General features: G+C 40.8%; 13 protein-coding genes and 1 long non-coding RNA gene across 19 annotated transcripts in view; 6 read left to right on the top strand and 8 right to left on the bottom strand.

The window, feature by feature from the left end:
- Nucleotides 1-459, bottom strand: part of LOC144635940 (uncharacterized) — a 7,197-nt gene extending 6,738 nt beyond the window's left edge. Inside the window, exon 1 of the mRNA XM_078495066.1 lies at nucleotides 348-459. The gene's annotated coding sequence lies outside the window, so the exon portion shown is untranslated. The remainder of the gene's footprint in view (nucleotides 1-347) is intronic.
- A 1,257-nt stretch (nucleotides 460-1,716) lies between these two features.
- LOC144636876 (uncharacterized) lies at nucleotides 1,717-5,951 on the bottom strand. Its single transcript, XM_078496080.1, has 4 exons — nucleotides 5,875-5,951; nucleotides 3,910-4,288; nucleotides 2,829-2,979; nucleotides 1,717-2,192 (listed from the first exon to the last, which is right to left on the bottom strand). Exons 2-4 carry the CDS (start codon nucleotides 4,270-4,272, stop codon nucleotides 1,717-1,719), a joined length of 990 nt encoding a protein of 329 aa, XP_078352206.1. The 5' UTR covers nucleotides 4,273-4,288; nucleotides 5,875-5,951.
- Nucleotides 5,952-23,589: 17,638 nt separating this feature from the next.
- Nucleotides 23,590-28,110, bottom strand: LOC144635941 (uncharacterized). Of its 2 annotated transcripts, none has more exons than XM_078495067.1 (4): nucleotides 27,998-28,110; nucleotides 26,195-26,581; nucleotides 25,351-25,501; nucleotides 23,590-24,474 (listed from the first exon to the last, which is right to left on the bottom strand). In XM_078495067.1, the coding sequence occupies exons 2-4, from the start codon at nucleotides 26,555-26,557 to the stop codon at nucleotides 23,999-24,001; spliced, it is 990 nt and encodes a 329-aa protein (XP_078351193.1). In that variant the 5' UTR covers nucleotides 26,558-26,581; nucleotides 27,998-28,110; the 3' UTR covers nucleotides 23,590-23,998. The 2 variants fall into 2 exon arrangements, with proteins under 2 accessions (XP_078351193.1, XP_078351194.1); XM_078495068.1 differs by lacking the exon at nucleotides 27,998-28,110 and adding an exon at nucleotides 27,418-27,467.
- Nucleotides 28,111-29,226: 1,116 nt separating this feature from the next.
- Nucleotides 29,227-33,017, bottom strand: LOC144635934 (uncharacterized). Its single transcript, XM_078495057.1, has 4 exons — nucleotides 32,839-33,017; nucleotides 31,316-31,697; nucleotides 30,873-31,023; nucleotides 29,227-29,990 (listed from the first exon to the last, which is right to left on the bottom strand). The coding sequence occupies exons 1-4, from the start codon at nucleotides 32,877-32,879 to the stop codon at nucleotides 29,515-29,517; spliced, it is 1,050 nt and encodes a 349-aa protein (XP_078351183.1). The 5' UTR covers nucleotides 32,880-33,017; the 3' UTR covers nucleotides 29,227-29,514.
- Nucleotides 33,018-34,366: 1,349 nt separating this feature from the next.
- On the top strand, nucleotides 34,367-35,165 carry LOC144635988 (uncharacterized). Its single transcript, XR_013567448.1, has 2 exons — nucleotides 34,367-34,627; nucleotides 35,032-35,165. It is a non-coding gene; the product is annotated as an uncharacterized LOC144635988 (long non-coding RNA).
- A 2,026-nt stretch (nucleotides 35,166-37,191) lies between these two features.
- LOC144635946 (uncharacterized) lies at nucleotides 37,192-41,052 on the bottom strand. The gene is made up of 3 exons (XM_078495071.1): nucleotides 40,684-41,052; nucleotides 39,067-39,181; nucleotides 37,192-37,832 (listed from the first exon to the last, which is right to left on the bottom strand). The coding sequence occupies exons 1-3, from the start codon at nucleotides 41,029-41,031 to the stop codon at nucleotides 37,363-37,365; spliced, it is 933 nt and encodes a 310-aa protein (XP_078351197.1). The 5' UTR covers nucleotides 41,032-41,052; the 3' UTR covers nucleotides 37,192-37,362.
- A 1,868-nt stretch (nucleotides 41,053-42,920) lies between these two features.
- LOC144636875 (uncharacterized) lies at nucleotides 42,921-47,274 on the bottom strand. Its single transcript, XM_078496078.1, has 3 exons — nucleotides 46,927-47,274; nucleotides 45,015-45,129; nucleotides 42,921-44,026 (listed from the first exon to the last, which is right to left on the bottom strand). Exons 1-3 carry the CDS (start codon nucleotides 47,272-47,274, stop codon nucleotides 43,554-43,556), a joined length of 936 nt encoding a protein of 311 aa, XP_078352204.1. The 3' UTR covers nucleotides 42,921-43,553.
- Nucleotides 47,275-50,828: 3,554 nt separating this feature from the next.
- Nucleotides 50,829-53,645, top strand: LOC144635978 (small cysteine-rich protein 8-like). 2 transcript variants are annotated; one of them, XM_078495114.1, is made up of 4 exons: nucleotides 50,829-51,006; nucleotides 52,478-52,611; nucleotides 52,740-52,818; nucleotides 53,553-53,645. In XM_078495114.1, exons 2-4 carry the CDS (start codon nucleotides 52,485-52,487, stop codon nucleotides 53,566-53,568), a joined length of 222 nt encoding a protein of 73 aa, XP_078351240.1. In that variant the 5' UTR covers nucleotides 50,829-51,006; nucleotides 52,478-52,484; the 3' UTR covers nucleotides 53,569-53,645. The 2 variants fall into 2 exon arrangements, with proteins under 2 accessions (XP_078351240.1, XP_078351241.1); XM_078495115.1 differs by lacking the exon at nucleotides 50,829-51,006 and having other exon boundaries at nucleotides 52,149-52,611.
- Nucleotides 53,646-55,703: 2,058 nt separating this feature from the next.
- Nucleotides 55,704-103,980, top strand: LOC144635962 (outer membrane lipoprotein Blc-like). 3 transcript variants are annotated; one of them, XM_078495091.1, is made up of 4 exons: nucleotides 55,704-55,901; nucleotides 57,230-57,293; nucleotides 58,049-58,210; nucleotides 59,340-59,886. In XM_078495091.1, the coding sequence occupies exons 1-4, from the start codon at nucleotides 55,794-55,796 to the stop codon at nucleotides 59,621-59,623; spliced, it is 618 nt and encodes a 205-aa protein (XP_078351217.1). In that variant the 5' UTR covers nucleotides 55,704-55,793; the 3' UTR covers nucleotides 59,624-59,886. The 3 variants fall into 3 exon arrangements, with proteins under 3 accessions (XP_078351217.1, XP_078351219.1, XP_078351218.1); XM_078495093.1 differs by lacking the exons at nucleotides 57,230-57,293; nucleotides 58,049-58,210; nucleotides 59,340-59,886 and adding exons at nucleotides 101,456-101,519; nucleotides 102,218-102,379; nucleotides 103,578-103,980 and having other exon boundaries at nucleotides 55,713-55,901; XM_078495092.1 differs by lacking the exons at nucleotides 55,704-55,901; nucleotides 57,230-57,293; nucleotides 58,049-58,210; nucleotides 59,340-59,886 and adding exons at nucleotides 100,323-100,502; nucleotides 101,456-101,519; nucleotides 102,218-102,379; nucleotides 103,578-103,980.
- On the bottom strand, nucleotides 63,236-68,827 carry LOC144635975 (small cysteine-rich protein 8-like). Its single transcript, XM_078495111.1, has 4 exons — nucleotides 68,700-68,827; nucleotides 64,580-64,695; nucleotides 64,361-64,445; nucleotides 63,236-63,304 (listed from the first exon to the last, which is right to left on the bottom strand). Exons 2-4 carry the CDS (start codon nucleotides 64,686-64,688, stop codon nucleotides 63,268-63,270), a joined length of 231 nt encoding a protein of 76 aa, XP_078351237.1. The 5' UTR covers nucleotides 64,689-64,695; nucleotides 68,700-68,827; the 3' UTR covers nucleotides 63,236-63,267.
- On the bottom strand, nucleotides 70,659-76,900 carry LOC144635382 (uncharacterized). Its single transcript, XM_078494490.1, has 3 exons — nucleotides 76,176-76,900; nucleotides 76,044-76,103; nucleotides 70,659-75,230 (listed from the first exon to the last, which is right to left on the bottom strand). The coding sequence occupies exons 1-3, from the start codon at nucleotides 76,326-76,328 to the stop codon at nucleotides 71,364-71,366; spliced, it is 4,080 nt and encodes a 1,359-aa protein (XP_078350616.1). The 5' UTR covers nucleotides 76,329-76,900; the 3' UTR covers nucleotides 70,659-71,363.
- On the top strand, nucleotides 84,294-85,751 carry LOC144635710 (uncharacterized protein F54H12.2-like). The gene has a single exon (XM_078494790.1). It carries the CDS (start codon nucleotides 84,377-84,379, stop codon nucleotides 85,103-85,105), a length of 729 nt encoding a protein of 242 aa, XP_078350916.1. The 5' UTR covers nucleotides 84,294-84,376; the 3' UTR covers nucleotides 85,106-85,751.
- On the top strand, nucleotides 85,810-86,635 carry LOC144636123 (uncharacterized). The gene has a single exon (XM_078495255.1). The coding sequence runs from the start codon at nucleotides 85,810-85,812 to the stop codon at nucleotides 86,473-86,475; it is 666 nt and encodes a 221-aa protein (XP_078351381.1). The 3' UTR covers nucleotides 86,476-86,635.
- On the top strand, nucleotides 94,241-97,040 carry LOC144635977 (small cysteine-rich protein 8-like). Of its 2 annotated transcripts, none has more exons than XM_078495113.1 (4): nucleotides 94,241-94,406; nucleotides 95,861-95,994; nucleotides 96,123-96,201; nucleotides 96,938-97,040. In XM_078495113.1, exons 2-4 carry the CDS (start codon nucleotides 95,868-95,870, stop codon nucleotides 96,951-96,953), a joined length of 222 nt encoding a protein of 73 aa, XP_078351239.1. In that variant the 5' UTR covers nucleotides 94,241-94,406; nucleotides 95,861-95,867; the 3' UTR covers nucleotides 96,954-97,040. The 2 variants fall into 2 exon arrangements, with proteins under 2 accessions (XP_078351239.1, XP_078351238.1); XM_078495112.1 differs by having other exon boundaries at nucleotides 94,255-94,402.
- Nucleotides 103,981-104,616: the final 636 nt, after the last annotated feature.

Here is a 104,616-nt window from a genome sequence, read left to right as displayed (position 1 = left end):
CGGCAAAAAGTCTGATTTTTGGTTGAAAACAATCTACTATTTACGGTAAATTAACTTAACTAATAATAAAATTTCTGTAGTGATATCACGAATCTGCACGGAGCCTGTGTATTGCAAAAAAGTATATTGAAATAACTTCTGTCCTGCAGTCCTACGGTGTCATTCAGCGATGCGCATCAGAAAAAAAAAATAAGATATTACAATATTGGAATAGTTTCTTTGGAAACAAACCAAACCTCATAATGAGCTATGAGTAAAGCGGTCGATCATCAAAAGCAAATACTTTCGTCGAATAAACACTTACAACGAACTTCTTCAATTTAAACTGTAGAAAAGACTGTCGTTACCTAGTCCCTGCTCCAGTGATCTTGATAAACGGCTCTAAATAAATCGCAGTAAATTCGCTGACAACCTCCCTAACTTCTAACGTCAAATTTTACGGTTTACATCATCTTTTCAGTTATGACAGCAACCCAAAGGCCCGACTACGAACATTCAAATTGTTATTTAAATTTCTTAATTATATAAGTTCCTAAGCGCAGCTTGACTTCGGCATTATCAAACATCACCTGTAATTAAATGAAGGCAAGCAAACATTATTCCTGCCGTTGAAATTAGTATTCGATGTCGAATTTTTTAAGCCATCTTCTCTCATAGATGCCGCACTGCAATTTCTAACTGCTTCATCCTTTTTACGATTGAGACTGGTACCTAATCGGGAACTTAGAACAATTAATAATTAATCTTAAGATACAGGCTTGTAATTTGGCTAACGGTCACCTCCTGAAGACATATGGTGAAGCATACGAAACTTGAATGATTGAATGACTCATTAGAGTGTCAAAACCATATAGCTAGGGAAGATTCCCTTTGTAATTTGGGGACACATACAAAAAGTGACAATAACATTAATATCAAAAACACCTGACTGTTCATTCGCGTAGGTAGGTAGTTAGGTAGGTAGGTAGGTAGGTAGGTAGGTAGGTAGGTAGTAGTAGGTAGGTAGGTAGGTAGGTAGGTAGGTAGGTAGGTAGGTAGGTAGGTAGGTAGGTAGGTAGGTAGGTAGGTAGGTAGGTACGACTTTATTTAATGAAAGTGACCCGTGACAGTAACTTAAACTACTGATAAACTTGGGGCCCTCAGCTTAAAAAAAATAAGGATGCTAAAATATATTACTTAGAATATTATTTACAATAAAATGTAACCACGGTTGCGAGGGTCTAAGATCCGAGTCTTTTTAAGGCTACTGCAGTCTCTAAGCATTGAGAGCTATGGCTTCCACATTAGGTTATCTCATATATTAAATTTACATTACAATAACTTTTTACATGTACGAGGGCCGTCTGTGTACCAGATATTTGGCTGGAACTTTATACACCGCCAAAGAAGCCATGTTTACACAAAAGGAATCTGTACTTTACACGACAATCTTACAAGTCTTAATCATTAATGGATAAATTAGAATTTTCCCGTGACCAAGTGAAGTCCACATTACGTGGCCCACGATATGATATACTGAAAAGCACTGTAAACGATTGTAACGTAGTCAAGATACACACAGTTACATCATCTCTGCTCGAGAACTTTTGGCATAGACATCAAAAGCTAACTTGCTTGAGAGTTTTTTTTTTTTTTTTTTTTTACAAAATAAAAAAAACTACAGTCCTTCAGTAGGGGCTGTTTAGCCACAGCTACTTCAGGGCTGTCTCCTACACTCTACACATACAATCCATACATGTCAGTGCACGTTTGCCCGCCATTATCTCCCTCGTAGCATTTATATAGATCTTCTGTGTGCCATATTTGGAATTCCTGACCTACACTCACGGCTAAAGGAGAAGAAAAGTTATAAAACCCCAACTCCGGAGAGTCTGCGGAATATCCGGGGACACCGTACATGCTGCTCAAACCACATGAAGCATCTGAACCTGCACGAAATAAAGCGTTATCGGTTGGCAAAATTCGCTGCTGCTGATCATCCGTGATAAATACAGCCAGATTGTTAGAATCAAAGTATTTACACGCCCAGTTCGATGCCCAGTCCGGCTTTCGAGTGTCACAAGTCACGTACCCAGAGAGGTGGACCAGCTTGAAAGTGATCACGTGACCAGCTTGTGCAATCGTAAAAATTCCGTATGAATTGTCACGGGCGCCAAAACAAACGGGCAATGTGTTTATCTTTATCCAGTTAACTGAAAGAAAACGAAACAACCAAACTCAGATCGGTTTTATACCTACAGTTGAACCTCTCTCCAAAGGCCAACCTGAGTGGGAAAAAGTAATTCGTCATTGTAGAGAGATAAACGCAGCCTTTTTGGAGTGGTGACCAGTGATGAAGCTTAAAGTCCCCAGCTACCTTTAAAGATCATAGATGATACTGATTATGCATTCTTAGGATAATACAGTACTAGGAATGTATGTATGACTCACAAATTCGGGAAATGACTGTCAAATACGTGATCTGTTTTTTGCACTTATTAAAATCTAGTTGCTGTAGTGTCAGTTGTTGTGTTTAAATCCGATTACACAACAAGAAGAGCTAATGGGAAATTTTAATGGCCACCCGCATGGCGAGTTGCAGAAACCAGAATTCGAGTTATTGGAGTAAATTTGACCCAAATTTTGATCAAGGGAAACGAAATTTAGTTCGAGTTAGTGGGGTATTCGAGTTATCCGAGTTCGACGAGTTAACAGAGTAAAAATGACTGAAAAGGGGTGTCAAATCCAAGGGAAATGGGACACATTTTGAGTTAGCGGAGGAGTTCGTGTTACCGAGGTTCTACTGTATATGTATAGAGCTTTATTTTAGCGCCACATTTTCAACCCACCTATTTCACACCGAAATCCTGTAAAACCCGGCGGGCATGCGCACTGCAACCTTTTTCCTCTGACGTCACAGATCTCGCTACATGTTCCTCCATTCAAACATGGTTGTGATCGACAGCAGCCGTTGTGGCATGTTGTTGGTTCGCTTCCTCCCTGTTTAAAGAAAAATCTTTCATAGTATCAAGCCAATCATTATGCATATGCAAGTTCAGTCCATGACTAGTGATTAGTTTAAAGCTAACGCAACAAGCAGCTATTTCAAAAAGAAATATTGTTTCGTTTCCGGATCCTGAAACGATAAGAACGGCGGGAAAGTTTGAGGAGAGGTGTGAAATTGTGAATTTGTAAAATTCTGGAGAAGATCCTGCTATAAGCAACTTCCTTGGCCTTCGCTTTGCCTTCCTTGAGCGGTAATTGTTCCATGCGAGCCAACACGAGAGAACCGAAGACATTCTGTCTTTGTTTGCTCTTCCTAGTACCCTTATTCAGTAGTGGAATTTTGTTTCTAAATAAAAAAAATATATTTAGAATGTTAACATAACAATTAAACACGGAAAGAGCTCTCTTTATATTTTTCACCAAGACATCTCTTTAATCGAACATAAAAGCGTTGCAGTCGTCAGATATTACTATTTGTAATAAATCTCAATATTTTTTTGTCTTCCTGACGATTATCTTTTCGATATTTGAAGAACATGTTTTCACCGAGGTTGTTTGCCTTTGCCTAAACGTATTAACATTGCGGTTACGAGCGTTGTTCTGATTGGATAATAGCCCCCACTGTGTAAATAGTTCACATCGAACTCAAAACAATACCGTTTTGTTTCTGAGGAAACGAAACAAAGATACGTTTTGTACGCGGCAGCAATTCAATCGAAATTCAAGCCATGCCAAAACATATATACTTGGTTTGCACATGAAATTTCAAAGTTAATAAAATAATCAATGAAAAGTTGTTTGTTTCATTGATTATTTTGTAAACTTTGAAAAATGGGTTAACTTAAGGTAGCTCTTCAAAGTAGGAACAACGTAAAAATTAAGTTACTCCTAAAAACCTTTTTTCATAGCAGTTTGTTTACTCACCACCACATTGTAATCAATGACCAAGTCATAATACTGACTTCCTTCTTTACGTTGTAAGGCATTTGGCTTCAGGTGTTTATTTTCTTCATTCAGCTCACAGTTGTCCTGGTTCACGGTTGTTAGGTAGTTAAACGAGATGCAATGACAGTCATACCGGCATTTGCTAAAACATTCCACTGGCATAGAAACTGTAAATTTTTTAAACACGTGGCCATAAAGCGAATGATCTTCAACCATGTTTCTTCCAGTTGTGAAGTAATATCCCCCAGGAAGATAGTTTTCGTGGCAAGATGATTGCGTACACGGCACACTCAAGAGAACGAGCAGAATGATGACAGTCAGACACCAAAATGATAGGCCCATGTTGTAACAGGCAAGGCTGTTATTTGAAATAAAACTTTCAGTGAGTAAGTTTCGGGGAAGACGTAGGTTGAGTTGTTGCCTGTGTCGAAACAAGTAATCGTGCGAAACAATTTGCATGAAAATGAGTTCCACCTGTACGTCTATTTTCATGGAAATCAAACTCATTTTTAAATCAGTACCCTCAATGGCCCTTATGTTTATTTACGTCGGACTAGCTAGTTTCACTTCCAAGCCTTGCTTTTAACGTGCAATCTTGCAAATTTTATCATGTATCAAACCTACCCTTCTGACGGACGATGCCATGAAAACGTACCGAGTTGTGTTCATGCGTAATCTGATGTTTTTATAAACAGTGGGAATCCAAAACTTTTGTAGCAAGTTTTGTAAATCAATAGTACTAGACATACATTCATGTATTCAAATAAGGTTTACAAGTAAAATATACCTACATACGAACTGTGGATAACGAGAGTAAAGTAAAAAAAAAATGTCTTGATATTGAGTTTGTCACGTTACTCGAATAGTTCAAAAGTGACAGAAAAGTGTAAATCACCCTTTTTCGAACAATTTCTAGTTGGGAAGGAGCTTCAAGTTAATCAATATTTTACGAACTAAATGTGTCGGGAATCACTCTACGAGAAATATATAGTTCTTTTAGTTTATTTGGCGTTACCAGACGGGGCGCTTGCAAAAACGTGTTATTTTTTTTCCAGACGATATATTAGCGTTATTTTAATGTGTTAATACAAATATTTAGTCAAATATCATGGGGAAAGTATGTTTTTGGAATAAAATAGGAAACTAAAACAATATACCATTTGCAAAACTAATAATATTGCTGTTGAGTTGATTATTTCGTCAGTTGACAAACCGTAGCTTTCTAGTGTCTTCTAAATTTGCAAAACTAATAATATTGCTGTTGAGTTGATTATTTTGTCAGTTGACAAACCGTAGCTTTCTAGTGTCTTCTAATATATGTGACAGTGTATTGCAGAAAGTATATTGAAATGGTTCATTAAATTGGGCACTGCAGTTCTGCAATCTTTAGCAACACTCAGGCTTATACTTTTCGTTAGGGTGATTCGCTCCAGAAACATGAAATGAATCGAAGACCAGTAGAAAAGATGACAACACAATATTTTGATGAAAAACAAAACTTAGTTCGAGGAATCGGGAGCTCGTAAAATCGGGAGTCAACTGGCAGTGTGCAACTGATTAAAGCAATTCCAAGGGAAATGAATTTTGGTTCAAGTTACCGGGAGGTTGATAAAAATTAGGGTTCAATAGGTCGTGATTATACTATGTCTATTCAGTTTAAAAAAACCGTAATTATAGCCAGGCATGATAAAAATTGAAAAAACTTTGTCACTTACTATAATTATTTAGTAAGTGACGACAATTTTTTTCTCCAATTATGTCGAATTACTTTCGTTGAAAACAGACTATTTAAAGCTATAAAGCTACTCCTCCGTTATAATCAGCTATTTAGTAAAGCGGCCGAATTTTATATGTTTAAAGCAATTACTTTCGTCAAGAGAACGTATTCTTTTGCTTTCGTCCAAGAACATCTTATACTAAATTAAAAAAGAAGATAATTGTCACCTTGATCCTGTTTTAGTTGGCTTTAAGCCACTCTAAAACAATCGCTTGAAATTCAGTCACCGACAGTTTTCCTAACTTCAAACATCTGCTTTCAATGTTCACAACATCTTTTCAATTATGACAGCAATTGTTTCAGGCCGAACCGTTTACACTCATTTGTTATTTAAATTTTTTAATTATATAAGTTTCTAAAAGCAGCTTGACGCAAACGTTAACAAACATCACCTGCAATTTAATAAAGGCAAACAATCATCCTTCCTACCGTTGAAAATTGAACCAATTTAGATCATTACGATTAAGTATGCGTTCGAGCCTAATGGCCCATCAGGCCGGAGCTAATCTCGGTTTCAGCAGCAGGAAGCGACTAGGAGCTGTATTTCTACTCCCCCTGGAGTGGATGGGATGCTAGTCCCTAGTAAGGTGTTACCCCCAGCAGTAAATTTGCCGGTACCTTTTTATACACTTGGGTCAAGAGAGGCACTGTAACATTAAAGTGTCTTGCCCAAGAACACAACGCAGTGACCCCGGCCAGGGCTCGAACCCAGACCGCACGATGCGGAGTCCAGCGCACCACTCTATTCAGATCATGGCACTCGTATTTTATATTTGTCAGCTGTCTTTTCTCATTGATTTCGTGTTGCAATTCCTAACTTTTTTCATCTTTATTATACATAGAGGAAGCTTGAAATAATTCTCGAGCACAGACTAGGTCCACCGTCTCCTCGGTTCGCGGTAGTTTGCCGGGAAGGACTCTGGGAGAATGAAATTGATCATGCCATTTTTATTGCGCAAGCTTAAATATGTAAGCGGAGGTAAAATCTACCGGAACAGAAGAGAATACGGAAAACTGAACTTATTTCCGTCTAACATGCCATTGAGAAAACTGTAATTTATCGAAGAAACAATAATGCTCTGCAAAAAGGAAGAAGAAAGAGTTAAACGACCACAACGGTCAACTGTGAGACGCTGTATACGCAAAATGGAATTCTAGCGGGCATTGTTTAAACGATAGCATGTTTTAGTCGAAGAACTATCGGCTGATAGTTTCCCCGCGGAGGAAGTGATGTTCTTATTAACCCTCGGACGTACAATCATCTTTCCATTATATTTGACGTTGCCATAACAACGTCATAATTACGAGCAGGTATGGCCAAAAATCGTCATTTTTAACATTTTTCTTATTTTTTCCCAGTTTTTTGGAACAGAGTTGTACGATTTGTTTATTTTTACATTCCATAAGCCTGCTGGCTTGTTTTTGCATCAATTTTCGTTATTTTGTGACTTTCTAAGAAAACGTTGAAATCCAAGATGGTGGATCCAAGATGGCGGCTCTAATGACGTCACGTGACGTCATATGAGGTCACAACCAATTAAAATTATGTCATCTTGAAGAGTAAGCTATGGGCTTTCTTCTCAGTGCAAAATAATTTCGCTGCCTCTTAATAGAACGAAAACTCTGGGGAGGGGTTTTATCCTCCCTCCCCCTTGTACGATGGTGGGGGTATGAATTTGCTTGTACGTCCGACGGTTAAGAACATCAAATTTCCAAGGAGACGATGATGATTGGTTGATCTGCATTACACACATGAGAGTTACCGGTTGTGGCACAACTTGCAAAAAAACCGCTCGGGCTCGCCTGGCTCGCTGGCTCGCCAGTCTCGCCTCGCTATTTTTTGCAAGTTGTGTCCACAACCGGTAACTCTCATGTGTGTGGGGGTCGCAATGCCAAAACTCTCATGTGTGTGGGGCCCGCAAGGCCAGCCCTTTTGTGTGCGGGGCTCGCAAGGCCAACCCTGTGCTAGGAATAAATATCAATTGAACAAATATTTTTAAGGTATATACACCGAAAAATGGCTGCAGCAAGATATTCGTCAGAAGTTTTGCAAGCTATGATGGAGGAAAACCTCCGTGAATTTCAAGAAAACCCCCAAAGAAATTTAACTTTTTTATTGGCCCACACCGATTTTAACGAATGGCTCCGTGTATGGAAAATGAACATACCGGAAGCTAACGAAAACAACAAAGATCTTTACACTTTTGCAAGAAAAAACAAAAAAAAGTTTTATGAGCTTTTGGTAAGCGAAATTGATGACTTACAAAATTTAAAAGCAAGCTTTGGACTTGAAGTCAAATTTTCAAAACAAATAGACGGTGAGACGCAACACATGGAACACTATTTCAGAGAAAGTGAACCACACCTTTTTTAAAAAACGACAAAGACCAAATAAAAAAAGAGTTTGACAAATTTATTGACAAAGCAAAGGGAGAAATTGAGGGTTGGTCAGAGAACGGCTCTGGGTGGGCCATTGAAAGAATAACAAATGCGTACATCAACGTTGCGCGTTATCAGCCATTGAGAGGAGGAACTTATTTGCCTTTGCCCCCAAAGTTGGCAAACAAGAAAGCAATTATTAACGTGCAAAACAGGGATAACGAATGTTTGAAATGGGCTTTGAGAGCTGCATTATTTCCGCCAAGAGATGGGAAAAATCCGCAAAGAACAAGCAGATATCCAGTTGACGACGGAATAAACTACAATGGAATCGATTTTCCAACGCCACTAAAGCAGATTGACAGGCTTGAGGCGCAAAATAAAAACCTTGCAATAAATGTGCTTGGGTGGGACCCAGAAGACGAATGTGTGATACCTTTAAGATTAAGCGAAAAAGAAAATAGCATTCCCCGTATATTTCTTATGTTGATTGAGTCAGGATTAACACAGCACTACTGTTTTATAAAAAGAGTAAGTGCTTTGTTACATGACCAAACCGGAGATCAGCATAAAAAACACTTTTGCATGATGTGCTTGACAGGTTTTACAAGAGAAGACTTGCTCGAAAAGCACAAAAAATATTGCAATGGCGCTAAAGGCAGGCCAACAAGGATTGAAATGCCGGAGAAGGGGAAAAACACTCTTTCTTTTAAAAACTACCAAAAACAAATGAAAGCGCCTTATACGATTTACGCCGACTTTGAGGCATTGCTAAGGCCGATAGAAGGGTGTAAACGCGAAACGCCCGAGGAGCGCCAGATAAGAAAAGACCTTGGTGAAGAAGTAAAAGACATGAAGCCGAGTTACACAGACAAAACAGAACAGCACGAGGCATGCGGATTTGCTTACACAGTTGTAAGAAGTGATGGTAAACACGAAAAAACATTTGTGTACAGAGGAGAAAACTCCGTTGAAGTATTCTTGAACTGTCTTTTAAGTGAAGAAAAGAAAATAAGATATGAATTGTCAAAGCAAAAACCCCTTGTGATGACGGCAAAAGACTGGGTAAACTTCAAAAATGCAACCAATTGCCACATTTGCGAAGAAACGCTAATAAAACAAAACTTTTTGGACTCTTTGCCAGTTTGGATTGGAAATAAAAAGGAGCTTAATTACTTTGGACAGATGCACAAAAAATGTTATTACAGAAAGGAAAAAGAGGCAAAAAACCTGGATACCGAACACCACTATGAGCTAAAAAAGCTGACACAAAACACACACATAGTGGCCGCAAAAAACCAAAAAAAATGTTTGAAGTGCCACAAGCCGCTTATCCAGCCGAACTACAAAGATGTGGTAAAGGACCACTGCCACATAACAGGGAAGTTTCGAGGAGCCGCGCACAACATTTGTAACTTGATGATGAGAATAAATCCAAAAAATGTCCAAATACCAGTTGTATTTCACAACCTAAGGGGCTATGATGCGCACCATTTAATGCAGTCAATTTCAAAGATTTCAAAAGAGGCACAGAAAGAAGTAAAATGTGTTGCAAACAACATGGAAAAATACATCACATTTTCACTTGGCAAACTGCGTTTTATAGACAGCTTAAACTTTCTTAAAGGAAGTCTTGATTCACTTGTAAAAGCGATGCCGAAGGAGGAATTAAATATAACAAAATCTAATTCAACACAGTCGTCTGATGAAAGTTTTGAACTTCTTTGCAAAAAGGGAATCTATCCTTACGAATACATGGACTCATGGGAAAGATTTAGCGAAACAAGTTTGCCTGAAAAAGAAAAGTTTTACAGCAAACTTAATGATGAGAACATAACGGATAAAGAGTACGAACACGCGCAAAACGTGTGGGAAACCTTTGGCTGCCAGACCCTGGGCGACTACCACGATTTGTACGTTAAGACTGACGTGACCCTGTTAGCCGACGTCTTTGAAAGCTTCCGAAAACTCTGTCTTGAGAAGTACGGGTTGGACCCCGCGAATTATTACACGACGCCAGGCCTTGCTTGGGACGCACTCTTGAAAAAGACAGGCGTGAAGCTTGAGTTACTTACAGACTATGAAATGCATCTTTTTGTCGAAAGGGGAATAAGAGGCGGGATTTCGATGGTAAGCAAGAGGTATGCAAAGGCGAACAACCCTTATGTTGAGGGATTTGACCCGAGCCAGCCAAAAAAATACATAACGTACCTCGATGCGAATAACCTTTACGGGTGGGCAATGAGCAAGCCGCTTCCAAAAAGTGGATTTAGATGGAAAAAGGTTATGCCAACAGAAAAAGAAATAACGACAAAAAAAAGAGTATGCAAAAGCTGGATGGATTTTAGAGGTGGACTTGGAATACCCGAAAGAGCTGCATGAGGCTCAAAACAGCTATCCATTAGCACCAGAGAAAAAGAAAATAAACAAAGAAATGTTTTCGCCTTACCAAAACAAAACAATAAAAAATCTTGATTTGCACCCGCCAGACACCGAAAAGCTTGTTTTAACTCTTGAAGACAAAACCAATTACGTCGTGCATTACCGAAACTTGCAGTTTTATCTAAAACAGGGAATGAAACTCAAAAAAGTGCACAGGGTCTTAGAGTTTGAACAAGAGGCGTGGATGGAGCCGTACATCCGGATGAACACAGAATTCCGAAAAGAAGCGAAAAGCGACTTTGAAAAGAACTTTTACAAGCTGATGAATAACTCAGTTTTTGGAAAAACAATGGAAAACCTGAGAAACCGTGTAGACATAAGAATAGTGCGCAGCGACGAAACAAAGAAAATAAGAAAATTAGTTGCAAGCCCATTGTATTCAAGACATGTAATGTTTTCAAACGATCTGGTTGGAATAGACATGCGAAAAAGTAAGCTTTTTCTTAATAAACCGGTCTACACAGGCATGACCATCCTTGATGTAAGCAAGTTATGTATGTACGATTTTTATTACAACCACCTGAAAAAAGAGTACGGGGAGCGTTGCGAGCTTTTGTATACAGACACAGACAGCCTTTTGCTTGAGATAGAAACAGAAGACGTTTACGCGGACATGGCAGAAAACATTGACAAGTACGACACAAGCGACTACCCGAAAGATCATTCGCTGTTTTCAACAAAAAACAAAAAAGTTTTGGGAAAAATGAAAGACGAATGCGCAGGAAAACAAATTTCAGAGTGCGTTTGTTTGAGGCCAAAAATGTATTCAATAATGACAGAAGGTGAAAGCAAAAATGAAATTGAAAAAATAAAGAAAGGCTTCCCTGAGGTGGAAATAAAAGAGTGCGCGTGCGCAGGGGCCGGGAAAAGAATGCAGGCAATAATGGCAAACGATGAAGAATTGGTCAAAAAAATAATAAAGAAACATCCGAAAGCAAGTGTGCTAAAATGTTGCAAAATGCTAAAAGTGGACGAAATAAATATAAAAAAGGCAAAGGGGGTAAAAGAGTGTGTGACAAAGAAAAAGATAAATCACGAAAATTTCAAAGAAACACTTTTCCAAACCAAGGAAAGCTTTCACGAAATGCACATGCTAAGAAGCTTTAAGCATGAGTTGTGTTCGATAGTGGTGAACAAAAAATCGCTATCCTCCTTTGACTCAAAGCGATGGATAGCGGATGATGGGATACATACAAATGCTTACGGGTATAAGTTTTGCGAAACAAAGCCTACATAAACATAACGTTTAGAGCTTTTCTGAGCCCAAGGGGCTCAAGCACTAAGTGCTTGGTGGTAACTGTGTATTTGGAGGAATAACAAGCAATTCTTCACGCACGAAGCCGCGCTTTGGACCATCGTGCAAGTAATAAAGAACTGGCTGATTAGGTTTAGTAACAGACCTTTCAATGCTGTAGACTTTTAATGACCAAATCGGATCTGTAGCCCTTTTTACGCCGCCTTCCAGCTCGCCAGGTTGGTAGAGAAAGCGCACATTAACGAGAGAGGGGAGTTTTTTTTCTTTCTTGCCAACAGGTCTTGTATATTTTGAGGACGGTTTTGACGAAACAGCCTTTTCTTTAATTGCAGCAGCAGGTTTTTTTCCAGTAAGACTGGTAACTTCGTTGTTCAGAGCGGTAACAACTTCGGGAAGCCTTTTTTACCCACGCTGTCGACCGCTGGCCAGATGGCAGGTTCATCTCGACACCGTACTGATAACCAAACAGGCGCCCTGCCAGTGTTTGATTAAAACGTTCAACAATAGCTTGATCTCTGTGAATGTTAACACGCCCGCGTCTAATATAGGTTTTGTGATTTTCCATTTCTTTAGTAACAGATCCCATGAATTCGCGACCAGGGTCAACTTGCAGCATCTGTGGCCATTTTAGTGCACTTCGCCTGTAAATTGTCTGAAAACCTTTTGCAACCTCAGTTGAATCTTTGGAGGTCAAAGGCTCGGCCTCTTTGAAACGGCTGGCAACGTCAACAACAGTCAGCGCGTATTTGTAAACTTTTCGCCCTCGCGGCAGTTTGTCGTGTGGCAGAAAAAGAAGGTCCGCCTGGTGGACCGCGTTTGGAGAAGAAACATCGAATTTTGGGCGAGGAACGTATCGTGGTGCCGGAAGGTAGATCTGCCAAAGGGCCTGCTTAACTAGCCACTTTTTTGCGGCATCTTCGGAAACCTTGGCCGCCTCGGCTAATTTTTTTATCGCAGCAATTCCCTTCCAATAGCCCTGGGGGCTATAGTAGACTTTCGAGATTTTCTTCGAAAAGTTTTGCTCCGCAAAAATCTTTGCATCCATGCGTATACAAGAAAAAAAGAAACGTTTAAAGAAACCGAAAGGCAGCGTACCCAAGAGCAAGAGCGCCTGCGCCAACGAACATAAGTTCACCTTGTTTCTGCTGCTCGCTTGGCTGATAGAAATCAGAGAACTTGGGTTCTTTCGGAGGAATCATTTGTTTGTCAGGATGTGCCTGGTTGTAGAGTTTGAAAGCGTAGTCTGTGTTCGTAAAGTTTTGTTTCGCTTGCTGTTTGATCTCATTGTTGGTTTCGATCCAGTCGAGAAGCTTCGTGCGGTCGCGAGAGTACTTCGCGTAAGCTGCCTGGTAAGCCTCGAGAGCTTTGTCGTGTCTTTCTTTTTCTTTCAAAGCGGCGTCATCTCCGCCACCCAAAGCTCGAGCAAGATAGTTGCCGCCAATGAAAGCAGCAGCGTTCAAGATAGCTCCGCCAGCCATAATCGCTACGCTTGCCATTGTGTGTTTTTGTTCTTATATTATGATATTTTTTTTTAATTGGTGGGGAGAATTTTCTGGTCCTCGAGATACTGTTTAAGTGCAACGCTGCCAGCCATGACGGCTGTGAACTTTACATAGTTCATAAAACTGCTGCTTGGGTCGGATGTGAAGTTTTCTTTTACAACTTTTTTGGCAGCCCAGCCGATTCCGGCGGCGAGACCTGTAATGGTGGCGGCATCCATGAGCGTTTTCACGAGCTTGTTGTCGGACATGGCGGTTCAGTATAAAATAATAAAAAATATTCAATTGAAAAATTTTTTTGTTTATTCTTCACCGTTTTGCGAAGCAAAGTTTGCAACTTCTTCACCAGATTCAACTTCTTTTGTTTTTTTTATACCTCTTTTAAAAATTGTATCCTCATCCTTTTGCACCCGAATAGCGGTTTTAACGCAAGTTTTGGAAAATTCAAACCAAAGTAATGCAATACCAGCCATAGCTGCACCTTTAACAAGGTTGTCAAGAATAAAACCAAGGGACATTGTCGGTATAATAAATGAAAAATAAATGTTCAAAAGAAATTTTTTAATCCATCGGACGGATTCCTCTTTGTTTGCGAGGTCTAATGGCATTTTGGATTGTCGAAGGCGTGTCTGAAGAACGCGTTGCAACCCTTCCAATACTTTCTGCTGTAACGCGCAAAGCGCGGGATTCCTCTGGGACCCCTGGTGTGTCATCAGTTATAAGAGTTGGCGGAGCTTTAAATGTTGGACTTCTTTTTTCGTTTATAAAGCCTTTTATGTCTTCGCGTTTCACATAAGTTGTAACGATTGCACCGCCGATACCAAGCAAAGATATCCATTGATTTGTGGTGAGACCGCTTGATTGCGGCTGAGCCTCGGGCGGAGCTGGTTCCGTTACGTCCGGTGGTGTTGCATTTCGGGACCCTTGTGGTCCCCGTCCTCCGGACAGCTTTGCAGCAGCAGATTTCTTTTCCTTTTCTTTTGCAATTATTGCAGCAGCCTCGACAGCAGCTTTTTTCTGTGCTTCACGAGCCTGTTTTGTTTTTTCAGCTGCAAGCTTGCCAGCAGCAACTCGCTTTGGATTTTTGGCAGGCTTTGTTGCTGGAGTTGTTGAAGTAACTTGTTTCTGTTCTTCTTGAGCGATCGGAGTTGGTTCGAGCTCGGCCATTTATAATAAAAAAAAATAATATTTAAATAGAAAATTGCTCAGCAAGATTTTTTGCTAAGCAATTGCTAAGCATTGTTCAGTAATTACTTAGCATTTTCTTAGCATTGCTCAGAAAAATCTTCAGTAGTGTTTGTGTCCGCATCTTTGGAAGCACCTTTGGTTTCGCACAGCGAAGTGTGCGACTTTGTAGCTTCGTTTAAATCAATGTGCTTTGTTGTGATGAGCGCAGCATTTGCAACGGCAAGAAAGCGGCCGCATTTCAAAGCCAGACCGCCTGCCAAAGTGGACAGCTCTTTGCTGATGATGTAGTCGTTTTTGAGTTCCTTCTGATAATCATTGACGTCCTTGATATTTACGGCCATACCAACGACTTTAGTAACAAGAAAAATAAAGCTGTCAATCAAGCTGTCGGTTGTTTTGGATCCAACGTATGCCTCATATCTCTTTAAGTACTTTTCAACTTCTTTATCTGTCAAGCGCTTCACCTGCTCGTGTGTCAGTTGCACACCGATTGCTTCTTTGGCTTTTCCTGTTGAAACAAGGATTGCAAGCTGTTCACGCAAAGCAGGAATGTCAGGGCCTTGAATGAGTGCCATAGCGCTTTCTGTACTTTCTGGTTCAGCTCCTAGCAGTTCCATTACGGAAGCTAATTCTTGTTCACTTGCAGCGCCCTTGACGCTCTCGGGAGGAGAAGTTGCGAACGGGTCAGCCATTTATTACTCTAAAAAATATGTTCAATAAGAAAATTTTGTGCCGTAAGGGTGGCGATGAGAAATGACAAGATGCGAAAACTTATTTTTTTTTAGCTTTAAAATGATTTCTTTGTAATCCTCATTGGCAAGTTCGCCAGCGTAATCCTCAAAGATTGCCTTCGTGGTCTTGGCAGAGGGGGTGTAAAAGAAAACGATTGCCGCAACATTTTCGCGGAATGAGGATGTTATGCTTGTCAATTTTTGAGTTAACACCCATATGCTCAAGCCTGCGTGGCGAGCAGAGAAAGCAAGATTCACCAACTCCCCTGTTCTTCCTTTTACATCTTTCGAAGCAGCACAGTCGTCGAGGATGATAAGCGTGTTCGTACCCTCAAAAAGAAATCTTGAAAGCCTTAACCAAGATTCCACCTCGTGCTGCTCGCAAATGAAAACAAAAAATCGAATATCTTCCTCAGCAAAGCGATAATAAGTCTTGTTGTGCTCGAAAGTCGGGCAGATGAGCACGATGTAGTCAAACTTGCCTCGGAAAGGGCCACAAAGCTGATTGACCACGTATCTTGTTTTTCCTGAGTTCGTTGGTCCCACAATGAGGGCGTTGAAGGGTATATTGGCAGGATCCATCTTCGTTCGTATATGTACCTAAGGTACACTTTTTCAAAGAAAAAATTATAAAAGCACAGATTCTAACTGCCTGCCAAGTATATTCATTTGGGCGTCGCTGATTACGTAAATGTGGCAGTTCAAATTACCTGAGCCGCTTGCTTTCCTCTCTAGCTCAAGCTGGACACCGTCCTTTGTGTTCACAAGGCGCGTGCCGCTTCCGTGCATCGAGTGGTCAGCCATGGAACGCAGATCAATAAGAAGGCCAAACTTGTCTTCTGTGTAAAACTTTTGCAGAGTCATGTGCTGCGTTTTATTTTTTTCTTTCATGTAGAATCTTTTAACTTCTCCCCAAATGTCCATTCCTTCGATGCCGTTGTTGTACAGCATGTTTGGCGAGCCGTTGACAGTGATGCTTACTTTTGTAAGGTCCGGGTTAATGTACTTTTCCGAGCTCCTTGCACCTTTGTTATATTGCTCAATAAATAGGAGCAAGATACCTTTCATGGACCTCCTCTGCGGGTTGACCCTTAGATTCAGACGTGTGTCGGAGCCTTTTGCAAAAGTCACCACTTTAACACGCTGGATGTGGTCGTAAGCGAACTCTTTGCCGCCCGAATAAGCGCTGAACGCTTCATCTGCAATTTCCTTGCTTCTTATCATCTCGTACTCCAGCTGGATGTTTGTCAACTTGTATTTCAGTTTTGTTGTATCTGAGCCTCTGACCACATGTTCGGCTGCCGCGAGCTTCAGTTCGAACACAAGATCGTTGTATAGTGCCTGAGGATAAAATGCCCCATGGTCAGTTAAAATCTGGTGATCCAGACGGATGCGGTATTTATTACCATATAGCTCATTCAGCTTTTTTTCTGCTTCGACTCCTGAAGTTTTCTTATCGCCAGCATTTGAGCGAATTTTGTTAAGGTCCTCGCTCTGAATGCCCTCTGGCACCCTGTCGTCGCGCTCCTCCTGCGAAAGGAAAAAATCCTCAAATATTTTGTAGATGCCATAGCCAACCGTGTCCTGCACGACGGTGCCTTCGTACTTTACAACAAAATCGTCGACCAGAGCTCGGCTGACGTTGTCAACCAGAAAGTTGTTGGCATGGCCTCCGCTCAAGTCGATGTTGAAGCGCAGCGCCAGCGAGCCAGGCACAATGACCTCGTTTTCGTTCAGCTTGGGCACTGAAACATACAACGTTTCCTCTGGATTGGCTTCTGTGCGGTCAAAAGTGATTCGTTTTACCGCGCGCTCGGCTTTCAGTGCGCCGAGTATTTTCTCTGTGCGTCCCGGTTGAAGGTTTTCTTGAACAGCAGCCATCTCTCGATTGGTTTTATTGTTAAATTGAAAAGTTTAATTTGAAAATATATATAAATTACGTGATGGCGGAAGGTGGTGGTGAGTTTGGATACGAGGACCATGATTTGGACCGAGATCTTGACCACAACAGTGATAACGATGATGAAGAGGAACAAGAGGTCGACACAACCCGACCATTTCAGCCCGGGGAGGCATCCACACCCTACCATGGGGGTGAACAACATGAAATGCAAACGATGCAGCACGAACAGAGCGGGCTGCCAGACACATCCTACGAAGAAACACCTTTTTTGGGAAGCTTTATTCATCAAGATGACAAACCGGCAATGATTGACAGAGCTAAAGATTTTATCAAAAGAAAATTCCCCAAAGTGAACTTCGCAAAATTAGACCCAATAGGTTTTAGCAAAAAGAGTGGCAATGAAACTACAATTGTATCCTTTGGATCAAAAGGTGGCGAGACCGAAATTTTCAAAAAAGACGGAACTGGCCTTCTCAAAAAATTCACAAACAAGTTTAAAGCCCCCCTTGGGCCAGAAGCGGAATCTCTGATTGCTCAAGACAATGAAGAAATAAGAGAAAGGAGACAAATATTAAGAGAAGCTGAAAGTCAACTACAACAGGCAGAAACAATTGCCATGCAGAAAGAAAAAGTCACCCAAGAAGTAGAAGATCTCAGAATAGGAATCGAGCGAACAGATGCCAAGATGGATCAACTTGGGTCAAATGTTGAAAATGAATCAGAATTACGCAGACTTAAGCAACTGAAAAAAAATCTTGAAAAGGATTTTGAAAACAAAAAAAAAGAAGTTGCTGCTCTTGAAAAACAAGCTAAGCAGATTGCAAAAGAACAAACACGAGTCGGCCAACTAAGGGCAGGCCTCGCTGACATAGAGAGCAGAAGAAACACTTTGCAAGAAAGGCTCAACGACACAAGAGCGTTGGATGATCTAAAAGAGAAAGAAGCCGAGCTGAAGCAACAAAACGAGGAAGATCAAGCTGTTATAGAGGATGAGAATGCATCCCCCACTGACAAACAAGCTGCGGAAGAAAGAGTTGCAGAAAGAACCGAGGAGCTCGGGCGTTTGCAAACGCAGATTGCAGAAAGAGAAAGGGCGCTTCCACTTCGTGAGAGGATCAAAGAGATCTTCAAAAAATATGGCGTGACAGTAACAGCAATACTTCTTGCTGCTGGTGTCACGATTGGTTCTGTTATTGGAGCCATTACAAACGCGTTGAAGGCAACCGGCAAAGCGTTGGGGAAAGGCCTAAGTGATATTGGCTCAAAGGTAGCATCAGCTCTGCCTGGTCTCATTGGCTCGATTGCGAAATTTCTTTTCAAAACCGCTGGTCAAGTAATTGGATTTCTTGCAGAGCACACCTGGCTGCTTATCCTTGCTGTGGTTGCTTTTCTTGTTGAAAAATACATCAAAAAGAGACGTTAACGCATAAGGGTGTAGAGCAAAGCTGCTGCTCCAACCGCGCCAACAGCGACAGTTGCTTTGTTTATTTCGTGTGAATCATTGGCTACGGCCTTCGTAGGTTTAGCGCTTTGCGCGTTGCTAGCTTGTGTTTCAGCAGCGCTTGCTGCAGGTGCCTGATTTTTTTTTGCTGTGGCGCTCTTGTGTATAGGATTTGAAGGGTGGCTGTTTGGTGGGTTGATTTTTGATTTTCCTCCCGCCATCAGTTTAAGAGCTGCTTTTTTTGTAGCTTTATTAACCTCATCATTCACTCCTAATTTCATCCCAACAACAGCCTGCTTAAGCTGGTTATTGTAACCAACAACGCTTTCTGTGTTTATCACCATACGAGCGGGCATCAGCCAGGCACCTGGGCAGACTGCAAGGTTAAGCCGAACCTTAGCTTCGTCGATGGCTAGTTGGTATCTTTGGACCGACTTTGCCAGATCAGGTTGCCTTATAGCGTCTTCAACCAACACGAGGAACTCACTTTGCGCTTCCTTTGCACGGCCGCCTGTTCCAAGTATGCTACTTCGAACGTTCACCTGCGAACCGAGAATACAGTAGACAAAAGCCTCTATCGACTGGTTTACTCTCGACAAACCTGCCTGAGTAAGCCCTTCAGTGCCGTTAGGACAAAACCAGTCTGCCTGTGCATATGCAGCGTCGTCTGGCTCGATGTATTGAATCAAGTTACCTTTGCTTGCAGTTCCACCTTCATCCGAAAATTTATCGTAATCGGGGTATTTTGCTTCAGTTTTGTTTGGTCCAATGTTAGTAATCCAGATATAAACGTTACCAAGTCCGTGGTTTGCGCCTGTTGTGAAACGGAAATCGCTTGACGGGTCGACACCGAACTCAGCGCATATTCTTTTGTAAGAAGCCACGTCGTACTTGTTGTCAAACTGGCTAAAAGTGGGGTCGCCTGGCAAGGCGCTTACGCTCTGAATTCCCCCCATCTGAAACAATATTCGCCTTATCGTGAAATAAACGTGAAAAAGATAAAAATTACGCACAATCGGTGGCAAGCTAAGAGCTGAGTGCTCTTCATCGAAAATATCTCGACTTATACCGCAGCCTGTTGTCGCGCACCATACCGCAAAGTTAAGTTGCTGTGGCCAATAGGCCATATTTTGGCTAGCAAGCCACCTTTTTGACTCTTTTCCTGATGTATGCTTCAGTTTTGTTTTTTGAAAAATCTCTCTTAATTTCGTTGTGAAATATTGGTCTGGTGTGACGTAGATGTTTATTTGGCTGTTCAATATTTTTTTCAAACTCGGTGCGGCTTCGTGAAATCCAACCGCGGGAATTGGCAAAGATGAGCCTTTTGCGCCGCTTGGTGACAGCTGTTGTGGAAAACCGCCTGAAATTTGATTCACCCCCAGTGCTTTTTTCATCTCTGGGCTCCAATATTTGCTGTCAGAGCCAAAAACATTTATCAAATGGCCTTGCCCTGCCTTGTAATAAATGTCTGCCGTTGCTGTGTGGTTGTACGCGAACTCAACCTGTGCAACAAATTTTGTTCGGTCAGCGTTTGGATATTTTGCAAGAAAAGGTTTCCATGCATTGTCTTTTGCCGCTTCAGAAATTTTAGTTGCTTCTGGGGTTTTCATCCACTTCATAAAATCTCTTGTTTTCGCATCCATGGTCCTCTTTTATATTAAACATTTTTTTTTTATTATTTAATATAAAAATGGTTGTGCTGACTGTCACCACAAAAGGAAATCCGAACACTGTTTATTTTGACCAGCCTATTCCAAAACCGAGCTATATCCGGCTTTTAAGTTGTTCTCTTTACAACAGCTGGAATAGTTTGGAAAAGGATGGAATAGTTTTTTATAAACAAGTGAACAAGGAAGAGAAGGCGCGTTATATACGGCAAGGAAACTTCTCACTCGATGACATTGGGAGTATTTTTGAAAAAGGATTTCCAGAGAAAAACATGTTTTCTGTAACAAAAGGCATTGCAGGCCGTTCATTGATAATAAAAGCAAAAGAGCCCAATTTAAAAACTTTTGGACTGAATGAAAGTCTTATTAAGTTCTTTAATTTGCCTGGGTTTGAGAATTACGCAAGTATTGAAAAGGAATTTTTTGAAACAATTGAGGTAAATAATGTTTCAAATCCTAAAAATTACTTCATCAACTGTGACCTTATCGACAAGCAACAAAGCTTGCTAAATGGTAAGCCATCAAGCCTTTTAGCGTTTTTTGACATACGTGGAAAACCGTATGAAAAAGTTTATTACCAAAATACACATTTTAACGTCTTGCGCGACGTTTCTGCTGAAGAAAATGTATCATCTCTGACTCTTTCGATTAGAGATGAGAATGGAAAGCCATTCGATTTTAACGGCACAAATCTTACATATGAGTTGGAATTGAATTAAATTAAATACAAAAATAACTTTTATGTATACGAGACCATGTCATCTGCTAATGTTCTCCCGAGTGCCCCTGCTTATGGTGATCGCGAAGAAACACAACTTTATCCAAGCCTCCCAACAAATGCCGAGAATTTTCGGCTGACTGAAATAAGTAAAATTGAAAAAGAAATATCCGCTGAAGCTGAGCATTACAGGCTTGTGTTAAAAAAATATAAAAAAGTCCGGAAAGTTATTCACTATTCCGTGGTCTGTCTTGGCGCCGTGACGGCAGCTCTGTCTTCTGGAGCTGTTGCGACTTCACTTACTGGTGTTGGAATTGTTATCGGCGTGCCTGTTGCAGCAGTAGCAGGTATATCTGGCGCAGCTTCCACTGGCCTGTCAGTTATCAACAAAAAGCTTGAACGTAAAGTTAATAAGCACTCAAGAATCCTCGCTCTGGCTGTTGCAAAACATGACTCGATAAACAGCTCTGTCTCACAAGCTCTGAATGATAATCTTGTTTCTGACAAAGAGTTTCAACTGATCACACGAGAAATGCAAAATTATCGCCAACTTAAAGATACTTTACGCTCAAACTTTGCAAAAAAACAAACAAATTCACTCCAGCCAGACATCGGAAAAATTCGGGAAGAAATCAAGAGAGAAGAACGCAAAAGATTGGAAAAAAAACTTCTCGAAAGTGCCACCGACATTTCGAAATAAAATTTCAGTCTAATAAAACATTTTTTCATTTTATAAAAGAATGATTGTCTGCGCTCATCTTGTCGTTTACTTTGTGTTTGAATATTTCACGCCCGAGTGTCAAAAAAATATTCGATACATAACCCGCGATGTTGTTAATTGCCTGAACGAGGCAAAATAAAAGGTTACAGCGCACTTAAAGTGACTTTCAGCCGAGTCGAAAGGATTAAATCTGAGTGTGCAAAAAATACAATTAAGTTGAAGCGAACAGCGAGAAATTGCGTGACCCACAGCGGCATGCAAATTTTTTTGTGTGTTTGCGTGCGTGGGTGTACAAAGTCGGGGTATTACCCGAATGATATTTTTAGACGGTGTAATATCATGACTCATCGCCAATGACAAACACCGGCTGTGGTGTTTGTCAAATTCCCTCTCTACGACTGTTTTAATCAGGAGTCTTTTCTTTCAATTTCTGATCTTTTGCAAGTTGATTATCGAATTTTTTGCTTTAGCCGTTTAAAGCTTGATTAACACATCGGCTTGTTTACAATCATGTCGCTTTAGAATATTCTGGACTTCCGGTACGTCACACACACATGCCAAACATGCCGATTCGCCATTGATTTTCAGCGTTTTTAAAAAAATTTTTTTTTTCGTGAAAAAAAAAATCACAAGCGAACAGGAATGTGTGGTGCGATTTGGAATGTCCTTTCTATTGTGCGATTTGGAATGTGCTGTATAAGCAAAAATAATTTTACACAGGATTTTTTTTTCAATTGTCTGGTTGTTAAAACAGTTCAATTTAATATGATCTATCTTATAAAATATTATTTTTTTGGCTTTTAGGTTCCAAAATTTGGTTATGGTGTTTGCTTAAAAAATACATCCCTGACGCCATTTCTATTTATCGGTTTATATTCTAAAAATGCACCCATGACGGCATTTCTATAACTGAGCTCTGTCCTCTAAAAACTCCTAAAAAAAAAACAATTAGATTACGTCAAGGGGGGTTTTCCGTTTCTTGACAGCAATACACCCACGCAATCAAAGTCATTGTTGTGACTTTCTGTGTTGCTGCAATAATTTATGCACTCACCGGAGCGTGCAAGTCTTGTTTAGCTTGTTAAAACGTTTGCGACAACACTGCTGTCTAATTTTTTTAATTTTTCAATCACCTCGTCTGTTAAAAGGATTGTTATTTGTTTTTCATTTTCTTTAGTTTTTTTGTAGGTTGTAAACGCTTTTCCACGAGATCTTTTCAAGTTTTTCTTTACACTCAAGTTAATTTCTCCAGTTCTCCCTCTTCCCATCTTCGTTTACTCAATAAGAGCATTTGTTCAATAGGAATTATTTCTGGCACAGCAATTAAAGGTTTGTTGTAATTTAATACAATGGCGCCATACAACGATTGGTACACTGTCGGGTCCGGCGAAACTGCTTCAGGAAGTTAGGAATGTGAAAGCCACTCACATTTTCCTCCTTTCACACAAAAGGGCTGGCCTTGCGGGCCCCACACACATGAGAGTTTTGGCATTGCGACCCCCACACACATGAGAGTTACCGGTTGTGGACACAACTTGCAAAAAATAGCGAGGCGAGACTGGCGAGCCAGCGAGCCAGGCGAGCCCGAGCGGTTTTTTTGCAAGTTGTGCCACAACCGGTAACTCTCATGTGTGTGCATTTGGTGGGTTCCTTGTCTGTTTTTTTTTTTCGTTTGTTACAGTTTGCCTTTCAAGTCTTTCCTCCTAAAAAATTTAAATCGTTTATGACATGATACGATGTAGAAAAGGGCAACAAACACAAATCGCAACTGTTTCTTTTTTGTTTATTGTCCACTTTGTTCGTGAAATATTGAACACGCTAACAAATAATTCAATATAGGCCAAGTGGAGTGGCTGACTCAAGTGATACGTCGTTGCTTAGCCAGTAACATATTATTATCTTAACATCAATAAGCCACATATTTTTCTAAATACCATGTTAGATGCAACAGTCGAGGAATAATTAAGTAGCAGTTAATTAACAACTATCCACTGTTTTAAAATTTAAGGTGGCTCTGAACTCCATGTACAGGTTTTGTTTGGACTTAGTTGCACCTTGTCTTGCTAATCAAAATTGAATGATAATAAATAGGGGTCACCGAACTCGTTTTCGCGTTATTTGCAGTTAAAGCTAAAATAAAGGGTGCATTTTGAAGGTTATACTGTTGCTATGGTTACCAATTGTGTCGTAAAAAGCATTACAACGTGTTCCCCAATCATTGCGCATTTGTTTGACACCATGACTGTAGCATCCACTGATAAAGAGTGGTTATAATGACCCATCAAAACTTAAGCCTTCGAGAGTGTTTTAAACTGTAGCCAGCCACCTTAAGTAAGAGGTCTGTCTCTTACACATACAATCCATAAACATCCGTGCATGTTTGTCCGCCATTGTCTTCCTCCCAACAATCAAAAAGATCTTCTGTGTACCATATTTGGAATTCTTGACCAACACTCACGGCCAAAGGGGAAGAAAAATGATTGAACCCCAACTCCGAGGAGTCTGCGGAATAGCCATGGACACCGTACATGGTGTTGTTATGGCAGGAATCAGTAATATAAAACAAAGCGTTATCTGTTGGCAAAATCCTCTGTTGTTGGTCGTCTGTTATGAACACGCCCAGATCTGGATAGGGAGGTGGCACAGCCTTGCAGGCCCAGTTCGACTCCATCGTTGGATCGGTTGTCCGGCAATTTACATACCCGTAGAGGTAGACCAACTTAAAGGTGATCACGTGACCAGCTTGTGGAATTGTAAAAGCCCCATATGAATTGTCACGGGCGCCAAAACAAACGGGCGAAGTATTTATCTTTATCCAGTTAACTAAAAGAAAACGAAACATCCAAAGAAAGACGGCTTTTTGTGACTGTTTTATACCAACTTTTTAGTTGATAAATAGTAAATAATACTAAATTGCCTTTATGACATATAGTAACTGAAGCACATAATTAGTTGTTCAGAATTCTACACTGATCTAATAAGTTAAAGGTTGAAGCGGCTATAGATATTTGTAACATTAAGTGATTGGAAGTGCTGTACTTCACCACAAAGTTACCCTCCAACAATCTGACAACCCAACAATATCTGCTTGTTATGGAAAGGATGTTTAACAACTGTATAGCTGTATAAACATGAGATGTGTTACTTCCATCGCAGCAGCTTTTTTACTACTTGGAAATTATACATATTCCTATCTAGAAATAAAATTCCTAATTACCCATGCCTGCCTTTGCTGGCAAATGTTTTCCTTCCAATTTCAACTTTCCCTCTCCCCACCAACTGACACCGCCAATTCCTTAAGATTGTCGCGCGTTAAGTATTCTCCAGGATCTTTGGAATGGCGTACGGCCTTTCCAAATGAATATATAGTTTGGGGTTGAAAATTCCCTCTCCTAATTAATGGGTTTGGTGTGTATGACAAGAAGTGTTCATTATTTATCGTTAACTGAGTTGAGCTAGGCAGTGGTATGCTGTACAATGCTATGCTATGCTATGCTATGCTATGCTATGCTATAAGTACTGTGCTATGTTATGCTATGCTATGCTATGCTATAAGTACTGTGCTATGTTATGCCATAAGTACTATGCTATGCTATGCTATAAGTACTGTGCTATGTTATGCCATAAGTACTATGCTATACTATGCTATGCTATGCTATGCTCAATAGTGCTTTCTTTCAGCGTAACATTCCATCTCACCTGTTTCACACCGAAATCCTCTGAAACCGGGCGCACATGCGCACTGCAATCTCTTTCCTCTGACGTCACAGATCTCGCTACATGTTCCTCCATTCAAGCATGATTGTGATTGACAGCAGCCGTTGTGACATGTTGATGGTTGACTTCCTTTCTGTTTTTTTTTTTTTTTGAAGAAAAAATATTTCATATTATTAAAAACTAGCAATGCTATTTTGCAGTTCCTGCGTTTTGATTAGTTAACAGGCAATGGAATATGAGCTCATATACCATTGACCACAATTATGGTAGCTGATACGCGTCAACGAAAACAGCTGGAGAGCTCAAATATTGCAATTCTTAGGGTGTTTTTAATTAAACAATTATCCACTCGCGCTTGTTGGATATGAGATCTTCACAAAAATATCGCAACAAATACTCTTTTTCCTACACTAGCAACTCAAGCCATTCAAAATCACGTTCTTGTTATTGACATAAGAACTTCAAAGTTATTCCGGATATAATTTTAATTACTCAATCATTAAAATGATAAAGTATAAGTATAGACAACTATATTCGGGTCGTCTTTATAATACTTTGAGTGAACTTTAAAAGTCTTCGAACCAACATCGGAAAAACCTTCGGAATAATTTGGTTCAACTCCAAAAGTCTTCGGATCAACTTCGGAAAGAAAAGTAATAGGTACTCCTTGGGAGTACAATTTGAGTAAATTGCCCTGCTCTCGTATGAATTAGTTAATGAATTTTACCGATTCACACTTCCCAAGCTAGTTCCTCTGCAAAATGTGTAATACTTACAACTAAAGTAACTCCTGAAAGCATCTTTCCATGGCGGTGTGTATACTTACCACCACATTGTAATCAATGACCAAGTCATAATACTGACTTCCTTCTTTATTTTGTAAGGCATTTGGCTTCAGGTGTTTATTTTCTTCATTCAGCTCACAGTTGTCCTGGTTCACGGTTGTTAGGTAGTTAAACGAGATGCACTGACAGTCGGACCGGCATTTTCTAAAACACTCCACCGGCGTTGAAACTGTAAATGTTTTAAACACTTGGCCAAACAGCGAATGATCTTCAACCATGTTTCTTCCAGTAGTGAAGAAATATCCTCCAGGAAGATCGTTTTTGTGGCAAGATGATTGCGTACACGGCACACACAAGAGAACGAGCAAAATTGTCAAATCCCAACGCCAAAATAGTGAACCCATTTAGCAGTAAGCAAGAATGCTCAGCTAATAGAAATGTTTAGAAAATTCCAATGATTAAGCTTAACTTCAGGTTAAAAGTAGGTTGAGTTTAACAATGTAAACTGACGAATTTTGTTTTAAAGCAAGAAAAATGATTGAGCAAGAATTTATAACTAGGGAAGAGTATAGTTTTCTATCTAAATTGGCTAATTCTGAGTAGCATTTTGCCTCTGTATTATATCAAAACGAGTCTTCGTGCGAAACTATTCAAAAATGTAAAAAAGAGTTTTACCTGCACATTCATTTTTATGCAAATTCAAACTCAAATTAATTGCAGTTTTTGCAGCATATTGTTTGCCTCAGGAAAGTTGATTGATATTGATTAATTTAGTTGGATCACTCAAATTGATTAAAAGTTAGTAAATTACACTTTTTACGAACTGTTGCGAACGATTTCTGGCTAGGGAAGAACTACAAATCAATCATTATTTTAGAAAACCGGCTAAATGTGTCTGGAATCGCCCTCTTTAATTTTTTTACCAGAACTAGTCTCGTCGCCTGCAAAATGTGTTATTTCTTCAACGCAAATAGTTTATGTTTTAGGGGGCAAGCGTGGCCGAGTGGTTTAGGGCGCTGGTTTGTAATCCGGAGGTCCCCGGTTCAAGACCTGCCCTTGCCACTAGCTGGATTTGTTTCTCGGTTGTCCCGAGTTCAAATCCTCGACCACGCTTTGTATATAGCCAACTGCCTCCTGCCAGTTGGGATTTTTAACCTTGTTATGTTTATTTAAAAATATTTGTTTCCTCTGTTTCAGTGGCATGCCTGTAAACTAGCTATCTCGTTGAGATATGAAGCTAAGTGCATGACCACTATAAACATACTTTTTTTTATGTATAAATTCGAAACGTTTTGGAAATACAGTCCGCTCCGCCTTGCTGACATCTCGCTATTACGGACACCCCATTATTACAGACAGGAGTTGAAGTGCCGGCGAATAAGAATTACTGAAAATAACTACCGCTATTACGGACTTTCTCTATTGCGGACACCAAATTGTGGTCTCGAAGGTGTCCGTTATAGTGAGAGTTGACTGTATCCGGGTAAAATGTCGGCAAAAAGTCTGATTTTTGGTTGAAAACAATCTACTATTTACGGTAAATTAACTTAACTAATACTAATAAAATTTCTGTAGTGATATCACGAATCTGCACGGAGCCTGTGTATTGCAAAAAAGTATATTGAAATAACTTCTGTCCTGCAGTCCTACGGTGTCATTCAGCGATGCGCATCAGAAAAAAAATAAGATATTACAATATTGGAATAGTTTCTTTGGAAACAAACCAAACCTCATAATGAGCTATGAGTAAAGCGGTCGATCATCAAAAGCAATCACTTTCGTCGAATAAACACTTATAAAGAACTTCAGTTCTTATTGTAAAATGTAGAAAAGACTGTCGTTACCTTGTCTCTGCTCCAGTGATCTTGATAAACGGCTCTAAATAAATGACAGTAAATTCGCTGATATCCTCCCTAATTTCCAACGTCAAGTTTCACGGTTTACATAATCTATCAGTTATGACAGCAACCCAAAGGCCCGACTACGAACATTCAAATTGTTATTCAAATTTCTTAATTATATAAGTTCCTAAGCGCAGCTTGACTTCGGCATTATCAAACATCACCTGTAATTAAATGAAGGCAAGCAAACATTATTCCTGCCGTTGAAATTAGTATTCGATGTCGAATTTTTTAAGCCATCTTCTCTCATAGATGCCGCACTGCAATTTCTAACTGCTTTATCCTTTTTACGATCGAGACTGGTACCTAATCGGGAACTTAGAACAATTAATAATTAATAAGATACAGGCTTGTAATTTGGCTAACGGTCACTCCTGAAGACATATGGTGAAGCATACGAAACTTGAATGATTGAATGACTATTAGAGTGTCAAAACCATATAGCTAGGGCCGATTCCCTTTGTAATTTGGGGACACATACAAAATGTGACAATAAAATTAATATTAAAAAGACCTGACTGTTCATTCGCGTAGGTAGGTAGTTAGGTAGGTAGGTAGGTAGGTAGGTAGGTAGGTAGGTAGGTAGGTAGGTAGGTAGGTAGGTAGGTAGGTAGGTAGGTAGGTAGGTAGGTAGGTAGGTAGGTAGGTACGACTTTATTTAATGAAAGTGACCCGTGACAGTAACTTAAACTACTGATAAACTTGGGGCCCTCAGCTTAAAAAAAATAAGGATGCTAAAATATATTACTTAGAATATTATTTACAATAAAATGTAACCACGGTTGCGAGGGTCTAAGATCCGAGTCTTTTTAAGGCTACTACAGTCTCTAAGCATTGAGAGCTATGGCTTCCACATTAGGTTATCTCATATATTAAATTTACATTACAATAACTTTTTACATGTACGAGGGCCGTCTGTGTACCAGATATTTGGCTGGAACTTTATACACCGCCAAAGAAGAGGGGGGCAAAGGGTTTATGCGTGACACGTGAAAAGAGCAAAAATTAGTCCGTGACGCGTGAAAATAGGGCAAAAATTAGACCGGGACGCGTGAAAAATAGTTAGAAAATAAACGTGATCCGTGAATTTTGCTGTTTCAAGTATACGTGACAGGTGAATTTGGTTAAAACTTGTGCGTGAAACGGGATCACGAACCCCCCTTTGGTACCCTCAAAGAAGCCATGTTTACACAAAAGGAAGTTTACACGACAATCTTACAAGTCTTAATCATTAATGGATAAATTAGAATTTTCCCGTGACCAAGTGAAGTCCGCATTACGTGGCCCACGATATGATATACTGAAAAGCACTGTGAATGATTGTAACGTAGTCAAGATACACACAGTTACATCATCTCTGCTCGAGAACTTTTGGCATAGACATCATAAGCTAACTTGCTTGAGAGGTCCTTCAGTAGGGGCTGTTTAGCTACAGCTACTTCAGGCCTGTCTTCTACACTCTAGACATATAATCCATACATGTCAGTGCACGTCTGCCCGCCATTATCTCCCTCGTAGCATTTATATAGATCTTCTGTGTACCATATTTGGAATTCCTGACCTACATTCACGGCCAAAGGAGAAGAAAAATTATTAAACCCCAACTCCGGAGAGTCTGCGGAATATCCAGGGACACCGTACATGATGCTCAAACCACATGAAGCATCTGAACCTGCACGAAATAAAGCGTTATCGGTTGGCAAAATTCGCTGCTGCTGATCGTCCGTAATAAATACGGCCAGATTGTTAGAATCAAAGTATTTACACGCCCATTTCGATGCCCAGTCCGGCTTTCGTGTGTCACAAGTCACGTACCCAGAGAGGTAGACCAGCTTAAAGGTGATCACGTGACCAGCTTGTGGAATCGTTAAAGCTCCGTATGAATTGTCACGGGTACCAAAACAAACGGGTGATGTGTTTATCTTTATCCAGTTAACTGAAAGAGAACGAAACAACCAAACTCAGATATCGATGGGTTTTTTATTACAGTTCAACCTTACAGGCTATCCTGAGTAGGCAAAATCAATTCGTCATTGTAGAGAGCTAAGATTAAATTGATTTTCTTTTATGATATAGTCAAGCACATACTTTGTTGATGTAAAAAAAATAATCAATCTACAGAATAAAATGACTAAAAAATGAATAAAATTTTGAACGTTTTAATACTTGTGACGGTCCCTAAGGGATACAATTAGTGGCAAATACGCTTTAGGGAAGGGCTGGCGTTCATTAACAGCTTCGGTGTTCACAGTGGAATGCAGAGTTTACAACGATAAGCGTTTGTTTTGGCTGCCCACGTCGCGTTCCAGTATTATATATATGTTTAACTTATTTTAACATCTTGCTTTTGTATTGTCGTTTTTCTACTGTATCTTCTACTGTATCTACTTACTTACTTCTACTGATTATGTTCTATTGTACTAACAAATTTTTTTATTGTTTGCTATATAAAAATATATAGCTTACAGTTTATCTCTTTTATTGTAAGTTACAAATTGCTGACACAAATAAACCGCACTGTTTCGCATTTGACTACAAATTAGAAACCCACAACGTCACATTTAATTTGTGGTCTAAATGTTATAAAAGAAATACAATAACCTGACTTATGAGCCTGAAAAGGAAACTAGAAGAACTAAAAACCCTTTTTACAAAACTGACATTGTTATTGTGTTTAAATCTCTTAAATTTTGTTACAAGAAGTCAATGTCAACATTAGATAGTTTGTTGTCATCGTTGTTTACGTCACTCTTATTGTCCTATAGTAAGCCATGCTTTATGTATAACGCTTTATCTCAGCGCCACATTTCCAACCCACCTGTTTCACACCGAAATCCTGTAAAACCCGACGGGCATGCGCACTGCGACCTTTTTCCTCTGACGTCACAGATCTCGCTACATGTTCCTCCATTCAAACATGGTTTTGATTGACAGCAGCCGTTGTGACATGTTGTTGGCTGGCTTCCTTTCTGTTTTATTGAAGAAAAAAGATATTATAGTTTTCAATGAATAATTATGCATATGTTTTTCGTTCCGCCCAATGTTGTCATGATAAGCGATTTAGTTTAACGAAAAATGACGTTTTCTACACGGCATTACTTCAACCAAAATTCAACGTTTTTAAATTACATACTTGTTTTACACATGCAATTTCAAAGTTGATAAAATAATAATCAATAAAAAGTGGTTTTACAAAAAAAGTAATACCGAAAAATTAAGTAACTCCTGAAAACATCATTTCAAAGCAGTTTGCTCACTCACCACCACATTGTAATCGATGACCAAATCATAATACTGACTTCCTTCTTTACGTTGCAAGGCATTTGGCTTCAGGTTTTTATTTTCTTCATTCAGCTCACAGTTGTCCTGGTTCACGGTTGTTAGGTAGTTAAACGAGATGCATTGACAGTCGGACCGGCATTTTCTAAAACACTCCACCGGCATTGAAACTGTAAATGTTTGAAACACGTGGCCAAACAGCGAATGATCTTCAACCATGTTTCGTCCTGTTGTGAAGTAATATCCTCCAGGAAGATAGTCTCCGTGGCAAGATGATGATTGCGTACACGGCACACCCAAAAGGAAGAGGAGAATTGTTAAATTCCAACGCCAAAATGATAGGCCCATGTTGTAACAGGCAAGGCTGTTTTTTGAAAAAAAAAAAAAAAAAAAAAGTGAGTAAGCCCGGGGAGAGATGTAGGTTCTAGTTTAAAGAAGTGATTGGGCAGGAAGATATTTCTCAAAATAAATATCCTTTTGCGCCCGAAAAGAAAAAATATCTGTTGAAAAACATTGTCTTTGTTATTTAAATTTGCCAATCAGTTATCAAAGACCCCTTTGTTGCCAAATAAAGTAAGGTTTACAAGTAAAATATACCTACATACGAACTTTGGATAATGAGAGTAAAACGTTGAAATTTACATGTGCCGAATCTAATAATTAGGTTCGGCACATGTAAAGTTCAACGTTTAAATCAATTAGGTTCGACACGGATTTGTAATTGGGTCGACCTGCTGTTCTATTCGACAGTCCCAGTCGGATAGAACGGCAAAAGTTCGTAACGTTCTGGACAGCAAAAAAATCATGATTGCCTTCCAACGCTCAAACTCTCGCTGTTATTGGATAGCATTCGTAACCTGTTTCGTCTTTTGTTTTTGAGTATATCTCTTAAGTGAAAGGAAACAGAAACTGACAAGACTGGAAACTAAATGAAGTTAAATTACAGAACTGGTTGATATTAAAGACATTTGACCAAAGCCTGGCAACTGTACTTCCAAAAACTGCTGTTTGTATTCTATTTTAATAATATATCGTTCCCTAAAATTGAATTTTGAAAGTTCAGCTAACGTATCCGAAAAGATACACTTTGCTTAGCGTTTAAAAATAAGGCTTTTATAAACGCACAAAAATGACACTTATAACGTTAAAACGGTGTTCCGACATCTTTAGTAAATTTTCTCGTAGGGTGCCCCTGATTCAATAAACCATTTCAATATACGTTCTGCAGAACAAAGACTCTAGAAGATACTAGAAAACTACCGTTTTTCACTGATCTTATTTTAATCCGAAAATCGTAGGTGATTATAGGTCTTCCGAACAGATATTCACCGAAACTGTCTATTGGGTGCCCCTGATTGAATTGGGCACTGAAGTCCTGCAATCTTAAGCAACACTTGCTTTTCGATAGGGTGATACGCTCCAGAAAGTAACATTAAACTGAGATCAGTTCCCAATATCAGTACCTAACATGACAATGCTATATTGAGAAAAAAGATATTCGTAACCTTGATCCTGTTGTAGTTATCTTCAGACCGCTGTACTGCATGTAAAACAATCACTTGAACTTCGCCGACAGTCTCCCTAACTCCAAACATCTGCTTTCAAGGTTCACAACATCTTTCCAATTATGACAGCAACTTTGAGACCGAACCGTTTACACTCATTTGTTATTTAAATTTTTTAATTATATAAGTTCTCAAAAACAGTTTGACGCAAAGTTATCAAACATCACCTGCAATTAAATGAAAACATTCATCTTTCCTACAGTTAAAAATTGAATCAATTAATAAAAGGGTCCCCTATACCTCTCTGCGAAATGGAATCGCGTAAAAATATTTGGCTTTACACGCGTCACGAATAATTCTAAAAATGTTTTCACGTTCACGCAAAAAATCATATGCATGGCGATCCCTGTTAAGACTGTTAATGCTCGGAAAGTGTAAGACCGGATATTGTGCCTGTCAAGATCACATACGCGACAAGATAGCTGACAAAAGTCCCAATCCCAACCAAAGAGCTAAAACAAAGATGTACGTTTACTAGAACTACCTAAATAATCAGAAATAAAGTCACAAAAAGAAGATGATTCATGATTCACGTCTAATTCAACTCTTCGTTCACGGGCTAAAAATTGCGTTCACGCGCATGTAAAAAGATCTTAAAATTGGGGATCACGTATCACGAAAAAATAAAAGCCCAAATCACGTTTTACGGCGAATAAATAGCCTCAATCACGCTTCACGTATAAAGTATAGGGGACCCTGAAAAAAGAGAAAGCCTGCGTTCGAGCCTAGTGGCCCATCAGGCCGGAGCTTATCCCAGTTTCAGTAGCCTGAAGCATGCGAAGCGACTAAGAATATTTCTTCTCCCCCCTGGATGGGATGCCAGTCCATAGCAGGGTTACCCCCAACAGGAAATTCGCCAGAAACCCATTTATACAACTGAGTGGAGAGAGGCACTGTGAGAGTGAAATGTTTTGCTCAAGAACACAACGCAGTCACCCCAGCCAGGGCTCGAACACAGACCGCACGACGCGGAGTCCAACGCACCAACCATTAGGCTCTTGCCATGGCCACTCCATTTAGATCATGGCACTCGTATTTTATATTTGTCAGCTGTCTTCTCTTATTGATTTGGCGTTGCAATTCCTAACTTTTTTCATCTTTATTACACCTAGAGGAAGCTTGATTATGAAATAATTCTCGAGCCCAGAGGAGGTCCACCGTCTCCTCAGTTCGCGGTAGGTTGCCGGGAAGGACTCTGGAAAAATGAAATTGATCATTCCAAAAATTATTGTCGGTGTTTTGGTTTTTATTGCGCATGCTCTCCTAGAACGGAAGGGAATACGGAAAGCTGAACTTATTTCCGTCTAACACACCATTGAGAGAACTGGAAAATCTGCAAAAAGGAAGAAGGAAGAGTTAAACGACCACAACGGTCAACTCTTGGGGTGTTGGTTTTGAAACGTGACGTTTACTCTACTTCTTATCACAGGAACTTACTTTAATTTAAATGTTATCGAATTATCCTTTCTATCATACCGCGTGTTACTTATTTTATTTACTGTGGTAGACCAGCCCTAGGCTGCTATGTCCGATGTAGGAAAATCGTCATAACCGCAGGTTTTGCGCACGTGTTTCTCGGTTAGATAAATCCGTAAGAATTTCTAAGTTAGACCAGTTCTAGTGTAGACTTCACTGCGTCAACATCTACTCGGCATTGGGCCATAGATTTCTCTCTACACTCGTGGTTACCTACTCTATCAAGTCTAATTCAGTGCGTGTGCAAACCAAAGTAAGTAATCTATTCCTTATTTTTAGGCTTATCCTTAGTTTTCCTTGTTATTTGTTTTGCGTTAAGTTTCGTTTTTCTCGACTATCAGGATAGCTTCTATACCGTTTATATCGAGTTAGTAAGTTGGCATATTATACTCGAACCATTAAGAAACTATCTCGCTAGGCTAAGTTTTATCTTATTATAAGGTTAATTGTCATAAACTCCTATCCAAAATTAGCCGTCATATAAGACTTTATCGTTGGTTAGCTTTCTGTAAGATTAGTATATGCGCAGATTATGTTACGTTTCTTCATTCGGACGTTATTGTGAATGTTAGCTATAATTATATATCTCGCGAATTGTTTAGCTTGTATGCTTAGATTTATTAGTCACGTTAGTTCTATTTCGCTATTATATTTCAGTTCGAACCGACATACGGTTTACGGCAATCATTTCAACAACACTAGCACGTGGTTTGAATCAATCATCTTTGTATCGCTCTCAATTTGAACCTGTATGGAACATTGAACTCTGTCAATTAAACTCTGTTATTGTCGTAGTCAGAATTTCTTGTCGAGTTCGTTTACGTCACGCACTTCTCTACCCCGTGTGATTTACTTGGATTTTTGGTTTGGCATTCTGTCCTTGTGAATTACATGGGGGGGATGCCAGCCCCGTAAGATTTTTCAAAATTTTGAAAAGAGGATTTCCTCTACAATGCTGAAACTTTCAGTAGCTGTTCATCCGTCCTTTGCGGAAATTTTGATATGTCAACCATGTTTCCATGATATTTGGCGTTGCCATGGCAACATCATAATTACAAGAAGGTATGGTCAAAAATCGTCAATTTCCCTTTTTTTTTCCAGTTTTTTTTTTGGAACAGAATTGTACGATTTGTTTATTTTTACATTCCATAAGCATTCTGGCTTGTTTTTGCATCAATTTCCGTTATTTTGTGACTTTCTAAGAAAGTGTTGAAATCCAAGATACGACGACACTGCCGACACTGCTTTCTTCTCAGTGCAAAATAATTTCGCTTCGCCTTAATAGAACGAAAACTCTGGGGAGGGGTTTCATCCTTCCTTCACCCCTCCCCTTGTACGGGTGGGCGTATGAATTTGCTTGTACCTCCGAGGGTTTAGAGTATCAAATTTCCAAGGAGATGATGATTATTGGTTGTTCTGCATTTGGTGGTTTCCTTGTCTGATTTTGTTTCGTTTGTTACAGTTCGCCTTTCAAGTCTTTCCTTCTTAAAAAAATTTAAAATCATTTATGACATGATACGACTTAGAAAAAGGTAACAAACACAAAATCGCAACTGTTTCTTTTTTTGTTTATTGTGTTACTTTATTCTTGAAATATTGAACACACTAACAATTATTCAATATAGGCCAAGTGAAGTGGCTGACTCAAGTGATACGTTGTTGCTTATCCAGTATCATATTATTATCTTAAAATACATTAAATTAGCCGTAATTTTTCTTAATACATGTAAGATACAACAGTCGAGGAATAATTAAGTAGCAGATAATTAACAACGACGAAGACGTTGCTTTCGAAACAGCGTTTCCTTTTTCTTAGTACACTAAGCAGTTCCGAATTGGTCAACACAAATTAACAAAACACTTGCAAAAAAGGCATTTGTTCATCGTACTGATTAACTTGCGGCTTCCTTTAAAGACCCTCAGATTAAAATGACATATCTCAAAACATACAAATGCACAACAAATCTAGCCTGCTTAATTTTGTTTTGGCCACGAGCTTAAGTTTGCGGGTGGTACACAATTCCACCCCTCCCCTTCCACAACAACTTAGGGTCAACTTAGACGTGTTCACGCTATGATAATAAACCTAAATTTATAAGTGACTGTTTCTTCCCAATTGCGACCTCATATTGTGCAAAATGACGTCATACATTTTCGGCCATCTTTATTTGAAATGTTTAAAGTGCATTTGACTCGAAGTTTTTTGTTTCGTTGGTGGATCAATATGTACAATTAACTGCTTGAGCGCTAAAAATCTACCAAACAAAATCCTTTTTCACTCAAAAGACGCGCTTTTTTGGCCAAAAAGAAGAAGCACGCGGCCAAAACCTCTATCACATGACCTTTGTGACGTCAAGTTGTTTGCAAACTCGAGAAGACAGGGTACCCGATTTAAAATCCCCCTGTATACCGTATACCTAAAAACCCTGACCGACCCTGAGAAGAGTGAAAGTAAGCCAGTACGAAGAGGTAGCCGATATTGTCGTGTGGTCGGAGCGCCAAACAATCAAAGTTGCAAAAACATAAGCCATACACCGAAATAATCTCCAGAATTTGTTTTACGTATTTCTCCCCCCCCCCCCCCCCCCTGCCAACGCGAGCCCAACACTCTAGCCACTAACAAACCAGGCGAGAGCACGTTTCTAACTGCAATTGGTCCCAAATCCATTCTCGTCCCCACAGTCCACGGACATAAAAATAATCGGTCCCGATTTGTGAGCATGCGCAGAGTACTCGTTCTGTATTTTCAGCCAATCAGATTTGTCAGATTTGACAACGAGTCCGTGAATCGCGGACTTCCGGTGATGGATCCGGCCAAAGGTTTCGATCTCTGGCGCCGACCAGAAGGATCGTGGACTCTAGGGACGAAAATGATATCAAATCGTGCGCTTATTCTATAAAACCCTGAGATACAGAGACAATGTCATATATGAGACCGTGAATAGGGATAAAAACTGTAAGGGCTGACAGGTCGTCTAATCCATCAGTTTACACGAACAGACCATACACTTCAACGCATGCTTGTGTCCCGCCGTTATCTGACTCACAATCTTTCAAATCCTCTCCGAACCAAATTTGAAACTGCTCCCCTTCGGTCACAGGCACAGGACTGGTGAAGTTATCAAATAACAGCTCAGGCGAGTCGGGAGTATGACCTGGAAGGGCATAGTAAACTCTGTTACATGGGTCTGCGGTAAACAGCTGCGGGTCATTGGGAAGAAGGCGCGTCCGGTTGGAATATGTAATTAGGGTTACCATCCTCTCGGCCTGGTCTACCCCGTTGCATCCCCAGTTGGAATGATATCCCGGACCACAGCTCACTTTACCGCTCAGATGTATCAGTTTAAACGTGATGACTTTACCACGTGAATGGGGTGTGAAGATTCCAGGGTTATCTCCTCTGTCTCCAAAGCAAACTACTGAACCGCCTAATGGCGACTTCATCTTAACCCAGTTGACTGAAAACACAAGTTGACATAATATTATTTAGTAGAAACTCAGCCGTGTTCTATCGGAAATCCGCTAGTCCGACTGGTTCTCCCATTGTTGTCTCTCGATTAACAATTAGATTATGAGCTGGAGGTTTCTAACGCGAAATCGAGAGCGAATAATCTAATTGTTTTAGCATGAATCTACTAGACGTTCAAAACTTAACAACAATACAGGCTCTTGTTTTTATTGAATAATGATATAAATAGGTCACGACACACACGGATAATTGACAACTGCCTCACATTGCATTGGCTTTTGTGTGCGCGTTTGCATTTCACTAACGATTTATTGAAACCGTTATTTGATCGAAACTGAAAGAAAAGCCAAGCTTTTTATTGACGTTTGGAAGATGTACTGACGTACAAGGGCCCTTGAAAGTCAAGTTTTTTTTAAATTCGAAAACGTAAACGATTAGAAATTTCTGAAAAGTTGAACGAGTTGTTTGCAAGAAACCAAATTGCATTAGCTTACGGTGTGCGCCTTTGCATTTCATTCACAATTTATTTAAACCGTCATTTGCTCGAAACTGAATGAAAAGACAGGATTTTCATTGTAAAATGACAACTGAAAGATATACTGACTAACAAATATAGAGGCCCTTTGGAGAAAAATGCCCGGATGGATAGTGCCCGCCCGTGAAATTGTTTTGTAAACAAGCGTGCCTGCAAACAGAAAAAGTTAAGCCCAACCAAATTCACTGCATTAAATGGGTTTCTTGTCTGGTTTTGTTTTGTTTGTTAAATTTCGGCTTTCAATTGAGTTTTTTATCCTGAAAAGTAAAAAATAATTCACGATGCTCGTTTTTTTTTTTAAATAAAAATTGGGCGGAAATAATTTTAGTGGTGAACAATAAATACGATAAACTGTTTCAGTCTCGGACTATCGGTCTGATAGTTGCCCCTTGGAAATTTGATGTTCTTAAAACTAGCATATCAGCCCTCAAAGCTTCGCTTCTCGTGCTTACATTTGTTTTAAGAACATCAAATTTCCGCGTGGCAACTATCAGCCGATAGTTCCTCGACAGAAACACTCTATTGTTTAAATAGTCAACGAGGCGCAGCCGAGTTGACTATTGACTCATGGAAAACGAGGGCGAGTAGTCTAACTGTAGCTATATACGGATTTGCTAAAAATACCAAAAAACTCCTTTTACTTGTATATATCAGTGGTCAACATGTGAGTGATGTTTAGATGACGTACCTTTGTCACAGTTTTTTCCGGTGAATCCTTGTTTGCACTCACAACTGTAATCGTCCTTTGAATAGGACGGTTTACAGAAAGCCCCATTTTGACATGGATAGCTCATACAAGGTGTCTGTAAAAGAACAACAAAACAGTGTTCAGATAAAGTTGAAGTCTATGCTTTAACCTACAGTGTCGGACTAGTGGCCTATAATGACAGCGTTTATCTCCTTTCAAGAGTCTTGTAGCATCAAACGACTAAAGTCTCTCTCACAACCTGATGATAAGAACTTCTGAAACTGCTGAACAGTTGCAACGTTTATCAGTCTGTTTCTTTGAAAAGGCCCGGCCAAATGCACGCAAAATTTCAACTCACCAAAGGGTAAAATTATTGTGCACAACATGTTGCACACGTTTGGCCACCCTGTTTCAAAATGTTGGATGGCGCTTTGAAATAGCAAATCGAGCTAGTGCGGCTAGGTCAACAACATTGCATTTCGTGGCCAATCGAGAACAACATCATGCAGCAACTAGAAATACTGCATAAAAAATTACCACGTACAAAATTGATCCAACATGTCAGTGTTGCATATGTAATGTAACAGGGTGGCAAATGTTTGCAACATGTTGTGCGCAACAATGTTGCGATATGTTGAATTGAAATGTTGCGTGCGTTTGGCTGGGCCTTTAGTTTCAATCATGAACAACTCTTCCCATGTGGTTAATAAACTAATAAAAGTAAATAAATCATAATTAGTATTGTTTTCTTACAATTTCCTTGAGGAAACTAGGCAACTCTGTTTTGCCCCAAAAACTTAATTAGGCAAAAGATAGTAATGTGAAAAATCTCCCTTACTTACAAAGTAAAATATTTCGTAAAATATTAAGTTCGGGCCAGAGATAAAAATGGAAAAGTTTCATTCAAGATGAAAGAATTCACAAAAACACAAGTATTTACAAAATTTAAAAACAAGTTCTAAAGATGCTATAAAAAATAAATAAAAAAAAAAAAACAAGCTGAGTACAACCTAAACGTAACCACGAAATAACTTAAATTCGTCCCCAATTATGAACCCCTGCAGCATTGACTTCAATGGCTATTTGTTTTTTATTTGTTTCTTGAGATTGTCTTAATGTAAAATAATACTTGGGAGAAATTTCAGATCAACAGATGTATAAACATGCAGACTCCACAGGAAAAGTCATTCCCCAACTGTTTTTCCAAAATTGGTTCTGGTTTTACGTCTTCACCACAATGTAAATCTTATGTTAAAATGTAACCCGAACATTTTCTGCATATAAATGTCTACATTACTGCAACAGTTATCTGTTGTAGTGCGGAAAGGGCATTTCTCGAAGCAGTACAAAGTTTTAAGGGCAGGTATCTGTTCTTAAGCACATTACGTGATCAATTTAGCAAGTTTTAGTTTGTTCAATACGCACAATAAATATATGATTGCTTTGGTTGGGTCGTCTTCTTAGCTTAACAAAAACAAAAACAAAACCCAACATACCTAAATGAAAAAGTAACTAGAAAATAAAAACTATTCACGGCATATTGAAAATAGTTAATTTGTTGGTTTGGGGAAGTATATTGCAACTTTAAACCGGCTAGATTCGCCAAGTTGTACTTACCTTAATAAAGTAGTGGTCAAATTCGTCGCTGTCAACAAGTTTACTCGCCCTTGCAAATTTGTTCATTTTCAGCAACTCACAAAAATGTTTTCCATCAGTCGAAGTGTGGCCAAAGTTCACTGAGAAACACTTTTCATGATTAATGCATTCAAACGTACATTCTCCGAGACTGGAAACCGACAGAGTTGCGTGTTTCGTCACATCAAGTTTGGCTGAGGGCTGTTTGATAAACTTTGCAAAACTAACTCCTTTTTTTTCCCGCTTGAAGTTTTGAGCGCGGATTAAGGAACAAAGATATACATGCAATGTTAAAGATACGTACAAGCAAAGCTTAAAGTGAATCGCCATCTTTCCAGAATGTTGGTGAGAGCAATAGTACAGAACTGATACAGTTATAAGCAACTATCAATTATTTATGCACTGATATATGTTAAAGCTTATTTCACACCAATTGGTTTCAATGTACATTCATCATCAACATGACAAAAGGAGTTTTCATCCTTTCAGAAAACATTCATTATTGATGTTTGTTATATGACTACAATAGTACGCGCGCTCTGATTGGCTGCTGAGCGGGCATTATTTTCTTCCAATGACCGGGCATTATGAAAAATTTTCTCGGCTCGACGGTTTTTTAAGTTGTGAGTAAAAGCTACTAGCGCAATTGCGAAAACGACAATAAATACCGACAAAATGTAACTATTTTTTCAATAACTAAAAGAAAAATATTGGCATACCGATACTTCTTTAGTATGAGCGACGAAGAGAGCCACAGAGAGTGAGAGCGAGTTTCACCTCGATGTTTTTTTTTAGATATTTTTAGAAAAGGCTATATAATAAATAACTTATTAACCTCGTCCGTTCGGTCATTACAGGGGAATCTCAGACCTCGGCCTTGATGTATTAACCGAGCGATCAGTCTGAGATTCCTCTGTAATGACCTCACTCTCGGTTAATAAGTAGTATATACAGACCTTGCCTCGAAGTTTTCTTTTAATAAAATATTAATCTTGTAAGCCCAATGCAATCACCTTAAGTTTTTTAAATTTATCGATGTTTAAAAAGTTGAACTATTGAAATAGCTTATTTTTTTGTTTCATTGTTCATAGTAGACGTAGTAAACATTGTAGATGCATATTTTGAGTTTATTTTTATCGAATTTTAGAGGTAGCCATCTATTAAGTTTGCATTTGTATGCAAACCGTTTCGTTTTTTCCTTTATAACGTTTACGTCTTGCTGTGAATCAGGGCTTACAGCAAGAGATTTCATCTGTATTTACGCTATCTCCGTTCAGGAAATTAAGGCAAACTATATCCCTGGGGTTATTTCAGCTGACGTGCTCCCTGATGAAGCAAATTTTGACTAACACAGTTTGTTTTAGTGTATAAAAAGCTCGCACTTCTAGGCTCACCTGGGTCTGCAAAATGATGGGTTTTCTAAAACTCATTAAAACCTGTCTTTTCTCTGTAGTCCTAATACCTCCTGAATCCTTTCTTCTCGACTCGTGGACTGAAAGCAGTCATGCTGATAACTTTCCCCCTGTGCGGTTACTATTATTCTCTTCAAAACATTCCTTGCATAGCTATTTCTTGACATAGAAAATTTTTCAAAGTAAACAAACCAAGCTAGATTTAGATTCTCAGTTTGTCCTTACTGTCTCTAAGAACTGAAGCGACCTAGTTCACTCAGGGATGTAAATTACGGATTTTGGTGCAACTTGGATTGTTGAGGACCAATGTTTTTAGCTTTTAGTGTTTTTGTTTTTGCGTTCTACTGATTATCTCACGGCTTCATTCGCACTTTCTGTCCTTAAAAGACCTTAACTGGATATCAGTCAGTGCAGTTGAATCTCGATAACTCGAACCCTCTAAATAACTCGATCCTCACGTAAAGGAGCAATGCCACGCCATATTAAGTCATTTTTCTGATTTCTTTCAAATTGAAGAAAACCTCAAAATAATAATTTTCTAACAAAGAAAATAACAAAGGAGTGATAAAAAATGAAAATAACCAAGAATGGTTCCGACTGATGAAGACTGAGACAAATTTCGAACGACAATTTTGAAAAACGTTGCCAATTTTTCAAAATGTGTTGTCCTTGACGTAGCCCTTTTCACACGAACCTTTTTTAATTCCCCTTCAGGACGGTTTTCACTAATATAAACCCTCGAAAACTCGACCCCTGATTACTCCTAAAACCTTTCTCGGATGTCCTCGAACGACCAAGTTACAGGGATTCAACTTTATTTACAATTACTAACAGGGTTACAGTATATGGCCGATTTACAGGGTCTTTACAGAAACAACATACTGTATTGCAAACGTTATATGGGGAGGATGGGCCCCGGTTAAATCGGTTAAATCACTAGCGTTACTGAAGTGAAAATACACAGTTACAAAGTTTGGCAACTATTGCGTGAATACTGTTTAAGTAAGATATCAGTTTGAGCTCAGCTTGGAAACTTCAATTTTTGTGCCCCGAAATACAAGGCTTGGTTAAAGTAACTACATATCCGGAACGTGCATCGGCAATTAGCCTTGTTTCTAACGTATTTTTCAAATTTACTAAGGTATTTGGTTAAAAGGTTATTTTGTAGAGCACAGAAAGTGACATAATATACCGTTAATTGCCATGTAGTATCAGAAATTCATAGTATACAATAACGGCACCAGAACAAAGGCTAACTGATATTGTTTGTCGTTGTTCTGTCCAATATTGTTCGCAGTTTAATTTAATCCGCAATTGGTCTGAAATCGTGCAGTGAATCAATCAAAACTTTTTCGTGCGATACAGACCAAAATACATATAAGGGACCTTGAAGGAGATAAAAAAAAACTGTAAGGACTGCTAGTCTGCCAGCTAATCAGTTTACACGTACAGGCCATACACTTCAACGCATGCTTGTTTCCCGCCATTATCTTGCTCGCCGCAGTCTTGTATGTCCTCTCCCCACCAAATTTGAAACTGCTGCCCTTTAGTCACAGGCAAAGGAATGGTAAGGTTATCAAAGAGCAGCTCTGGTGAGTCGGGCGTATGACCTGGAAGGCCATAGAAAACTCCGCCACAAAGGTCTGCGTCAAATAGTTGCTGGTCATTGGGAAGAAGGCGGTTTCGGTCGGAATCTGTTATCAGGGTTTCCATATTCTTGGGCAGGTCAAGAAAGTTGCATCCCCAGTTGGAGTAATTTCCTGTAGTACAGCTCACCTTACCACTCAGATGGACCAGTTTAATTGTGATGACTTCGCCACGTGAAGGGGTTGTGAAGATTCCAGGTGCGTCTCCACGGTCTCCAAAGCAAACTGATGAACCGCCTGACGGCGACTTCATCTTTTTCCAATTGACTGAAAGCACAAATTGACATAGCTTTTTTTTTTTTTTTTTTTTTTTTTACCCCAAAAACCCTCCCCCCCCTCCTTATTTTTGATTGTGTTTTGTGAAGCAGAGAATTATTTTGGTTTTTTTTTTACTTCACTCATTTGAAAACTTCTCGAATATTAAAGACAGGTTTTCAATTGAGTGTCGTAAATCAAAACGGACACAGACAATCTTGTTAACCAATCAAAACGCGAAGCAAAATGGAGGCACGCAGCGCAGGAATAAGTGTGCAAGCGAGTCACGACTGGTTTTGATAAGATGAGAAAGTGGCGCAAGTTTTTTAAACCAATCACTGAGCGTAGAAATGCAAAGCCAAAGCAAATGTGATTTACTGCCTACACTAACGCGAAAAACGCCCTGCAGTTATATATAATTATTGATTGATGTAGCTTCGAGTTTATTGCAGGTTACTTATTTTCGCGGGACTTAATTTTCGCGATTTTCAAAAAATCGCGAAATTAAAGACCCGCGAAAAAAGTCCTCGCGAAAAATAACGACGCGAACTTTAGTACCCTTCCATATAATTCGATGTGATTAGTCAACGTTGCGGTCACTTTACTACAAAATTATCTTGGTACAGTCGTCAAACTAACCATACTTAGTTACAAAGGAGCATGTCAAACTGTTTTAAGTTTCGTTTTGTTATAATAGTTTTTGTTTAGTTCAGTGTCATTGGAAACTATTGCTGGGGAAAGTTAACATTAGTTGTGCCAATTTTGAGACTTCCTGTCTGTTAATGCAGACCAGTAATTTGACAATTTTCGCGAAATTTATTTCCTTTAAACGTATTTTTTTGGCCAAATCGCGAAATTTAAGTCCCGCGAAATATGCCCGTTCCATTTTCGCGAAATTAAGTTCCCGCGAAATAAGTAACAATAAGGTATTCGGCGGATTTGCCAATAACAACTCATTAACTCATTTCACCTGTATATATGGTCAAGATGAGTGACGTACCTTTGTCGCAGTGTTTTCCAGTGAATCCTTTTTCGCACTGACATTTGTAATCGTCCTTCGAATAAGACGGCCAACAGGTAGCCCCATTTTGACACGGATAGCTCATACAGGGTGTCTGTAAAAGAGGTACAAAACGGTGTTAGGTATAGCTTAAGTCTGTATAAAGCTATAGTGTCAGGCTACTAGTGGCCAATACTGCCAGCGCGTATCTCCGGGTACAGTAAAAACCTGCGAGTAAGAACCTAAATTTTAAAGAATTTGTTAGGCTAAAATTTTCCAGTTATTCTTCCATCTCTTTAGCCTAAAATTTGGAAATAGGTTCTAATTTTCTAAAATTGATTAAAAATGTTTACTTACATTTGTAATCAAAGTTTAGGGAAATATGATAAGTTGAAATTCTGGATCCTCTTTGGAGACACCTTGGAGCCTTATCACTCCAGTTCCAATGTTAATGCCATGCAATATTAAAAATCATAAAATATTATCATGTAGATACAACCATATAAACACAGATAAAATGGTATGCAAATTTCATATAAGGAAAAGACTGAATACCACTAGAAATTCTATAATCAACAATATAAATTTTCTTCAGAAAATAAGAACCTTTAAGACAAGAACCTACTTAGCCTGAATTCGTCTAATTACCATCCCTGTTTAGGCTTCTGGGAAAAATACAGGTTATTACTCGCGGGTTTTTACTGTAGCTGTAGCATTAAGCCACTAGAAGTATTTTTCTTTCCTCCTGAATGAAATGCTAAACCATTTCAGGGTTCTCATGATCAGTTGCAAATTGACTGACAAAAAATTTTCACTTGAAACATGACTGACTTCCGCTTAAGTTGTTGAAACGTCCGTCAGTCCGATCCGTCACCAACCTAATTTCACCTGGACGATCACACTCACTACTGATATCACAGTTATCACAGTTACCACAATGGTATCACAGTTGCGATATTTTTCAGCCCGTTTGTTCTTCATTTTATTCACATTCAACATAATATTCCAGGCCTTGTGAATTATATTTGTATCTCTCAAACCGTTCTGAACAACTTAGGCTTTCAATAAACTCCTTCGTCTTATTTAAGGCCCGCTGGGACTCGTTCTCGCGACTTCGTCCAGGCGTTAGTAATGTAGAAAATACCCACAATGCAAAGTGAAATATTTCGATGCTAGAGTGCGGGCCAAAATTAGATTTGAAAAGGCTTCATTTAAGTTTAAGGAGTTTTTTAAAAACGCAGGTTTTTAAAACGGTTTAAAGAAGCTATGACAAATACAATAAGTGAAAGAAAATTTTAAAATTAAATATAATAACGGAAACTTTATTTGGCCAAAAAACAACGGTGGGTTGTCGATTTTTACAAAGAAATTTATCCTCAATTATATGCCCAAGCAGGTTGGAATTCAGTCGCTATTTTTTATTTATTTTTTCTTATATATACAGAATTATTGTCTGTCGGTGAAAGATACGTGGGAGAGATTTCAGATCAACAGATGTTCAAACATAGAGACTTCGTAGAGTAAGTACTTCCTATGTTAAATTACCTTTTCAAAAATTGATTCATGTTTTGTATCTTCACCACAATATGAATTTTACGCTAAAGAAGTGTAATCCAGACATTTAACGTTTATAAATGTCTTCTTTTCTCTTTCATGTTAAAGTGCGAAGAAGGCAGTTTCAAGGTACAGAGATTTTAAGGGCGAGAATCTGTTTTAAAAGATGTTACGTAATCAATTCAGTGAGTTTCACTTCGAACCGTTACATAATACGCACAAAAATTTGCCGATTATTTTGGCTTGTCCAGGTTTCTTAGCTTAGTGAAAAAGTAACCATAAAATTAATAAGATTAATGTAACATCATGAAATACGACAACTTTAAACAGGTTATAGACTAGCAAGGTTTTAACTTACCTTAATATAGTAGTGGTCATATTCGTCGCTAGCAACAAGTTGATTCACCTTTGTAAATTTGTCAATTCTCAGCAACTGACAAGAATGTTTTCCATCAGTGGAAGTGTGGCCAAAGTTCACTGAGTAACACTTTTCATGATTGATGCATTCAAACGTACATTCTCCGAGACTGGAAACCGACAGACGCTCGACTGCAAACACATTCAGTTTGACTGAGGGCTGTTTGATAAACTTTGCAAAACTCACTCCTTTTTTTCCCCGTTGGAAGTTTTGAGCGCAGATAATGGAACAAAAAAATACATGAAATGTTAAAAATACGTACAAGCAAAGCTTAAACTGAATCGCCATCTTCCTTTAAAGATGCTGTACAGCAATGCAGTTCATGATTATATAAGTAACTATCAATTATTCATTCAATTTATCTTCAAAACTATTTCACTCTATGTGGCTTCAATGGCAATTTAATTAGCCTTATATTCTTAACAAATTTATTGCTGGAAGGTTCAGACATCCTTTCAAAATACATTTATTATTGCTGCATGCAGACCCAGGGTGCACCTCGAGGCTTTGTATAATGTGAAAATGTATAAGAAGCACAAAGAACTAACAAGATTCAAAATTCATCAAATTTAATAAAGTTGAACTATTAAAGAAAGAGTATCCCTTTTCTATTCCATAGCATGTGGTAAATGTACAAAGCAACATGACTTGTCATTTTCTTTGTTAAAAGGAAAGATATTTAATATTTTACCTTAAATAATGACTTTTAACAGTGAAATTTCTTAACCATAGAATTTTCCGGAACAGTGCGGACTTCTTAACAAATTGATTAATAATATGCCGAAAGGCATAGACATCCTTTGAAAATACATTAATTATTGCTGCATGCACCCAGGGTGTACCTCGAGGCTTTCAACATTTGATCAAATATTTAATATTTATACTGAGCACTAACAACTAATGAGTTTTAAATTCATCGAATTTAATAAAGTTGAACAATTAAAGAAAGAAGTTTCCTTTCTATCCTATAGTATGTGGTTAATATTTATGTAGACAAAGCTACATGACTTGTCATATATTAGTAAAAAGAAAAGATATTTAATATTTTACCTTAAATAATGACTTTTAACAGTAGAATTTCTAAACCATAAAATTTTCCGTAACAGTGTGAACTTCTTAACATCCTTTCAAGATACATTAATTATTGCTCCATGCAGACCCAGGGTGCACCTCAAGGCTTTTAACATTTTATCAAATATTAAACATGTATACTGAGCAGAAACAAATGATAAGTTTTAAAATTCATCGAATTTAATAAAGTTGAACAGTTATTATTAAATGTATAAGATAACTTTTCTCTTCCATAGTATGTGGTGAAATTAATGTACAAAGCTACACGACATGTCATATTCTTGTTAAAATAATAATAATAGTAATAATAAAATATTTATATAGCGCCAAGATCCTCAAAGTTCAAAAGCGCTCAACAGAATTAGCAGTAACGTTAAAAATAACAAAACACTATTGAAAATAAATAAACAAATAATAAAAAAGAAAAGATATTCAATATTTTACCTTGGATAATGACTTTTAACAGTGGAATTTTTAACATTAGAATTTTCCTGGAATTTTCCGGAACAATGTGGACTCTAGTAATTAATATTGATGGTATTTTATTAAGCTCGGTAATAACTAATGAAGATGAATTGTTCAACAATGACACGAGCATGGGACGTAAAAAAATTCTGAGTCCCCAAACAAAAGTGATGAAAAACCGTAAGGGCTGGCAAGTCTACAAATTCATCGGTTTACACGAACAAGCCATACACTTCAACGCATGCTTGTGTCCCGCCGTTATCTGTCTCGTCGCATTTATATAAGTCCTCTCCAAACCAAACTGCAAACTGCTGCCCTTCTGTCACAGTCAAACGGTCGGTGAAGTTATCAAATAATAGTTCTGGCGAGTCGGGAGTATGACCTGACTCGCCGATCCTCGCACTATTCCCGTTTTTTGTGCCGCTACCCAACAAACCAAATGCCTGCAACAATCTACAACAAGAGATAACCAACTGTCAAGGCAAAATTAAGATTAAAATCATGAAGCGTAGGGCGCGGAGTTCCCGGTGTTGTGACCTGGCCTTGTTTCACGGGTTGATGCGACAAGTAATGGTAACCTCATTGTGCCTTTCTCCCTTGGACAGAATTGTCCAAGAAAAATGGCTATGAAAACTATGACTATGAGCAGCGATTACTAGAATGGTAAGGATATCGTCTAATGAAGGCAAGAGAAAAGCGCCCTGGGGACGACCGGGGTGCTTAGCTATCCCCCCTCGTAGTTTTCGTCTTGCCTTGTCTAAAATTGAAAACATTTAGGGCAATTTTTATACTCCAAAAGAGCCTTAAACTTGAATTTAGAAAATGCAACAATGGTTGCTCTTCTTCACACTCTTGCTGTCTCGTCTAAGTTCGTTGAAATTAATATCATGGTTAAGAATTTCTGGCCGTTCGAAGACCAACAAAATTTTTCATTAGGTAAATATCAAGAAGCCTACCCTAGAAAAATGCAGCTAGGCATGCGCTGTTTGCGAGTGCTATTGACACTAGCAAGTCTGAAGAGATATGATAACAACACTTAAGTATTGCTTAAGAGCGTCATTAATTTGAAATTTATCGTTTTCCTTATTCACCACGTGGTTTTGTAACCATTAAGTTTTATCTTTTTAAAAGTTCAGTTTCATCAAATAATTTTCAACCTTCAGGCTAATTTCCTAGGTAACAAATGACAAATCTGCTAAGCCATCGCCTCCTCGTAGTTCTTGTCTTCTTTTGTCTAAAATTGAAAACATTTAGGGTATTTTTTACGCTCTAAGTCAGCTTCTGAACCTAAATTTACAATTGCAACACGGTTTCTCTTCTTCATACTATTTCTGTCTGGTCTTACATTTCTTGAAAACGACATCATCGTTAAGAATTTCTAGATACGAAGATCAACATTTTTTTTTCATTAGGTAAATAACAAGAATCCCACCCTAGATAAATACAGCTAGGCATGCGCTGTTTGCGAGTGCAATTGGTGCCAGCAAGTCTGGAGAGATATGATATGAGTTAAACAACACTTCTTTCTAATATCAAGCTGTCAATTTCATATTGTATCGTTGTTTCATACTGTATCGTTAGATAATAATTGTATTGTAAAGAAATTCCCTAAAAATAGTTGAACAAGCTATTACCTGTGTCCGAAATGTGGTTTTTATAATTGATAACCACCTTCTCGCCAGTGTTTGGAAAAATATTATTTCAAGAGAAATTACTGTGTTCGAGTTAGTAATTTACATGTCATTTTACTACTGGTCAAAGTGGTTGTACAGAATGGGTAAACAATCGATGCCAATGAGCACCACTTTGATCTATTAGTGAAAGTATTGCTTAAAAGCAAATTTTTAAATTTGACATTTATCGCTTTCCTTATTTACCACGTGGTTTTTAACCATCACGTTTTATCTTTTTAGAAGTTCAGTTTCATCAAACAATTTTCAACCTTCAGGCTAATTTCCCAGGTAACAACTGACAAACCTGCTTAGCTATCCCTCCCTTCGTAGTTTTTGTCTTCTTTTGTCTAAAACTGAAAACATTTTGGGTAATTTCTCTGCACAAAATCAGCCTTAAACCTGAATTTAAAAATGCAACAATGGTTATTCTTCTTCACTCTCCTTCTGCATGGCCCAGCGATTGTTGAAAATGATATCATGGGTAAGAATTTCTAGATACGAAGAAAAGCAAATTTTTTTGATTAAGTAAATATTTAGCAGGCCACCCTAGATAAATGCAGCTAGGCATGCGCTGTTTGCGAGTGCTATTGGCGCCAGCAAGTCTGGAGAGATATGATATGAGTTAAACAACACTTGTTTCCAATATTCAGCGGTCAATTTCATATTCTATCGTTAGATAATTAGAACTTCTTAAGAACAGCCAGCACAGACCACATTCAGTTCTTAACAGAACCCTGAATTGAAAAGAAGGTTTGGCTTCGCGGAAGAGTGACTTAAACTGAGGAAAACTAAACGAGAAGACTCCAGTGAAGTAAGTAGTGTTTGTTACTTCTGTATATTATACGTACAAATTACGTCGAGGAGTAGGCGGTGTGATTACTGCCAATTTTTTTATTCTTAAGCAAGGCGAGTGCAAAAGAAGAGTTTCTGGTTTTCAAACCCACCGCTGTTGCCTTCGTAATAAAAGAAAATACACATGTATTTCAGTTTTACACAAAAGAAAACAAACTGCGAAAAAAAATCCTCTACAGGAATACGTTTTAATTCAATTTCGTCTGCTTGACGATGTCCTTGGATAGATAGGTCCAAACAAGGGAGAACGGTTTGAATGCTTTAGTTTAATTTTCCAATTTTAGTGCTTCGACGTCCTTCCTATAAACTCGAACCGTTTGCCATGTTCTTCGTTTCGTGCGCTATATCTCGAGCTGTTTGTTCGAAGTTCCCAGAGATCGGAAACCGCGCAAAGAACACCCTGGCAGCCAGGGTAAGGTATGAAGTCAAGGAGCTGGGCTCTGAAAAGGCCTTTATTAAGAGCGATTTTCTGATAAAGTAAAGAAAAGCTGGAAATTAAAATATTTTAACCCTCCTTTTATTTTTCTGTGGAGGTAAAGCTGGAAAATAAAATTTTCAAAATTAAAAATTTTAAACATTTAAATTTTCAACCCTCCTTTATGTTTCTGTGGAGTCAGGTTACCTAATGGCTTAAACAAAAGAAAACACATTTTGATTGACAGATGTTCCGTTACCACGGTAACCACACATTATCACGCCAGCCTCAAGTCCATGTTTAAGCAATAATTTTATTTTTAAAACATAAAAATATACGAGTCTGGTTCTCGCGTGAAATTAAACAAATTCAAACGAAATTTCACCAGCCACTTTCCTAGTTTATAGAATTTACAGTGAAATGTTTCGAGATTTATGAACAGCGAAAAATGGTCGCTTTTTGTCGGCCATTTTGACAAGCAGAAAAAACAAGCACAAGCATTTTCGCGATTTTTCACAAAGCACTCATTTGAAACCAAATAAGCAGGAGAGCTAACACATCTAAGTTTAAAACTGAAAGCGAAATGACTCTTGTTTGGTCTTGTTTTGGGGCTTTGGAGAACGTGAGCTACGACAGCAATTTCGTGCGTGAAAGGTAGCAAGGCATGAAACACTCCTGACCAAAAACGTAAATTGACTGCTTTGCAATTTTTTGGATTATGTCGGTCTCGGGCCCTGTCGCCCCTTTCTCTCCCCGCAATAAGTACAGAAAAGCTTTCTTGAACATATTTCCTCTTATGCGATTTGACCTATGTGTCGAGCGAAGCCTTTCAACAAAGCCCCATTGGAATTGATCTTTGGATCATGGCGTGAAAATGGAAATCATAAAAAAATCCTCTGTTTCTTTTCCTTTTCTATATCAAACTGATCAAAGTTACGTTCAAACCTGAGTTAACAAAGGTCACTGATTTCGTTTCGTTTCTTTAGCATACTGATTATCATGTTTTCTTTTGCAGGAAAACAATGGGATCCACGTTTTACTTGTGCCTGTTATTGATTATGTTGGGGTCCATTACTGTGCAGGGTGCACCCCGTGAGCCTGGCTTCGGAAATCAAAATGATCACCCCATGCGTGTTCGTTCTAAGCAAGGTGAACGTTAATTTTGTTTTTAACTTAGGTTTTAAACATGGAGGTTAAAATGAAAAAGTTCTCGTTTTGTTTAGGGCATGACTTTTTTTATGACTAACTTGCAAAGGATCTTTTTTGTGTGTTCACAGACAAACACGAATTGACTGTGGACTGTGGACCGCCACCTTGTTTTGTATGGCGCAATGGGCGCTGCGAATTCGATTATTTGTATGTATTTAGCGAAAACCTAACTTGTTGACATGCCGTGCTTGTAATGTCTTCATGTTATAATTGATAGTTATTTTTAATGCTTTATTGCAACACATACACACTACATTACATTCTTGCTGTTGTTAAAACTTACATTACAACTACAATGCTGTACGCTACAAAACCATAATATAGTCTTTTCCTTTTTTCGGATTTGCGCCCTCGTGTAAAGATTTTGTGCACGCATTCAGCTATATCTTTTTCCCTCCCATGAATTGATAGTTTTCTATCTCAAAGACGATAATTTGTACACCGAAATTAGGCTATACCGTATATAGAAAAAGCCACCATTTTGCTTACGTGCGCGCGCTAATCACGCGTAAAATTCTGGATGCGCAACAGAATGCAATACTGAGGAATCACCTTAAACTACCCTCATTTCAGAATCTCGACGTTTTTCGTCAGTTTTTCGAAGTTTTTGTGGAATTTTTTTAGGAAACTCTTGTACCCTTCACTTGGAAATTTCTGCAATTTTTGCTCTATGTAATTTAATGCGCATTTTTGTATTCTACGATCGGGAACTAAACATTTAATGGCTTGGGGGGAACATAACAAAAATATCATTTATTCATCCCTTAACTTCGATATGATTTTCTTGTTTTATTTCCACAACCCCTCGGAGCCAAGTAAGAATTTAAATATATCGAAACTGATTGGCCTTAGACAAGTTTTCTTTTCTTTCTTTTTTTCAGCGCTTGCAGAGGATGAAGCCTTGGAGTAATCCGTCATCTTAACGAAACAATAGTGTGTAGCTGATAATTAAATGGAGGTTACAATAAATTGCAAATATAAAAAGTGGTGTCGTTGTTTTAAACAACTTGTTTTATGAGAGCACAAAGCATGGAGCTTACGAATCACGAATCAAAAAGAAGGGAGAAACACTCGCCTGTTGGTTGTGTTTCACCCTACACTTCTTCCGTTATCTCGTCCGACTTCCTTGCGTGCTTTATTTATGGGTTAGAGATTGTTGTGAGTGTTTTGTTGACAAATACACCGCACAATGAACGAGAAATTTTCAATACAGTATTGAAAATTTCGAGTTCATTGTGAGGCCAGCAAGTGCGTGTATTTGTCAACAAAACACGAACGGACAGACTGTACCCATTTTATTATACATGCAATCTGAGTGCACTGCAAGCGATCATCGACTTAACGATCTTCAAACAATAATGTTTAAAAATAAGAAGTGTAGAAGTACATAATTACACGGGATTAGATCAATAAAAATCAATAACATAAAAATCACAAATAAGCCGATAGCGGATAACGAAAACGCAGGAATGGCGGGCTTTGCGCAAAACTGAAAGGGATATAGAGTTCGCGCTAGCAGATTGCAAGAGCGCGCACGACAAAATGCTTGAGATTCTAAATGAAGCTTCCACAGAAAATGAATTCGAATGGATTCGAACAATCCAGACACGTTAGAACGAGACAATTGAAAAAATTCGAACTTTCACCACCATGACAGAAAACAAAAACAACGACAGACAAAATTGTGCACTACGCATGAAGAAAGTTAAAATGCCATCCTTTGATGGGACGATCAGAGAGTATCTCCAATTTAAAAAGGATTTTAAAAAACAAGTAATGCCAACATTGGATAAAGACAGCGCGTGCTACATTCTACCAGGTGTCTATGCTCCTTCTTAGGAAAGGAACCCAAGGATGTATGCGATCAAAGGGGTAGAGGATGATATCCAGGAGATGTGGAAACGACTAGACGAGAAATACGGGGACCCTGCTAAAGTAGCTGACGCCATTATTAATACATGTACAGTTCAAAGTTTTTAATTAAGTTCTTGAATGATTGCACACGGTTAATTTAGTTGAGATATAGAGAAAAAGAGAGAGACAGCTTAAAGAACATACAAGAACAACTTACAACATAGTCTGCGTAAAATTCAGAAATACTAATCTTTTTATCATTTATGATATGACATATATTAAACAGAGTTCTTTTTCTCGAACCAATCAGTAATTTCAAGATTGTAGCTTACGCTTACATGAAACCTCCCTGTATGCCACGTTTCCTTGGCAACCAGATGTAAAGCTCCTGAATTTGTCCCATGCAGCCAAAACCTCCCGAAACCATGGGTGTCCCGTTCATAAAAAATAAAGTTAACAATTATTTCCTAAGCTGATATGTAAACAACGTATATATATTTTTAAAAAAAATATTGTAGATTCTGTTGTCAGGGGTGACGTAAAGAAAGCAAATAAGGGCGACAAGCAGGGCCTTGTTTCACGGGTTGGTGCTTTTCATAGGGTTAACCTCATTGCGCCTTTCCCCTTAGACAGAATTGTCCAAGAAAAATTACTATGACTATGACTTTGAGTAGCAATTACTAGGATGGTAAGGACATCTTCTAATAAAGGCAAAATCACAACTGAAAAACCAACGAGGTGCACCGGTTCTTTTGTTGACCTGGATAATTTGCTGAATCGATGTGGACAATGTGCGAATCCACACATACAGTTACACATACAAGGCAAAAGGATACCTAACAAAAAAAGAGAGGGTGGAATCGTGCCATGACACGAGTATCGTGCCGTACGTGAGCTCCCGGCATTCGAAGTGAATGAACGGATTCCAAAATCCTTTAGCTTCAGACCGCTGATTAGCGTTTCTCCGATGGTCAAATGCAGTTAGTGAGTTATCTACGTTTTAAAAAGGCTCTGTTCTCCCTAGCCTTTGCTTCGGTGACCATACAACATCGTGACTCGACTCACGCAACGCTCTGTTCACGAGAAGCGTTACGTGATACACAGTTAATTCGTGCAAAGGTCAATCGCGTGATGAAAAGATTTCGCTGCATGCATGCTACCATATATAGAAACACAGTGTAAAACCCAGACCTCGCTTAGCTGCAATCCTTTTCACGCAAGCAAAGCCTTCGCTCAACAGCTACTAAAGTTACTCTAGAGAAATCAGCATGAAACACGTTATATTTCTGCTAGTTGTCGCATGTTTCAGCGACGCTTTCGGAATTAACACCGTCCCATCTTTGAATGTGACACAGTATCTTGGCCGCTGGTACCAGGTTTGTAGATACAAAGTTTTGTAGCATCTTGATTATGTAATACTTATCTCCGTCTTTCTTGAACAGTCCCTATTATCGATGTACATATTTCAAAACTTACAATTTCAAAACTTATTTCAAGACTAAAGAAGGATGTTAGCTCGTAAGGAAGATTCTCAGGAGCGGTTTCGCTTTTAGCCATTTTTTTAACGCATAGCAACTACAAAATTCACTTTGGTCCACCTCATTTACATGTGTCGGAACGCTTTGTAGAACGAGGCATAACACAATAGATGCTATTGTTATATAGTTATTCAATGGCATGCAAATAACGTGGCCCCGTATTCTGTGACTTAGCCCTGTTTGTTTTGGGACGCATTTTACCTGAGATCATGCCCTCCCTCCCTGCCTGATCGCAGGTTAGGACACATTCATCTTGTGTAACTGATTACGTAACAATTTTAGACGTTTCAAAAATCTGACAAAAAGTTTGTGGTGCTTGCAACACAAGAAATGACAAAAAGCATTACACATGGAATCGTCTTTATGTCGAATGATATTTATTATCAAACGTAGACTCCTTTCATCCGAGTTATTTGACGCTGAAGACGAGGCACAATACAGTATGTGTTATTGCTACCTCGGGAGTGAATCGATAATCTGACAAGAAGATTAACGATCAACGCCACACACCATGTAATGTATATATTTTAAAATGCCCGTGGCAATGGTTTACATTTTAAAAAACATTAGACACGTTGCTTTTTTCGAATAAAAGCAGAATTCTGGGTGTGAAATTTAATGATCATTAATGCAAGAATTTGATTTGAAATAGCCTCCAACATTTTGGTAGTCACGCAACTCTCCTTCGCAGGTAATCCAACCCACAGACTTACTTGGGAGGCGTGGCGTGCCCCCGTGGGGGATACACCCCTATTTTACCTATACGGAACGAGCCGCTATATAGGTTATGGATTTTGGTGACTCTATCCTGAACATAGCTGCGTGAAGGAGAGGGTGGTCGAGCAATCCGAAATCAAAATCGTTTATCTGTACTTATTTATTTATTTATTTATTTTTTATATATTTATTTTTTTTAATTTTTTTTTTCTACACAGGGTAAGTATTTAAAGCCATTTTGTCCTAGGGTCAGGCCGTCAGGGTTCTAAACCCCAGAGGCACCCCAATACCCCATGGGTAAAGTACCTCCTTCCTGGGGTCTGTGCATGAATTAGGACGGGAAAAATGTGTTCTTTTCACATTTTATTTTTATTTAGTTGGTTGTTAAAGACATTTTAGAATCCCTTTCATATTTATGTTGTTTTTATTTTTTACACTGTTCAAAATAGATGTACGCAGATGCCACAGTTATGGAGACTTTTGAGCGTGACGCGGTATGCGTGACAGCAGATTGTGAGTTTGTACATAACTTGTTGTTGTAACAGCACGGCGATCATGACATCTAAGTTAAAACTTAGTAGTTGACAAACTGTCACGATCCGCTCTTGTCTTTCTTACTGAACTTTACTGATATCCGCGCAAAGCTTGAAGTCAAATGGAGGCTACTACTTAACGTACTTCTACTAGGCACACTATTTATTTATCAAATATTTATGCTCTGTCACGGTCATTTTCACCCCTACCGATTCGGTGGTCACACATTGCAGTGACTTCGCATGGTTTGCTGGGAACAACAAACAAAGGCTGAGGTTTCTTTGAATCTTTAAATGACCAAGCAGCCGGTCAAATGACAAAATTATTCTCTTATTAATTTTGGATGCAAACGGAATTGCGAAATGCAAACATTAAACGCTAAGTTGTAAAACTTGTTGACAACTCTTGGGATATCCTGGGGTATACGTCGTGTGATGTGTTTAGATTACTAGTTGCGCGCGTGGAAAACAAAACTGAAGGAACATGATGTGATTGTTCTAGACTGATCAAAGCCCTTCTCGTATAAATTTTTTCCTCTATTGTTGAACGCGGGAAAAGAAATTGTGAGAGAACTGGATACCAATGCAAAATGGTAGGCGCGTCTTTGCGTTCAAAAATAAAGAGGCTGTGAACAACCTATTGTTATTCTCTTTTTATTCTGTAATACTGTTTTCGACAAGCCCATGCTTAGAGAGATTCACGCTTAAAGTATTAATAGTGTTTCTGTTATACAGATACACTTCAGAAAGATGGAAAGATCGGTGTGCTGAACAGTGAAAGGCTCAAGACAGAGACAGGAAATGCTAAGAACATTACAGGCTATGCCTACGTACCCGATCCAAAAGAACCAGGAAAACTCAAAGTTCATCTTGAAGGCACACCACTTGATGCCCCATGTAAGTGACTTTAACTGAGTCCTCAGTCATAAGCAAGCGTCTCTCGTGTAAATCAATGCTTCAATTTGGAAAAATAGGTTGGATTGATTAAAGGAGTTATTTCACGGGGAGCTCACTGCTTTTTGGTCTAAACTGTTCTGAAATTAGTAGTACGCAACTTAATTATTCCATAAAAACCATTATCTTTGAACATTTAAAGGAAGATATAACCTTACTTTGCAGATGGAAATCAACCTACGGCTATAAATGTCGACTTTTTGATGAAGCGCGGAAACAACTTTAATATGTTAGCCTAACTTTTTCAAGTTGCAATCCGTTTCCATCCGAGCCATCCGCAACCAAAGATGCTGGTTAACAGTTTCAGTGCTCTAATATAGCATTTTTTAATAAAAATAGACTATTATGTTAAGGTTTCCTGCGACACAAATATAAATTTTTGCTAAACAAAAATCTGTTTAAATCCGTGACATAGTCCCTTTAACTTCGTGTAGCAAACGAATCAGCTTAACGGCTGTTTTGTTGTTGTTGTTGATGTTGTTCTGGGTGTTTCTTTTGTATAAAGCGATGTGGGGTTGACCCAGGGGTAGAAATAAGTGCATCTTTTCCTCATTTACCTTTCCCAAGGACACACCTCTTGAAGCAAAGCTTGGTTTACAGCCGCCTCGATTCTGATCTATCGATCTATTACTCTAGAAAGTTAGTACGCAAAAACAACAGATGCCATTAACTACCGGCACCTTACAAACGGCGACATTTTCACGGCGTGAACAAAACCAACGAACGGACCCCAAGAGGAACGACTTAATTTGACTAACAATAGACGAACCAAAACTGACCAATCACTGTTGAAAAACTTTACACAAGTCTTACAGCCAATAACATCACGGCAAAACTGATCGACCAATCAGCTTCAACAGACCAGACTGTTAACATCATCGACTAACAACTTTTCACTTGACTCTGAAGATAACTTCCGCTCAGGTTGTCGAAGCGTCAGTCACCAACAAAAGTTCTTCTCAGAACTACTCTCACCCGGACAATATTAAACGCAACTGCTTGTTTACTTTCCCATCAACATTATTTTAATTAATTGTGAACATAATCAAACAGTTCTATTTTCTCTCAACAGACTGGGTTGTCAAACTGGGACCCGCTTCTTTCGGCGACGATGGTTTGTACCAGTACTCTGTCATCACCGATAACTTACAGGTCACTTTGTTTGTGCTGGCGAGGGATGTAGACACATTTAGAAGCCAGTTTGACGAGGAAGTAACAAGCTGGTTGAGAGAGAATGGCTTTACCCACTTCTGGAACAAGCCCGTTCCTACAGTGCAGAACAAGAATTGTCTGTACGCCAGCAAAAGAGTGTCCCCGTATCAGACACTAAGAGAATTCCTCGAGCAGAAATATTGACTTGAAAAAAGTGATGTTGTACGGCTTTAACGCCGTTCTTGATTATTATTTGATTTTTTGATTTTGATTCCCGATTTTTTGAAATGTTCCCTTTTAGTTCTTTGCATATTTTTTTTCTTTCCTAAATTGTAGGCGTTTATTTCTATGTTTGTTTTGAGAGTTTGGTTGTTTATCACCTGTTTGATAAGCAGTGTATTAATAACGAAATAAACACGTGTATATTAATATTAAATAAATGTAAATTAAAAATGGGGTGAAACGAGGTTGTGATTTCGAGGGTTGTACGCTTTAGTCGAAAGTTAAAATACTAGGCAAAAGTTTTTATTCACCGAGTTTGAAGGATGTAGCTGGGCTAGAAAGCGTTCAGTTACGTTTTTAATTTCACATACATTTGTCTGTATTTTCTCTGCAGATTTAAGTTCCGGTTCGGTGAGTTGACGCGGTTCGCGGGAAAAAATTATAGACAAATGTATGGGAAATTAAAAACGTAACTGAATGCTTTCTAGTCCCGCTACATCCTTCAAACTTGGTGAATAAAAACTTTTGCCTAGTATTTTGTCTTTACAATTCATAAGTTGTTCAGAATTTAATTTTTGTATAAGATATTTGCCGTCGGATTCCCATACAAACACTGTAATTTCTGCCCGCTTTTCGGAATTTCCTACTCGTCAAAATGGCGTCGAAAACCGTGATTAGGCCTATTAGTTCCACAACACATGGGTAACCGAGCTTTTATTAAATGGAGAAGTCCTGGATGCTAAACAATAGACTAGGAGTTCCCGTGCCCACTCCCCGAAATAAACAACATTAATTCAGTTTGTTGGGGGTAGGTAATCGATAGGTAAGGCTACACGTGGACTTGCAGCTAAGCTAATTTCCATTTGGTGTTATGTGTATAATACTCTGGGTAGGACGATAAACCCTTCAATCTTTCGAACCTCGTATAAGATCTAAGGGTGGCCATCTCCTTATATGGAGGTAGAAAAGGTGGTCAACCTGGGGGTCTCCAAAGGAAACCAGTCAAAGTCACACAGCTGGAACTGATTTGTAGTAAACATGGGTTTACCCGGAGTAGAGTCGTTGGAAAAGGCTATCCCACTCCTACAACCTTCCTTTATTACCCCGCCATATAGTGACGTTTCAATATTAGGAGAAGTAGTGAGTAGAGGAAATATATTTTTTCAGCGACATTCCAGATACGGAACCCGATTCTCCGAAGTCAAAGTTGCACGCGTGCGTGTAAATAATTGTGTAATATTTTATGGAGGAGAGTGTTTTACTGAAAACTAAACCACTCGTCAGATTCCATACGCCACTCCATCCGGGACCCGAGTGGCGTATTTTCCGTATGGCACTCAAGCGAGTGGCATATCGCTCAGTGACGTCACGATTCGCGCCATTTCTATCTTGCTGAATGAACTTGGTTTCTTGTGTCGTTTTGTTGTTAGCAAACATCGACAAGTAGGTTTAATTTGTTTAACTAAACAACGAAAAAGAATGAGTTTTTCGAAAGACGTCAGTTTAAAAGAACGAGAACACGATCATGAAAACCTTTTCAGACTCTCTCAGTCACAAAGTACAAGATGTTGTCGGAAGAAAACAAAAGCAGTTGAAAACTTAGACTTGCTCCAAGTCGCTTGTTGAGACAGCTGGATACGGAAACGGAGGGCGCGCGCGGGCATGAGAAACAAAATGGCGGAGGATCGTGGCGGAACAAGCGACTTGTCTCACCTGCAGCGCGCCAATTCTGAAATGTGGCGTCACCGGTGGAAAAATCCACCGGTGACGCCATCGAGATTATGTCAATCATATTGTATTGCGCGCGAACTTACTGAGCGCGCTGTGCCCGCCAACTTAGCGCGCCCTGCTCGCCAGACAAGCTGCGTTTAACATTTTTTCTCTTGAGCAGACTTGTTTCCTTCTCACATCAGCAATTTAAACCAGTTTTGGAACAAACATTACAAATGTCTTCTTTTGTGACTGTCCCTTCAAATCTTACAGAAATGAGAGAGGCATCAAGGGCCTTGAGTATGATTTCTCACAAAAAAGGGAAGAAAATCGCAATTTTAACACACGCCACAGCGCGCGTCAGCTGCACACGGCGCACGAAACTGACGTCAACACGATAAAAGAAACCAACATCAATGCACACGAAATGATGCAATATTTTCGCGGCAAAAAAACGTCAGCTAGAATCGATTTCCTGCAAGTGACACAAGTCGCTCGTTCCGAGCCATTCCTCGGCAAGTGTCATTTGTTTTCCTTCGCGCGCGCGATCTCTCTAGCGCGATTTTAGACTTGCTCCAAGTCGCTCGTTAGATTCGCAGGAGACCGCTGGATACGGAAACGGAGGGCGCGCGGGGGCATGAGAAACAAAATGGCGGAGGATCGTTGCGGAACGAGCGACTTGTCTCACCTGCAGCGCGCCAATTCTGAAATATGGCGTCACCGGTGGATTTTTCCACCGGTGACGCCATCGAGATTATGTCAATCATATTGTATTTCGCGCGAACTTACTGAGCGCGCTGTGCCCGCCAACTTAGCGCGCGCTGCTCGCGAGACAAGCTTGCGTTTAACTTTTCACCTCTTGAGTTGAGTAGACTTGTTTCCTTCTCACATCGGCAGTTAAACCAGTTTTAGAACAAACAACACAAATGTCTTTTTTGGGTGCATGTCCCTATTAAATCTTACAGAAATGAGAGAGCCATGATCAAGGGCCTTGAGTATGATTTCCCACAAAAAGGGAAGAAAATCGCAATTTTAACACACGCCACAGCGCGCGTCAGCTGCACACGGCGCACGAAACTGACGTCAATACGATAAAAGAAACAAATTCAGTGCACACAAGCATGATGCAATTTTTCGCGGCAATAAACGTCAGCTAGAATTGATTTCCTGCAAGTGACACAAGTCGCTCGTTCCGAGCCATTCCTTAGGAAGTGTCATTTGTTTTCCTTCGCGCGCGCGTTCACAGAAATGAATCCCGCGCGATCTCTCGCGCGCGATTACAAAGGTGATTTTACTCAAGTGGTCTTTCTCGCTTGATTTCAAAGCAAATTTATTTAAGTAACTATAGATGCAAAGAAAACACGAGCGACTTGGGGCAAGTCTAGCGCGATTTTAAAGGCGATTTTACTCGTGGTCTTTCGCGCTTGATTTCAAAGGAAAAAAAAGGCGACTTGGGGCAAGTCTATTGAAAACTATCAGCCGTCAAGACAGGGCCGCATCGGATTCAAGTCAAAGTCAGTAATGATTTTGGTTGACAAGCATTTTGTTTGATTGGAATCTCGAACATAAAATTCATATCTTCTCGCAACCGTGTAATGTCCTCTATATATATATATATACGAGTCGAAAACTTAAACTCACAGAACTGCTCTTGCACGCTTCAATTCGTCACCAAATTAAACTGCATAAAAACTAACTTGACCTATGCGGAAATATGTCTGCTTTATTTTCTTTTAAATACACAGCCATAAAAGCCAATTTGTCGAAGCTTACATTAATATTCACAACAGCAGTTAGTAAAAATAAAGCTGTTTAAAACAGTGATAGCACTTTGTATATTTGCACTTTATTGTAACCTCTTCTTAATTATCAGCTACAGACCAGACACACTAGTGTTTCGTTAAGATGACAGGTCACTACGAGGCTTTATTTGCTCGAAGGCCGATGCAATCACTGAAAAAAGAAAAGAAAACGTGCATTAGCTAGGCCAATTTCGATATATTAAAATTCTAAAATCATATCGAAGTTTGAAGTTTGGGGATTAATAAATAATCATTAGCGCGAGCACATAGACAAAATGGCGACTTTTTTTCTATACGGCTTGGCTCGCAAGGGAGAAATATCGTCGTTTTCTCGTTAAAGAGTATGATCGCCTATACTTTTTATTGCATAATTTTGGTGTACAAATAATCGTCTTTGAGATAGAAAACTAAAAACAATTGATCGGAGGTAAAAAAGATATAGCTGAATGCGAACACAAACCAAGGACGCAAATTATTATACTTCAAATTCGAAATGAACGACTCGAGGAACTTTTTGAAATAACGAGCGTGATTAGTACCAGAACAGGCATAAATAGGGTAAGATTAGCTCATCATGTCTCTTTTGCGAGTAAGGAACATGCAGGAAAAGCTTTTATTTCTGAGGAGTGAGGAATTGCCTTGAAAATTCTGGAAGCGGAATAGGCCTTATGCATGATAACGTCATATGCTCAAAATCCACCACCAAGAAGCCTCTCAATGTGGATTATTCTCAATTACCCTCTGTCACCTTCGTGCTGTTTTCACGTCTGAAGTAAATATACATAAGGGCTATTGAAAAGAACGGAAATTTTCGAGAAGGAAAATTTCGAGATTTTGGGTATATCTTGCTAGGAAGCCCGTCACTTTTTTCTGTAAACGTTTTGGAAAATTCCGTCAGTCCGGTTCCTTAGTCAACCAAGAAATGCTTCTCCATTCCATACTGACAATTATCAGAAATGTTTGGTAGAAGGAAAAGCGCCAAGGGTGTCAAATCCTAATGCAGGCAGGGATGGGAAAATAAATGAGCTAGTTTAAAGGCAGTTTTAAAGCCGAAGAATGAATCAATATAGACACGAATAATAAGTGTGTGTATATAATATGTAGTGTGTATGTGTTTACAATAAAGCGTGAAAAAAGACTATCAGTTATAACACAAAAATATTACAAGCATACGTGACAACACGTTAGGTTTTCGCTAAATACATACTAAACATGATGGCAGCGCCCATTGATAAATTTAGAACATGGTCCAAGACAATGTGCTCTGGCTTTTAAAGTCAATTCCTGTTTGTCTGTAAACAAAAAAAAAAGATCCTTTGCTAGTTAGTCATAAATTAAAAAAAGTCATGCCCTAAACAAAACAATAATTATTTCACTTTAATCTCCTTGTTTAAAACCTAAGTTAAGAAACAAAATTAACGTTCACCTTGCTTAGAACGAATGTTCATGGGGTTCTCTTTTTGAGGGGGTGCACCTTGCACAGTAATGGACCCCAACATAATCAATAACAAGCACAAATAAAACGTGGATCCCATTGTTTTCCTGCAAAAGAAAACATGATAATCAGTATGCTAAAGAAACGAAACGAAATCAGTGACGGTTTGAACGTAACTTTGATCAGTTTGATCTAGGAAAGTAAAAGATATAGAGGAATTTTTTTATGATTCCATTTTCACGCCGTGATCCAAAGCTAAATTCCAGAGGGGCTTTGTTGAAAGGCTTCGCTCGTCACATAGGTCTAATCGCATAATATAAGAGGAAATATGTTTTAAAAGTTTTTCTGTGCTTATTGCAAGAGAGGGTTGGGGGTGGCAGGGCCCGAGACCGACATGACCGACATAATCCTAAAAGCAGTCAATTTATGTTTTTGGTCAGGAGTGTTTCATGCCGGGCTTCGTTTCGCGCACTAAATTACTGTCGTAGCTCGTTCTCCAAAGCCCCAAAACAAGAGTCATTTCGCTTTCAGTTTTGAACTAAGATGGACGGCATAGAAATATACCAAGATGCAAAGGTGTTACCTAAGCTTACTGTCGTTTCTCAAGAATGTGCGAGCGCAAAATCATCACATGCGATCATCAGAAACACAGCAAAGGAGATGTTTAATGTGGCAAACTGTTAGATTTTTCCTTTTTGCCAGAGTCTTTGACAGATTTAGTAACGAAAATAGAGCGAGCGAAGGCGAGATGCGTGCTGTATCAATTTATTTTTCACCATATTCGCCGGCCAAAACATATATAATGAATCAAATTTGGTTAACAGATAAGTTGACCAGTTCAGACGAATGTCCACTTTTGGAAATGTTTTGATCCGCAGATCAAAACAAACAGTTATCCAATCATTGCTCGAATTTGGAGTCACATGATGCGAGGCCTGTTGACATAAAATATTCCTGCTGGCTCTGTCGATCGAAATCTAGAACAGCGAAGTGTACAGAACTCGAATTCGAATGAAACAAGCTTCGTTCTATTAACTAAGCGGAAATTCACAGCTTACAGAAAGAAGAAAATATGCCATTGACCTCTCTTGGACAGGAATAAGTAAAGCGGAGACGAGCTCTTGCATTTTAAATGCTTTTCTGTCGCGCGCTATGCCCATAACACTAAGCACTTGGCTTTGGTAAATTACTAACTATGAGCTATGAACTCCGCTTTTAAAATAAGATACTCTCGTAGTTTACGCCTCATCATGCAAGGATTTAAGCATCCTGGGCCTAACTTTATTCACGGCTTGCAGAAAGAAAAAAAAAATGTCGTTGATCTCTCTTGGCCGAGAGTGAGTAAAGCGGAAACGAACGTTTTCCGTCGCGCGCTATGTACATATCAGTGACACACTAAGCACTTGGTTTGGTAAATTAACAGGAGCTATGAACTCCGATTTTCAGATAAGATACTCTCACAATTATCCCGGGCATTAGCTTGGCGGCGTCTCGAAATCAAAAATTAAATGCGATGTCGCAAACTGACATGAAAACATTTACAGTTGGTATCGTGCCAGAACTAAAAAAAGAAAGCCTGATCGCAGGTTATGCCAGAACTGACCGGTCTAACAAATTGATAGTCGAAGGTTTGCATAAGCCGTTAAACTTATTACTTGTTTTCTACGAATTAAACGAAAAAGTAAATAGCTTCCTAGAAGCCACAAGAATATTTGGCGCAACTGAGTCAAGAAAATAGAACACGCGTCGAAGGAAGCGACACATTACAGTGGCATTACATTGCTGCAAATCAAACAGCCTGGCTTGGCAACACAACTAATAAAAATATTAGAAAAGAAAAATCCTTCGCGGCAGCTCATAATCTACTGGTCTTGTAGTGAAAACATAAAGTGAGCTGTACTGAGTTTTATCTTGCAATAAGAATGAGTCACAACAAACCTTTCTAACATATATTTCATCAACAAATAGGCGTCAAAAGGTGTCAAACTCTGCTTCGCAAAATAGCTGGCCAGGAAATTAATTAGACCGATGACCTCAACTCGAAGGCTAGCTCAATCAATTGAAAACATCATGGCATTTGGAGCTCCTTATAAACATAACAACAAGACCGTCAGAACTCCTAGCTGGTTAGAATTAAGTTGACTACACTGAAATGAACGAACATACATTGACTGAAGTCTCCTTCGCCTTCCCTGGCATGGCGCAATCACGCAGCTCGCCAGGGTTCTCATTCCTTCCATGTTTTTCTAACTCCAGGTTATCAAGAAATTGAATCTAATCGAGGAAATAATTTCCTTCGCTTCAGGCGAGTCCATGCTTGGTTTCTTTTGCCAGATACCCTTCCTTATAATACATTTCAATGTGCTTTTGCGCTTTTCAGCCGCGCGTCGACCTTCGGTCCAAAGAACCAGAAAGAAAACAAAGCTCGCATCCTGTTGTCCTTGTTGACCTTGTTGTGTCTTTAACCCGGGGTCTTTAAACACGTCCAGTAGATAATCTGTGGCGATCCTGGATATATTTAAGATGTTCTTTGACGTCAATTATCCATCAAGTCATCGACTGAAGCGAACGAAAAGAAGCCCAAACAGATTAGTTGTAAGCAGTCTCACTTTGCGTAGACGATGGCTTCCAGCAAAAATCGCGGCCCATCCACCCAAATTGCGGCCCATCGCTCAGATTTCGCACAGAGCAACTAGAATAACTGTAGAACATCCCTGAATTTTTTCAAGGCTCAGAAAAATTTTTCACAAGAGATACACTGGATTAAAGCTGAAGAAACGACCCAAAAGACAACCAAAACAAACATACGCATCGAAAGTAAATTCTAACCTCCGCGCACAATCCGCTGTGATTTTTCACAATTGTCACGCATAACGCTTCTTTAATGCTTTCTTTGTGTTGTGTTACCATCTGGCAGGAAACGCACCACGGGAAAACTTGAAAAAAGGCAAATATAAAATTCTAGTGGAGTCCACTCGGGAAGAATTGACAACCGCCATGTTGTTACGTCACGCTATTGTTTTCCACATTTCCAAAAGTGGACATTCTCCTGGAGTGTTGACAGAAAATAATTTCGATGCTGATTGTTCTCTCATAAAGCCTTTTCGGCAAAAAATAAAATGAGCCAGCACTCATGGCAGAAATATCAGGAACTTTCAGTAAATTGATATTATGATATTTAGAATCTTCAATATATGTGTTAGCTCCCCTGCTTATTTGGTTTCAGGGAAATGAGTGCTTTAGAAAAAATCGCTAAAAATGGTTGTGCTTGTTTTTTTCTGCTTGTCAAAATGGCCGACAGTCAACATGGTGAGGCGACCATTTTTTAGCTGTTCATAAATTTCGAAACATTTTAACGTAAATTTTATAAGCAAGAAGAGTGGCTCTACTCACTGGTGAAATTTCGTTTCAGTTGGTTCAAATTCACGCGAGAACCAGACTCGTATATTTTTATATTAAACAGTGAAATTTTTGCGCAAATGTGGACCTATCGCTAGCGTGATAATGTGCATGTTACCATGGTAACGGAACATCTGTCAATCAAAATGTGTTTTCTTTTGTTCATCCCACGAGGTCACCTAACTCCACAGAAAACATGCAGGAGGGTTGAAAATTGAAATGTTAAACTTTTTATTTTAAAAAAAATCTATTTTCCAGCTTTTCTTCGCTTTTTTCTAGAAAATCGCTCTTAATAAAGCCGCAAAGGCCTTTTTCAGAGTCTAGCTCCTTTACTTCAAACCTTACCCTGGGTTCCAGGGTGTTCTCTGCGCAGTTTCCGATCTCTGGCAGGATCTTCGAACAAACAGCTCGAGATATAGTGCACGAAAAAAAGAGCATGGCAAACGGTTGGAAAATTAAATTAAAACATTCAAACCGTTCTCCCTTGTTTGGACCTTTCTATCCAAGGACATCGTCAAGCAGACGAAAATTGAATTAAAACGTATTCCTGTAGATGATTTTTTTTTTTTTGCGGTTTGTTTTATTTTGTGTAAAACCAGAAATTCGTCTTTTGTACTCGCCTTGCATTAGTATAAAAAATGGCACCATTACATCGTGTACACCTTGACGTAATTTGTACGTGTAACATATGGAAGTAACAAACACTACTTACTTCACTGGAGTCTTCTCGTTTAGTTTTCTCAGTTTAACTCACTCTTCCGCGAAGCCAAACCTTCCTTTCAAGTCAGGGTTCTGTGTAGAACTGAATGTGATCTGTGCTTGCTGTTCTTTAGAAGATCTTATTATCTAACGATAGAATATGAAATTGACAGCTGGATATTGGAAAGAAGTGTTGTTTAACTCATATCATATCTCTCCAGACTTGCTGGCGCCAGCAGAACTCGCAAACAGCGCATGCCTAGCTGCATTTATCTAGGGTGGGCTTCTAAATATTTACCTAGTCAAAAAAGTTTGTTTATCTCCGTATCAAGAATTTCTTACCCATGATATCATTTTCAACAATCGTCAGACCAGAAAGATGGAGAGTGAAGAAGAGCAACCATTGTTGCATTTTTAAATTGAGGTTTAAGGATGATTTTGTGCAGAAAAATCACCCAAAATGTTTTCAGTTTTGGACAAAAGAGGACAAACAGTACGAAGAGGGGATAGCTAAGCAGATTTGTCATTTGTTACCTGGGAAATTAGCCTAAAGGTTAAAAATTATCTGATGAAACTGAACTTCTAAAAAGATAAAACGTGATGGTTAAAAACCAAGTGGTAAGTAGGAAAAATGATGATTATCAAATTAATGATGCTTTTAAGCAATACTTAAGTGTTGTTATCATATCTCTTCAGACTTGCTGGCGCCAATAGAACTCCCAAATAGCGCATGCCTAGCTGTATTTATCTGGGGTGGCCTGCTAAATATTTACCTAATGAGAAAACTTTGTTGGTCTTCGTATCCAGAAATTCTTAACCATGATATTAATTTCAACAAACGTAAGACGAGACAGCAAGAGTGTGAAGAAGAGCAACCATTGTTGCATTTTATAAATTCAGGTTTAAGGCTGATTTGGAGTATAAAAATTGTCCTAAATATTTTCAATTTTAGACAAAAGAAGACAAAAACTACGAAGGGGGGAATAGCTAAGCAGATTTGTCAGTTGTTACCTGGGAAATTAGCCTGAAGGTTGAAAACTGTTTGGCGAAAAAACGTGATGGATACAAGTAGTAAGGACCGCTTATATGTTCAAGTAGCCAATCACAGCGCAGCATTTCATCACACCCCTAAGTCACGTGGTTTTTCCTTTTACGCCTATTTACACCTAGTTTCGGTTTTTTTTCCGAGGGGGACTGGGGCGAGCGCTTTTTGACCGGCCGGGGCCTGGGACCGACACTCGGACCACCCTGGGACCCACTCCTATGACGTCATCAACACCCAAGTCACGTGATTTTCCTTTCTACGCGTGCGCAGAAATGCTGCGCTGTGATTGGCTACTTGAACATATAAGCGGCCAAAAGCGCTCGCCCCAGTCCCCGCGCGAATAATAGAGTAATGTAGTAAGGACCGCTTATATGTTCAAGTAGCCAATCACAGCGCAGCATTTCTGCGCACGCGTAGAAAGGAAAATCACGTGACTTGGGTGTTGATGACGTCATAGGAGTGGGTCCCAGGGTGGTCCGAGTGTCGGTCCCAGGCCCCGGCCGGTCAAAAAGCGCTCGCCCCAGTCCCCCTCGGAAAAAAAATCCGAAAATAGGTGTAAAAAGGCGTAAAAGGAAAAACCACGTGACTTAGGGGTGTGATGACGTCATAGGAGTCGGCCCCAGGGTGTTTGGAGTGTCGGTCCCAGGCCCCGGACGGTGGAAATGAACTCGGTCCCAGTCCCCGCGCGAAAAAAATAAACGACAAGACAAGAAAATAGGCGTAGAAGGGAAAACCACGTGACTTAGGGGTGTGATGACGTCATAGGAGTCGGTCCCAGGGTCCTTGGAGTGTCGGTCCCAGTCCCCGAACGGTTAGAATGAACTTGGTCCCAGTCCTCGCGCGGAAAAAAAACGACAAGACAAGAAAATAGGTGTAAAAACAGGTTTTTTTTAATAACAGGTTTTTTCTGTTAAGGTACAAGACACTAAAAAACGGTAACAAGTGGTCCTAAAGCCCCGGTAGTGTAACGGGTATCACTCCTGCCGCTGAGGTAGGCAATCGAGGTTCGAGTCCTCGCTGGGGATATTTTTTTTTCCTTGTGTCAATGTTCACTAAGCCCTAGTGGCCGCGCACCCTGGGAGTGAACGTGTACAAAGTTAGCAAGACCACCATCCTATAGATATGGTTCACAAAGTGCCATACTGTCCTTGTGGTATCTGGAACTCAATACTTTGCACTAAACGCATGCGCAGATGAGTCTACGCGATACACTCACGATTGATAATTAGTTACCTCTCTTGTGAAGACCACAAAGGTTGTCTCAGAAAGCGCCATGCCTTCCTTATGGTATGGTTCTTCCTGGCACTAAACGCATGCGCAGATGAGTCTACATTGCTTTTACGGCGATTCTGAAAAAACGCACGCTTGTGAAGTATTAAAAAAAAAAACACGTCAGAGAGGGGGGATGAGGGGGTATCCCCCTTTCTCGGTTTTACTGGGAACGAGTACGAATCGAGCGGTGAGAGTGTTTATATCTCAAAAGATGTCGACAAGTAAGTTATTAAATATTCAGTTATGGAGAACGATCAACGTGGGTACGATTGAAACTATATCAACGTGTTGCGGTAGGTTTCCCATCTGGGGCATGCTGTTGGACACAACAGCATGCCCCATACGAGCTAGTGGGTAGTACTAGGCGTTAAAGTAACCATAGGGGTATGACATAAAGGTGTTGGCATCTACCACTCTCTTGTCGAAAACCACTTGATAGCGCTTGATCTCCGTCACAGTGTTCAGGGTTTTGGTCGTTTTGTCTCGGGTGATCTTGTGAGGGTTGAACACGGCAATGCTCCTCGTTTCGGCCAAGGGTTCTTTCACTTCGGATTTGACGTTGTCTTTCAATGTCTCAAAGTTGAGATGGGCGGATCCTCTCACGTTCAAGGAAAAACCCCTTACTTTACAACAGGTTTTTCCCAGCTTCGTCTTGTAGGCATAGTTTTTTGGTCCGGCGGCGGCAAATTCCACAATGAAGTCATCATCGTCTAGTTCGTTGGTAAAGTCTCCTAGGTAATCTCCCAATGGTAAGGAGGGTTGGCCTTCTCGATGCTTGTAGATGAGAGAATCCGTGTCAAAATACAAGATCTGTTCGGGTTGTAGGATGGAAAGACCTTCCTGGTACAACTTCAAACGGGCCCAGGTGGTGGTAAAGCAGGCAACAAAGATGTTTATGTCCGGTTGAATGTTGGCACAGTCCTCCTTGCACTTATGGACCACCTCCAACATGTCTGGATTGACGACCCGGATGTCGTGGATGTCTCGAGAATCGTCTCTCAACAAATCGTGAAACTCAGCTGCAGAGGTGAAGGCTTCAACTTGGCTCTTGTTGCCTTTCTGACCATACTTGCCCCAAAAACTATTGAGCATGATCTTGGCCAGGGATCTGCGTCCGGGATTCTTTTCAATCTTGTCCGGATCCAACTGGATGCCTTCTTTGAGAAAGAACTGTGTCAGGTATTCCTGGCGTTTGTCTGGATCGTCGCCCACCCACGAGGGCCAGCCGCTCGCTTCCTGCTTCATCTTCAGGAAGGTGTTGACATACTCTTTAAACATGGTGTTGGATTTGCGGTCAAAGTGCCACACCTCGTGAATGTGCTCCACCACGTACCCTTGCTTGACGGCCTCTTCCAACTCGGGCGTGCACCACGTTCCGGTCAGTTGGCGTTCTTGAGGGCTGTGAGCGCATTTGGAGGATCGTTGGGTCAATGGCTTCGGCTGCTCCACTTCCACGCAGGTACGGCAGAGGGGGAATGTCAGTTTACCCCCTTGGCGATAGGGCAACACGGGGCTGTACAACCCGTAGGGCGGCGTCACGGTACACTTTGCCAGACCAAAGAATTGTGAAATGTTCGTGTGTCCCGGTTCTAGGATCACTTCGGGATGCCCTTGAGGGTAGTCACAGTTTTTGTTGACAAATGGATACAACGAGGTAAAGTCCACGTACCGGATCTCTTCTTCTGGTTGGGCAAGGTCATAGAGGCGGACGGCGTTGGTTCTACCGCCAAAGAAGGCGTCTCTCGGCTCCAAGCGGGAGTTGATCGACAACGAGTCCACGAACGATTTCACCTCGGGATCATTGTCCTTGAGCGCTTTCCACTGGCATTCCCACATTTCTACCACGCGGTAACCCGCATCCCGGATCCGTTGGCTCTTTTGTTGCGTTTCCGCGTACACGTCCCTCAAGCTTCTGTCGCCCATCTTCCGGTGCTTCTGATCGCGATTGGGAAAACAGTCAGGACAGCCGTGAAAGTAACAGCCGTGGAACTCGTAAACCGTGTGATCCTCGTACCCGTCGACGTTCATCAGACGGCCTCCAATCCATAAGGCTCGTTCTCCACCGTTTCTGGCGTGGCGGATGGTGCCCTGCGTCTGGGTGTCTTGATAGAGCAACCATTCCAGCGACACCAGGGAGTGAGGTTTGCCCTTGCCTTCCCAGCCTCGTACCGGTTCAGAAGCCAACGTCTGTTCTTGCATGCACTTGGTGCGGTAGAAGCGATTACAGGCCGAGGCAATGGTGAGGCACTGGTCCATGGGATCGAACCCGGCAATGGCTTGAAACTCTGCCCGGAAGACCTTGCAACCTTCGTGCAACAGCTCCACGTCCGAGCGACAGTAGTCGACAAGTTCGTTCCGAAAGTAGAACTCGTAATTCTCCGCGACGCGTTCTTCGTACCACTTGTCGAATTCGGCTTTCCTGGCAGCGGACATTCCCTCTGGATCGTAATAGTCTCTGGCAGGCATGCTGCCCACATAGTTTTGGTTTTCCTTCGTGTTGAAAAAGTGGGGGAAAAACCCCTTCTTTTGCTCGGTGAGGCCAAAGGCTTTGGGAAAGGTAGCAAGGCTCATCTGCAGAAAACACATGGAGTCTTTAAAGGTGATGTTTGGGATGTTCATGCTGATTATTTTGGCACCATTGACGACTTGGTCAGGGCAGATGGCTTGGTCGTACAACTCGTTTAGTATGAAGTAAGAGTCATAGCCCTGAAAATTGTGGGCGACGGCTATGACGCGGTGTTGTTCGGCGATCTCCCTCAACCAAGCGAGGAAGTCTTTGACACAAGTCTCTCCCTCGAAGGTTCTCCTCTCGTCGGTGTCTCCTCTCAGGGCGCAAATCAAGTTGGCGACGTGCTGGCCTTCTTCCTGCCTGGCTTCGGCGTCCCAACTGACGAACACGGGTGGTTGGTCTTCTTTGCGTTGACCGGCGCTGGTTCTCTTGCGGTTCTGTTTTTGTTCCACCTTGAGAGGATTTTGTATGTAGCACTGGTGGTAACGAAGATCTTGGTATTCCTTACAGGACGGGCAGAGAGCGTGGCCGCACTTGTGACTGTTTCTCAGTTCATAGTCACCGTAGGTCTTGAAACAGCCCGTACACCGTTTGTGCTTGTCACACACACTGTTCCTCTTGTCTCGGGCCATGTCTTTGCCCGTGTCGGTGCGACTCTTGTGCAATTGAAGACAGCGGGTTCCAAAAAAGTCCCGTTGACAGTCTGTACAGTTCACCCTGGGTACAGCGTGGGCTCTCTTCCATTCGTGGCAATCTGTCTGATGGCAGGCGGCGCACCTGGCACCCGGGCAGCGGTGTTCTTTCTGATTGTCGTGCGAAAACCCTTTTTCGCATTGGGTGCAATAATAACTCTTGCCAAAAAATCCGCCTAGGGAAGTGCAGCCGTGGTAATGGTCATGGTGCTTGATCAAGATCAAACGTTTGTCGTCGGGGCGTTGTGCTCCTTTGAAGATGATCTGGTACCCATGTTGGACAGACACCACCACAATCTGGTAGTCGTTCAAGTGCGCTTGAAATTTGGCCAATTCGTCCAAGCCGCAAGGACCTTCTGGCACGTCGGACAAACGATGCAACTCTCTGGCTGCCTTTTCTTGGATGGGGTATGCTCCACGGACATTCTTGTAATACCAATGGTCGGTCCCGAAATCGGCACGGGCCTTCATCATCACCAAGGCGCGGGCACAGCATAATTGATCCGTGTTTTTGATTTTCAACACGCATCGCTTTTTCTCCAATATGGTCTCGATGGGGTCCAAACCGGGTTTGTATTTCTGGTTATCTCCACCTTTGCCTGGATCTTGTATGTGAGACACGTTTAGATTGAACGTGTCGTCGACTTGAAAAGTCTGATTACTGTTCAACATGTCACTGATTTGTTTTAACAGCTGTTGGGCAGCAACGGTGTTTTCTCTCCACTCTCCCACTCTCAGCCGTCTGGAATGAAAAGCATTTTGAATCCTGTTACTGTTGATGTTGATCAACAAGTGATCGTCATCTCCAACGGCTCCATCATCCAAAATATGTTGCTGCACGGCTCTCTGCAGGGCTCTGGCAATCTGCTGTACTAATACGGGTCGCGGTCCTAGGGGAACGGATTCCACTGCGGCACCACCACCTGTCTGCACCAGTCGTCCGGTAAAGTTTCTGATGTGGAGACCAAATCTGCGTACTCTGCGGTCCACGTGACCTCTCAATTGAAATTCAAAGGGAACATCCATCTTGAAACAAAGAAAACAAAGCAATAAATGGATGGTAAAAACAATGCACGTTTTTTATCTATACCAGTCACCAGCACTCTTCCAACACGCTTCTTTTTTAATTTATTCTAAAAACGAGAATTACATGTTATCGACCTAACCGATCACAACGTTTATATTCGGACTATTACATACCGGCTCGAGATGCTAGCTATTTCACAGGTTTGACAGATTTTGATTGACAGCAGGTCTTCTGATTGGCTTGGGTATTGCCAGATATGATTGATGGGTTGTTTGTTGCAATCAAGCATCTTCATTAACGCATGTGCAAGCAGGGAGGGAGGAACGTAGTCGGCTCCTAAACCATGAAATGACTACGACCTTGTCGATCAGTAATCGACTACTTGCACAAACAAGTACTTAAAATTTACTTCACATTTTTTTTTTGTCTTCAACTGATCCTTCCAAATCTCATTCACCCGTCATACATGTGAAAGACGTCAAAATCAAAGGTGGCGAATAAAAATGAAATTGATGTAGAGTAAGGATTTTGTGCATGTCTATAAAAGGCATTTAGTCTAATATTGTTAACGACGTTTGCAGTTTCAAACATTGTTGATAATTGCCATGATAATTACATCGTTCATTCTCTTATTTTAGCATTGCATTTTACTCGGAAAACATAGCCGTTGTAATACAGTATGATGCGCAGGTCAGTTAAGTTTATAATCGTCACATCTTTTCCTTCACTGGTGATCGATTTTCAAATCCACATGCATGAAGTCTGCCTCCCAATAAATTTTTCTTTTATTTCATTGGACAATAACCATTTACCTCTTCGTCCGAAGTGCTTGAAGCACCGCTTGTTGTGGCCGGCGATTTTTCATTCTCAATCTTCAACAAAAACAAAAACACAATGTAAGAACTTACGTTGCAAACGAGCGATGAATTCAACCACGTGCTAACCTGTAATCTTGCTCTCTTGACAGGTTCGTCTTCCTTTTCATCGTCTCCAAATACGTCCACCTCTTCATCTTCGTCTCGTATCTCAATTCCAGGCTCCTCCAACTGTTCTTCCATCTCAATTCCAGGCTCCTCCAAAGTCTTCTCTTTTTCCATGTCTTGATGAGCGCTCAGACCAAACAAAGTTTGCGAGTGACAAAAGTCAAGCGGAGCTCGCGTTATATAGAGAGAGTTAACCAATCAGATTTACTTTTTATTATAACCAATTAAATACTCGGTCCATTCTTTTTCGAGGTGACGTGTACAGAATGAACCAATGAGATTTCACGATCAATGTCACCCAAGGTGACGGGATTTTCCCCACAAGGGTAAAATCCCAAGCTGACGGGATTTTCCCCACACGGGTAAACTCCCAAGCTGACGGGATTTTCCCACAAGGGTAAAATCCCGGGATTTTCCCCCAAGGGAAAAATCCCGACGCACGCGCGTGGAGAATCTTTCTCGGAATTCTCGGAATTCTAGGAACCCGCGTGTGTTCATTCTCGGAAAAGTACAGTAAAAACGGACGAAGTTTTCTTGTCGGATTACAGCTCTTTTCAAGAAGGATATAAGCTTTAAGGTGAGCTAATGTCTCCATACTCTACTGTACAAGACGAAGAGCGTTTGATAAATTGTATTCACTGCGAAAAATAAATTTGGTTACGTTGTAAATTTTGACGAGTGGTTTGTTTTTGTTCGTGCGGCCATCATGAACCGTGCAAAGTAAAGAAGAAGAAGGTTTTAGACCCGTTCATTTCGTTCAAGGTTTTTTGGTCAATTGTGTTTATGGTCAAAAAAAGAAGAAACCGAACTTTACGAATAAACAAGTCGTTTTTGGTGGACTGAATTATTCTTTTAAGCGAAATTGCTCGCGCAGTTGTCGTTGTCTTTCGTAAACAACAACAACTTCAAACGCCTTCATCTTTTCTTTTCGCGGTCTCAAAATCGAGGGAACATCCCACTATGATTCAGAAAGAAAAATAAAACCTAGCCACCTAGAAGTGAAGCTTAAACGTTGTAAATCCTAAACAAGTGTGTCAACGACTTTGTTGTGATTTTTCACCGGTCGCGAAAAAATATAATTGTAGCGTGCAGTTCATTTGGCCTTTGTTCAAATGCATTATTCTCGAGGAAAACTTTTGTTTCGGCCCTTAAATCAAAGAGATGTCCAACCATGAATGGTATTAATTTAGTAAAACGCAAAGCAAGTCATTGAGCCGACTCTTTTACATTTTTAGACTCTAAACAAGTGTGTCAACGACTTTGTTGTGATTTTTACCGTTCGCGAAAAAATATAATTTTAGCGTGAGGTTCGTTTGGCCGTTGTTCAAATGCATTTTTCTCGAATAATTTTTTTTTTTGCGACCCTTATATCAAAGGGACGTCTAACCATGAATGATATTATTATAGTGAATCTCAAAGCAAGTCATTGAGCCGACTCTTTCACATTTTTTACACCCTAAACAAGTGTGTCAACGAGTTTGTTGTGATTTTTCACCGGCCGCTAAAAATATAATTGTTGTAGGTGGTTCATTCGGCCGTTGTTCAAATGTTTTTTTTTTTTTTTTTGCGGCCCTTAAATCAAAAAGGATGTCCAACCATAAAAGATATTATTTCGATGAATGTTATTGAGCCGAAAATTTCATATTTTTGGACTCTAAGCACAAGTGTCATCGACTTTGTTGTGATTTTCACCGTTCGCGAAAAAATATAATTTAGCGTGCGGTATTTGTTGTTGTTGTTAAGTTTTTTTAAGCGATTGAATCCCATTACTCTCGTAATTCAGTTTTGGCATGGAGCAATTCTTAAATTTATTTAACAACAAAAGTCTGGTACCATAACCAGAAAGCATGACATTCGGTCATTGGACAATGTCCTTCGTTTAGATGAAAACCGCAACTAGGTAAAGGTTCTACAATTGTCTCTTTCAACACGTCGTATTTCGGACATCCGTACAGTTCTAAATTCACGCTAGGAATGTTCAGTTTGTTCAACAAGTCTCTTTCTACGTGTCCTCCCTTGTAAGCCACCACGGTTCTCTCGGGGGTTTTGGTTTCCTCGTACAAATCCCACATCACCTCCTCCACCCTGTCATACTCGTAGGCCTTTTCTTCCTTTCTGGGTTGATACGTCAGTCCGTGCACGTTGTATTTGACGTAAGACACGGTTTTCCTGTCTCTGGAAGATAAGTTGCACCACGACATTCTCATGTAGAAAGCATGGCGTCCGAACTTTTCTTGCCAAGTGTAATAACCCAACTCGCGTACTCGAAACGTCTTCTCCACAAAGTAACCTTCCAAGTCCAAGATCATGCACACGTTTTCCGGAGTCATGCCAGAGCCAACTGCACTCTGATGCTTGACGTAGAAAATATATGAAAATGTTTAAACTCTAAATCTCTTAAGCCATGGGGTCAATGATCCAAATTAGGATATTGTTTCTGGGAAATGCATCTCAGATACAGTTGATTTCTCAGCATTTTCTCTTCATCCGAGTCGTACTTCACGCCAGCCAATTCCGGGGGAAGAATAATTTTCCCTTCTCCATCCACCCAAAACTTTTGCTCTTGACACTGTTTGACCAATGACTCGTCCAAGGGAAGATCACCAATCCAATCCTTGACCGGGGGTGGGTAGTGTTGTACTTTGAAGGCGGGTCTCCCATCCAGAATTCGTTGCGGTCTATCCACCACGTCTTGTCCTCTTCTGGGGTATCCAAATTCGTCCCTAGAGTCCAGTCCAGACCTTCTCGAGTAGAGGGGATCCTCGTTTCCCACATATTCCTTTCCTTCCAGCCAGGCTTTGATCTTGCCAAACGGAAGACTGTCTGCCCATTGGAAGAACCGACATTTCCCTTTTCTGCACTTGAGGTAGATCCTGTTCGGGTTGCTCTCTGATTTCGACATGCTCAGAATGAGACTCTCGTTGCAGTAACATTTCATCTTATCCATGTTCCAATAATAGTAAGCCGGTAATTGTTGATTGACCGCCACCACGTACTGGTCAATGTGGGCGCTACCGGTGCAAATGAAACAGATGGTGCCTTCGCTCGTGTGGGGGCAAAAGTAGAACTCCCATCCCCCGTCCGTCATTCTCTTGGTCAGCGGTTCTTTGTGGACGGGGCAAACCGGGTCGCGCTCCGTGTCGTCAAAGGTCTGTTGTAGGAACTGGTCGGGGTCGAAAATTTCACCCTCCTCCAACACTTCCTCTTTCAACTCCATCTTCTTCTTTGTAGGATGTCTCTTTTTACGGGGGACTTTGGGTTTCTTGGGGTTTCCAGTCCCTCTCCTCTGTCGCTTTTTTTTGGGTTCTGCTACGTCCATGGTGCTCTCGATGCTCCAACTGAGGACTAACAGGAGACAACACGGCGCTTTTATACTCTACTCTCGGATGACGTCAATACGCACGAACCAACCAGAGAGGTAACACGTGACCTCTTCCGACCAACCGGCAATGACCCAGGTGACGTCATCCAACGTATAAAAAGAGCTGCGCGTCCATTTGTCGACTCAGTTATAGCGATGGAAAGCACAGAGAGCGATTCCAGCCAAACTCAAACTCAAACCCCACAAGTCAACGGTGTCTTTGTACAAGGAGATCCCAAGGACTGGGAACCATTGCCTTACTATAGGGATCTAAAAAGGGGCGATTATCAATCGGACGAAGATTACCTATTGGAGCGCGCGAAACGTGGCATGGAAGCCGGCTACACGTTTATGCAGTGTCAAGAGCATTGGATGTGTGATCTGGAGAGTGCATTACACAAAGGTTCGGCCGAAGCAAGCCAAGAGCAGTGACATGGGTACGAGAGAAAACTGGATGGACCTGGAACAACAACTCTTCTACACCAATTGTACAAAGCTAGAAAAAAAGATCCAGACCGACACGGGAATCACTGTGTTGTCGTTAGACTTTCCCACCACCACCACCATACCCGAAAACATTCCAAGGAGAGTCTATGTCTTCGAGGACATGGTGAAAGAGCGCGGGTGTGCCAAAAACCGCGTCACCGAAAGTGAATGGCTCAAAGAGAACCCTCACTGGAAGGGAGCCGTCCTAACGACCCTCAAAGACATTGGGCACGGTTATCTCTGGGATAGACATTGGAATGAATTTGTCTACGTGCCATTGCAGCGAACCTTTTTCTTCGCGAGGTCTCGCAAACCGCCGCCCATTGGCAACGGCGTCTCGTTCTGGTTGAACGCGAACGTCTGCGACTTTGACGACCGGAGTGGTTTAGAAGATCTCATCGCCCCGTTGAGAGCGAGTGTAGCCCTAAGCCAGACATTGTCTGCTTACTTGAAACAACCCATCACGGTCGACGCAAACACGTACGAAGAACTGTGCAACCAACTGGCAACTCAAGTAAAATTGCAACGCCTAGAAAGCAATCGCTGGCAAGAAATAGCGGATAGACTGTTAGACAGAGATCTCTGCAACCGTTGCGCCATGGATAAAGACGAAGCTTACCTGGGCGACGACTACCAAAAAGCCAAACTGTGGAGACCTAGAAGTTGCGAAACATGTACAAAATCTTTTGATAACATATTTATTGATGCAGGCTATTTAAATTGACGTTTTGAAATAAAAGTTCATTTGTCATGGATCTGTATGGAAAGTGGGAGTGGTTGAAAAGGTTGTGCGAGAAAGCGTATGCTGAATTTGGGAGGGGTATAGATATACCGGAAGATACAAGTGACTCCCCCTTGAGAGTGTTCGAAGCCACTCACATAGAAAAAAACTATTTCAGATTGATACCGTTTATATTATGGTTGAGACATTTCAAGGATCCAGACGAGCTGTTTGCTTCTATTTACAAACTTCATCCGACCACGATCGAAGAGGCAGCTCATAAATTACACGGCACTTATATGAGGGTGGTCAGAGCGTCGTCGACATGCCAAAGAAGCTGAAAAAGGATGAAAAAATACTTTCGGACTACCACGATCCCAGTCAACCGGGTAGCTTGGGTGGGATAACAAGATTCGCCAAATCGCACAAGATATCCGTCGACACAGCCAAAAAAGTATTGGAGCGCGATTTGGGTTATACCCTTCACAAACCGCGCAGACGTCGTTTCGCCACGTTACCGGTCCTGGTGTTTAACGTCGACCAGCAGTGGGTAGCCGATTTAGTGGAAACGCAACCGTTGTCCAAATACAACAAGGGTCACAGATATCTACTCAACGTGATCGACGTCTTGTCTAAATATGCCTGGGTGGAACCCCTAAAAGACAAGACGGGAAAAACGGTGTCGGACGCCTTTGCCAAGATTTTGAAACGAGCCGATGGACGCAAACCTCAGAACCTACAGACCGACGACGGGAAAGAATTTTACAACAAGACGTTTGCCGCGTTGATGAAACGGGAAGGCATCCACCACTTTTCCACGGCCGGAGATACCAAAGCCAGCACCGTGGAACGCTTCAACCGCACTCTCAAGGAACGCATGTACCGATACTTTACCGCCAAGAACACGCTCAGTTACCTACCTGTACTCCAGGCCTTGGTGAAAGGTTACAACGGATCCCACCATCGTAGCATCGGCACCAGCCCCGAGACAGTGAATGCGAGCAACGAAGGAAAAGTGTGGGAACGTCTGTACGCGAAGAGATTGTCGTCGGGTAAAAGAGAACGAAAACCCCCGCTAAAAGTGGGAGAACGCGTGAGATTGAACAAGAAATTTCGCACGTTCGAGAAAGGGTATTTACCCGGCTGGACCGAAGAAGTGTTTGTGATACGAGAGGTGCGTCGGGGACCACCCGTCACGACTTACAAGATCCAAGAGTTGGACGACACCCCCCTTCGCGGTACGTTTTACAAGGAAGATCTACAAAAAGTCGCAGTGTCCGACGACGATGTCTTCAGGGTGGACAAGATCGTCAAACGAAAAGGAAATAAAGTCTTGGTGCACTGGAAAGGCTGGCCAGACAAGTACGACAGCTGGATCGAGAAGACGGCTCTAAAAAAATCATGAGCCACGACCGACAGGAGTTTACGGTCACGTTACCCAGTCACAGCAGCGGAACCGAGTTTCCAGAGAATAGAGCAAACTCTTTCAAGGTGCGATTACCTCACCCGCTACGATTGGAAGGAACCGGTTGGAAAGTGGGATTGAGTAGCATTTCCGTGCCAGATGCCAGCATCGACTTAACTCGCTTTAAGTCGTTCAAGTTTCCTCTCTTGAGTGCCCAGTGGATGCTCAAGCGCAAAGACAAGGAGGGTCGCGTGCAAAGCAAGTCGGTGACCACCGATCTGACGTTCCAGGACATTCTATATGACGACAACATCGTGGATGGCCTCAGTTTCATGAAAGCCCTGGTCTTCAAGTTCGATCAAGTCAAAGAATACAAGCGTATCGTGGGAGACTTGACCAAGTCGCCCGATAATGGAAAGCAGTGGGAATATACGTTCAAGTGGGAAGGTGAAGAACTAGTCCTCGACAACTCGAACTTGGACGTCTCGGAAGTGAAAACTGAAGGCGTCCCATATTACATGTCTTTCAACGAGGATTTGGCCTTTGACATGGGATGGGTAAAAAAGGACGAGAAAGAAAACGTGTTTCTCGGGCCGAACCTGAAGCCGGAATGCCACCACGCTACGATACCCGATCCCATAGACGTGGATGATTTTGGAGAGGGCAAGAAAAATTTCTGGGTTGTTGAGAATGGACAGCTTTTCTTGAGTTGCTATTGTAACTGGCGCTTTGTGAAACTCAACAGAGCCTTCCAAAAAGTGATTGGAGATGCATCGCGTACGCTTTTCGTTTACTCAGATGTGGGTGGTAGTTCCGTTGTGGGAAATCAAGTCACGGATCTGTTGCGGGAAATTCACTTTCAACGTGAAGGAAAAGGTATCAAGTACTTTGAACCTCTCCACATACAATATATTCCACTCCGCAACCAGATTGTGGACATTATTGAAACGCAAGTGAGCGAGACTACAGGTAAACTGGTGGATTTTGGCGAAGGCAACACGATCGTGACCCTACATATCAAGCGAACATGAGAGGCGGTGCCCTGACGCGTTTCACACCGGATCCTCCACCTCAAGAGGGGAACGGATTTTTGGCCGACATCGTGAGAGAGTCTCTCGGTGGAGCCGTGAGAGGATTTAAGAGTGGGCGCGGCGTCGCGGACCGCATTCTTAAAGCGGGTCAAGGAGCCAAGAGTGGTCCTAAACGAGTCGTGAAACGCAAACTGAAAAACGTCATAGAACGAAACGTCAAGAGAAAACTGAACGACATCTTTGGCGAAAAATGAATCCCGTTTACTCGCGATCGTCTAAATTGGTCCGATCCAAACGCGCCCCCGTCAGACAGCGGGGAGAAGGATTCTCACTGGCACTTTTGAACCAGGCCTTGTTGGGACAAAAGAGGCGACGACGAAAAGTACAAAAGGGCGGGTGGATAGGTCCCGAGGTCAGAAAGCCTCCTGGCTACGACTGGATACAGACCTTACGGAAGCGCCGTGCAAGAAGGAAGAGAAGACGATGACCGAAACCATCTCGAGCGCCTACCCGCAGTCGAGACGCGAGGCCAATCCTCGATTGGATCTATTCGCCGTACCACCGACAGACGTCAGCGTCTCGTCGTATCGGATGGTCCCCGTTCAGACCTACACCACAGGCATCAATCCGGTGGAGTTTCAGATCGACCCCCAAGAAGATTACATCGATCTCAGCCGTAGCTTCTTCGAGGTAGAATTGCAACTGAAGAAAGACAACGATGGGAACGTGGCAGCTGCCGACTTGTTGTGGCCCGTCAACAATCTAGCCCATTCTCTGTTCAAGCAAATCAGCGTGCGTCTCAACGGTACTCTCATCAGTCCCCAGACGGACACGTACCATTACAGAGCCTTCTTGGAAACGTTGCTGAATTACGACAGACGTGATGGAGAAACCATCTTGAAACCTCAAGGATGGTACAATCATATCGATTTCCCAGCCACGTGGACGGACAATAACACGAACACAGCAGCCAACGCTGGAGCTGGACACGCAGACTATGTAGCCCTGACCGCCAATCACAAGGAGGCTCTCAAGAACTCTAAAGCAGAACAAGCCAATTACACGGACGGCAAGCGACACGTGTTGCGTTTCAAACCCCTCATCGAAGTGTTTCATCTGAGCAAGTTGTTGGTACCCAGAGTGCAGATAGGAATACAGATGTACTTCAATTCTCCCGACGTGTTCTTGAACGGAGTGGGTCTGGCAGGAAAGTTGACGGCCGAGGAAGTCAAAGTTCGAATGTACCTGTGTCAAGTGCGTCTCAATCCCACGACGTACAGGAGACTGATGGATGAGATGACCACCAAGAGTCAAGTGGTGAGTTACCCGACCGTGAGAAGCGAGATTCGGACCTTCAACATGCAGGGAGATCAACGACGGTACGAATGCACCAACTTGTTCCAAGGAAGAATTCCCAACCGCGTGATCGTGGGTATGGTACTGTCCACAGCCTTCACCGGGAACGTGGTCAACGATCCCTTCTGTTTTCAGAAGTTTGGAATGAGCAGCATAAAACAACTCGTGGGAGGAGAAGAGTATCCTTACGAGACGCTAGAGTTGGTCCACAACGATGGCACCAAAGATCTCAGAGGGTACCACCGTTTCTTGCAAGCCACCGGTTGCCTGTGCAAGCAGCAAGGAAACATGGTGAGAGGGGACGATTGGGGACAAGGAAAGAATTGCACGTTGTTCGTGTTCGACAACGTGGCCAATGGATGCGTGGACAGTTACAGGATGAACCCCAAGCAAGCCGGAAATCTACTAATAGAGCTGAACTTTGGAGCCAACCCAGCTGTGAACTTGACCATCATCGTGTACGGAGAGTTTGAGAATCTCTTGGAGATAGACAAGAACAAAGCCGTGTTGTACGACGTGTACCAGCGTTAGTGATGGAGAAAGTGACTTTGAATAACGTGCAATTGGATCAGTTGGCCAGACATCACCCGTCGTTGAAGCCTTACTTTTACGGGACAGTGGCCTGCGATCGATTACCTCGCAAACCACTCAAGACGGAAGCCCGCGGGTACATCGTCAACACCGATCCTCACTACATGCGCGGTCGGCATTGGATCGCGCTGTGGACGAATGGAAACGTGTGCGAAGTATTGGACAGTTACGCCTTACCCCTAGAAGTGTACCAGACGGCGCAACCGTTGCAAGATTGGTTGGACGCTCATTGGAAGTACGTGGAGCGCAACGGACAGAGTCTACAATCGTTGTACAGTCAGAGCTGCGGCGATTACGCGTTGATGTATCTCATCGATAGGGCCGAAGGACGTAGCATGAGTCAATTCGAAGCGAGATTCAAGAAACACGATTACGTGTACAATGATCATAAAGTTGGGCAAATGTTGAAGCAATTGATCTCGAAGGAAAGGTCGTGGCACAAAATATGTCAGATGGAATACCATCAGGATTGTGAACCGTCTCTCTGCGGTGTAAGACACTTGTTGTTGTGAGATGACAAATAAAAACGTTGAAATAAATAAGGTGTGTGTCGTCTGTCGCTCGGGAGATCGGGATTCGTTGCAGACTTTTTTTCTGCAACATGCTTATATCACTGCTCGTTTTTTGACGAATGTCATTTCGCCATGGAGCGCGGTGAAGCCTTTAGCTTTCGGATGCCCTCTAGCATTTTGATTGTGGGCCCCTCTAGCTGCGGAAAGACTTGTTTTACCGAGTCGGTACTTTTGAATCACTCAAAAGAGTTGTTTAGTACACCCCCTGAGACCATTCATTATTGTTTTGGGGCTTGGCAAGACGGTTTCGCGAACATGAAAAAGCGAGGCGTGAAATTTCACGAAGGGATTCCCGAAGAAGTAGATTTGACCAAATGGTTTCCCCGTGGAGGGGTGATGGTATTGGACGATCTGATGGAAGAAGGAGGAAACGACAAGAGAGTATTGGATCTGTTCACCAAACTTTCCCACCACAGGAACATCACCGTCCTGTACTTGTGTCAAGACATGTTTCCGCCGGGAAAATACGCCAAGAGCATTTCTCGAAATGCGCATTACATCGTGGCTTTCAAGAACCCTCGCGATCAATTGGGCATGAGGAATTTACTGTTACAAGCGTTTCCCTCCCGATGGCAAGATGTGATGGACGTCTACACCAAGACGACGGAAAGACCCTTTGGTTACATGGTATTGGATCTACACCCTGCCAGTGGCGACGACAGACGGATTTTTAGCCACCTCTTAAAAGACGAGGGATGCATGAGATGTTACAGATTCGTTCGAGATGTTCGTACGTAACGATCACGTGTGGCTCGCGTTCTTGGACCTGTGCAGTCGTCATTTCGAGCGTATGAGAGAAGAGGACATGGACTACGACGCCATGCAAACCGTGCTACATTTGGCCGAAAAGCGCCAGATGTGGAAATTCGTGAGAGAATATAACGAGACTTACTTCAGCGAATTGATCCAGACATTAGAAGAGAGAGCTAGAAAGACATGTCAAGACATTCGCCAGCAGGAGTAGGAACCAGTCCTAGTGCCATTCCGATCATCAACGTCACCCGAGGGGGATTGGAACAGACATTGGATCGAATCGACCCAATAGTCCTAAGACGGTACTTGGATCAATTACCGTCTCCTGCAGTAGGTACGGGGACTTTGAGACCTTCTTCCTCGAGGTCCAACGTACCTGTAGGTCAAGGAACGCTAACGGGTGGTCCACACCAATTGAATCAAGACGACATGCAACGTCAATTGCAAATGCTGTTCAACGATCAACGTCAAGTGGCGGCTGGACGTCGCATCGCAGGCATCACCACGACAAACACCATCACTACGACCTATAAAGACGGGGGACGACCAACCGTTCGTCGTACCTCGACGAGAGTGAGCCATTAAAGATGACGTCCCTACTAAACGGGTCGAAGACGAACTTAAATCCAGACCTGTTACACAGATTGGACGGATTGTATACCTTTTACCACAAAAAGTGGTGGTGTCATCGTCAAATGTTTTACCACTTTAAGTGGTGTCATGCTTCATTGAATGCTTTGGCTTTGTTCATCGTGGCAGCGGGTATCATTGCGGGTTCCCTTACAGAAAATAGTGTTATTGTGGCATGCCTAACTTCAGCTGGGACTGTCGTCAAGGGCTGGAACGATTTCAAGAAATATTCGTTCAAAGTGGACGTATGTCGTTTTGCCTACACCAGCTACGACAAGACGTTGATCGAATTGAGAACGTACGCGCGCGGTCTTCCGATGGACGAACTAGAAGGATTCTTGATCAAGATGCAAACTCTAGATGACACGATCACCGATTTCACGCCGCCCGTGGCCGACAAGTACGTGCAAGCGTACGAACGACAACACGATAAATCCGAAGGTACCCCCGTCTGAAGTGACAGTTATGGTAGGATGGGAAGAACGAAACGTAAGGCCAGAAGAAAGAGGCAGCGAGGTGGGGCTCTCGCGAGACGTAAACATCGTTTGGTGGACAAGATAGCCGAGGGGGCCAGCATGTTTCTCTCGGGTCCTTCACCCACATTCTTCACGTTGGGTGGTAAATTGGCCAGTCAAGGATTTAAAGGGATAATGGATAATGTAAATCATTATAGACGTAGACCGCGACGACAATAGGACCATGAGGAGAAAGAAACGTGTGACGCAAAGGCGGAGACGTGCTGGCAGGAGAAGAATAGGACAGAAGGGTGGTATTTTACCCTTAGCAGCCTTGATACCAGCTTTGATCGCGGGTGGAAAAGCAATCGCTTTGGGTGCTGCATCGGGTGCTGCAGGTTGGGGTGCAAAGAAAGCCTTGGATGCAGCCACTCGAAAGAAAAAGAGATAAAAACACTATAAGAGGATGGGGGCATTGGGCGTCACCGGTAGTTACAACAGACTGCATTCTGTGACAAGATGGTGCGAAGAAGAAAGATAGTAAGGAGAAGACGAAAACAACCTAAAAGAGGACCCGTGTGGAGAGGAGAGGGTTTATTGGACATACTCAAGTTTGCCGGCAAGTTGGGTTATAAATTGGGAAAGGACAAACGCTATAAGAGGATGGGGGCAAAGGGCGTCACCGGTAGTTACAACAGACGTCCAGCCCCGTGGGAAGTATGAATCGATTACGTCGACAGCGTCCGTTCTTGGAGAGCATTCTGAGAGAAGCCAATCGGTTCAAGCGAGAAGAGATGTTACAGCACGCCAACGCCGATCAGATCAACGCCGTGAGTGAGATGGTATTGAATTTGCTCAAGAACCGCATTCCGCTCAGTCCACCGATCACCGCCAAGCTGCGACGATATAAGAAGGTCTTGCGCGAACTGGGTAAGCGCCGAAACTCGTTGAAGAGAAGGCGAGAAGGTCTCCTGTCACAGAAGGGTAGCGGGTTTTGGAAAGGACTGCAACAGATCTACCAAGCATGTCTCTGCAAAACACCCTCCAGACAATGATGAAAATGTTACGCGAATCGGCGGACAGAGAAGCAGAGTGGGAAAAAAGAGCAGACCATTGGCGCAAAGCCTACGCCCGCGTCAATCATGACTATTTGGCTTTAAAATACGACGCAGAGTGCGAAGATTGCATTCGAGAGAGGCAAGAGACTCCGGAAGGAAAGACCCTAGTACTGTGCAAGGAGTGTAGAGACAAGTGTACATCGAGAAGCGACTTGAAAAGGCGCATAGACAAGTTAGAAGAGGAAGTTCGTTACTGGCAAGGGTGTTACGAAAGCTTGTTGGAAGAATACTTCAAAGATGACCGAGGAAGTCGTGATGGTTCCCGCTAAAGACTTGAATCGTTTGGTGCAATATTACAAAGGCGAAATCACGGACAATGCATTGTTGAACAAAGCGGCTCGCATAGCAGCCGAAAGTCACTTGCTGTTAAAAGATAAATCCGTTCCCGACGGTATCGCCGTGGCACGAGTGAAACCTCTCGCTCGCGAACGGGCTCGTTTGACCAAACGGATACGTCAATTTCCCATGGGAGGAGTCACAGCCAGACGGCCGGGCGAAGAAGCGGAGGAGGAGGAGGAGGAGGAGTTGGAGAATGTAGGTTTGGTGACGGGACCCGTGGAGACCACGTTGAAACAACTCATAAAAGGGAGTGCCAAGAAATCACCTCCCACAGTCACTCCGAAGGCGACAAAGAAAGCAAAAACGGCACCTGCGGGCAAACCGACATTGGCAGAGAGATTCAAGAGTTTAGAAGAGAAACTAAAGACGAGGAAAAAGCCAGCTGTGCGAAAAACGGAAGCCGAGAAACTGAAACCATTACCCGGTTGGGAAGATTGGGCCAAAGGCAAAAAGTTGAGACGAAAATTGGAGTATGACGAAGACCAAGAAGAAGAGGACTGAAAAAAAGACGACACGGCGACGACAACGCGGACGTGGGATCGACATTCAGAAGTGGCTCGGGAAGACTGGAATCGAATTTCACTGGCCCGGTTATCAGTACATGGGTCCCGGAACCAAATTGGCAAAGCGATTGAAACGCGGGGACCCGGGCATCAATCGATTAGACAAGATCGCCAAACAGCACGACATCGATTACAGTCACGCCAAGAATCTAAGGGACAAGTGGAAAGCCGACGAGAAAATGATTAAAGCCATCAACAAATTACCTGGAAGTAAAACCATGACGGAACGCATTGTCAAACGAATCATGCAAGCCAAGAAAAAGTTGAAACTTTAATGTTGTTGAACACAATAAAGACGTGGTTAAACGTTTACATGTTGTCGTATGTGCATTCGATCACCGACTTGAGCAAACAAACAAAACTCTCTTACTCGTTCCCAGTACACCCGAGAAAGAGGGATACCCCCATCCCCCCTCTCTCACGTGATTTTTTAAAAAATAGCTTCACAAGCCGGTGTTTTTTCAGAATCGCCGACCTAGAAAAAGCAATGTAGACTCATCTGCGCATGCGTTCAGTGCCAGGAAGAACCATACCATAAGGAAGGCATGGCGCTTTCTGAGACAACCTTTGTGGTCTTCACAAGAGAGGTAACTAATTATCAATCGTGAGTGTATCGCGTAGACTCATCTGCGCATGCGTTTAGTGCAAAGGAGTTCCAGATACCACAAGGACAGTATGGCACTTTGTGAACCATATCTATAGGATGGTGGTCTTGCTAACTTTGTACACGTTCACTCCCAGGGTGCGCGGCCACTAGGGCTTAGTGAACATTGACACAAGGAAAAAAAAATATCCCCAGCGAGGACTCGAACCTCGATTGCCTACCTCAGCGGCAGGAGTGATACCCGTTACACTACCGGGGCTTTAGGACCACTTGTTACCGTTTTTTAGTGTCTTGTACCTTAACAGAAAAAACCTGTTATTAAAAAAAAAACCTGTTTTTACACCTATTTTCTTGTCTTGTCGTTTTTTTCCGCGCGAGGACTGGGACCAAGTTCATTCTAACCGTTTGGGGACTAGGACCGACACTCCAAGGACCCTGGGACCGACTCCTATGACGTCATCACACCCCTAAGTCACGTGGTTTTCCCTTCTACGCCTATTTTCTTGTCTTGTCGTTTATTTTTTTCGCGCGGGGACTGGGACCGAGTTCATTTCCACCGTCCGGGGCCTGGGACCGACACTCCAAACACCCTGGGGCCGACTCCTATGACGTCATCACACCCCTAAGTCACGTGGTTTTTCCTTTTACGCCTATTTACACCTAGTTTCGGTTTTTTTTTTCGAGGGGGACTGGGGCGAGCGCTTTTTGACCGGCCGGGGCCTGGGACCGACACTCGGACCACCCTGGGACCCACTCCTATGACGTCATCAACACCCAAGTCACGTGATTTTCCTTTCTACGCGTGCGCAGAAATGCTGCGCTGTGATTGGCTACTTGAACATATAAGCGGTCCTTACTACTGAGACAAAACCACGTGGTAAATAAGGAAAACAATAAATATCAAAGTTAAAAATTTGCTTTTAAGCAATACTTTCTCTAATAGAATAAAGTGGTGCTCATTGGCATCTGTTGTTTACCCATTCTGTATTTTCTGCAACAACCACTGGTCTGCCTCCTGCCAGTTGGGATTTTTAACCTTGTTATTTTCATTTAAATATTTGTTTCCTCTGTTTCAGTGGCATGCCTGTAAACTAGCTATCTCGTAGAGATATGAAGCTAAGTGCATGACTACTATAAAAACCATTTATTTATTTTTTTATTTTAACCACTTTGACCTGTGTTAAAATATCATGTAAATTACGAACTCAATACACAGTAACATTGTTCTCTTGAAATGGCGTTTTTCCAAACACCGGAGAGAAAGTGATTATCAATTTAAAATAACCACATTTCGGACACAGGTGATAGCTTGTTCAACTTTTTTAGGGAATTTCTATACAATACAGTACAATATAACAAACTATTAGTTCCTGCTAAAAAGGTTTTTTAGAAGCTAAGGCCTAGTTCAGACATCGTGCTCCTGCCGTGCCGAACTAAATTGTAATTAGGTTGGACTGTAGCACGGCAGAAGCACGACTCTGATTCAGACGTCGTGCCAGAGTAGTACCAAATTCGGGAGTACTGAATCTACGTAACAATTAGTCAGCGGCGATCCAACAAAAATGGCGCCGTTTTCCAAAGAAAAGCAACAGAAAAAAAAAACTTTTCCTTTTGCGAGTACGGCGAATGTTTGTTTGTTTGCCCTACTAGTTTCCGAAAACTTGCTTATTTTGGATTCAGACCCGCTAGCTTCTTCTTCGCCCTGCTCCCTGTCATTAGTGTCATCCACTTCGTTGAATGAAACATCCTCGACGAGCTTTTTAGCAGAAAAATATTCATTGTATTGCTTTGGCTGGCCGCCATGGTTTTTCCGTCTGGCAAGAATCAAATTCAATTTGCATACTTTTAAGTATGCAACTGGTGACGATGTTAAAACGTCACCAGGGTCTTCTCAGTTTTCAAAATGGCGGCTAAAAATGGAGAAGACCCTGGGAACGAGGTTGTGCGCATACTCCGTAATGGAGAATTATTCTCGGGTCTCCTCGTAACTCCTCGCGGGAACGTAATCCCGCAAAAATACATTAATATAATTTATGAATTTTGTTTGGTGCGGCAAAAGCACGACGTTTGAACCGCTGCCGTGCCAGAGTCGTGCGGCACGACATGCCGTGTCGAACTAAATTGATTTGCCGAACTCAATTCAAAAGTTTGATTCAGACGCCGTGCTTCTGCCGTGCTTTTGTCGAACTTAATTCCTGAATTTAGTTCGGCACGGCAGGAGCACGATGTCTGAACTAGGCCTTAGGCCTAGTTCAGACATCGTGCTCGAATTTCACCCACAAAATGAGTTTTCACTCACATTCTATTAAATTTGACATCTTAATGAAAGGAAAAAATGAAATGGCCCAAAATAGGCTGGACACCAGTAAAATTGAACCCCGACGGAGAGGGGCACGTTATTTTTTATCTCGTTTCAATTTGTTTTTACTACCACACGGTGAGGACAAAAGTTGCGCCTCGTCACAGCTTCCACGCCCGGACCAAGGTTCCATGTTACGGTCGCAGGCACCGCATGTTGTCCGGGCGTGGAAGCTGCGACGAGGAATAAATTTTGTCCTCACCGTGTGGTAGTGGAAACAAATTGAAACGTGATCAAAACTTGCCCCTCTCCGTTGGGGTTCATTTTGACTGGTGTCGGGGAGACACGGACAATATGGCGGCTATTTTGCCGGGCTATTTTGAACTGATTTTGGAGTTTCAAAAGCGGCAAGTTGCTGAGAATGGCGAGGTATGAGCAAGCAGCTTTCAGAAAATCATTCGCCCATCTTCCTTTCATTAAGATGTGAAGTCAGAATGTGAGTGAAAACTCTTTTTCTTGGTGAAATTCGAGCCAATTTCATTATATATATATAGCATTGTAAAATTTTATATCTTTCCGAAATAAATTTCTGAAAAACCTTTTTAGCAGGAACTAATAAAGTATTGTATTGTATTGTATAGAAATTCCCTAAAAAATAATTGAACAAGCTATTACCTGTGTCCGAGTTAGTAATTTACTTTTTGCAGAGAATACAGAATGGTAAACAATCGATGCCAATGAGCACCACTTTGATTAGAGAAAGTATTGCTTAAAAGTAAATTTTTAAATTTGACATTTATCGTTTTTTCTTATCAACCACGTGGTTTTAAACCATCACGTTTTATATTTTTAGAAGTTAAGTTTCGTCAAACAATTTTCATCCTTCAGGCTAATTTCCCAGGTAACAACTGCCAAATCTGCTTAGCTATCCCCCCCTTCGTAGTTTTTGTCTTCTCTTGTCTAAAATTGAAAACATTTAGGGCAATTTTTATACTCCAAAAGAGCCTTAAACTTGAATTTAGAAAATGCAACAATGGTTGCTCTTCTTCAAACTCTTGCTGTCTCGTCTTACGTTTGTTGAAATTAATATCATGGTTAAGAATTTCTGGATACGAAGACCAACAAAATTTCTCATTGGGTAAATATCAAGAAGCCCACCCTGGATAAATGCAGCTAGGCATGCGCTGTTTGCGAGTTCTATTGGCGACAGCAATTAAGTCTGGAGAGATATGATAACAACACTTGAGTATTGCTTAAAAGCGTCATTAATTTTGACATTTATCATTTTCATTATTTACCGCGTGGTTTTTAACCATCACGTTTATATTTTTAGAAGTTCAGTTTCATCAAACAATTTTCAACCTTTAGGCTAATTTCCCAGGTAACAACTGACAAACCGGCTTAGCTATCCCTCCCTTCGTAGTTTTTGTCTTCTTTTGTCTAAAACTGAAAACATTTTGGGTAATTTCTCTGCACAAAATCAGCCTTAAACCTGAATTTAAAAATGCAACAATGGTTATTCTTCTTCACTCTCCTTCTTCATGGCCCAGCGATTGTTGAAAATGATATCATGGGTAAGAATTTCTAGATACGAAGAAAAGCAAATTTTTTTGATTAAGTAAATATTTAGCAGGCCACCCTAGATAAATGCAGCTAGGCATGCGCTGTTTGCGAGTGCTATTGGCGCCAGCAAGTCTGGAGAGATATGATATGAGTTAAACAACACTTGTTTCCAATATTCAGCGGTCAATTTCATATTCTATCGTTAGATAATTAGAACTTCTAAAGAACAGCCAGCACAGACCACATTCAGTTTTTAACAGAACCCTGAATTGAAAAGAAGGTTTGGTTTCGCGGAAGAGTGACTTAAACTGAGGAAAACTAAACGAGAAGACTCCAGTGAAGTAAGTAGTGTTTGTTACTTCTGTATATTATACGTACAAATTTCGTCGAGGAGTAGGCGGTGTGATTACTGCCAATTTTTTTATTCTTAAGCAAGGCGAGTGCAAAAGAAAAGTTTCTGGTTTTCAAACCCATTGCTGTTGCCTTCGTAATAAAAGAAAATACACACGTATTTCAGTTTTACACAAAAGAAAACAAACTGCGAAAAAAATCCTCTACAGGAATACGTTTTAATTCAATTTCGTCTGCTTGACGATGTCCTTGGATAGATAGGTCCAAACAAGGGAGAACGGTTTGAATGTTTTAGTTTAATTTTACAATTTTAGTGCTTCGACGTCCTTCCTATAAACTCGAACCGTTTGCCATGTTCTTCGTTTCGTTCGCTATATCTCGAGCTGTTTGTTCGAAGATCCCAGAGATCGGAAACCGCGCAAAGAACACCCTGGCAGCCAGGGTAAGGTATGAAGTCAAGGAGCTGGGCTCTGAAAAGGCCTTTATTAAGAGCGATTTTCTGATAAAGTAAAGAAAAGCTGGAAATTAAAATATTTTAACCCTCCTTTTATTTTTCTGTGGAGGTAAAGCTGGAAAATAAAATTTTCAAAATTAAAAATTTTAAACATTTAAATTTTCAACCCTCCTTTATGTTTCTGTGGAGTCAGGTTACCTAATGGGTTGAACAAAAGAAAACACATTTTGATTGACAGATGTTCCGTTACCACGGTAACCACACATTATCACGCCAGCCTCAAGTCCATGTTTAAGCAATAATTTTATTTTTAAAACATAAAAATATAGGAGTCTGGTTCTCGCGTGAAATTAAACAAATTCAAACGAAATTTCACCAGCCACTTTCCTAGTTTATAGAATTTACGGTGAAATGTTTCGAGATTTATGAACAGCGAAAAATGGTCGCTTTTTGTCGGCCATTTTGACAAGCAGAAAAAACAAGCACAAGCATTTCGCGATTTTTCACAGAGCACTCATTTGAAACTAAATAAGCAGGAGAGCTAACACATCTAAGTTTAAAACTGAAAGCGAAATGACTCTTGTTTTGGGGCTTTGGAGAACGTGAGCTACGACAGCAATTTCGTGCGTGAAAGGTAGCACGGCATGAAACACTCCTGACCAAAAACGTAAATTGACTGCTTTGCAATTTTTTGGATTATGTCGGTCTCGGGCCCTGTCGCCCCTTTCTCTCCCCGCAATAAGTACAGAAAAGCTTTCTTGAACATATTTCCTCTTATGCGATTTGACCTATGTGTCGAGCGAAGCCTTTCAACAAAGCCCCATTGGAATTGATCTTTGGATCACGGCGTGAAAATGGAAATTTTAAAAAAATCCTCTGTTTCTTTTCCTTTTGTAGATCAACTGATCAAAGTTACGTTCAAACCTGAGTTAACAAAGGTCACTGATTTCGTTTCGTTTCTTTAGCATACTGATTATCATGTTTTCTTTTGCAGGAAAACAATGGGATCCACGTTTTATTTGTGCCTGTTATTGATTATGTTGGGGTCCATTACTGTGCAGGGTGCACCCCGTGAGCCTGGCCTCGGAAATCAAAATGATCACCCCATGCGTGTTCGTTCTAAGCAAGGTGAACGTTAATTTTGTTTTTAACTTAGGTTTTAAACATGGAGGTTAAAATGAAAAAGTTCTCGTTTTGTTTAGGGCATGACTTTTTTTATGACTAACTTGCAAAGGATCTTTTTTTTGTGTTCACAGAGAAACACGAATTGACTGTGGACTGTGGACCGCCACCTTGTTTTGTATGGCGCAATGGGCGCTGCGAATTCGATTATTTGTATGTATTTAGCGAAAACCTAACTTGTTGACATGCCGTGCTTGTAATGTCTTCATGTTATAATTGATAGTTATTTTTAATGCTTTATTGCAACACATACACACTACATTACATTCTTGCTGTTGTTAAAACTTACATTACAACTACAATGCTGTACGCTACAAAACCATAATATAGTCTTTTCCTTTTTTTTCGGATTTGCGCCCTCGTGTAACGATTTTGTGCACGCATTCAGCTATATCTTTTTCCCTCCCATGAATTGATAGTTTTCTATCTCAAAGACAATAATTTGTACACCGAAATTAGGCTATACCGTATATAGAAAAAGCCACCATTTTGCTTACGTGCGCGCGCTAATCACGCGTAAAATTCTGGATGCGCAACAGAATGCAATACTGAGGAATCACCTTAAACTGCCCTCATTTCAGAATCTCGTCGTTTTTCGTCAGTTTTTCGACGTTTTTGTGGAATTTTTTTAGGAAACTCTTGTACCCTTCACTTGGAAATTTCTGCAATTTTTGCTCTATGTAATTTAAAGCGAATTTTTGTATTCTACAATCGGGAACTAAAAATTTAATGGCTTGGGGGGAATATAACAAAAATATTATTTATTCATCCCTTAACTTCGATATGATTTTCTTGTTTTATTTCCACAACCCCTCGGAGCCAAGTTAGAATTTAAATATATCGAAACTTATTGGCCTTTTACAAGTTTTCTTTTCTTTCTTTTTTTCAGCGCTTGCAAAGGATGAAGCCTTGGAGTAACCTGTCATCTTAACGAAACAATAGTGTGTAGCTGATAATTAAATAGAGGTTACAATAAATTGCAAATATAAAAAGTGCTGTCGTTGTTTTAAACAACTTGTTTTATGAGAGCACAAAGCATGGAGCTTACGAATCACGAATCAAAAAGTAGGGAGAAACACTCGCCTGCGGGTTGTGTTTCACCCTACACTTCTTCCGTTATCTCGTCCGACTTCCTTGCGTGCTTTATTTATGGGTTAGAGATTGTTGTGAGTGTTTTGTTGACAAATACACCGCACAATGAACGAGAAATTTTCAATACAGTATTGAAAATTTCGAGTTCATTGTGAGGCCAGCAAGTGCGTGTATTTGTCAACAAAACACGAACGGACAGACTGTACCCATTTTAATATACATGCAATCTGAGTGCACTGCAAGCGATCATCGACTTAACGATCTTCAAACAATAATGTTTAAAAATAAGAAGTGTAGAAGTACATAATTTCACGGGATTAGATCAATAAAAATCAATAATATAAAAATCACAAATAAGCCGATAGCGGATAACGGAAACGCAGGAATGGTTTTAATTAAGTTCTTGAATGATTACACACGGTACATTTAGTTGCGATTAGAGAAAAAGAGAGAGACAGCTTAAAGGACATACAAGAACAACTTACAACATAGTCTGCGTAAAATCCAGAAATACTAATCTTTTTATGATTTATAATATGATATATATTAAACAGAGTTCTTTTTTCTCGAACCATTCAGTGATTTTCAGATTGTAGTTTACGCTTGCATGAACTCCACCCATGTGCCACGTTTCCTTGGCAACCAGATGTAAAGCCCCTAATTTGTCCCATGTAGCCAAAACCTCCCGAAACCATGGTTGTTTCGTGCATAAAAAAATTAAAGTTAACAATTATTTCCTAAGCTCATAGGTTAACAACTTATTCTTTTTTACAAAAATATTGTAAATTCTGTTGTTATGTGAAGAAAGAAAATAATAATCCAGGCGTTCGGTTAGCAAAGAACGACGAGAGATAACTATCTCGCCCCAAGCCCCTCGCCATTCTTCGCGCTAATCCCGTTTTTTGCGCCGCTACCCAACAAACCAAATGCCTGGTACAGTCTACAACAAGTGATGACAAATTGTCAAGACAAAATCAAGATTAAAATCTTAAAGCATAGGACACGGAGTTCCTGGTGTTGTGGTCTGGCCTTGTTTCACGGGTTGGTGCTTTTCATAGCCGTTAACCTCATTGCGCCTTTGCCCCTTGGACAGAATTGTCCAAGAAAAATTACGTACCTTATTGTTACTTATTTTCGCGGGACTTAATTTTCGCGATTTTCAAAAAATCGCGAAATTTAAGACCCGCGAAAAAAGGTTCTTGCGAAAGATAACGACGCGAAATTTAATACCCTTCTGTATAATTCGTTATGAATATTCAACGTCGCCGTCAGTTTACTACTTAATTACCTTGGTACAGTCTTCAAACTATCCCTACTTTGTTGCAAAGGAACATATTAAACTGTTTTTAAAGCTTTGTTTTGTTATATGGTTTTGTTCAATGTCATTGGAAACCGTTGCAGTGGAAAATTAAAATCAGTTGGACCAATTTTGAGACTTACTGTTTGTTGACGTAGACCAGTATTTTGACACTTTTCGCGAAATTTAGTTCCTGTAATCTTATTTTTTTGGCCAAATCGCGAAATTAAAGTCCCGCGAAATATGGCCGTTCCATTTTCGCGAAATTAAGCGCCCGCGAAAAAAAGTACACAATAAGGTACTGTGGCTATGACTATGGGCAGCGGATTGCTAGGATGGTGAAGGTCGTTAAGGACATCTTCAAATAAAAGGCAATAATCTCAAAGACAAACCAACGAGGTGTGCCGGATCTTTTGTAGACCTGGATAATTTTTTAAGAGTTGTCCCTGGTAGAAGAGTTATCCTCTCCCCCGCGCTATCTTTTACCGAGCGTTTATATGAGAAAGTTGTCCCTGTTGACCGAGCCAAAACTTGGCCCTGTCGGTTCAAAAGACTGGCGAAAGTTATTTTGAAATACAGTAGAACCCCGGTAACTCGAACTCTGAAGGGAAACGAAAAAGAGTTCGAGTTAGCGGGGTTTCGAGTTATCGGGGTCGATTGCATATTTAATTTGCCAAGTTAATAATTGATAGTTAACCGATTTTTCAGCACTTCAATATATGGTACAGCGCAAATTAAACTTATCTTGTCAGAAACTCTAACAAGACCATGTATTCTTATGATAAGAGTGGAAAATGGTTGTCAAATACGTGATCTGTTCGTTGCTCAAATCAATGGGCAACCGTGCCAAGTTGCAAGAACCGGAATTCGAGTTATCGGGGTAAATTTGACCCAAATTTTGTTCAAGGGAAACGGAATTTAGTTCGAGTTAGCGGGGTTTTCGAGTTATCCGAGTTCGAGTTAACCGAGTAAAAATGACTGAAAAGTGTGGGTCAAATCCAAGGGAAATGGAAGTTCGTTCGAGTTAGCGAGGTTGTTCGAGTTATCCGAGTTCGAGTTACCGGGGTTCTACTGTAGCTATTATGGCGGCCTTTTCTAAAATCAGGAACGCTAAAACATCGGCGAAGACCATTTTGGACAAATTTACCGCCGACTTCGATGTTGTTTTGGCCGATTGCCGCATTTGCACATTTTCCGTATGTATCAACTTGTCCCTGGTAGGCGAGGCAAAAATAACCAAGCTGTTTATATGGAAAAAAAGTTGGCTCGCTCCCCAGGGTCACCCTACCTTCAAAGCGAGTGACCCTCTACCCAGGGTCACCCTGCCCCCCGAGCCAACTTTGCAATTTCTCATGTAAACGGTTCGCAGCTATTTATAAAGAAACGTATGAAAAGCTCTCTCGCCCGGGGTGGCTCGGTTTGGAGGGTAACCCTCCTACCAGGGATAACTCTCCTCCATATAAACAGGCCCTAACAGAACAAAAAGGTAAGGTGGAATCGGCCCGGGGGGGAATCGGTGGAATGATGTCATGACACAAGTACCGTGCCGAGAGTACGTGAACTCCCCGGTGAACTCCCGGCATTGGAAGTGAATGAACCGGGATTACAAAATCCTTTAGCTTCAGACCGCTGATTAGCGTTTCTCCGATGGTCAAATGCAGTTAGTGAGGGAGTTATCTACGTTTTAAAAAGGCGCTGTTTTTCCTAGCTTTTCCTTCGATGACCGTATGTCCGGACATACAACAGTGTGACTGACGCAACGCTCTCTTCACGTGAAGCGTTACGTGATACACAGTGAAGATGTGCAAAGGTCAATCGCGTGATGACAAGCATGATTCCGCTCCATGCTACCATATTAAGAAACCAGTATAAAACCCAGACCTCACCTAGCGGTTATCCTTTTCACGCAAGCAAAACCTTGGTTCAGAAGCTACTAGATCACTAAAAAGAAATCACCATGAAGCACGTTATATTTCTACTAGTTGTCGCATTTTTCAGCGACGCTTTCGGAATTAACACCGTCCCATCTTTGAATGTAACACAGTATCTTGGTCGTTGGTACCAGGTTAGCAGATGTGTAGCATCTTGATTATGTAATACTTATGATATCTCCGTCTCCCTTCAACAGTCCCTATTATCGATGTACATATTTCAAAACTTACAATTTCAAAACTTATTTCAAGACTAAAGAAAAATGTTAGCTCGTTAGGAAGATTCTCAGGAGCGTTTTCGCTTTTAGCCATTTTTTGAAACGCATAGCAACTACAAAATTCGCATTGGTCTACCACATTTACATGTGTCGGAACGCTTTGTAGAACGAGGCATAACACAATAGATGCTATTGTTATATAGTTATTCAATGACATGTAAATAAAAGTGACCCTGCGTTCTGTAATTTAGCCCATAATTTTTTCGGCACGCATTCATCTTATGTAACTGATTACGTAACAATTTTAGACGTTTCAAAAAGTTTGTGATGTTTGCGACACAAGAAATGACAAAAAAAACATTTCACAAAGAATCGTGTTTTTGTCGAATGATATCATTAAACGTAGATTCCTTTCGTCCGAGATTTTTTGACGCTGAAGACGGAAAACAATATGTGTTATAGCTGTCTCGGGAGTGAACGGAAATCGACACCATGTAACGTTTCATGTTAAGACCTGTTAAGCCCGTGACTCGGGTTCACATTTATACAGATTTAAAGCATTTAGATACGCTGTTCTCACGTCGAATATAACAGGAATTTTGGGTGTACAATAAAATGCAAGAATTGGATTTGAAATAATTTCCTTCCTTATCGAAATACAGCCGTTTAAAATATTGACACATTTGGGCAGTCACGCAACTCTCTTTCGCAGGGGATCCAACGCACAGTGCACCCCCTAAACCCCGTGGGATACTCCCCTTTTTTGCCTATACGGGACGAGTCCCTGACCAAGTTATTGTTTTTGACCCTCTGCCTTTAACATTGCCCTTTAACATTGCACGTTTTCTATTTTCACTCTGTTAAAATAGATGTACGCCGATGCCACAGTTATGGAAACTTTTGAGCGCGACGCGGTTTGCGTGACAGCAGATTGTAAGTTTGCGCGTTACTTGTTTTTGTATCAACGCAGTGATGAGAACATCTAAGTTAACTCAGAAGTTGACAAACTGTCACGATCCACTTTTATCTTCCTTTCTGATATCCACGCAAAGCTTGAAGTCAAATGGAGGCTACTAATAAATGTACTTCTACTAGTCATACTTTTTATTCTTTAAATATTTATGCTCTATGCCATTTTCACCCTCTACTGATTCAATTGTCACACATTGCAGTGACCGCGCACAGGTTTGCCAAGAACAAAAGACAAAGACTAAGTTGTCATTTTTCGCATCTTTGGCCAAGCTGTCAAATGCCAGAATTTCCAATGTTTATTTTGGACCCAACTGAATTGCAAAATGCAAACATCAAACGCAAATTTGCAAAACTTGTTGACATCTCTTGGGATATCCTGGGATACTTGTGCGCGGGAGAAAAAAACTAGATCAGACGAAAATGGCGTGGTTATTCTAGACTATTCCCAGCCATCTATTTTCGTATTTTTTTTCAATCGTCAATCAATCTCGAGAGAACTGGACGCCAATGCAAAATGGGAGGCGCAGCTTTGCTTTTAAAAATAGAGAGGCTTTGAAAAACCTATGGTTATTCTCTTGTTATTCTGCAATACTTTTTTCGACAATGCAAGCCAATGCTTAGAGGGACTCACGTTAAAAAATAATGTTGCTATTATACAGATTCCCTTCAGAAAGATGGAAAGATTGGTGTGCTAAACAGTGAAAGGCTCAAGACAGAGACGGGAGATGCTAAGAACATTACAGGCTATGCCTATGTACCCGATCCAAAAGAACCAGGAAAACTCAAAGTTCATCTTGAAGGCACACCATTTGATGCCCCATGTAAGTGACCATTATCGAGACTTCAGTCATAATCAAGTACTAACATATACATCTACGCCTTAGTTTGGAGAAATAGGTTGGATTTATCATTTTCATGTAACAAACGAATCAATCTCGTCGCACCTTCCGCCCGCTCTCTCCTACACAGAGGTTCTCCATGGCGCGTTAGTTAAGGATATCCGCTTGGTTACGTGAATGCAGGCGCAAAAGACGAGAAACTGGTCCGCTCACTCACTCACTTAGCGGATTCTCCCTGCACCGAAAACCTCTTTGAGCCTCTGCGGAGGAGAGAGTTTCTCTCCCACTCGTGGGGTGGGAACTGTGGGAACGCTTGACCAACCTCGTTCCCAGGGTGAGAGAGAGAGACCCTGGGAACGAGGTTGACGCTTGACGAGCCCAAACAGCGTCTGCATGGGAGGCTCGCTGAGTGGCTTTTTTTCTGAATGAGGTGGTAGTGTGGGATTTGCACCAGGATATTTAACCTTGGAGATGAGTGCTTCTAAGTCTGCCTTTCAGTCACTTTTTTCAAGGCCACACCCCATCAGCAATGTGTGGTTCCGATCTATAATTGTAAAATACTTAAAGGAGAAGTTCACTCCAGAATGACCAAAGTTTCAGGCTCTAACGTTCGCTATAACCCTACGAAATCTTCCCCAAAACTCGACAACTGAACGCCGCCATCTTGGAGCTGGTAATGTATGCGTGACGTCAAAGATTTAGCCTGAAGTTTGGCGGGAAAATTATAATAGTCGAAACTCCTTGTTTTTTGTATTTCTTGCAGCTCTATTTGAGCAAAATGGAGCTGCACAAACAGACATTTTGACAAACAAAAGCCACTACGAAGAAACAAGGAGTTTTGAGTATTTAAATTTTTCCGCCAAACTTCAGGCTGAGCTCTTTGACGTCACGCATACATTACCAGCTCCAAGATGGCGGCATTCAGTTGTCGAGTTTTGGGAAAGATTTCGTAGGGTTATAGCGCACGTTGGAGGCTGAAATTTCGGTGAATAACATATCTTTGTATAAACTTTATATTGGTGTAAAGAAAATAAATGGTCATTCTAGAGTGAACTTCTCCTTTAAAGTTCGCTAAACAAAGTTCCAGACTGACTTATGTTGAACACATACTGTTTCCATCAACATTATTTTTATTTAATAAGCGTGCACGTAATCAAACATTTCTTATTTCTCTCAACAGACTGGGTTGTCAAACTGGGACTCCCTTCTTTCGGCGACAATGGTTTGTACCAGTACTCTGTCATCACAGATAACTTGCAGGCCACTTTGTTTGTGCTGGCGAGGGATGTAGACACGTTTAGAAACCAGTTTGATGAGGAAGTGACAACCTGGTTGGAAGAGAATGGCTTTACCCACTTCTGGAACAAGCCCGTTCCCACATTACAGAACAAGAACTGTCTGTATGCGGGCGAGAGAGCTTCTCCGTATCAGACACTACGAGAATTCCTCGGGCAGGAATAGTGACTTGAAAAAAGGATGTTGTACGGCTTTAACGCAGTTCTTGATTATTATTTGATTTTGATTCTCGATTTTTTTAAATGTTCCCTTTTAGTTCTCTGCATAAAATTGCTTCTTCTTTCTTATGTTTCTTTTGAGAGTTTGGTTGTTTATCACCTGTTTGATAAGCAGTGTATTAAGAGAATGTCTCCTTTAGATCCACAAACTTAATTTGGCTCATTAAATAGAATTCGCTCAAAATCCCTCCAGTAATTTCTTATTATAAGTAAGTAATAAATATGAAATTAGACTGGAGAAAAATTGTTTTCTTTATGAAATCTGAATGAAAACTTTTTACACCTCCAGGTGGCCTCGGTGGCCATTGGCCGGATCGTGAAATTTTGTAAAGTCCAACCATTCGCTCTAATAAAAATATTGCAGCTACATCGCTTAAATACCGATACTTGTGAACAACAAGCCTTGGCCTTTTAAACTGAATGAACCGCATTGAACAACTTTGATTATCAAGAAAGAGACGAGGATCTAAAGTTTGGCTATTTTGGACGTTTAAGGCCAGCTCAAATTTTCCTTAACTTTATGTAGTAAAATATCAAAAGTGGCTCGTACTCACAAGTTAAACTGCATATCAGCGGCAAGCTCCATCCTTCCGCTCTGAGAATATGTAAAAATATTTGGCCGTTCTCTACTCCTTCGGTTGTTGACAATGGGCGAAACAAGTACTACTCGGCGGATTTCGCCATGTTGTCATCATAACAATTCGA

Source organism: Oculina patagonica, chromosome 13 (genome assembly GCF_052425735.1).
Source record: "Oculina patagonica isolate OP01 chromosome 13, crgOcupat, whole genome shotgun sequence".
In the NCBI taxonomy this organism is placed as follows: Eukaryota; Metazoa; Cnidaria; class Anthozoa; order Scleractinia; family Oculinidae; genus Oculina; species Oculina patagonica.
The sequence above is the reverse complement of the archived record's forward strand: the minus strand, read 5'-3'. Positions and strand labels throughout refer to the sequence as shown.

Bases quoted from the DNA above. Each gene is read 5' to 3' on its own strand.
- LOC144635710 (XM_078494790.1), top strand. From the start codon at position 84,377: ATGTACTTCAATTCTCCCGACGTGTTCTTGAACGGAGTGGGTCTGGCA.
- LOC144636123 (XM_078495255.1), top strand. From the start codon at position 85,810: ATGGAGCGCGGTGAAGCCTTTAGCTTTCGGATGCCCTCTAGCATTTTG.
- LOC144636876 (XM_078496080.1), bottom strand. From the start codon at position 4,272: ATGGGCCTATCATTTTGGTGTCTGACTGTCATCATTCTGCTCGTTCTC. The intron at 2,980-3,909 runs GTGAGTAAACAA...TTCTTTAAACAG, and splicing joins TCATTGATTACAATGTGGTG to GGAGGAAGCGAACCAACAAC. The intron at 2,193-2,828 runs GTGGGTTGAAAA...GTTTTCTTTCAG, and splicing joins AGGATTTCGGTGTGAAATAG to TTAACTGGATAAAGATAAAC.
- LOC144635382 (XM_078494490.1), bottom strand. From the start codon at position 76,328: ATGGAAAAAGAGAAGACTTTGGAGGAGCCTGGAATTGAGATGGAAGAA. The intron at 76,104-76,175 runs GTTAGCACGTGG...TTTTTGTTGAAG, and splicing joins TCAAGAGAGCAAGATTACAG to ATTGAGAATGAAAAATCGCC. The intron at 75,231-76,043 runs GTAAATGGTTAT...CTTTGTTTCAAG, and splicing joins CAAGCACTTCGGACGAAGAG to ATGGATGTTCCCTTTGAATT.
- LOC144635962 (XM_078495091.1), top strand. From the start codon at position 55,794: ATGAAACACGTTATATTTCTGCTAGTTGTCGCATGTTTCAGCGACGCT. The intron at 55,902-57,229 runs GTTTGTAGATAC...TGTTCAAAATAG, and splicing joins ATCTTGGCCGCTGGTACCAG to ATGTACGCAGATGCCACAGT. The intron at 57,294-58,048 runs GTGAGTTTGTAC...TCTGTTATACAG, and splicing joins GGTATGCGTGACAGCAGATT to ATACACTTCAGAAAGATGGA.
- LOC144635934 (XM_078495057.1), bottom strand. From the start codon at position 32,879: ATGCAGTACAGCGGTCTGAAGATAACTACAACAGGATCAAG. The intron at 31,698-32,838 runs GTTACGAATATC...TTCAAAAAACAG, and splicing joins ATAACTACAACAGGATCAAG to CCTTGCCTGTTACAACATGG. The intron at 31,024-31,315 runs GTGAGTGAGCAA...TCAATAAAACAG, and splicing joins TCATCGATTACAATGTGGTG to AAAGGAAGCCAGCCAACAAC.
- LOC144635977 (XM_078495113.1), top strand. From the start codon at position 95,868: ATGGGATCCACGTTTTATTTGTGCCTGTTATTGATTATGTTGGGGTCC. The intron at 95,995-96,122 runs GTGAACGTTAAT...TTGTGTTCACAG, and splicing joins GCGTGTTCGTTCTAAGCAAG to AGAAACACGAATTGACTGTG.
- LOC144635975 (XM_078495111.1), bottom strand. From the start codon at position 64,688: ATGGGATCCACGTTTTATTTGTGCTTGTTATTGATTATGTTGGGGTCC. The intron at 64,446-64,579 runs GTGAACGTTAAT...TTTTGTTTACAG, and splicing joins GAACATTCGTTCTAAGCAAG to ACAAACAGGAATTGACTTTA. The intron at 63,305-64,360 runs GTATGTATTTAG...TTCTTTTTTCAG, and splicing joins GGGCGCTGCCATCATGTTTA to TGATTGCATCGGCCTTCGAG.
- LOC144635941 (XM_078495067.1), bottom strand. From the start codon at position 26,557: ATGGGTTCACTATTTTGGCGTTGGGATTTGACAATTTTGCTCGTTCTC. The intron at 25,502-26,194 runs GTAAGTATACAC...AAAAAAAAACAG, and splicing joins TCATTGATTACAATGTGGTG to AAAGGAAGTCAACCATCAAC. The intron at 24,475-25,350 runs GTGAGATGGAAT...GTTTTCTTTTAG, and splicing joins AGGATTTCGGTGTGAAACAG to TTAACTGGATAAAGATAAAT.
- LOC144635978 (XM_078495114.1), top strand. From the start codon at position 52,485: ATGGGATCCACGTTTTACTTGTGCCTGTTATTGATTATGTTGGGGTCC. The intron at 52,612-52,739 runs GTGAACGTTAAT...GTGTGTTCACAG, and splicing joins GCGTGTTCGTTCTAAGCAAG to ACAAACACGAATTGACTGTG.
- LOC144635946 (XM_078495071.1), bottom strand. From the start codon at position 41,031: ATGGCGATTCACTTTAAGCTTTGCTTGTACGTATCTTTAACATTGCAT. The intron at 39,182-40,683 runs GTAAGTACAACT...GTTCTTTTACAG, and splicing joins TTGACCACTACTTTATTAAG to ACACCTTGTATGAGCTATCC. The intron at 37,833-39,066 runs GTACGTCATCTA...TTGTGTTTTCAG, and splicing joins CGGAAAAAACTGTGACAAAG to TCAACTGGGTTAAGATGAAG.
- LOC144636875 (XM_078496078.1), bottom strand. From the start codon at position 47,274: ATGGCGATTCAGTTTAAGCTTTGCTTGTACGTATTTTTAACATTTCAT. The intron at 45,130-46,926 runs GTAAGTTAAAAC...CCTCTTTTACAG, and splicing joins ATGACCACTACTATATTAAG to ACACCCTGTATGAGCTATCC. The intron at 44,027-45,014 runs GTACGTCACTCA...TTGTGCTTTCAG, and splicing joins TGGAAAACACTGCGACAAAG to TCAATTGGAAAAAGATGAAG.